Below are 144,179 nucleotides of genomic sequence, written 5' to 3' on the forward strand. Positions count from 1 at the left end.
AAACAAAATGGCGCTGGTGGCCCAGTTTTGCTTACGTAACGTGACGCCAACTTGACGTTTTGCCTAAGAAACTGAAATGAAGGCACTGAATATAGCGTTATCGGTAAAGCAAAACAGTTTTCCTCCGCAGTAAAAATAAAGCAGCTATCTCAAAGCGTATGATTATCCCGTCGAAAACGCTTCTCGCTTCCGTCGTCTGCTGCGTACAAGCCATCGTCTGCTTCAATAGCTAGGATGCGTGTCCCTGGAAAATGGAATGAGTCATCGCATGTTGGCGCCAACGCGCTTGTTTTCTTGCTTGAGACAACATACGCGACCTACCAGTGGTAATGCGCGCACGTTCTAGGTCACGTTATCGCTATTTCGTGAAACGCAAGTGACTCAGCCCGACTCGGCTGGCTGAGAAACGGCCGAATATTACCGATAGCGTTGCGCGCGCCAGAGATATCGACTAGAGCGACGCAAGCGCCGGCGCTGCCATCTCTTGTTCATTTCGCTGGTTACTCGCACCGCGGGAGGAAACTTCAAGGCGCCGCCTTGCGTACATTTTTTTTTATAAATTAGAAAGAGGCCGTTGTCATAACGTTTGATTGTGCGAAAAGGCATTAAGCTTGATTACAATACATATGCAGCAGTGAAAAGTGGACAACATTTCCGAAAGTTTGCTATGTTCAACCAATATTATTTCGTATAAACGCGTTCTTTTAAAAAATGATGGCCCCAAACACAAATGCCAACACCACCCTAGAGCGATGCAAATACTATGAGCACGCGTTATAAACAAAAGATTTTCGTGGTGCCAAACGACGGGGAAAATGTGGCGATACGCATTCCTCTCGGCTGCCATTGCATATGGCTGCCCATTAGCATAATTCGCGCGGCTCGTCGCAGCAAAAATTATGGCGGAAAATCTCAGCAATGGCGGCCCAGCGCAACGTCACGCATCACGGAGGAAGGAAACTAAGGAGAGGCCCTACCCCCTCCGCGCGCTAGGAGAAAAGTGTGGCGGAAATGACGTAGTAGGTTCTCATTTTTTTGCAGCTTTTTTATTTTTTTGCTGCATGGCCACGCCTTTTGGGCCACAATGGCGGCGTTGTTCTGATTTTTTGAGCGCTCACACGTGTTGCTCTGTTAGGTTTCGTGCCGTGGCAAAGGCGCTGTGTGGGCGGGTTTGCGTTCGTCACCGTGTCTTGTTGTTCTGTGTTACCTGCACCGTGCTCTGCCGGATGCTGCGCGAGCGCGCGCGCTCCGCGCGCGAAACCACGCGCAGCGCGGCGTGGTTTCGCGAAATATGTAAACAAGAGAGGAGGGTGGCACAAAAGGCGGAGCATCGCCATGAGCAACGCCAATTTCCGGCTTCACTTTTGCTTCACAAAGAGTGACGTCAGGGCCTCTCCTTAGTTTCCTTCCTCCGTGTCACGCATCGTCAAAATGACGTTTACGAAACAGCCCTTCCTGTGACGCTCCTCATGAGATATTCCTTCAGCCAATCAGCAAGCTGGCGTGGCGCATATCTTGGATCACCCCCACATATTCGCGCAATTGCAGATGCATTGCACTGGCTTCTGCACGCTACCACTCACATTCTTTTTGAAGCACTAACATCGCAATATATCTGCCAAGGACCAAAACAATTTTTTAGTCCATAATATTTGAAGCTCCACGTCACGTTTCCTCATCTAGATGAAAACGCAAAATGGCATTTCGCAAAACTTCCGTTTCCCGGCACAAATTTTATGGCACGTGAGCACTCCACAGCCAACCAGAGAGTAAACATGGCGGATAATGGCGGCCGTGCAGCCGCCATGCGTGTCGAGAATAGAGCCCCAGGGCTATGGTGGCTAGAGGGGGAGGTGTCAGCATCGGCTGGGCTGCGCCGCGTATGGCGGTGCGGCATTTTTTCATGACAGCGACAGGTGGCGCGCTCGTCGTCTCCGAGATGCCTAGCGTGATGTGTTTGAGCAATCTCTCCGGCTCCAAGCGCGCGTCGTGAAGTCTGTGGTGAAGTTAGCTTCGCCTTCCCCGCTTTTGTTTGCTCGTCATAAGGAGTTCTGAGTAGCCTTCTTGACCCACGCCACTGGAAAAATTTGGTCGGTATGCAGAGTAAGCTGGATGATCTCCTGGATGTGGGCCACCTAAATGAAGTTCACGAGATGGTAAAGCATTGTGATGCGATGTCAGATCATCGTGAAATGGTGGGATCAAATTGCGACTCTCGCATACCCCACTACGTTAGCGGGTATGTTACCAGGAAAATGCTAATGAGAACAAAGTGCGAATAGTGTTCTCTAGCTGTTGCTTCAAGCAAAAGACTCGCGCTTGCTTCCGAAAGAGTCGTGCGTTACCAACCACATGGATAGAGGTGGCCTACTTTACCCATCTAAGGCACTAAGAGACTTGGTTGCTGCGATGGAAGATGTCTTCACCCATTGTTTCAGCTTTAACAAGTTGAAGGCTGACAGCATCATGGGCCTTATTTCCTGCCTGTCAATAAATGAGCTGGATATCGTTGGCTGTGCGCAGCATAGCGTAGAAATCACCAACTAAGTGATACGGCTTTTTGTCATCACGAGGTTGCACGTCCTTGTCGCAGGAGAGAACGCATCGAAGCAAGGGAAGCGAGAAAAAATTGGGTACCTCAAGTTGACGAAATTGCGCAGCACTTTTATCTCGGCAGGAGAGAGTTTCCCCTTCCACACAGGAAGTTAAATAGAGCGCAGGCATTGACCCTCAGATTACTGCAAACAGGCTCATATCCCAGCCCGGCTTTATTCCACAAAATTTATCCCGACACCTATGCCACTAGTTCTTGCAGGCATTGCAATGACATCGCTAGCCTAGATCATATGCTCTGGCGTTGCCCCTCGTTACGAGGCACAGAAGAAATCAATGAAGACAAGTGGCTCTCCGCTATCAAGAGCCCTGATGCCGGGGTGCAACTATGGGCTGTCCAGAGGGCCCACGATGCGGCGGTCGGACAAGGCCTGACTGTCCCAACGTGGGAGCGGCCCGCAGCGCGCTGAGTCGCGTACCTCAGGACCTTATTAAAGTTTCGCATCCATCCATCCACCCTCAAGTTGAGGCGCACAACATAACTGCGCATAACTGCAAAGTTTATATCAGCAAGACCAACACAAAGCGTTTGTATATGTAAAACAGGAATTGTTCACATCACATTGTGTGCCCAGAAATATCTGCATATCTGAACAGAATTTCCCACCCGACAAATTATTGTTTGCACTGCACCTTGTTCACCGTTTCTGGGTATATACCTCCATTATATATTGGATTTGCGCTCCATTTCGTGTCATATTGTTTGTTTGAGAGCTAACAACCATGTATATATAGTCGTGTGTATTATTGTATTAACAATAAATATTCTTTTTAAGGCATTTTTGGCATTATTTGAGCGGTACTAAATACCCGAACTTAGTTCTTTGCAGGTTTCTAATATTGGAAACTAAATTTCCCTTAACCCTCTCATATTATGCTGAGTTTTGACCATTGGTGGATACAGTTCTACCTTTCATTGCAAAATTAAATAAACTTGATATAAGCATGGTTCACTCAAGCGGCCCGTTTCAACTGAGGCGCGCACTTCAACGAGGCGCGCACCAACCAGTAGACGATTTGGACAAGCGCCTGTAGCTCAAGGCACTAATAAAGTCACGCCAGACAGAACTGCATACGGCACCCCATAATATATATTCCCTTAAAATGTTAAAGCGGCATTGGCAAACTGCAAACAACCGCCTACTGCGGAAGCTTTCTGTTTGGTGCAATTATGAGTTTCACAAGTGTTGCACTGAGCGCGAAGCTAAATTAAGTGCGGCGATAAAATGACCAAATTTAGTACATAGTACGTTAGGCGAGCTGCAGTGATAAAGTCGCCTAGCCTTTAAAATTATTTTCCGATGCGCGTATTGCGCCCCAAGAAGCCGCGGAGCGAGAAAGCACTTCACAGCGGAACCAAATAACCGCAGCGGACCTTAGCCAGCGTACGGGAGGCATCTCGGAGCCGGCAGCAGCGCCGCCGCATCGTCCTGAAAAAATGCTGCCTCCCCGGCGCTCCGATGCCGACACCTCCCCCTCTAGCCACCATAACAGGGTGGCGCCCTAGAGGTTCCCACTTTTCCGGCCCAGCTTTTCCTCTAGAGTTGTTGTACTAACTCTATGACGAGAGGTATGCTATGCGGACACCAGGAGACCTGAACAAGCCGTCTAAATGTTAGTAGTATCAACTGCTTCTTAATGTTTCGATCTGCGCATAGATTTATCATTGTAAAACGCAGTAGTAATTTTAACCAGGGACTCAACCTGGCAGAACGACTTGTTTTCAGTTGTGGTTAGTGCGCAACACTAGACAATTGATTCATCTTGATTCGCCTTTTTGAAGATGGGGTTATATATTGTTCTGGTTACCGGTTCAGAGTTCCCCTGGCACCGATTTAATTCGGTTTGAGTGGAGTATTGTTCTGGCTACCGCGACATGACCCGATTTTCAGAAATTCCGATAAACGTAAAATTAACAACTGTTATTTTTCGGTTTTCAGTCATGATTACAACCGCGCACGCAAAGTAACCACGAATACAAAAAAATGAAAGGTCTGTTCCTGTGCGCTTTACATATTTGATTTGAATTCAAGACAGAGCTGCGCTTGGGCGTTTGTTTTGAATGCATCTGCGCTTTTTTTTTAATACTGAGAAAGCAATCGTGCGCAACACGGGACACGAATTTCGGTGGGGCTGTACTATGTGGCTAGAACGGCCACCATAGCTGTACTGCATGTCGTGACACGGCCGTCTGTGCCATCCGTGGTCCTGCTACAAGGCATAGGCCTGATATTGGACTCTGTATACGAGAAGCTGAATCGTCAGCGTCGAGCTTTTTTGTCGTGTTATATTAAAATCCCAAGGCCCAACCAAACTGTGACATGTTGGTTTTTTGGCGCTGCTTGCAAGTTGTTACTTAAGACCATACAAAAAAGTCTGGGTAATTAATAATATTAATTATTATTATTATGACTGAGGAGAGCCAGAATTTCTAGCCAGAGGCATGCAGAGCTTAAGGTTTATTTGCTGCCCATAAACAAAAACTAAAGCCAGATTCGATATTGTCCCTCCCATGCATAAAACTAGGCGCCGTCATTAAATCGTCTTTATTGTTTATTTTCAGCCAATGTCGTCTTCTCAACAATCCACTGCGGATGTCAAATCTCTCTGGGGAATGTGCCATTTCGAGTTGTGAAGGAAACAGTCAGTCTGCAAGTTCGGAATGGAATACTACAACAAAACTCAGGGAGAAAAAGACCAGGTATGTTACATGGATGCGCTTGCAAACACTTCACTCTCATGCAGATATCCAGCAGCCTTCCAACTCAGATTGTGTGCAAGCAGTGTAAAGAGGATACTTCGCGACAGCTGTTTTTAACTTATTTTTCCTTATACAATGCCCCTTTCAGGGCTCTCAGGTTGTTCCTAGTAAATTGATAGATTTAGGAAAAGACCATTATGGCTGTGTACCAGGCACATAGCCAGTGGTTTGAGTGGCCCAGTCCCCCAAGAAATCTTCAGTTTTACTGGGACGTCCTTTACCACCTCTCCCACCTGTGGCGTTCCCCCCCCCCCCCCCCCCACTCATTCAGTAGTTGCGAGCCAAACAAAATCCTGGCTACATGCCTGGTGTGAACTATGGAAGCATGTCACTGTTGTTTGTACTTACCAAAGCCGCATGATGTTACAGTTGACCTGTGTGTCTTTTAACATGCATGTAAAAACACCAGAAGTAAATATACTTTATTTATTTACAGGATTCAAGCACTACTGACTGGCCGAAGGGGGTGTACGAGAAAAAGTGAATGAACCTCCAAGGTGCAAAAAAGAGGGTTCATGAGACTTTTCCCCTTTCTGTAGAACGGCTAAGTAGTACGCACCATACTAACGACTGATGCACCATACATCAGGTCGCATGTTTTCGTGACATGATGGGCAAAAACTAGACAGCTCAACATTGACTGTTTCGAGTTCCACGATACTAAAGTACATGTTAAGACTAATTGAAAAATACTAGCCGATAAATGCTAAGTTTAGATGATTGCCTATTTTCTTGTGCATTCCTGTTCCTTATGCAACCCCTTTTTATATCCCCATTCCCATAGAGTGCCATTGAAAAATGTTTTAAGTCTGGATAATGAAACAGCTCCCTCAAGTCACTAGTATCAGTATGTATACCTAAAACATTTCGCTGAAAGGGTAGTTCTCATAATTGCCCTCGAAAATGGTCAGTTTTCCCAGCCTCTAATTCCAGTCACAACTGTTGAAGTACTCTTGGCGAAATTGCTCTACTTTGTAGGTAACCATGCTTCGCATTTTCAAAATAAACTCTTGGTGCACATTAGGCATTCTCTCAAATGTGCTTTATTCACAGTCGACGCATATTACAAGCACACTACTGAACTTTTCTTGAAGTAACCACCAGACAAAAATGTAATAACATGTTTTCATATACAATAGCTGCTAAATTAAAATGTTCAAAGGAAAGTATAAAAGCAAGCACTTTCATGGAAGTACAGAAGGGATGCAACTTTGCAAACAGTTTTATACACATACATTGAAAGCACAAGCCTAAAAACAGTTTTATAGAATCAATGAATTGAGTCACCGACACGAAACATTAAGGCAGTATTTCTACACATACACAGCCGTTGCCAATGTTGCAATTACACGACTATAATGGAGTCTAGTATAAAACATAGCATCTTAATCTTAAAAGCTCCAAACATTCTAAAACATATTTACACATATTTAAAACACTCTGCTAAAGCTCAAGTTATGCATGGTAAAAATTGAGTTTTGTAAAGTTCGCAATTCCTTAAAAAAATGAAGAAAAACACTGAGTGGCAATCTCTAACGTTTTCCGCTGACCCTTTCCTAGCAGCCCGAGCCAAAGCTCCTGTGAAGAATCAACGAATCAATGGCAGAGTGACAGCACACTATAGGCGCCTTCTCTTTGGAAGAGGCTTCAGAGACGAGCATCCCTTTGTCGGTGAGCCCCGAATGTGAAGGCCACAACTCCGTGGCACAGATTCAGCCAACTTACAGAAGGTGACTTGCAATAAGCCCCTAGCCTACAACAGTGAACGTCGTGGCAGCAGTAAAGGAGGGAACTGCACTTTTCAAGTTCCTCGGTTATACATTTGCGCAACTCCGAGACTGAGGGGACTGCTGTCCCAGGAACCATAGCAACCACAGGCTGTAAAGGCACTTGACAAACGCTTGGCTCATTGGCAAAGGGAATGTCCGGCTCTGATACTGCTGTACCATGAGCCTGTGAAGACACATCAGAAGGGCTGGGCTCACTGACAAGGGGAATCTCAAAACCTGTTTCTGATTCTAGACAGCTTCCAAGTGTAATTTGCGGTCGACTGAGGTAACTCTGCGGAAGAGAGGAAAAGCGCCACGTGTAGGTGTACTTAAAAACAACACAAAAGTGTTTGCATGGGTACTTGTGCTTTCTAAAGTCGGGGCAGGTACACGATGGCTTGGTGAAGTCGACTGTGTACACATCATCATCACTTCTTTCAGAATGAACCGAGAACATGCCTTCAGTGGGCGGCTCTTTCATGTCTGTGTGGCTGTATTCCTCTGCGTTAACGAGCCGTCTCAGCATATGTTTAACAAACCCGTGAGGCCGGTTGTGTAGGTATGCAGGAATATTTTCGCTGTACTGTCTGTACACTGATGACTGCCTCCTTGTTGCTTCATGAAATTTCACTTGTTTGTCGGGAAGGCAGCCATGGACGACAGCTGTGATTAGGGATGTTAACAACCGTTTCCCACTGGCACTTTTCACATACTGTGCCTTCAACTCCCTGTTTTGGGCCTCCATGCCGTTATTTGTGGTCAAGACAACACCAAACTCCAGCCTGTAAGACATGACCCACAGCTCCTTTACAGACAGCCACACTGCTTCAAACTGCGGAATTCATCGTTTTTCCAATACTCTGAGGCGACAAGGACTTCAAATGCCTTGTCAAACTCATCCTGATTTGAAGCACTGGCTAAGCGTTTCATGAGTCTCAGGGCATCATCCGGATCGGATATACTGTTTTCCTTTCTGCGCAGCCACCTTTGCCATGCTTGTAGTCTATGGAAGTCACAGATGGAGATTTGACTCTCTGGGAACACTTGCTCGATGGCACTTATTTCTGCCTTGCTGTAATCTACCATCCAGTACTGTGGGGACCAGTTATCACACCACTGCTTGAAAACGTCTAAAGCATCAGCGATACAGTGGGTCGTCTCAAACCGTACGATAAACACACCAGCTGGTGTGTATCCCGACGGTGTTTTCACAAAAAGCAAGAAAAGTGGTAAGGCATAATCACTAGTCTTGTGTGTTGGGTCCAGGCAAACTACTGAGCTTCCATACTTTTTAAGCATGTTTCTCATGAACTTTGGAAGCAGAACAGCAACGTATGTGTCTTCGCATTCGCTGGCAATGCTCTCTTCCACGTTGTTCGAGTCGTTGCTACCCACGCAGCTGCGTGCTGCATATGACCAATAAAAAATGGAGGATTCGGGTTGCTCACCCCTGATCTTTTTAATAAGGATGCTAGCATTTTCTTGATCGACTGTACTGAAGCGGTCTTTCTTAAGAACAGCTTGGATCTGGTTGCTGATATCACGATGTGTTGGGAAAAAGGCACTGCAGCTGCTATCAGGCTTTTCCTTGTTTGCAAAAAGTACGTCGTGCACGTAATAGTACAGACACTTTCTCACATCTGATATAGATGTAATTCCTTCCCTTGCCAACATTTGAATTCGCTCAGCAATGTTCCTGTCCATGTTTTGGCTAAAAGCTTCCATGTCCTCGAAACCATGGTTACGATCGGAACCGCAGTTGGCAATTTTAATGTTTATCCGCGTCTCTTTGGCCACAGTCTGCTGCTCTGCGTCAAGCACCTCCTGCAGCTGCTTGGCCTTGTCTGCTTTCAGCCGACCCTCTTTTGTCTGGCCGCATGGCTGGGGAAGGTCCACCTAGAAAGTAGGCATTGTTACGTATATTGAGCATACTTTATGGTTTAAAACAGTGCGACAAGATGAGAAGAAAGTGAAGACGAAACAGAAGACAGCGCTGAATTAACAACTGGAAATTTATCTCCACTTGCCCATTATATATACAAGTGGGAAATACCAAAATAAGCACAGTGCGAAATATAAAAGGAGTACAACACATACAGCCTCGGCTTGGATGCCGAGACTGTATGTGTTGTACTCTTTATCTTTCACAGTTTTTTTTTTGCTATTTCCCACTTGTACTCCTAGATATACTGGAAATAGTGGAAATAAACTTTCTGTTGTTAGTTCAGTGCTGTATTCTGTCTCGTCTTCACTTTGTCCTCATATTGGCACGCTCTTTTTAACCATAATGATCATTGCTGCTTGAGCTAGTTAACCAACTAGCTCAAACAAACCTTTCATTGAGCATACGTCAACCAAGTCTAACGTGCCCCATCTTATGCCACGACAAATTTGCCTGCACTGCGCACCAAGAGCAACAGGAAAAGCCGATATTAGGGAGTTTTACCAGACCGTTCTTTAGCCCCGATAACGATACCATAACGATGCGCAACGCGTGTTCAGGGCTGTCAGAGGGGAGAGAAGGCATCCTTATCGGATGCCTCTACTAAATCTCCCTACTATCACCAGAAGTAGAAGCAATGATAGTGGACGTCTACTACAAATTTCTCACGAGCCACTGCAAGGACAATGTAGTAATGTTTTAAAACTGCTCGTTCCGTGTCTGCTTGCAGACACAAATGCCATGATAAAGGTGCCCAGAAAATAACCTGCAAAGATTTTTTACTTGTGGTTGCGCATTACGTACCTGGAAATCTGGGTACAATTCAATCCACTTCAAATTAATTGTCGCTGCACACCCTTTCTTCTTTGTGCCTTGGAGGTGTCCCTTGCCATTCGCTTCTTCTCGTACACCTTCTTCGGCCAGTCAGCGGTGCTTGAACCCTATAAATGAAATCAAGAATACTTATTTCTGGTGTAAACCTAAAGTAACCTAACCTAAAGTAACATAAAGTAAACCCTCTTTACACTGCCTGTACACAATCTTTAAATTTGGAACGCTGCTGGATATCTGCATGAGATTGAAACATTCGCAAGTGCATCATCATGTAACATACCTGGCCTTTGTTTTTCTCTCGAGTCTTCTTGTAGTATTCCGTTCCAAATATGCAGACTTTGACGGTTTCTTTGACAACCACAAACGGTACATTGTCTTGAGAGATTCTGCACCCGGAGTGGATCATGGAGAAGACGACATTGGCTGAAAATAAACAATAAAGACGCTTTAATAAAGGTGCCTAGATTTATGCATGGCACAGGGCAATATGAAATCTAGTTTTAGTTTGTGTAATGTAATGGCAGCAAAGAAACTAAGATGCACTGCCTCTAGCAAGAAAATCTGGCTCTCCTCAACAAGAATAATAACTATCACTATTATTATTAAATACCCATACTTTTTGTATGGTTTTAAACTGTGAGAACTTAAAAGCAGCACGAACATGCTACAGTTTGGTTGGGCCTTGGGATTTTAATATAGTACGTCAAAAAGCTCGACGCTGCAGCTTCAGCTCATATACAGAGTTCAACATCAGGCCTATGCCTTGCTCTAGACGTCCAATTCACACTTCTAGCAGGACCATGGATGGCACACACGGCCGTGTCACGACATGGAGTACAGCCCCACCGCAAATAGTGTCTCGTGTTGCGCGCGATTGCTTTTTCAATGTTAAAAAAAAGGTGCAGATGCATACAAAACAAACGCCCAGGCGCAGCTCTGCCTTGAATTCGAATCAAATATGTAAAGAGCAAAGAGGCCTACCTTTCATTTTTTTGTATTCGTGGTTACCTTGCGTGCGCGGTTGTAATCATGACTGAAAACCAAAAAATAACAGTTGTTAATTTTACGTTTATCGGAATTTCTGAAAATCGGGTCATGTCGCGGTAACCAGAACAATACTCCACTCAAACCGAATTAAATCGGTGCCAGGGGAACTCTGAACCGGTAACCAGAACAATATATAACCCCATCTTCAAAAAGGCGAATCAAGATGAATCAATTGTCTAGTGTTGCGCACCAACCACAACTGAAAACAAGTCGTTCTGCCAGGTTGAGTCCCTGGTTAAAATGACTACTGCGTTTTACAATGATAAATCTATGCGCAGATCGAAACATTAAGAAGCAGTTGATACTACTAACATTTAGACGGCTTGTTCAGGTCTCCTGATGTCCGCACAGCATACCTCTCGTTGACGGCAGCCAAGGAATTCTCAAAAAACTTATCGTCTGACTTCAGGTAGCCATGGGAGAGAGGCTCGCTCATCGTTGCATTCCGCGCATTCACCAGCGAAACAAAACGCGCGCCGCGAATATGGTACGCGCGCCGACATTTCACTCCACTGAAGCGCCGCACACCGACAGCGCCGCCAAACAGAGGGGAAAAAAAAGAAAATGGTGATACGTCATCGAGGCGAGGCTCCTCCCCTGCACGGATTTGTTGTGAAAACAGTCGCACCCCTCCGTGGTCGCACCCCACCTAGGATCAGGTCACGTGAGGGATTTTTGTACGACAAATAGACGCACGCCTAGACGCACGCTTCATAGATAGATGGATGGTAGGTAGGAGCGTCGCCTTTGAAACGAGGTGATGGCAGTTGCCACCATGCTCAGATTTTTATTTTGCCTTTTATTTCTTCATTTTTATCTGTTTTGTGTGTTATTGAATATCTCGATTTTCTTTAAATACGTCTTCCTACCCTTTTAACCTTATGTCACCTCTCTGCTTTTGAGCCACCAATCCTCCAATCGCCTTTTGCATGGATGGGTGGATGGAAGGTAGGAGCGTCCCCTTTGAAACGGGCTAATGGGAGTTGCCACCCATGCTCAGATTTTTATTTTTATCTGTGTTGTGTGTTATTGAATTTCTCGATTTTCTTTAAATACGCCTTCCTCACTGCTTTTGAGCCACCAATCCTCCAATCGTCTTTTGCTAATTTCCACCGCATATTTATTTACATGACTATCACTATCTCTGAACCCTAGGGCCTCAGGAAGGGTGACTGTGGCCGCATCGACATCGGGATTGATACCATCACATTTTAGTATGAGGTGTTCCATTGTTTCTACATATTTACCACACACAGTACATTTGTCTTCTTCTTCGCTAAATTGCTTTTTATAGCTCCGCGTTTTAAGACATCCTGATCTAGCTTCAAAGAGTAGGGCACTGCCTCTTGAGTTATTATAAAACGCTTCCTTCCTGATCTGCTGTTTCCAGTATCGATATAGTTCCACACTATGCTTCTTTTCCATTGAATTTATCAAATTTTTACCTTCCGCGTTTTTAACCTGTCGTTGAATGCTCTGTCTTTCTTCGTCCTCGTGGCTGGCATATTTACTGGTTAGCGTCCTAGTTCTTTTCCGCCATTGTGAGTAAACGCTCTTTCTGTATAGGTATTTAAATACCTTAGCTGCCCACCTGTTATCGTCCAATTTCCTCAGACGATTTTCGTATAGGATTTTACTCTGAGCTTCCCGTGCTTCGAACGATGCCCAGCCCATATCTCCCTGTACTGCTTCGTTTGTGGTTTTCCCGTGGCCACCTAGTGCTAACCTTCCCACAGCTCTCTGATTTACTTCTAGTCTCGGCTGAACCTCTGCCCTTAAACACAGGACCGCATTCCCGAAAGTAAGCCCCGGCACCATTACTCCCTGTTAAATACCTCTCAGTACCTCATACCTGTTGTACCCCCACAATGCCCTGTGTTTCATTATCCCGGCCTCTCTTCGCCCTTTTGCGATGAGAGACTGTTCGTGCTTTTCCGTGTACATCTGCCCTTTGTTTATCCATACTCCGAGATATTTGTATTCGGCTACTCGGGGTATTTCATGGCCTTGTACTGTAAGCTCCTGATCAGTTGTGTCGTTGAAAAACATCCCACTGGACTTAGCTGCACTAAAACTGAAACTTAGACTGTCTCGATCATTCGTCTCCACAGTAATTAACCAGAGTTTGCAAATCTTCCTGGCTCTCTGCTAACAGTACAATATCGTCCACATACATTAAACCCGGTAGTCGTTGCTCTACAACCTTTTCGCCTAATCTGTACGACAGATTATAACCTAGATTGCTTCGTTGCAACCTTATTTCCATGCTTATCATATAAAGCATGAACAGCAGCGGTGATAGAGGACAACCTTGCCTTAATCCTTTGTGAACCTCGACAGTTGTCGTACTCTTAATTCCTTCCCATGTTATTTCAACATTATTTTCTCGATATATTTCCTGTAGAAAATCAATTACCTCATGACCGATACCTTCAGCTTTTAATATGTTCCACAGGAGTTCCCTGTTCACATTGTCGTATGCACCACTTATGTCCAGGAAGGCTAAATACAGAGGTCTATTTTCCGCCTTAGCTATTTCTACGCACTGGGTAAGCACGAACAGGCTATCATCTAAGCACCTACCAGTTCTGAACCCGTTCTGAAGTTCTCCGAGTATCCTATTACTTTCTACCCATGACTGCATTTTTAATTTCACCGCCTGCATCGCCAGCCTATATATAACTGATGTTATCATAATTGTTCGGAAGGATTTTATGTTCTTCTTATCACCTTTCCCTTTATAAATCAAATTCATGTTATTCTGTTTCCAGCTGTGCGGAATTTGCTTATTTGCTATGACTGCCTCCAATGCTTTTATCAGCGTTTCCTTGCTTCTTGGGTCAAGTTCATCAATTAACTTGATTGGAATTGCACGCGCATTTTGGAACATTTGCTTCCGCCTTTTTCCAGTTAGGATTGGTCAGTTCTAAGCTGTTTTCTATTATGCTATTCTGTGTTGCTCCCTCATTCGGGGCGATTATCCTATCATCCTTCCTAAATGACTGCTATTAGCGGCGAGAATTAGGAGGGGCCGCCCTCTCGCGAGTGACGTCACGGCCAGGACGCCGCTTGCTCCGGCTCGCTCGGCTGCCGCGCGCGCTCGATCCCTTCGTGTATGCTTGGGGTATGGGTGGCTCGAGCCGTACGTATTGAAGGATACGTCGGCTTCTTTCAGCTGTCATGGTTTCCTCTTCAAAAGCGCATGAGTCGAGAAACTTCGCGGCTTGGATATCGCAAGCTATGTAGCGTTAAAGGGGTCTACTGGTTTTGCAATGCACATATGCGCCGTGTCTCTTCGTGAATTATGCGTAAAAAGAATGTCTGCAAATTCAACACGCGAAGTTGTGTATGATGCCTCGCTAAACATTTAACATTCCCTTAGCATTTAGCTATGAGAGGCATTGCACTTTACAAAGAAGAAAAATCTTGGTAATTGGCGTCAGCATGTTATCCGATGTTAGAAAGACACTGCCCAGCGAAGCTTTCATTATGATTCTTATCACTCTGGTGTGTTGTTCTATTCAAATATGGCTATTCATTAATGAGTAAAAAAATAGGCGCGCATTTCTTATGAAAAAGTTTGCTGCTACTTTCATCCTCCTCTGAAAGAGGCCTCCAAAAAACGAATCGCTCATGGCTGCTAACACGATGGCGCGTCATGTAGAGTATTTACTTAGTTAATTCACAAACACCATAGTAGCAATCACCTGAGAGTAAAGTTTCGTTGTTAAGATCAAGAGCGAGTCAATTGAAGGTGATGAAACGTTTCATAGTGGCCCTCAGTAGCCTTTATCGACAATATGGCACACCCCTGATCACGTAACGGTAACAATCGACTGTCGGTATGGCGAGGCACGCTATGTTCGCGAAACTCATCAGTTCACTACAACTTCGAATCAAAACCATAAAGCATTTTTTTTTTACAGCGCCAACTGGAATGGCTAAAGTATTCTGGAGCTACTACAGCACAGCTTAGATTGCCTAGAAAAGGAAAATTCAAGCACCTTCTGTCTCACCATGTCTCGATCCAACGTTCTTTAATTATACAAACGAATAACTATTCGCTTTGTCGATACATAAAAGAGGACCTTGCCCAACTGCAGGCTAAATAAAGTTTGCTCTAATCCAATCGCAAACATTCATAAACAAAGCACCACAATCCTTGCATATACTTTCACTTGATTTCTGACCCGCCATCGCGGAATTTCGATATCTTCAATATGTTCCATACTACTGATTGACGCTTCGACTTCTTTCTGGCTGCAGCCATGCGGTCCAACAGGCATACCTCACAAAAAAATTGGGCCAAGCAGCCTGTGTCAGTTCGCCAAAAAAATTCCTCGTGTATATTCCTCAAGCAACAAGCACCAGTAAATTTCTGAAGTGAGCTGAACGTGTAGCGCGGAAAAGGGAATATATATTGGTACATTCCTATCTGCAGTCTGTAAATAGCTGTAAGCCTTCATTAACTTTACTTCAAATTTCCGCCGCTTAAAATAAACACATGACGAACCGCCTAATGTTGACAAGCAGTTAAAGAAGCAAGTGGTGCTTGTAGAATCTAAACTGCAGTATTAGTTAAGTCCCCGTGTTACTGCCGAACGTGTCTGTGAAAAAATGCGAAAATTCGATATTATATCATGAACTACTCGTCGTGAGCAAACCTGTTTTAGCGGATTCAAATCAACGTAGCTGTTGTAGAAGTCATATATAACCAGCGTTTGTGACATACTTGTTGCCCCGCGGCAGGCATGGTATCATAACTGGATATTTATATGCTATGTTTTTGCGATTGTCCATCCGCGCATACAAAACCCGCAATGGACTGGTCTGCGCTCCTTCGGCGGCTGGCACTGCAGCATTGACTTTGAGAGCTGCATTGTTGTCTAAGAAATTAGCTCTTTGAATGAATGTTCACAAAGGAAGACGTCGTAAAAATATATTTTAAACGACCACCATAAGTATACAAGCAGAGAGAACGAGAGCGAACAAACGAAAAACCCGCAGAAAGCGCCCGGACAACGCCCGAACCATCGCTACTAGATACTTTTCAGTTGTAAAACTCCGCCTGGGAGCGGCGCGAGAACGTGACCCTCTGCCGTCTCCTCTCGCGAGGTGGCGCTGCCGCCACGGTTGGCCCGGTTGGCTACAGAAGCTTGCCAAGGCAGCAGCGCGCCGCCGACTCACTGCCAGTTTTTTTCTTTTCTTTTGCTGCTTTTCGGGGCGCTAAGTATTCAAAGAATAGCATTTTTACATTGTGCACTCTGTAAAAAGCAGCTAATAGGTGAATGAAGAGGACAGTGAGGCTTTTCATTTGTGGCATGTTTTATGTACAGATGAAAAAAAATGATAGGACCGGTACAACGCCGGATTGATGAATCTAAGCATGATACATCGATATTCACAAAAGACGCGCTTTCTTGGTTGCTACAGCTATCTTGTGACTGCTTTCTAGATGACAGTTTGTATCCCTGGAGTAAAAATGCATCCGCATAACAATGAAGAAATTCAGTACTTCGCACGTGAACGCGAACAAATGCTCTGCACAACCAAGAAGAGAAAGGCAGCACCCCTCTAGATCATCTAAAACCTTCCAAAATATCTCTCCGCAAAGGCCTGCCTCATCCACGGAAGCTGACACACTTTTGTTAGCAGTCTTCATAAAGCCCAGCATTTTTGGCGTCGGGTGCTTTAAGGAACCTTGCTTGAGACTTCTGCACTCAATTAAGTAACTGTCGCAGCTAACTGCTGGGATTTCAAAGCTTATGTCCACTATGCATAGTTCACATGGTGCGCCCTTTCTGACTTTATGAATGACATATCCACACAGATAATAAACAGCATTGTCCCTTAGGTTTCCTCGAGCATAAGTGTGCTCATTGCAAGCACATTCTGGTGAGCTGCTTGGCTCCAGGCAACTTATCAAAGCCGCCTCAATGGCATTGCGAAAACTTTTTTTTTTTTTACTGGCAGGCTTCTCTCATCTGCTTAAATGTGTCGATGACGCCGACGAGCACAGACAGGGCCTGACATACCTTCCACACTAGCACGTAGCGCTGTTTTAACAGGTGTATACAGGAATTAGAAAGCGGAATCTGCGGGAAGTTGATTACAGCAGGACGGGACTCATCACAATCGAAGGAACGCACTAGTCCAATCTATTGCTGAAAAAACGTGAGTGAGGGAATTTCCTAGAAAACAGTGCAACGTGTATGCAGTCACAACAAATGTGAACAGTGTACCTTACCTCCAGTGAATCTTGATAATTAACTGGCTGTCGAAACATAGAGCGCAACTGGACGCGGCAGATCATCGACAATGTCTAAAGTCGACATCAGAGTTACTTTGCCGTTTGTTGTGATGCAAAAAGCTTCAGGTTCTTTTGAATTGCACTCTGTTCTGTCAAGTTTAGCTGTTCCGAAAAATCTTTGATGACCTGAAATGATTAGTGCAACAAGTTTATAGCCCTTGGGAAATGCGCACGAAGTTCAAAGCCGGTGGCCTGGTACACTATTTCGTCGTAGAATGCTCGCAAGTTTTTAAAAAAACACACAAAAAACAGGAGTGAAAACAGACAAAGTGATAATTAGGAAGGGCGCGGCACCCTCCCTAGCTATCACTTCATCTCTTTCTCGTGGTTTTTCTTGTTTCTTTGCCTTTTCATTGTTCCATTGCAGGCATGTTTGCTCACAAGGCGAGCAGAATTTTCCTGGCATACAAATCAGAAACACGAGCAAAACGTGGCACGCTGCTGCGCTCATCAGCGTCTTTGTCCGCCCGCACAAACTTTGCGCGCACCGCCCGCCTTCGGGCCGATAGTGTCGCGCGCGCCACCCCGCGGGCGCGACAGAAAGGGGTCAGGTGCCGCGGCGGAGTTTTACAACTGAAACCAATCTAGTAACGTTGGCCCGAACTGTAGCATACGACAGGCGCGAGTCCTTGCCCTGACGTCACGTGGGTGGCGCTCGCAGCGCCCCTGTAGTTCGTTCTCAGAGCTAATAACTGAACCAATGTAGTTCACAGCGTCATCCCCTTCTAAACAATTTCCTTCGGCATCGTGAATCTGTTCCTGTTTTCTGTGATTCGCTTTACCCAGCCAGCTTATATGCTTCCAGAATTTTCTTGACCCCCCTTTAGTTGCATCGCGAACTTCAGCCAGCCAGCGATCAGAGGACTGCTTTATTTTAGCCTGGACGAGGACCTGCACTTGTTGTTTCTTTTGTCGATAATATTCGCATTTTTGGCCTATTTCCTCTCCAGATAACTGCGCCCACTTTGCTTCTCTGTGTTCCCGAGATGCCCACCGTCTTTGTTCGATGGCCTCTCTAATTTCCTTATTCCACCAAATTCTTGGTTTCCTCTTTCCTCTCCAGCGGTTTACTCCTTTTACTTCTTTTATTTTTGTACTAATGAGTAGTTCTGATTATAATCCCACCTTTCCATGGGATGTTTCTCTATTGCTTCCTCTATGCCAGCCGCTATTTGCGCTATTTGCTCGTCATTTGATTTTGCATACTCTTTTTGACTTCCCTGCATTTCTCTTTTGAGTAGGGCTCCCAACTGTAGACTAATACCCTTATGATCACTTCCGAGGCTGTACTTCCCCTCTTCGTCTTTTTCCATTATTGCAAGCTTGCCATACAACCCCTGCGACATTAAGCAGTAGTCAATGGTCGTTTGTCTGTTACGGGACTCCCACGTGATTTGTCCCTCACACTTAGTTTCTCTATTTACTATAACTAGGTTGTGTCGCTCACAGAAGTCTGGCATCAACTTCCCATTACAGTCTGTGTATCCATCCAGATCCTCGATGTGGCCATTCATGTCACCCAGCAGACCAATATCGGCACCTTCTCCAAACTGCTTTACATTGTCATCGAGACACTTCACTGGGTCTTTGTTTTCTTGCCTGCATTTGTCCCCTGTCCCTAAATAAACTACTTCTAGCCATGCCTTTTTACCGGCAATTGTACCTGATACCCAGACATGTTCTTTGCAAGTTAACTTTATTCTTTGCCAATTTGTTCCTTGGTGTAGGAGCATACCTACTCCTCCTCCCTTCCTCTCCGTTGTTGTTCTATAGGCGAGAGAACCATGGCCAGGCGGCGCTACTGCGCCTCCCCCAATGTGGAAACGCCAAGCAGCGCGGTCGCGTCATGGCGTAGTCTCCGCTTTGTTTGCATTGTGCCGTCCGCGCTTTTCTTCGCTGCTCGTTCTCACGGCGCTCCGTTTTCGACGGCGGCAGATCGCCTGCTTGCGCCACAGTGAAGCAAAGATTGCCGTGCGGTTTCAAGAAGGTTGCGGACGTCGACAGCTTTTTTTCGTGGCGGCAACCTCACGATAGGGGAGCGTCTGCTTCCGAACGTGTACGGTGTTGAACAAATTGTGGACGGTGATGTGAGAGTGAAAGCCAAGTGCGTGTCACAGGTGTCCGACAAAATCGTATATGACGTCGAGTTAGAGGTACGCACCATGTTCAGAAATTTAGCCACTTTTATTTCAATTACAACATAAGTCAAACTGGCAGCAGGAACTTCTGTTGTCATACTACTCGATGACTGCAGATCCATTGGGCTGCTTCTTGACGGTTCCGTCACTTCACAAAGGCATGTTCTGGAGTCTGTTTCACACGTGTCTTGCTGCTGCTCAAGAGCTGTGTTGCTGCAGTACGAAAGCGCATGTCCCGGTGGTGCTGACTGCTGAGAAGACTGTTGTGATTGCCATTGGTCTGTTTGGCGCCGCTTCCATCTGCATCGCATATAAATTAAATTAAAATTAAATTATGGGGTTTTACGTGCCAAAACCACTTTCTGATTATGAGGCAAGCCGTAGTGGAGGACTCCGGAAATTTCGACCAGCAGGGGTTCTTTAACATGCACCTAAATCTAAGCACACGGGTGTTTTCGCATTTCGCCCCCATCGAAATGCGGCCCGCATATAAATGAAACAGTATGTGTGCCTATTTGTTGTGGGGATTAAATTCCAATAATATGTTTGCAAAGGTAACGTTCCTGTGATTGTGTGCATATATTATTCTACAAGAGTGGTTCCACTACAAGTTATGATACGGGCACACTTAGATACTTAGAAAGCATGGACAACCAACAAACATAACGCGCACGTCTCGAGCGGCTGCTTTCCGATCTGCCGCTTCCCGACGCACGCGACGACCGCGGCTTGCATTAAATACGGTCTGCTACCACACAAAAGTGGCGCGCGGCCCCTTTCTTTACCTGCACAACTAGTAATTTAAGTTGCAGCGTTTGGAAAAGGGAAATAATTCTCTTGAGCTCGTCCATGCCGATCGCGAGGGAAGCCGCAGTGCAATCAAATAAATTCGGGGGCTCTAAGTACCAAAACCATGCCAAAACCACGAAATCATTATGAGGCCCGCTGTAATGGGGAGTCTCAGGAATAATTTTAACCTCTGCGGGTTCTTTAACGTGCACAAAAATCAAAGCACACGGTAACAAGGGTGTTCTTGCATTTTGACCCTATCGAAATGCGGCCGCCGTGGCTGGGAATCGAGCACGCGTCGTAGAACTTAGCGGCGCAACACGCATGCATTTACCGCTAACAAACGGCGGATGCCACCACAATTCAACAACGCGACACGACTAAACAAACGGCCGTGCACTAAAAACAGGCATATGACTATTCCGCTTTCAAGATATTACACGCGAATGCGAAAGTATGAGACTTACTTGACTCGGCCGCGCACTGCAGTTATCCATGCTTGTCGTCTGTCCTTCTCGTACCACTTCCCAGGAAATCTGTAGAACATCACGGGCGGCGTAGGACTTTTCGTGTTTTCGAGGCTGCCGTGGCAATCGACAACACATGAGTATTGCGTGCCACCTTTTCTGGCTGATGAGGTCGCACTCGGCATCGCAAAAACCACGCGCACGAGCGCTCCCGCCGTACAGAACACGGGCGCGCGCCAGCGCGGCGACGACCTTCGAAACTTCCATCGGTCCGCTAGGGGAGCATTCGGCGCTGGTGCCGCGCGGGCAAACTTTAGGTTGCCTCGTCTATTGCTCCCTTCCCAGACGTAGCCTTCAATAAACGGCGGGTCTTCTAGATCCCCGAGATGTGTTTCGCATAGCGCGTATACACCTACTTCTTCGTCCTTTACCTGCTGTTCTATTCCTAACCACCTCGCTCTCTTTCTACCGCCTTGCATGTTTATGTACCTGATCCTGGTGTTAAATTTCTTTGTAGTTTTCTTCCTGGACCTCCTAGTGGCCATTTTATTGGCATCAGCCTCTATAGTTGCACTTTCTACACCGTTTCTACCTACCCCTACGCCCTGAGGCGCAGTGGACCCCCTAAAAGAGCTACTGCCCGACCTGCCAGGCGCCAGCCGATCTCGCCTTCTAGCCTTCCATTAAAGTGGATGCCATCTCGCGTAAAGCCTCCGCCAAAGCCTGCTCTATGCACTTCTTTGTTTATGTCTGCCACTTCAAATCTTGTCTCCTGGCTTAGCTTTCTTATCTCACGATTAACAGCCACAACGTCCTTGGCAATTTATCCGTTCCTTTCTTGCACCTCCGGCACCGTGCATACCACGATCTGGACTTGCTGTGCTATCGCCCTGAAATCGTCAACTCCCTCCGCTAATCTTTCCACTACTTTTGCGGCTTCACCATTCAAGACATCACTTAGCCCCGCCGCTACCGCTACCAAATTGCGCTCTGCAACATTCTCAGAAAGCTCGCTTTTTGTTTCTCTCAGTACTGCGTCCATTGTCCTGCCTGGGAACGTCTCGACTGCTACCCGCTTATCACCCTTTGCACGCTCCAGTATAACTCTTTTGCACCTCCTCATATTTGGATCACCACCGTTAAGCACTAGGGCATTCTTCCCCTCCCTCCTAACTTCCAGGTTATGCTGCCTCTTATCATTGGCTATGAGCTCGAGATCATTCCTTAGGGTTAGCTTGTTCCCCTTCTCTCCTCGCGCTCGCTAGCGCCCCTGTGGCTGCAGCGTCGCCTCACTCGGGGCGTCTTGCGCTGCTTCACTATAACTACGCCGATAACTTCACCGGCGGCGAGCCGACTACCGCTTGCTCTGGCTCCCTGCCTCCCACTTCGCCTGTAGGGTCTACCCTACTTTCTGTGCTTTTGCCACCGGCTTGGCGTCCCGACCCATCATTCTCCGCTGCCCGCGTCTCAAGCGCATCGAGCCGCCTATGCAGTTCTGCTCTCCTTTCCCTCTCTTCTCCAAGCTCGGCCACGGTGCTTACTAATTGCGCGGCCTGGACCGGTTCCACCTTGACCAACTCGGCGACTTTCGCCTGCAGTGCTACCCGCTTCTCCCGCTCCTCCCTCAGGTCTGCTTTCAGCTCTTCGAACTTGGCTGTCCAATTTCCTTCCAGTTTTTGGACTGCTTCCCTGACCCCTTCGCACAGCCTGCACGTAAAGTTAGACCCATCCGCGTCTGCTAACTCTGAAAACTGGTCTCGTCGAGAGAGCACCAGCGCAGGCACTCGTCGCACTGCACTTGCTCCGCGTCCCCCGCGGCCTTCCCTTTCTTTGGTTTCATCGCAAGGCCAGCTAGGCCTACGTCCTTAGGCTCAACCACGACCTACTGAACTAGTAGGTCCTACTACTGAACAGTAGTAGGACCTACTGTTCCAGTAGGTCGTGGGCTCAACCAACGAGTAAGTCCGACAAATCACTTCGAAGAGCTAGCTGAGATAGTTAAATAAGCCTATAAAATAGGTGCCGCCTAGCATCTAGGCCTAACGAGGGAAACCGCCAGACCTAGACAAGGAGGCATTGCCTAGACAAAGCCGGTACGTTTACCACTCTTATGACGAATTCAAAAATTGCGCTCCTGCTCCATGCGAAAGAAAACACTTCAAAAACATCAGCTAATAAAAAGAAAAAAGAGTACTTAGCTACGAACGAAAACGCTGAAGCCTCGACACAGGAGCGTACGCGGCATCCAACCAACACCTACGCATGACCTACGCACATGGATGGATGGAAGGTAGGAGCGTCCCCTTTGAAACGGGGCGATGGCAGTTGTCAATATGCTCAGATTTTTATTTTGCCTTTTATTTTTATCTGTGTTGTGTGTTATTGAATTTCCCGATTTTTTTTAAATACGTCTTCCTACCCTTTTAACCTTACGTCACCTCTCTGCTTTTGAGCCACCAATCCTCCAATCGCCTTTTGCTAATTTCCACCGCACATTTATTTACATGACTATTATTATCTCTGAACCCTAGGGCCTCAGGAAGGGTGACTGTGGCCGCATCGACATCGGGATTGATACCATCACATTCTAGTATGAGGTGTTCCATCGTTTCTACATATTTACCACACACAGTAGATGTGTCTTCTTCTTCGTTAAATTTCTTTTTATAGCTCCGCGTTCTAAGACATCCTGATCTAGCTTCAAAGAGTAGGGCACTGCCTCTTGAGTTATCATAAAACGCTTCCTTCCTGATCTGCTGTTTCCAGCATAGAGTTTCCTACAAGAATGACTAGAGGGAATTCTGGAGTGTCTACGGGAGCTGCAATGGGAGCGCTTGTCCCAGCATGGGAATTATGGGAAGTACATGGATTTGCCTAAACTTCGTCTTTTTGGCTTCAAACGGCTTTGTGACTTTGTAAACTCGTCATTACAGTATATTGCGGAATATGTAATAGAATAGACATAATTAAAATTGCCCGACGGCAGGATTCGAACACAGGGACTCTAGCACAGAAACCTGATATTGAAACCATTAAGCCACGGATGCATGTATCGACAAGCGAATGAAACGCCTTTATGAATTTATCGCTGGCATGCCAGTGCCTTGAGACGCTTCGCGCGTTTCGATTTGGCCACCTGGGCAACCTCAATCGTTGCAATTAATAGCAATTGTACGCGTTCCCGGCGTCTTCTGCCCTTCGAAGAATATAGATTGCGCCGAAATATACGACAATAAGATTTATATAGCGTAATATACAAAGCCACAAAAACGTCTGAATCCACAAGCACGAAGATCAGACAAATCCATGTTCTTCCCATCATTCCCATGGTAGGACAACGACTGCAGCGCCAGAGTTCCTTCTAGTAATTTTTGTAGGAAACTCTATGGTTTCCAGCACGGAGGAAGGAAACTAAGGAGAGGCTCTACCCCCTCCGCGCGCTAGGAGAAAAGTGTGGCAGAAATGACGTATAGGGTCTAATTTTTTTGCTGCTTTTTCATTTTTTTGTTGCATGGCCACGCCTTTTGGGCCACAATGGCGGCGTTGTTCTGATTTTTTGAGCGCTCACACGTGTTGCTCTGGTAGGTTTCGTGCCGTGTCAAAGGCGCTGTGTGGGCGGGTTTGCGTTAGTCACCGTGTCTTGTTGCGCTGTGTTACCTGCACCGTGCTCTGCCGGATGTTGCGCGAGCGCGCGCGCTCCGCGCGCGACACCACGCGCAGCGCGGCGTGATTTCGCGAAAGATGTAAACAAGAGAGGAGGGTGGCACAAAAGGCGGAGCATCACCATGAGCAACGCCAACTTCCGGCTTCACTTTTGCTTCACAAGCAGTGACGTCAGGGCCTCTCCTTAGCATAGAGTTTCTAAATAAGTACCCTAGAGGGAAATGTGGCGCTAGTGTCTACGGGGGTTCTCATGAGCGTTGCCTCAACCTACATGGGAATGATGGGAAGTACAGGCTTCGGATTGACTTCGGTTTTTAGACTAGTGGCGTTTCCTTCTGGCGCAGTAAACAAAGCTATACTCAAATATTATCGCGTAAAATCTAATTCTATTTCTGCAGTATGGTATATAATGTACAACACGCTACATGAACTTTGTATGACTTTGAGATGGAAGCATGGTTTACTATGGTTTGTCACCAGGACACATCAGGGTATGCATACTTGTGCGATTCTAGTCCCAATTTAAAGCCAAAGAATAATTATTTATTCATTTTTGCAACAGCAAAACAACCGTGCATGTACTTATATAAAAATACTCATCAAGTATTTTTGAAAATAGAAATGTTGTATTGTGACAAAGCGTTGCGCTCTTGAGCGGAATGCTACAAGTGTCGTCTGCTACGACGCCTTCTCGCTGCATTTAACGCGAGACTTTTCTCGCAGACGACAGGCATTTGCGAACTCTCTCGCGCTTTCGAAAGGTTGCGTCGGCTGTCACGATTGCTGAACGTCTTCAAGTACTTTTAAGCACATCTGCTGCAGTGCTAGCTAGGACGCTAGTGGCCTCCTACGAGTATGCTTCATCATATTTATATTGGTCTACCGCTTCCGAAGCGTCACAGCGTGGCTTTGCGGGTGCCCATTGTGCGACACTAGACTACAGCTAGGAAGCAGCTATCTTTCCTACCACAAGTAAGTTTGTGTTCTCAAAGTCCTAAAACACGCATTTCAATGAGCACATAAACGAGCAATGCAAAATGAAGCTCTCAATAAAATTTGATTGTCAAGCCACTAGAAGTACAACTGTATATGTATTGTATCAGTAGTGCCTTCTTTGTCCTATTCTGAAGTTTCATAAAGCACATAACGCTACAGTGCCAACCTAACACACTTAACAAACCAAAGTCCAAACGCTCAAAACATGTTGTTTCAACGTTTACGATGCCGCCACTTTCTCGTCAGGGCTTCGACGCCACACCGCAACACAAGCATCATCCCAGTCGCTGGCCCAGCGCGCTATCGCCACTCCGAGCAACATAACAAAGGCAGAGAGCTTTGCGTTGCACTGTCCCACTGCAGGTTATAGCGATTGCGCTTGGAGCGAAACCAAAACTGCTCCAAAAAATACTCGTAGACTGGTTCGCCAGTCAATAGAATGCCAATCCGAAGCCTGTACTTCCCATCATTCCCATGATGGTTGAACGATCGCAGCGCAAGATTTGCCTATAGGTATACTAATATGAAACTCTATGCTCCTTAGTTTCCTTCCTCCGTGGTTTCCAGTATCGATATTGTTCTACACTATGCTTCTTTTCACATGGATGGATGAATGGATAGTTGTTATGAGCGTCACGACCTACTGAACTCCAGACCTGCACAGATCTCCCTCCTCCAGCACGCCTGGTCTAGTTCACCCCTTTTGCCGCTAGGGACAGAACGTACGAGCAGAGTGGCGCTAGGCATAACCTGTTCGCTGTCGTCTGCTTCTGCGATCTGTTCCAGCGCTCGCGCCGCTATTTCGGCAGCCACGAAGCGTTTACGTTGTTTGTAAATGCACCATATTCAAGAAATTACAAATAAAACAAAGTTTACGAAAGAGTGCTTCGCATTTCAATGACGACATAGTGTAGAAAGAGTGACGCAAGAAAGGAAAACAACGAGTACAGCCGGCAGACGGTAACATCGTCCTTTCGTTGCCTTCGTAGAGGAGAAAAAAATCTGATTACGAGAAGATTCATACAATAAAATGTGGTGCAATGGAGTAATAATCAAATAGAATAATAAATAACTTCATATATTTAATATGAACGAGGAAATTTAAAAGAATTGCGCAGACGATATGTTACACAGACAACGCGCAGACTGCGAGAATCTGCAGACGCCGCAGAAGGCATGTAGCTTGAGACCTAGCTGCGTGCAGCTTTCTTGAGTTAATTACAGAGAAGATAACGTAACGATCACATTATGGTATACTGCTGTGTGCCATTGTGTAAGTCAGAACAAAGCAAAGGATCTGGCATCAGTTTTCACGAGTTTCCTGCCACGGACGTACGCACAAAATGGATCGAGGCAGTCGGAAGGATAGGTGAGTTCTTTCCCGTTTCTTTTTTCCGTACTGTTTCATATGCAAAGAAATTGAAGGCTTGCAACAGGTGACCCAATGCTTTGAAACGCTACTGCTTTGCGTGACGCAAACTTATGTCGCTGTACGGAAGATTAAAACTCTTTCTACATTGCTAAAGTGGATTTTCCGAACGGCACGGCGGCTACATAAAGGCTGTGGAGAAGGTACGTGTAATTGATATATGCAATTCGCTTATTAAGCGGGAAAGTACTGAAATAAATATTATTTCGCACTTTAACGCGGCGGCAGTTGCCTCTTCTAAATTAACGCGGAAAAGCGATCTTTATAAATCGGAGAAGGAAACTGCTCTCACATTTGCGAACTCTGTGAACATGTGCGACTGAGGGATTGGTTTTTTTGCTACTGCACGTAAAATAATAAAAAAGAGTGCTTATGACCATATGTTACAAAGCCGCAAACTATATTCACCGACTTTTTCCAGGTTCAGGCAGTCAAGTTTGGGAACCGAGTGACCGTTGTCAGGATTGGGGGCTCAATCCCTTCGTCCGTGGTCCTTTGCCAAGATTGGAGTACGGCATGAATTCGAAGGTAGCTGGCCCATGCCGTCGTCCAACTTATTTACGCTGAGATCGTTGAGGAAGTGAAGAACTGCTTCTCATCGAGAACGGGGAAAAGGGTTTATTTACAGAAATTAACTCAGTCTAACATGACTGTTTGAGAAAAAGAGTAACAGTCCAACATGACTGCTCAAGAGAAGTGTGTCCAGCATTCGCACAACCACAGTTTTTATACACTCGATCCGCCGGTCCTACGACGCGGCGGCTGTTCGTTTACTCATCACCACCTCGCCGCTGCTCTGCTGATCAGTTTACAGACACAAAGGCACACACATTCCGAAGCCCAAGCGACGGCGTTGAAGGGGGTGCCGTTCCGGAAAGTATCGACGCCGCTCGAGGGTCGCTCGTTGTTTTGCGTCATGCAGAACCGTGAGAAGCGCAAAAATAAGTCGTTCCCGCGGTAGCTTCTCCAGGCGTGTCTAATCAGCTCCGCGTTGGGGAACTCTGGAATCATTGTCCACACACCGAACTCGTCCCGTCACAATGTCGAAGGGGCTGGAGGAAGGCGGCGGATTCCAGCGCAAAGGTCGCTTCTTTGAACGCCTCGCAGCTGCAGCGACGGAGAGGGGGAGGTGCGCGTCTTGCACCCCTTGTCGTAATCGGGTGGCAAGGTGGCAATCTTGTTGCGCAACTCGCCATTCTTGACACCGTTCAAAGGTGTGCAGCCTACATTTTACGCCTGACGACTACCAACCAGGCTTGAAGAGGAAAGTCTTAAAACCTGGAGCAGTGCCATCCGTTTTTCCCCCTTCTCCTCCTCATCATGCTCCAGCCTTGCGGAAAAAGCGCTTTGCGCAAAAGCGAGCGCAGGTGCAAACCGTGCAAACTGCAATCCATGAAGACAAAAGGTCAGTGAGAAGTATTAGTTTTACAAAGATCAAATTTATTATTGCTTGCATTACTCATTTCCTCATTTGGATCGAACATATGCATATAAATCAAATATTTTTTTATTATTATTCGCAGGAGAAAGCCTAGCGCACCACCATCACCAGACGAGGCATCAGCGGCGTCTGTATCAGAAACAGCCCAAGATTTGCTGCATACATACACTCAACCAGATCAGCTGGATTCACCTTCCTCGCCACACCATGCCGATGTCGAAAACATTGCTTCTCCATCACACGTGGAACACAGTCCCCAAAAAACAATGGGGCGCTCGATGACATGTCAAACGAAGATAACACGCAAGAAGATGCGTTCACTAGCAAGTGCTACGAAGACGTTGCGCAGGAAATGTCAGAAATTGGAAAGAAGAAATGATAATTTGAAGTCACAGCTTGCGCAGTTGAAAAAAGAATTTTCCAAGGTCAATGCACTCGCCGAAGCTACTGGCGCGATCACGCTACAGGTATACATCTACATCTGGGGGCCTATATACTGTAGAATCCTTAAAATCACAAGCTATTTATGTACGCAAATTTCGCGATTGAAAAATGCAGCGAAATTTAAGGGCAGACGAAAATTTTGGCAAGAAATAAGGACGCTATGTTGGAAACTAAAAATTATATTGCCCACTAGATCTGCTGGCTGCAGGCACGCCGAAGTATTAGTCCAATGAGAACTTACGCATGAAGTGCATGCGTTATCGAATTTAAGTCATACGTACAAGTCTGAACAGAGTGGACTGTTTCGGAGAGGCAGAAATGGTTAAAAAGAAACGACAAGGAATTCTCGCGGTCCACTGTGCCGTATGTAACAAACCTGAAGTTTCGCTTACTTTATAAGTGCGAAGGTTTAGTAGCCGTGAACATGTCCCAGGTCGCCAATTCATGAACAGATGGGGGCGCGAAATGAGGTTTTACAGTAAATTACTTTATTTGTTCCTGTACGTTTTACACGCTTTTGACTAGTATACTTCATTTATTTCCAGGAAAAGCTGGACGAGAACGATCAGAAAGCTATATTTTTAAAGGAGCAGCTGCAATGCCTGAATGAAAAAAACCACCACTGGACAGAAGCCACAATCCGACAGGCAATACTGTGGCATGCAAAGTCACCATGCGGCTATGAAATGCTGCGGCGGTCAGGATGCCTCACTCTTCCAAGCCGTACGACACTCAAGCGCTACGTAGGGTGCTGCAACGGCGAAGTTGTTTCTTCACTAATGAAACAAAGATTGCACCAAGAAAGCGCACGCCTGTCCGAACGAGTATGTCGCTTCCAGATGGAATTTATTACTATATACAAGAAAATATTTAACGAAGACAGTGCCTAACGTGAGTGCTTAGCTGACCATAAGCCATTGTTATCACCGCAGAACGAAACGTGAACAGGAAAGGAAAGAAAGTCCTAGCTAGCTAAGCCAAATTATCTCAAAGTGAAACGTACGTGTAGTCGAGACGTGGCTGGAAGATGAGGGCGTTCTGGCACCAGTGCACTGAAGCTGTGTGAACCACCTCAGTGTCTTAAATGGATGACGCCTAATGAGGTACTTTCTGATGGTCACGTTTCAATTCCTCATGACTGTACGTTGCATAATTTCAGTTTGCGACAACGCGCTTATTTGTACTCATCGAACTAAAGATAGTGGGTGCGTAACCGCTGTCTATTTGATATATTGTTTAGCCCACCCGGACTTCTTTCTTTCTTTCTTTCTTTCTTTCTTTCTTTCTTTCTTTCTTTCTTTCTTTCTTTCTTTCTTTCTTTCTTTCTTTCTTTCTTTCTTTCTTTCTTTCTTTATTTATTTATTTATTTATTTATTTATTTATTTATTTATTTATTTGCGCTGTGCGCAATCACGTTCCTTGGACGAATTATCTGATGCAATGAAATGCGATTTCCTTTTTTAGGAAAAGATGGGTTCCTTAGTCGTCGATGAAATGTCGCTAAAGCAGGCTGCGACATACGAAAAAAAGGCAGACAGGATTCATGGACTAATTGAAATGGGAGGTCTGGAGAAGGAACTCGGAATTGAAAATGAACTGGCCACACACCTTCTCGCTTTTGTGTTCGTCGGGCTGTCGACGCACTACACGTAAGATGATCATTAAATTTACTAGCACATTGGAAAGGTCGCCATGATATAAGACATAACATTTCAACTTCTTTGAACAATATAAGTTTCGGAAAGAACTACCTGAACATTTAGCATGCAATAGTGATTTCACGAAATATTCTGCGCCTTTATATTTTTCAGCCTCCCGGTCGGATATTACTTCACGCAGTCTATAAAAGGGGATCAATTGCACCGACTAGCACTCGAAGTCATGAGGTCCATTGAAGAAGCGGGCTTTCAAGTTCTCCGGCTTGTAGCCGACAACCACGCATCTAACTGCAAGATGTTTGCCATATTCGGAAGTGGTCAAATAATTCCAGTCGTGCCGTAAGTTGTCCGGTGTACTTGCTTGGACTTCACGTTCCAGTACAACGTCTATGTCTGGGATATTTGTAAATATAAGTCAACGCACACTGACACTTAGTTTGTATTATAGAAAAAATTTTTCAGACTAGCCGTAGTTCATTTGTATAGAGCCCACATGTATCATATGTTGTACGAGCGCAAGTATGTAATTAAGAAATTAACGCTTTTGTCAGTACTGCCTTTCGGAATACGCGCAGCGCTGATCGCATGACTTTAGAAATCAACCAAGATCTACGCGCCTGAGTTTCAGGCTGCGTGTACATTTGTGTTAGTGAACTGAAAAATTTAACAGCTACACTGTGGGAGCCTGACAACCATTGAATATTAATTTGTAGAACCATCACGTGATGAAAAGAGTTTCTCCTTAGATATTGCGAACTGAAGTACACGCATCATCGGCAAGGCTTTCAGATTCGTTTCTTAGAAGCAACATTACATACAAAAGGATTATACATATATATATATATATATATATATATATATATATATATATATATATATATATATATATATATATATATATATATATATATATATGAGTGTGTGTGTGTGTGTGTGTGTGTGTGTGTGTGTGTGTTGAGTACGTATTTGCCAAACCTGTTTTCTTTTTTTAATTGCAGACACCCTTTGGACACCAATCGGAAGTTGTTCCTAGCTTTCGACCACTGCCATATCCTCAAAAACCTCCGCAACCAGTTGATATCGACCAACAGAGTGCTGTGCAACGGCGGACAGTACTACAGCCCGAAATATTTAAGGATGCTACTGGACATAATAGAAAGACAACCTTCATTCAAGCTTGTGCGGAACCTGACACGGAAACATGTGTACCCGACAAGCTTCGAGAAGATGAGCGTGAAGAGGGCCCTAGACGTGTTCTCCCCTCAGGCATGTATAACTAAACCTGAAAGATATTTAGTGAGATCATGAAGATGCCACCTCTCTTAATTAATTACATGAATTCAATGCGTGACGCACACTTTCGTGGCAAATTAACCTATACACAAAATATTATATGAGCTTTAGGTCCAACTTTTCTTTTTTTCAGGAAAAAAAATCTTGCAGGATTATTTCGAATCCACGAATGCCCGCAAGTTCTTGATTTACCCTCCGTATAAGGCGTCTATGTGGACATCTGCGTATAATTTTAAATGCAAGAAGAAATGCGTTCATGCTAGCTTGGAAATTAGTTGTCATTATAGCGGTATACCTTTAGCGCAATAGATATTTCGACTGCGCCTGAAACAAGCCTGTCATTTGCTGTCAAAATTGATAGCGCTAGTGTCCAAAGAGAAGGTGCGGCACGTGCCGGCTTATATTTCTTTCAATATTGATATACATAAAGCTGCTGGAATTCTAGGGCAGCATATTTCGGTCGGAACATTTACAGTACTTCTTTAGTAGGCTAAAAATTCACTCTCGGTATATCCGCAGGTACCGTAGCTATAATGTAGCAATTAAGCATACTTAAAGAGAAGAAATATGAAACTTCATGTACATTCCCTGTGAATAGGTTGATCGGGATCTCAAATAAGCATCGAGTACATTTGTGCGCTTTAGTAATTTGTGTTGATCACCAAACCAAGTTTACATAGATCACATCTACTACAAAAATGTCGGTACAGCAGTACATCTGAACACATTTTCGAAGATAACTGTCAATTGCATGCGATGCGCCATTCTTAACTTGGAGTAACTTGACTTCCTCATATTGCTTCTGTCATAAAACTGTCCTAGCTGTGCGCTGGCCGGTCGCGCTGGCTCATTTCAAGTGGCCATACCGTGACAAAACGCCTCGTCAAATTGGTAACCAACGGATGACGTTTAGTCCTTTGTCAGTATTTCTGAGCGGCTTCACTGTGGAGAGCAATTGTGAGGCCACATCAGCGTTTTTTTTTTCCTTGGCCGTCTTTTCTGAGCACAAGCAATATATTTTCTTGTCGATATCTTGCCCCAGATAACTTAAATTCATTTTACTCATGTGTTCTAAACACTGATATTGCCGTAAATTTCGACGTTAAAGTTATTTAATAATTGATGTAAGTGTAGTTGATCAGGAGGGCATAACACATGATTGAAGCTCCTTCAGTTTGTTCATTAAAAAGTACGTTGGTTTTAACGTCACAGAAAGTTGCGATTTTTTTAACAAAGAGAGAGAGAGATGCGGGGGGGGGGGGGGGGGCATTTAGTATAACGACAGGTATTTTCGCCGATGTGTACGATTCCGCTGACATGCTACCCTGTATAAGGAAGGGGAAGGGGATTACCGATTGCAGAGGAGATGAAAAAAAAACCAATATTTGTGCCTGTTAGTTTGTCGCCCTGTACATCTATATTCCATTGCATTGAGAGGCTGTCAACTTATTGTAGCATTTAAGTAGGCGTTTTGTGACTTCGATCAGAATATCGGGAGATCGAGCGAGGAGTACCATCCATAATTCGCACGATGCTATTCGACAGCGAAAGTTCCAGAAGAACTAAGTGCAAAGGTGGGGAAAGTGCATGGTTGAGGGGACTAGGGAAAATATCCTGGCCAATTGTCGGCCGCGCGATATTCATGGATTTCCGAACTCTGATGTTTACTCTTCCTCTCACTGCCTCCAAATTCTTGAAAGAAGAAGGAACCCTCCATATACATACTCGTTGATTTTAGCAAAAACATGATTTCAAAGCCAAGCTTTATATGAGGGTTCTCCCGGACGTTCCCGTATGTGGCTAGTGGGTGGTGCTGCTTCCTTGGCGAATAGATTACACTTAAAGAAAATGAATTATGTCTCGCAGCACAGCAGCCCGCGATGCACGAACCATTAGGCTACAATATCGCACGTATGCTTCCGTACGTATACGCGTACTGCTCTTCGATATGACCGCTGTGTGCGTCGCATTGTGCAGCACGTGTCCGCGAGAGCACATGCATTCGTGCCAGTTTCCTTCGTGCAAGTAAGGAGGAACGAAACAGAAAAATTGATAGCATTTGATTAACCGCTTCAAATAGATTTCAAGGTATGCGGCGTGTCTGTATACCTTGGAATCTGTTTTTCTTTTGGAATCCTCTGTAGCAATTGCTACGAATGGGTGGATGTCTGAGTTTTCTTGGATTAATTCTCTCCACCTTGCGGGTTTCCGCAGAACTATTACGTCATAACTTTTCCACTCCCTTTATTCTGTCTAGGTGACAGCTGCGCTGCGGTACCTTCAGCAATATGGCAGAAGATTTGGGATAATAGGTTTCGAAGACAGTCTGCCAACAATCCAGTACATGGAGACAGTATTCAAATGGTTCACTATACACAACATCCGAAGTACCACCTTTCACATTGTAAGCCGGGACCCAAACAGGATGCCGTTCAGCTCTCCAGATGATGACAGGTATCAGTGTATACGTCCACAATCCTTCTAACTAAATGCTATTGTTTTTTTACAATACTATGTCATTTCAGGTTGCTGTGGCTGGAAAAAGAATTTTTGCCCTTCTTCGCATCGTGGAAGGCCGCAGCACCCCACAAGAGGGCATTCATATCTGTCGAAACACACGAAGCTTTGCAGGTCACCACAATGTCCACAGTTCGGTGCACACAATTCCTCCTCCGTTCCGGTTTCCTTTATGTGTTGACTTCAAAATTCTTCAGTGACCCTGTCGAGGCACTTTTTTCCACCATTCGGCAACTAAATGGATCGAACGACCTGACAGACGCCCGTGCAGCACTTTCATCTCTGCAAAAAGTTCTGGTTATGGGCATGTTTCACTCATCACCAAGCGGCAACACAGAGAAGGCAATGGGTCCTCTTGGATCCCACCCCGCCCTTTCAACCTCGTGGCCCACAGAGGAAACGAATTCAACAGCACTACAAGAGTCAAGAGCCGTTCAAGAGCCATCAGCCGAGGCTTCATTGGCCATGCCTGCTCCGACAATGGGACAAGCGATGCGGCCACATTTGGCGGCTCTGCGGATTTACTGTGGTGGGTTTTTCGTCGTAAATTAATTGCAATGTAATCAGTTCAATTGGCCGCAGTTGTGCGTGGTGCGAAGCTACTTGCCCTGTAGTGCGTGAATGGAGAAGAGCGTGTCAATTATTGCACGCTCATATGTAAATGACGAGTACCAATAGACAGAGTGACCTATGTACCCAGAAATAAAAAAGGAGGCCTTCGCCAGCCTCTACTACAATTCCCTAATGACTAACGACACATTCTAGCGCGATGGCACAATCACAAGAAATACCCACAGACACACCTCACAGGCACTACTGCGCATTTGACGCGTGCCTATGTGTCTTCGTTATGATTGTGCCTTCGCACTAGATTATGTCGTTAAGCAAACACCAGCTAGCCCAACAATGAGTCCTTCCCATGACCTCCTATTCTGTTCCGTCAAGATCTACATATTGCGGTGAGGTCGATGTATACTGATTATGGCCATATGCCCTTGAACTGTTCGGTCGTGCGAGCCCTACAATAACTCCCTTAAGAAACAATTACACAAGCTTAAATTCACGAGCAATAATGCTGCGCGCGACATATATACCGTGTACACCAGCTAATGTAATAGCTGTTAATATAGAACAAGCGACGCGAAAAACACGGTGCACGATACAGTTACAAAATGCATGGTGTGTTCGTTCTCGGCGTCAGAGCTCGCACGACCGAACACCATGGGTCGACACACACACACACACACACACACACACACACACACACACACACACACACACACACACACACACACACACACACACATATATATATATATATATATATATATATATATATATATATATATATATATATGCGTGTGTGTGTGTGTACATTTTTATTTGAAGCCAGCTGTATACCTAATCAGGAAGCGTAATACGTACTTATTTGTTTAATTTAATTATGTCATATCTGTATATGACGCAGTCCTTCAAGTATTTTTATTGTGTTTGTGTTTTTTTTTTCTTCCCTTAGGCCCACCCCAGCCAGGCATCAGGGCGAGCACGCTTGGCCTCATTGCAGGTTTTCTCGTCAGAGCAGCTGAGGACAGCATCAACTGCAGCCAATGCATGGAAAAAATCAAGGCTCCCCGCTCGTCTAGCCCCGCTACTGCCGTTATATTCAATTTAGACCGGGGAGGGCTTTCTTATCCAACACTTGCATTTCTTTCATTTGTCTGCACTTTGGAAAGGGCAGCAGAAGCGTTCGCACCGTTTGCCATATCCAAGAAGAAGCCGATGGCACTTTTCGTGCAAACGACACTCACAGCAGCAACTGAGAATCCGGTTTTCAGACATGAAGGTGCCACAAGAGAGCACCAGGAAACCACCGCGCGGCTTGTGCTGCAGAAGTTCAGCCGTCCCTTCTTTGCGAATTACGCTGTCGACAAGACCACCAAAGAAGGAAAAACCAGACGAATTGCGGAAAAGCCCAAATGTCGAAAAATTTTGAAAGTCTAGACATACGTTCGTTGTGCCAAATGATGATGATGATGAAAAACGTTTATTTGCTCTATTTTGCAGTGATGTTTGCGGCATCAGATGGAGTGTTCCATCTTCTCTCCAGGGTCGGTTCCCCTAGTCCAGGGCTCCGCTGAGGGTAGCTGCCCTGCGTGCACGCCTTACTAGTCCTTGTTGGACTTTCAGGATGTCGCTGGATAGCATCCTCCCCACTGTTCCGCACTCGGGTTTTTTATTATGGCTAGCCCTTCTGTTTTCTGGCAAGCCCATGTGATATGGTATAGAGTTGGTTTGTCTCCACACCATGGACACTTGCTCTCGTACTGCGTGGGGTAGATCTTGCTTAGCATGTTTAGGGACGGGAATGTTCCCGTTTGTAGCTGTCGCCATGCTACGGCGTCTTCTCTGTTTAGTTGTTTGTGAGGGGGCGGGTATTTTCGTCTGATGCCTCTGTAGTAGTTAAGTATCTCTGAATAGCTTTGGGCTACCGGCTCGGGTTCCTCAGCGGGGTCGGGATTGTTGGATGCTCGGTTTGTTGCGTGCCCTCGAGCTATCCTATCCGCCTCCTGATTTCCCGTAATGTCGGTATGGCCCGGCACCCAAACTATCGTGTGTTTGGCCTGGTTGTCGATGGTTTTGCCACTTGAGCGGAGGATGCGGAGCGCGCTGTGGCTGATTCTGCCGTTTAGGTAGTTGCGGCATGCTGCTTGTGAATCTGTGAGTATGGTTAAGGACCTGTTGGATCGGTAGCCCTCCGCTGCCGCTAGAGCCACGGCTGCCTCTTCGGCCTCAACTACCGTACAGTTCCGAATTGATGCGCTGGGGATTTCTTTTAGGTCCGAGTTGATCACCGTTGCGACTTTGCTTTTCTTGTGGTTTCTGTCCTGAGTGTAGGTAGCGGCGTCTACGTACACTGTGTCGTGTCTAGTTGCCAGTGTTCTTTGTACATACTCTGCTCTTGCTTGTCTTCGTGCCACGTGTAGGGTTAAGGCGTCTGTGCATTTGTAAATAAAGTTGATTGAATTTTCCCGCAAATTCAATATGCTCTTCAGCAGTGACGCCAGCTGGAAACAACGCTCACCAGCAACACGTAAATAAATCCCTATGTTTTTCGAAATCACAAAGTATAGGCATGTGAAACATATGTTAGAATGATAAAACGCCTTGACGATGACCAGCAACGACGCTAAACATTTAGTTAAATTTTCAAGCGATAGCATAAGTACTTATGTACAATCACATTGATGAATACGTGCAATCACCTATATAAGAGAAGCTCAACTATTGCGTTGTGCGATAGTGAGCTCGCCTACTATGACCCAAAACGTATAATTGCAGATAGCGCATGTATGCTTCATATCCAGACAGCAATTATAACTGTCTGTTTAGGCAATCGATCGATGATGGAAAACGCCGTTTCTCACATCGTGCGTACATAATTATGCCGAACCTCGATCACGAAGCCAAAAGCCCTCGGCAGTTATGTCAGTGACATTATCAGTACGTTTGTTATGATGCGCTAATATTTGGAGCTTACATGTAGCTGACAGTGCGTACCAGGCGATCATTTCCGCGTAGTATGATGTGCGGGCAATTGCAACAAGTTTTACGAGCGAAGTAGTCGGTAATCCACAACGACAGCTACTACGGTGCATGTGTTTGTTCCTGTTTCCACACTGTAGTCGCTTCTTTAGTGAGAATAGCTACTTCGCTTATGATCGGGATCGCGGTCGAGATATTGCCTGTTAGAAAGAAGGAGCAATAGAGGCATTCGTTCTAAGTGACGCATCATACACCATCTTAAATAGCTTAGAATCAGTTCAATAAAAAGCTTCGCGATGCATATTTGGCTCGCCGAGCACGTAAGCAATCGCTTGATCTGTAATTTTTTTTTTTCTCTTGTGTGGAGCGGCGCAAAATTTCCGCATAATAGGCAAACCTACATCATGCAAGCATTCGTGTATGGTTGTACACGTCATTACGCAGCACTGCAATGACTACACCTAAACAGTTTTGACGTACTAGCCGTTGTCTTCTCAAGAAATTGTCGCATACGCTAGCAGTCCGCCACAGCAGAGGCGCACGCGCACGTTCGAACGCCGCACAGCCGCCCGCCGCGTAGCAGACGAACAGGTTATAAAAGCGCCACCTACGGCCACCGGTTGAACTAAAGTGGGCGCAAGGTACTCCCATAGAAGCCCGATATCTGTGCAGGTCTGGAGTTCCAGTAGGTCGTGATGAGCGTCCTCTTTGGAACGGGGCGGTGGGTTGCGCCACCAAGCTCTTGCTACTATACTGCCTAACATTCTACCTAGGTTAAACAATGAAAAAAGACAAAACAAAACACTATGAACTACCACGCCCAAATTTTCTGATCCCCTATTGCGAACTGTGCTTTTGTACGTCTCCGTCTTTTGTCGTTTCCCTACTTTTCTTCTACCAATCCTCCAGTCGCCTCTTACTAATGTCTAATGCGGACATCTTTGCTTTCAGATCACAAGCGTACCATAGTGCTGCCACGCTGCGGTGAACTACCGCCATTCTAAACGGCATGTATATGGCCTCCGAAATTTGAATTTCTTGTCGCCACCAAATTTCGGAGGCCACAATTTTCTTGATTACTCATGTAGCCATTGAATAAAAAAAAGAAAAGGAAAAAGAGATTCCATTGTGGCCAACCGCGGTGCATCTAACAACGTCATTCGGCTTGTCGCTTGTGTGCGAGTTTCGGCAGTGCCTGTTTCGGAAAGGTGTGGGCTCCGTGCTGAATAACGGCGAGAAGAGTGCGCCAACTGTCTCACATTTGTGTGCCGCTGGCCGTGCAGCGCAAGTTTGGCTGCAATACCTAACTGGATAAAGGAAAGCTGTAGAAAACAACGGTCGCTTGGCCAAGTGGCAGCGACGTGATGGGCCAGCGGGGTCCTGCGATGTTGTGTAACCTTACCGCGTCGACATCGAGTGCCGACGCCACACCAACTCCGACAAGGTGAGTAAACAACAGCACCTTGCGTTCCGCGAGGAAAGCTTGCGGTTATGTGGCGTCGTGGTTTTCCCTCTTTTAGCGCTAGGCCTACCGGCGGAGCCCGGCGACGGGATATCCAGTTACGTTTTGAACCGGGTCCAGGAGTCGTGCCCTCCGCGCGAGAAAGATGAAATAAATCGCCACCAGAACAGCGACCACACAGCTGCGAAAATTTGCGTGCATGCGATTCCTCTGTTTACCGTGTAGCCCGTGGACTACGGTGTAGTATTTTGTTCGTGTGCGCTCGACCCAGTTTTTAGCGAAACCGACTGGCGTGTTCTAGCCGGCCGGCCCCTCCTCCGCAATTATTTATATTTTTTTATAGTGCTCGTTATTTTCGAGGCCGCCCATCGTCCTAGCGGCTACATAGCCGAGAGATGCATATCGCAGCCAGCGCTGTTCCCTTTCGTCTTCGGTTTCGGAAACACTGGCGCTGACGGCTTCTCCGGGGCTTCGCCAGCCCTCAAGAAGAAACGCACGGTTGGCGCTAAATGGCGACGCCTGCTTCCTGGTCGCCCGCCTGTATTTAACCTTGGACCGTTAATTTCGTTTTTGCGAGTTGGTCGCCGCGGCGGCGCGGGGCAACTGTGAGCAACGTTTTCGAGCACCCTTCACCGTGACCGCTTGATGGGTTGAAAAGCAGCAGGCTCGCATAGCTTACCTTCTACAAAATGCACTAGTGTACTACCCGAATCATGCGTTTCTGAAATTTGTACGCCAGTTAAGCCGCCTTCTTGCGTGGCCTTCGCGTTTGTATATCGCCCGTAGGTGCTCCCTTCAGGCCTCACAACAGCTCACAACATGGTTGCAAGTGTGTGCTATTCATTTAGCGAAAACTACTATCCCTACGTATAGCATATTCTGTTGTGAATTAGCATAAGTGTGTGTGCGGAAGGGGTGTTGCCATGTTACGTGCTTTACTAGTTGTTCACTCTGTGCCTACTTTGAACATAGCTATCCAAACCCAGCCTCAGTGCTGTTCATGTACAGTACTGTGTACAATGGCAGAATAGTCTGTTTCTCTTGATGATGCGAAAAATGCATTTACAGCTGGACAATGACAGCCTGATGCAAATCTCAAATGTTTCACTCTAAAAGCAACTGCATTAGCTTTATTCATTGGAATTTGTAGCATAGGGAAGTTGCCTTTTAAAAGCTGAAACCTGAACTTTGTGCACTCGATTAAACAAACTAACTTGGTTAACCGTGTTCACAATTACACGCAGATACTCTAGACTGAAAAGCATTGTGCTGGATTGTTTATTACTTAAACTGGTGCACACATTTTCCACACGAGGTAGGGTTGATTGTTTATTTGGGTTCACAGGGTACACTACAAATCAAAATAACTGCGAGGTGTCTTGCAACACCCCCCTCCCCTTGTAAATCCAGGCACAGACATTGTTGAAACTTACAATTAAAATGTGAATGTGCATCTGTGTAGATGATGGTGCTACATTATTTTAAACGATGCTGTGTGACATTATGTACCAGTATGTGACAGAATGTAGAAGTGACAGGTAGGGTAAAATGCAGTGATCATAAGTTAGTGAGGGCTAGGATTTACCTCAACGTTAAGAGAGAAAGAGCAAAATTGGTCAAGAAGAATCAGGTCAACTTAGAGGCAGCAAGGGTAAAAGCAAGCATACTTGCAAACAAATATGCAGCCTTAGAACAGAGAGATGATGATGACATAAAGCTAATGAACGAAACCATAACTAGCTTTGCTTCAGAGGCAACAATTGAAGTGGGAGGCAAGGCACCAAGTCAACCAGTAGGCCAGATCTCCCAAGTAACAAAAGACCTAATAAGGAAATGACAAAGAATGAAAGTGTCCAACTCAAGAGATAAGATAGAATTCGCAGAACTGTCAAAACTGATCAACAAGGTGAAAATAAGTCGTATTCAAAACTATAAAGTGAGAATGGCTGAGGCAGCCATAAAAAATGGACGCAGCCTCAAATCACTGAGAAGGAGACCTGGCATAGGACAAACCGAGATGTATGCACTGAAAGATAAGCAGAATATCATCAGCAATCTCAAAGATATAGTAAAAGAAGCGGAAACATTCTATACTCACCTGTACAGTACCCAGAGGTGTCAGGACGCCTCCATTAGAAACAGTAGTGAACAGGATACAGAAACTCCTCCGATAACTAGCGATTAGGTCAGAAGGGCCTTGCAAGACATGAAACGAGAAAGTGCGGCTGGAAAAGATGGAATAAAAGTCAATTTAATCAAAAATGGACGAGACGTAATGCTTGGAAAACTGGCGGCTCTTTATGCGAAGTGTCTATCAGCTGCAAGGGTCCCAGAAAACTGGAAGAATGCAAATATTATACTAATCCACAAAAAGGGCGATGTTAAAGAACTGAAAAATTATAGGCCCATTAGCTTATTCCAATTATTATATAAAATATTTACCAAAATAATCTCCAATAGAATAAGGGCGACACTGGACTTTAGTCAACCAAGGCTGGCTTCAGGAAGGGATACTCTACAATGGATCACATCCATGTCATTAATCAGTTTATCAGGAATTCCGCAGAGTACAATAAGCCCCTCTATATGGCTTTCATACATTATGAAAAGGCATTTGATTCAGTAGAGATATGAACAGTCACAGTGGCATTATGTAATCAAGGAGTACAGAATGCTTACATAAATACCTTGGGAAATATCTACAGAGGTTCTACAGCTACCTTAATTCTACACAAGAAAAGCAGGAAGATACCTATAAAGAAAGAGGTGAGACAGACAGGCACAATCTCTCCTATGCTATTCACTGCGTGCTTGGAAGAAGTATTCAAGCTATTAAACCGGGAAAGCTTAGGAGTAAGGATCGACGGCGAATATCTCGACAACCTTCAGTTTGCCGATGACATTGTTCTACTCAGCAACAATGCAGACGAGTTATAACAAATGATTGAGGGCCTTAACAAAGAGTGTGTAAGAGTGGGGTTGAAGATTAATATGCAGAAGACAAAGATAATGATAAATAGCCGGGCAAAGGAACAAGAGTTCAGGATTGCCAGTTGGCCTCTAGTGTGTGAAGGAGTATGTTTACCTAGGTCAATTAATCACAGGGAACTCTGATCATGAGAAGGAAATTCACAGAATAAAGGGTTGGATTGCATACGGCAGACATTGCCAGCTTCTGACTGGAAGCTTACCATTATCATTGGAAAGGAAGGTGTACCATCAGTGCATCTTACTAGTGCCGACATATGGGGCAGAGACTTGGAGACTGACAGAGAAACTTGAGAACAAGTTAAGGACCGCAGAAAAAGCAATGGAATGAAGATTGCTAAGCATAACGTTAAGGGACATAGAAAGAGAGCGGTTTGGATCGGAGAGCAAATGGGTATAAACGATATTCTAAGAGAAAGAAATGGAGCTGGGCAGGTCATGTAATGCGTCCGTTAGATAACCATTGGACCATTAGGGTTACAGAATCGGTGCCAAGAGAAGGGAAACACATTCGAGGACGTCCGAAGACTAGGTGGAGCGATGAAATTAGGAAATTCGCGGGCGCTAGTTGGAATAGATTGGCGTAGCACAGCGGTAATTGGAGATCGCAGGGAGAGGCCTTCGTTCTGCAGTGGACATAAAACAGGCTCCTGATGATGATGTGACAACTTTATACATTATAACAATATGCAAAGTTTACTGTTATGTGCATGAACCTAATGAAAATTATTACTTAATTTAAAGTTTAGTATTACACAAAAAATAAAGAGTAGGTTTAGAAATAGTACTGGCGTTTTACTTCTGCTGGTGGAAAAATGATGATAAATGTTTGTTTCCATAAAAGATTCATTTGAAGATGAAGGCTTCAGATATGTGGTATCGGTACTGCCAGTTTTCAAAACCCATAGTTTCTGGCATTGTTTCAGCAAGTTATAAATTGGAAGGTGCACATAGGCTTCAATATTTTTGCTCTGATTATTACTTATTACTGATTAATACAGAGTGGTATTTGACATTCATATGATGTTTATGAGCCAGCATTTTACAAATTACTTCTCCCTGCTTTTACAAATTAACAGATCTTTATTACTGTGAACTGTACTTTCTTGGACATTGACTTCCATGGTTGCTTTGCATATGTGGAATCGCCAAGCACAGTTAAGAGCACAGGGGTTTTATTTGGGTGTCCCTTCCTGATCCACTTCATCGTTTCCAACTCCTCTTCCTCATCTTAAGCCTTACCCCACTACTCGGTCATGTCTAAAACCCGTGGCGCACCAGAAGAAAAGTTTGCCACAGATGCCCCCCCCCCCCTGTGGACATGTAGCCATGGTCAGACGGAGGTGTCGATAATGGGAGCTGGTTTAATCCTTGCAATAGCAGCTGTCGTCACGCCCGTTGTGCAGGATTGTGAAATGTTCAGAACGTTTGATGACTGGGAAAGGACATCATAGCAGGGCTGAAGAGAACGACAAGGAGTCTCAACACGGACAAAAACGTGGAAAGATCTTTGCAGGTTTGAGGGTAGGAAAATGTCATGCTTATTCATGTGAGAAGAGGTTGGTGATGGACGCAAGTTGTGCATGAAAAAAAAAAATGAGTAGACGCTGGACAAAGGAGGATGGATCTGAAACATTCGGCGTAGATACGGGGTTAACGTGGTCATCAGGCAAATGGAGGGTGCAGCTGTAAACCATCTCAGCTACAGAGCAGGCGGGTTCTAGTCAGAGTGTTGACCGAAGGCTGAGCAGCATGATTGGAACGTGCGACACCCAATCCTTCGCGTGAAGCCGAGCAGCGAGTGCAGCTTTCAGGTGTCGATGGAGCCTCTCAGCAATGCTCTTGCATGCAGTATGGTAAGCAGTTGTGCGCGAATGCGCGCGCAATCCAGAAGGGATGTTACAAACGTCAAAAGTACCTACTCAAACTGTCTGCCTCGATCAGTGATCACTGGTGATGGCACACCAAAATGGCTAATCCAAGCAGACAGAAAAGTATTAGCAACTGTCCCCGCCATTATGTCGGTGATTGGAGCCACTTCAGGCCACTATGTGTGTGCCTATCATATACACGTGAACAAATACGTATAATCACAACATGGTGGCAAAGGCCCAAAAATGTCCAAGTGAATGGTGTCTGTGCATCAGAAAGAGGGAATTTTCTGAAGGGAGGCTTGGCGTATCGTTGCACCTTGATATGTTGACACGCTGTACAAGTGCAGACCCAGTCTCATGTGCGAGTGCGTATGTGCAGCTGAATGTGACATTTTGCTGTTTTTTTTCCTGTAGCTTAAATAGCACAAGGATGTAGAAGAGAAAATGGACACACACAGGTGCTAACTTCCAACAATTTATTTTCTGGACGGACGCCACGTTTGTACCCAGCAATAGATTGTTGTTAGAAGTTAGCGCCTGTGTGTGTTTCTGATTTCTCTTCTACAACCTTGTGCTATTTGCGCTACAGGAAAGAACTGTAATATGTTGCACCAGCAAGCCCAAATATCTACACCAAACGTAACATTCGTTGATAAGGTGTCGCCTGGCACATATGCCTGGATGGCAGATTGAGTGCAGTGTATTCAAACCGCATGACGAAGAAGAGCAGGAACATAAACGCGGGTATTGTTAGGTGAACTGTCACACCAAAGTGTAACATCATGGTCGGGAAAGTTGAATTGCTCCAAGTGGAAGGATGTAGATCGGAGTCGTGGAAGCTCATTGTTAGATGATAGAGCCGCCGCGAGTGAAAACAAGGAAAGGTGAATAAAACTTGTCAGGGCGTTCATGGTAATATGATTGGGAGTGTCCGTTTCCCTGTCAAGGCTGCCTTTCATGTAGCATATTTCTGTCATGAATTCGGCAATAAAAGCAAGATGCTGGAGCTCTCTAGGAGTATGGGTAGCACTGCAGGAACATAACGCCAAAACAAGTGGTTTGGGGTCGGTAAAACTTACAAATAGCGCCCTTTAAGGAAGTAGAGCGGCCAGTTGGGCTAGTTGGTGAAAGTTCATCTTGTAATACTGGGGTTCTGCGCTAAGGCACACAAACAACAGAAGTAGAAAAGGACAGGACGCGTGCAGACTCGCAGCTGAATTTTGTTGGGTGAAAGATGACGTATATATACAATTATCAAAATGACACCATCATGCCAAAATACCATGCCATCCAAAATCACTGCCGTCACAATCTTGTGTCCTGAAATTGCACCTCACAATTGGCGAGCACAGTGGAGGAGTCGCTAACACATACACATGCTTTCTTTATGACATATGCCTCGAACAGCTCCCGTGTATGATGATCCTATGACAGAATAAAATTTTAGTTTTTTTTCTAGAAGAGGAAGGCACGTCTTCTTTGTTTCTTTTTCACAATCCCTGAAATGTTGTGCTACCTGGGAATGCTAGTCGGATGACTTATTCTTAAAATGCAATTTTAAACGCATATTAATACAGCGTTCGGTCTGACCAAAATAAACACAGCCGCAGGCGAAAAGGAATTCATGAACAACACCACATGAGCAAGGAACAAACTGTGATCTGTGGCTTAAATGGCAAACAAAAGGGCTATGGCTAGGAATCTTTACAATCTTTCTCAGGACCTGTGCACACAAACTTGCCATTGTTAAGGAAGCAGAAAACACTACATTACCCCATAATGTTGCACCACATTCTTCAAATTGTGCGACACCTTATGTTGGTCAAGAATCACGGCATGCCTCTTACGCTCCTGGTTGTTGTCTTGAGTTGAAGCTGTGATGTTACACTTAACTTTCTTACTCTATTTTTCACAAGCTGCTGTTACAACAGACTCGGATAACCTGCTGTGTTTAGTCTCACCGCGTGGTGTTCCATGTTCCATTCAATGTTCCACGTTTGACGCCAAACAAGTATGTTACTTAAATCGGTCTGGAGTAAGGTAACATCTTCTTGGCTATCTATTTTCTTGTAAATTACACAGTCATCCGCGAATAGGCAAACCTTTGGTGAAAATGTTACTCGGTAGATCATTCATGAAAATTAAGAAAAGTAAGAGTCCCAATACATACCCCTGGGGCATACCCGATACCATTGGTTGGACTGTGGAATCAACAGTATTAGCAAAAACAAACTAAGTATGGTTATAAAGGCAAGTTCAAATGCTATCAAAGATTCAAGGTTGCCTCCAAAGATTAAGCACATTAGGATCAAGATTTAATTGGCCAAGCTTAAAAGTAGTAACTGATGGCTAACCTTGTCAAATGCTTTAGAGTAATCTAAAAAAAATACAATCAATTGAAAGTCCAGAATTGAGCAAATGATGCAGGTCACTATTTATTTATTTGTTACATACTGCCAGCCAATCTTAGAGGCCTTAGGTAGTAGTGGGAACAGGAATACAACCCAATACAAGCTCACTGTACTAAAGAAAAACAAAATCGCATAACAAAAGAAAACATCACAGGACACACACGCACCAACACATACAAGTGAAAGTATCAACATTAATTCCAATACACAAAATGATAACGTGCACACGCACTTCAAGTGTGAAGGTGCCTACAGCGCTCAATTTCTGATCGCTTGTAGGAATGAATCAATATTTGGCTGTTCAACCACATCAGCAGATAAGGCGTTCCAGTCTGCAATTGTCTAAGGAAAGAAAGAGTTCATAAAAAAGTTAGTCCTGCATTTAAGCTCGGATACCTTTTTTGGTTGAACAGACCAAGTAAAGAGGCTTATGACAGGCACTATGAATTAGGATTAATCGATTCTTAACATGTGGTATAGTGAATAAATAAGTTTTAACCTGTCACGATAACTCCTTGTTTCAAGTTTACCCAGTTGTGCTTTTTGGAGGAGGTTTGATGGAGATACTTTCCAGCTGCAACAGTTGAAGATGAACCAAATAGATTTTCTTTAGCTGCTTTCTAGTTTTAGTTTGTTAGCTTCTTTCCAGGGATCCCAGGCTGCTGCAGTGTAGTCCAATATGGGCCTAATAAACATCTTGTACGCCAAAAGCTGTATTTCTGTTGAGCGACCCAGTGCGCGCCGAAGGTATCCCAATTTTCTGAACACTTGTTTTGTAATCAACCTCACATGTTCATTTCAGCGCAAATCAGAGGTTATCACCACTCCCAAATACTTGTAGCTATGCACTATGCTTAAAGGTTGGTTATTGATGTAATAGGTGAATTCAAGTGGTTGCTTTCTACGGGTTATAATCACTGCTACCGTTTTCCAACTTTTTATGGTCACCTGCCTTGTGCTACTCCAGTTCGCAATCGTGCCTAATGCTTCGTTCAGTAAGACCTGATCATCAGGGCTAGAGGTTTCCTGGTATATGACGCAGTCGTCCGCAAACAGCCAGATTTACGAAAAATACGAAGGAAGAGTACTTTAAGACACTCAACGACAGAATGAAAACTAATCCTAAACATTTTTCGAGGTTTTTAAAAGGATGCGGATCAGATTTTGTAGGAATAAATGAAATTGTTTGTAATCAACAAATAATTACAGACGATATTGAAAAGGCAACGTGTTTGAATACATATTTTCAATCTGTCTTCCTACCTAAATCCAATCATAGCTCTACACCACATGCAAGCAGACTTCCTTTAATGGAACAAGTTGAATTAAGCGTTAAAGGCATCGAGGCACTCCTAAAGGTCATAGATGAAACCAAAGCAAACGGTCCGGATGGTATATCTCCACGTATTCTAAAGAGGTGTGCTACACCTATCTCGATGTACCTTTATTTAATCTATGAGAAGTCGCTATCCACAGGACTTTTACCTAATGACTGGAAAACGGCTCAAGTTGTACCTATTCATAAAGGGGGTTCGAAAAGAGATGTCGCGAATTACAGGCCGATCTCACTAACATCCATCTCGTGCAAAATCATTGAGCATATTATATATTCCGAGATAATGCGTCATATAACAAATAATAATATACTAATCAAAGAACAACACGGGTTTCGGAAAGGTCTATCTCGCACAACACAATTAATTGAATTTTATCACAAATTGGCATTCGATGTTGACGAGGGAGGACAAACAGATTGTGTCTTTTTAGATTTTCGCAAGGCATTCGATACAGTGTCACATCCACTTCTTCTTATTAAACTTAAAATGTTAAATATTCACTCAAGCGTACTCGCTTGGATTGAAAATTATCTGTCTCAGCGCCGACAATGTGTTGTTCTGAACGGCAAAAGCTCGGCATACGCTGATGTGACATCAGGAGTCCCACAGGGCTCAGTCTTAGGGCCACTTTTGTTTCTACTTTATATAAATGATATTTCTGTTGGTATTTCTTCATGTATACGGTTGTTTGCTGACGATTGTGTTGTTTATAGGAAGATTAAGAGTGAACAAGATGCTGCCATATTACAATCTGACTTAGAATGTATTAATACTTGGTGTTCCACGTGGAAGATGAATTTGAATTTAAAAAAGTGTGTTCATGTATGTTTTACAAGAAAGAAGAAGCGGATTGTAAATCTTTACCAGATAAATAATACCCTGATAAAAAACGAACCTATATACAAGTATCTAGGTGTGACGCTCTCATCCGACTGCTCATGGTCTGCTCATGTGGATGACGTCATTGTAAAAGCTGGTAGGGCACTCAATTTCATTCAGAGGAACTTGAAATGTTCACAGCCGAACCTAAAGAAAACTGCTTACCTAACATGTGTTAGACCAATTTTGGAATACGCATGTGCCGTCTGGGACCCCGTGCAGAAAAACTTGATTGATAAGCTGGAAAGAATTCAAAACCGAGCTGCTAGGTTCGTCCTGGGGCGGTATGGGCGGAGAGAAAGTTGTACCGAAATGAAACTTGAATTGAATTGGGAACTGCTTTCCTCTCGGCGGAAAAAGTTGAGACTGAAGTTTTTATACCTCATATTTAATAATAAGACTGGAATTGGCAGTAAAAGGTACTTGAAAGAACCACATTATATTTCTAGGCGTAATGACCATTCACTTAAAATCCGCGAATACCGTGCCAGGACATACTTGTTTGCGGATTCCTTTTTTGTCAAAACTATTGTGGAGTGGAATCAGCTGTGTGAAGAGCAAGTGTGCTGTACGAATGAAGATTTGTTTTTTTTTCCTCCTGTAACCCCCCTGCTATAACGCCTTCAGGCAATGCGGGGTAATTCTTGAATAAAGAATAAAGAAAGAATAAAAAGAACTAGAGATAGTAATCTTGTACACTTGTTTGCTGGAATTGCCATTTATGTTATGCTTTTCCTCAGAATTTCAGTCCAGAAAGCCAGCCCTTTCGGAACATGCAAACATGTTTATAATAAACAAATTTCTTTTGGGATGTTGAAGTAGCTGTTTCTCGATAAATACTAGTGATCTTATTTTCATAAAAACGGTGATCAAAGCTATTTAGAAAGAAGGTCACGTGCGATGCCTTCAAAGCCCTTAGGGAACAGTAAATGAAATTTTTGTTAGTGTTCAAATTGTCTTTTCAATTAGGGTCTGTATTTGAGATAGTTGGTACGGCAATATATTAAGGCAGGTAAAGGCAGGGACACTGAAAAAAATGAGGAGTACAGTAAAACCTCGTTAATACGTACTCCGCCGGGAACAACGTTTAGGTATGCACAAAACGATGTACGAATTAACTGCCACTGCCAGTTTAGAAGCTGCTTACGGGCCGGAAAAGAACTATGTCACGATGCTCTCAAACACACACCCTCAGACAGGCTTTATTTATGAGTAGGCAGCAAGAAATTGGCGATGTTTGCTTGCCGCCGTGGTGGCCTTGCCGTGACATCTTTGAACTCGGTAAGGCCGCAAGCGAGTTTGTCCTCGAGGCCCCGCTTCTCTGCGAAAGCTTGCGTGACGTTCAAAGTACGCGCTTAGATAATGAAGGGCCATTGTACACTTTCACTTCATCGTTGTCGGTATCGCTTTCACCTGAAGATGGACAAGGTGCGACGGCGGCCTCAATGTCGCTATCCAAGAACTCCGCGGATGTAACAACGTCGACTTATTGATAACATAAACACGACATGCCGCAGCAAAGACCATTGAACACCACAACCCCACAACGGCAAACACACTGGCGGAATGAAGAAAAAAATTCACGTAGGAACATCTCTGGGAGTTGTCTAAGTATGCGTAACCATTGTACCACTTGCCCATCTCCACGCGGTGTCAATGTCATCTGGCCTGTACAGACAAATGACAGCATTGTGGCGACACGAACTGGTGCACATTACGGTGCAAGGTGCATTGATAACACAAGCAAAGTACTGCAGATGACTGCGCCGTTGCGCTGATGACGTTCCGATCATTATAAGCCATTATTGCTCATTAGGGCCTTATCCATCCACGTTGAACCATTACGAACCGTGATCAAACGCACAACGGCGGTGCCTGCATATATGGCATGGCTGCGCAGAATGTATCTCGAAAAAATTATGCAGATCCCCCACGCGCTGTGGGAATCGGATGTAAGCAAAGCTTTCTGTGCTGGATCCTTTGATTGACGATAATTAGCAGTGATGTTGATGGCTAAAGCTTAATTTCTTCAGTGTTTAGGCTAACATGAGAGTGGTGAGTTGATGTTAAGCGTTACCTTGAGTGCACCACTGCTGTTTGTCTACATAGTACACAGAACACACAGGGGGAGATGTTTGCTTGAGACGTCGTGCGCCATATTTCATTACCTCTGAGAGTGTTGTCATTGCCTTGCATGGCACATCACATTGTGGCAGAAGTGTTCAACAAATTGGATTATGGGCCTGTAAGTGCCAAAACCACACTCGGATTATGAGGCACATGGTAGGGGCGGACTCCGGATTAATTTTGACACCGTGATGTCCTTTAACGTGTCTCAAAATCTAAGTGCACATGCGTTTTCTATTTTGCCCCCATCGAAATGCGGCTGCCGAGTTTGGGATAAAATCCACGACCTCCAGCATTGTCATAGCAGCAAAGCTACCACAGCGGGCACAAAAGTGTTGATTTGATGGTTGACCGCTTCCGTAGTGTCTCCTGGACCCTAGGTGCGCTTTAAATAATGCGACTCTGCTTCCGCGCGTTCTGCATAAGTTGCCTTTTTGACATATTTGCAAGGCGTTTATTTTTCAGAAATAGTAGCAACGTACTGTACCGTACCTTGGAACTTAAGCTTATCTTGTGTCCTTGCAACCGCCTTGCCTTCTCATGTCGCCTCCCTCCCTATCTTGTAGGGGAACTGCCTGTACTCCTTCCTCTCATTCTTCCCCTCTTCTACTCTCTACAGTTCTATCTGCGTCCAGTCCGGCCTCACACGTTAATAGAAAGGGAAGCGCTGCAGTTTCTGCAATGTTTCTGAGAGGAGTCACGGGTAATTACAGCTGTTAAGCGGCTAATGTGGCGACGGCCAGAAAGCTCCAGAAGGTATTGTGCACATTCGACACGGTAGGGTGAGAACGAGTTTCTCTGGTTGCCTTTCCTCTCTTCTACATCTCTATACACGCTCTGAACCACCCCCCGACGCAGTGTGCGAGACACCAGCAGCCACAGCAGCAGCAGTGGGAAAGTCGAAGGAGGAGGCAAAGAAAGCTTCGCTTTAGAGCTACCTGCCGACTAGCTGCGCGCACTGCGTTTCCGCCACTGCACGCCGAAGAGAGACGCGCGGGACAGTTGCTCACTGCTGCAAGCTTTATCTTGAAAGTGATCGTCTTACGGGACGGATGGAGGGACATTTTTCTCGTTGGGTAAGCATAGAAATTTAAGGCAGGAAGCTGGCTAGTTGGTAATTATTCGTGTAAGGGGATATTATACGAATAACCAGGGGGTCTGCGTCCTTTTTTATGCGCTAGTGCAATCTCCCCTTATACGAAGCATAGAAATGCCTATGCATTTAAAAAAAATGTGCTTCTGCGCAGTTACTACTTGAATTGGATTGGATTCATTTCGATGGCAACAGCGAATTTTCCCCCCTACTGGCAGCTTATTCGTGCTACCAGAAGCGATTCTCGAAGGCCATGCTTTTGTGCATTGCAATTGGCAACACCTCTATGAGCAGGAACTACGTCATGGTGACCATGTTTACCCTCGCTATCGCTGGCGGCTGTCGCAACTCGAAAATCAAACTTCTGCACACATAAGATTTTGCCATTTTGTGCCTGTGCATGTAGAACAAGAAATAGTATGCACTAACCATTTGGTGGGCACCGAGCGACTACGGCTTAAGCAGTCAGCCAATACATGGAGTTCAATGGGGGCTGGGTGGGGGAATCTTCGCGACTACATTTAAACCACAATTACACATTAAGAGGGTACGTATTAATGAGGTTTGACTGTACATACAAACGCCTGTATGTCCTCATTCTATTCACTGTCAGTGTTTTTTGTGCTTTACCTGCCTTAAAATGTCTTTTAAAAATATACAAAATGTGTGGTTTTGCTTTTGCTTGTATAGAATTTAATGTGCATAACATTCATGTGATATATACAGTTTATGTTACGGAAAGGCAAGCATATGGACAGAGACGTGTTCTTATTTGTGTCATATTTGCGTGTTTTTGCCTTCCAGTAACATAAATCCCAGCAGCTTTCTCAACTACAAACTGTTCTGTGAAAACACAGGTGCCATCTTGGTAGATTTTCCGCTAGAGGTAGCAGATTTTGTCACTTGATCAGGAAAATTATGCATCTCGCAGCTAATGTATATTTTAGTGGATTATAAGCTAATTTCTAGTGGATTGCACATCTTCAGCGAATTTTAGCATATGGTAGTGGCAGGCACGTACCCAGCGGGGGGGCCCGGGGGGGCCCGGGCCCCCCCCGAAATCAAATGGCATACCCCCCCCTCCCCTCCCCACCCACGCCACCACTCCTCACACATTCCTAAAGCGCCGCCAGGTCAATGTTGAGACTTGGCAGCTATTAATCGGTCAGCATTATGCTGCCTTTTTCACTCCTTTTAGATGGCGCTAGTTATCGGCATCTCTTGTAATGTGAAGGACAGTTTTCTCATAGATTCCGCACCCGTGCGATTAACTCGAGATGCGTTCAATTGTCACCATGTATTCAACCGTCACGCGCATAGCTGTTGCTTTTGTTAGCTCAACCTTCATTGTTTAGGCTGATCGTGGGACCAGGAAAGGGATGCGGCTGTTACTGAGCTAGTCTGTACACTCGTGGAACGAGTTGCTGCCGGGGAAAACGCCAATTGCGTTTAACTTATCCCTTTGCTTCATTGTTTCCTTGAGTTACGGCTCGCCGCGAGGCTGGCAGATGCCTGCAACCATATACACGTGATATGGGTTAGATAAGGTGGGAAATAATATAATGTTAAAGTGCGTCCATCACGAAACCCTTCAATAACCCTTAAACCCATAAACAAGGTGACTGTCGCCCGTTACTTCGTCTGTTTTCCCCTAATTGTATAGCACTTTTCATGCAAAATTGGCAACTATAAACAAAAATCGCAAGGAGATGCGAAATTAAGCGATTTACTAAGGGAGAGAGCCAAGGCAACAACCAAACTGCAAGGAAAAGCGAATAATAAAGAAGTTAACCGTTGTTTATGAGAATATTTATGGATCAACATCCTTTTATTTAAAAAGAAAGTAGAGAAAACGCTGCCGGAAGTGGAGAACAATTACTTCCTTTGAATGACGCTTCTAAAGTTATCGGTCGAACCGCCTCACGTAGTCACTTCTCTGCCGTGCTTATGTGGATGTTTTTCTAACCTTTCGCGGTGAGCGCAGTACATCTAGAATCACAGAGTCCTGCGCTCTACGCGGTTGTGTGGGACTGCCGGCCGCACAGCGTTACGCAATTCCCGGAACTGTCAAAACTGATCAACAAGGCGAAAGTAATTGATATTCAAAACTATAACATGAGAAAGACTGAAGAAGCTGTAAAAAATGATGAACGCAGCCTGAAATCAGTAAAAAAGAAACCTGGCTTGGGACAAACCATGCTGTATACACTAAAAGATAATATCATCAGCAATCTCGAAGATATAGTAAAAGCAGCGGAAAAATTCTAAGCTGACCTGTATACAGTACTCATAGGAGTCACGATACCTCCCTTAGAAACAGTAATGAACAGGATACAGAAGCTGTCCTATAACTACCGATGAGGTCAGAAGGGCCCTGCAAGAAATGAAACGATGAAGAGCGCAGGAGGAGAAGGTGGAATAACAGTCGATTTAATCAGAGATGGAGGAGACATAATGCTTGGAAAACTGGCGACTCTTTATACGAAGTGTCTATCGACTGCAAGGGCCCAAAAACTGGAAGAATGCAGACATTATACTAATCCACAAAAAATGAGACGTAAAAGAATTGAGAAATTATAGGACCATTAGCTTGCTCCCAGTATTATATAAAATAGTTACCAAAATAATCTCCAATAGAGTAAGGGCAACACTGAATTTTGTCAACCAAGGGAACAGGCTGGCTTCAGGAAGAGATACTCTACAGTGGATCACATCCCTGTCATCACTCAGGTTATCGCGAAATCCGCAGAGTACAATAAGCCTCTCTGCGTGACTTATATAGATTACGAAAGGGCATTTGATTCAGTAGAGATACCAGCAGTCATAGACGCACTACGTAATCAAGCAGTACAGAACGCTCACGTAAAAAGCTTGGAAAATATTGCTACATGCGTGTGGTATTTGTTTGTTTGAACGAGGTGCGTGAGCGCCATCACTCCAGAAAAGAGGAGGAAGAACGAACTGGGCTCGCGCTGTGAATCTAACTGGTCAGCGCTGCAACCGTTGTTGTAAATATAATTTGTAAATAGTTTCTCGTCTTAATGACTCGTCCTTCGCGTAATAATATCTACAGAGGTTCTGCAGCTACCTTAATTCTACACAAGAAAAGCAGGGGGATACCTATAGGGAAAGGGGTCATACAGGGAGACACAATTTTTCCAAAGCTGTTTACTGCGTGCTTAGAAGAATTCAAGCTATTAAACTGGGAAGGCTTAGGAGTAAAGATCGACGGCAAATATCTCAGCAACCTTCGGTTTGCCGATGACATTGTTCTATTCAACAACAATGCAGACGAGTTTCAACAAATGATTGGAGACCTTAACTGAGAGAGTGTAAGAGTGGGGTTGAATATTAATATGCAGAAGGTTAAGATAACGATAAATAGTAGGGCAAAGGAACAAGACATCAGGATCGCCAGTCGGCCACTAGAGACTGTGAAGGAGTTCGTTTACCTAGGTCAATTAATCACAGGGAACCCTGATCATGAGAAGGAAATTCACAGAAGAATAAAAATAGGTTGGATCGCATACGGCAGACATTGCCAGCTCCTGACTGGAAGCTTACCATTATTATTGAAAAGTAAGGTGTGCACTCAGTGCATTTTGCCAGTGCTGACATATGGGGCAGAGACTTGAGATCAAGTTAAGAACCGCGCGAAGAGCGATCGAACGAAGATTGCTAGGCATAACGTTAAGAGAGGCAAAGGGAGCGGTTTGGATCAGAGAGCGAATGGGTATAGACGATATTCTAATTGGCATCAAGAGGAAAGAATGTAGCTGGGCAGGTCATGTAATGCGCCCGTTAGATAACCGTTGGACCATTAGGGTTACAGAATGGGTGCCAAGAGAAGGGAAGCGCAGTAGAAGACGGCAGAAAACTATAGATGGTGCGATGAAATTAGGAAATTCGCGGGTGCTAGTTGGAATCGGTTGGCGGCAGGACAGGGGTAAATGGAAATCGCAGGGAAAGGCCTTCGGCCTGCAGTGGGCATAAAACATGATGATGATGATGATGATGATGATGATGATGATGATGATGATGATGGAGGTGGTGGGCCCCCCCCCGAAAAAAAATCCTGGGTACGTGCCTGGGTAGTGGATTTTTGGCTTATTATTTAACAAAGTGGAATTGCAAGTGGTGGTGCATCTCTCATTAAAGAAGTTTAGATTTCGACAGCAAGCCCAAGCAGCTATCCGGTACTAAACCTCACCATGTCTTGCCTTGTACAAGAATTGGTGTCATAGAAAGGGAATAGACAAGCATCACAACTGTAGTGAAGGCGTCAACAATGTGGAACTTCTGGTGTGAAATAAATGATTATCATGACTCTTCTGGTGAAAACCCATTCTAGCAGACTTTGCTCTCTCAATTATGGTACTGTTTAAAACACAAAAGTTCAGCCATGTGAATTTCTCGAGAACAAAACTCTGAAACAAGCTCGCCCCCAGCACAGTAGCATATTATGGTCATCAGAGCTGGGTTGAAAATGCCCAAAAAAATGGGTTGCTTCGACTACAAACTTTCAGAGAGAGAGTTATTCGTCTCACTGGCTGCACCCGTGATGCCTGCAAAGGAGGGGTTGAGCTGTTAAATTCAGCAGGCACTGTGAGCCATTAGGAACACTTGGTCTGCAAAGACCGGAGCCCACGTACTGACGACGACAAACTAGCAATCAAGGTTTTGACACTTCCATGCATCTCTTCCTGTGCCAAAAAACGGAACCGCTGTGATCATAGATGAAAGATAACTGTTACGCAATGTTAAGATGCAGCCGAGGGTGGGAAAAAGATCAGGACAGGAAAGAGCATCACATGCAGCTAAGCTTATTGGAAGCAGCAAGGATCATATTTATAGGAGAAGGTGGCAACATGCGCAAGTACATACGTGCATAGTAATCTGAAACAAATTTGCATCTTTATTGAATCATACAGTCCAAAAACTGGCGTTCTGTGTTGAATAAAGCCACAGATATATCACTGACACAGACCTTGCATTTCATATTGATAAGGTAAGCCTCCATTAATCCCCGTGCCAAAGAATCGTTCTACGAAATATGCAAATGTGGGAAAGGTGTGGCCCACACATGCAGGAATTGTGGTGCATAAGTAAATGTGCACTAATCTTATTCTTGACTGACAGCTCGTGTTCTCTTGCCCTATCATTGACACAGGGGTTTGTTTGGCTGGTATACAGGGTGTCCCAGCCAACTTTAGCCAGAGTTTAAAAATATGCCGATGCACTCTAAGGCAACGCAACCAAATGCATGTTGCTGACTATTGTATGGAGTAAGTCACACTATCTTTTATATTCTGCTTAATTGCATTGCATAATTAGTCCAGATTAATTAACTATCTTCTGAAGCAACGAGGTTAGGCAAAAAATTCCAATTGGAAAGTTGTAGAGCACTTTGCAAAACGTCCAGTTAGACAGTTTCTAACATTCTATTAAGTATTAGTGTTTCTCCACTTACTGCAGGTTCCCGCGAAACAAAAAAAAGTGTCGCGGTGACCTTTCCGCTTGCACATTGTGATTGCAGTGCTCCCAAACATTTCTCATACAAACTAACATATCATCTAACAGGGTGTGCTGTGGCTTAAAAGGCGACGACAGGGCAGTGACACAGGCGTTAGCTCCGCTGTTTGCTCCACCGATGTGCTTCCCTTGCGGCGGTTCACGACTGCAATAAGCAGACGCAGCGGCAGCAGACCCACCTAGATGCTATGTTCGTTTGTACGCTGAGCATTTGGCAGCGCTGAAATCATGGCGCGCAAGCGGTCGTGTCAGATGGTATTCTGCAGTAAGCAGAAAAACACTAATGCCTGATAAATAGAGTTGGAAACTTTCTAATTGGACATTTTGCGAAGCGCTCTACAACCTTCTAATTGGAATTTTTTGCCTAGCTTGCTTCAGAAGTTGGTTAATTAATCTTGACTAATTGGGCAATTAAGCAGAATAAGAATAATAGTGTGGCTTACTGCATACAATAGTCAGCAACATGCATTTGGCCACGTTGCCTTAGAGTGCATCGGCATATGTTAACTCTGGCTAAAGTAGGCTGGGACACCCTGTATACACTGCCGCAAGTAAGGGGAATTGTGTACACCCAGCCAACTGGGCAAGTCACATACGGCCTTGCATGCTTTCTTCCACATAGGGTCAGCTTCTGCGGCCCTGAGATGCATAGGCACAAGCAGGCAAGCTACCGTGGAGCCGAACATACAATAGGTACTTTATACCTGTTAGAATGCTTAAACTTTGAACATTTAAAGATAATAGTCTGGAAAAAATCACTACATAATCTTGTGTATATCTGCAAAAGTGCATCATTTTCGTGTAGTGTTAAACTTCTAATGTGTTAGGATTGCTTTTGTGGCTACAGGATTTGTCTCATTATTTAGTATATACATTTTCTTTTTATTGAAGGCTTTTTAACAAAAATATATGTTAGCAGATAATTTGGTGGTATTGCTAAAAAACATTTGTGGATTCTAGTGCATTTTAGGATCCTCATTGGTGGAATTCTTGACAATGAAGACGTCAACACTGGACGTTCTCACATAAAAGCATTTGTGCCTGCATGGGCTGTCCTTATGTATTATTTTGTGCAGAATAAAGCAAGGTTGGGTTGAAAAACGGCAGTTTTTCAACCCAACAAAGTAAATGTGTTGCAGTACTCAGGCTGTTTTTGCAATATTTTCAGGCAGTAATGATTAGCTCTATACATCAGATTTTTTTTAAGGTAAAATGTTTATTGCCATTTGAATATTGGCGTACTTGGCGAGGGGGGACTACAGATGTGCATGGTCAATGTGATAATGTTGAAACAATTTTTCTGATGCCCAACACTGGGTGTATGCTCTGGACACATACAAAGCAGCATCATGCAACCTTAGAAAAATCCTAGGCCACATTCAGGTTGTTAGTTCAGGGTAAATAATTTGCTGAACAGGTGGTGAAAAATTGTGGAGACAGTTACCCTGCAAAGCCTTTACTGCAGTCTTGAAAATTTGTTTCTTACCTGGTGGGAAAGCCTGCTGCCGTTTGCGTGCATGGGAACCCTGGCCCTTTGAATCATCTTTCTCGAGGAGCCAGGACGCTTTCGAGTGGTGCGACGTCTCTACTAGAGCATTGCATGTTTGACACACACACACACACACTTTCTTTTTCAAGGTCCGATCAGTTGCAAAATGAAAACCACAGTGCAAATCAAAACTTTTATTTGGAACATTTAGATACTTTCCAGCTACTTCTCTACAGAGACATTCATCATAACGTGGTACCAGCTTTCCCATACCCTCATCATTAAAAGGCAGCTGATTGTTCTTTCAGCCAATTCTTTATGCTGGTCTACAGCTTGTTGTCCGAGTCAAACTCCTGTCCTCCTAACCAGCATTTCATGTGAGAAAAGCGATGGTAACCAGAGGGAGCCAAGTCCGGGCTGTACAGTGGGTGATCAAATACTTCCCATCGAAAATGCTGCAGAAGCTTCTTTGTTGCAGTTGCACTATGCAACCGTGCATTGTGATGAAGGACAATGCCTGATTACGACATTCCTCTTCGCTTGTTCTGAATTACCTTTCGTAAACGCTCAGAGGTCGTACTGTACGAGGCTGCAGTGATGGTCATGCCATGTTTGATGAATTCCACCAAGGCAACACCATTGCGGTCCCAGAACACAGTAACCATACACTTTCTACTGGAGAAGGTTCACTTGAACTTCTTTGCTTTCAGGAAATCAGAATGCATCCACTGTTTGGATTGCTCTTTTGGTTCTTCAGTTTTGAAAGGGACCCATCCGTCAACCCCTGTGGCAGTTTTCAAAAAATCTTCATCATGGTATTGCTGGAGAAACGTTAAGGCTGCACCCATTCGCTGTGTTTTGCGATGGCCGATCAGCATCTCGGAAATCCACCTTGTATAGAGTTTGCGGTACTGGACTCTCTCACTCACGATGGTATAGAGAACTGACCATAAAATTTGGGGAAACGAATCACTCAACACAGAAATTGTGAACCGATGATTTTCTCGAATTGCCTGATCCACTCACTGAACAAGATCATCGGTTGACAATTGTTTCCTTCCCTGCCCGCCTGCACCATGAACGTTTGTGCCTCCTGCTTCAAAGTTCCTGAGCCATTGCTGCACTTTGCTGTAACTCGTTAAAGTTGTGCCATACGCTTTACTTATTTGTCAATAAATTTCAGCTGCATTGCACCCCTCGGCACGCAGAAATCGAATGACAGCACGCACTTTACTCTTAGCGGGAGACTCTATTGTTAGAGGCATGTTTGCTTACTCACTGCACGTTCGGAATTGACAGCTGCGCAACACATCTGCACACAGCATAATTGGATTTTCACTTTGGTTTTCATTTCATGACTGATTGAACCTTTAAAAACAATAACCCTCGTAAACACACACACACACATATATTTCTTAACATAAGTTAGGTTAGGACATGTGCACACTTGCTGTAGAGTGTACTGTCGCATGGAATGTGAACAGTAGCAGCAGTTCCGTAAATTTGAGGGAAAAAAATCTCATCTTCGCTCCAGCTAAGTTAACCTGCAGCCGATATAGCAACACTCGCTGTGTGTCGGTCTTTATTTTCTTGGGAGACGAAGAAATGAGTGCAGCAGCTCACCATTCAAGGGCACTGTGCAGGAGGGTCCAGTGATGCGCTGCTGGCTGGGGCCAGGCTGCTGTGCGCTGGATCCCCCGACGCGGTCCTCGTGCCAGGCGCTGCGCCATGCGGTGGCCACCCTCACCCGCCTGGATGACTTCACCTCAGAGAAGATTGGCTCTGGCTTTTTCTCCGAGGTGTACAAGGTGACGCACCGCACCACGGGCCAGGTGTGCGTGCTCAAGATGAACACGTCAAGCAGCAACCGGCCCAACATGCTGCGCGAGGTGCAGCTGCTCAACCGGCTGTCTCACCGCAATATCCTGCGCTTCCTGGGTGTCTGTGTGCACCAGGGCCAGCTGCATGCCCTCACCGAGTACATCAATGGCGGCAGCCTCGAGCAGCTCATACAGCGCAGGTGGGTTTCGTGTTTGAAGTACACCCACTGTCGAAAGGGAACGTCTTTGGCTTTCACTTCGCTACAGGAAAGTTTACATCTTTTGGGACGTATCTTGCCCCCCAAAATAATTGTAGTCTGTCCTTCCTATGCTTTCTTTCTTTAAAACTCTGTGCTCACTAGTTTTCTGTCAGGAATGCCAGTCACTCCTGTAACGCTCACACCCTTCATAACCTGGAACTACTTTCTGTTAAAGAACAGAAAGGCACAAGTTAGGTGGCGATCATTATTTGGAGACAGGATAAGCTCTAAAGGATGTAGCGCTCTAGCTGCAAGTGCCACTGGACACTACACACAATGTGTGGAAAGGTACCAGCACCACCAACCACATGTCACCTGTTGCAAATGTGGGTGATAGAGGGAAAATATCTTTGCACTTACAAGTTTCCTTTCACAGCTAACTGTAGGTGGCTGGTAGATGTGGGTCGTCTACCTTTTTATTCTGTGAGGTGGCAGTTAACAGTGGCGGCTGGCCCGTGGAGCAGCATGCTGTTGTTTGGGCCCTGTAGCCTGGACGATCGGCCTCTTCTCCCGCCGTGGTGGTATAGCGGCTGTGCTATTGCACTGCTAAGCACGAGGCAGCGGGATCAACTCCCGGCAGCTGCGGCTACATTTCGATGGGGGCGAAATGCAAAGAATGCCCATGTCCCGTGCATTGGGAGAACAATATAGATTCCCTAGTGGTCAAAATTAATCCGGAGTCCCTTACTATGGCATGCCTCATAATCGAAGCATGGTTTTGGCACTTAAAACTCCAAAATTCAATTCATTCGGCCTCTTCCTTTGGTTGTCATCCCTAGTGTCCATTACTAGCACTGCTACGCAGCTCCCCTCCAGCATGTGGTACATTAAAGAAGAAAAATGTAGTAGTGCAGACTAACAAAATACAAGGAGCAACAAGTCCACATCTGTCCTTAGAACTGTGGATGAACTGATTTGAGTGTGCTATTTCTCAGGCAAGTTGGAATTGAATTCTGGTAAGGGTTGTGCTTTCTAAACACGGACAACAGGAAGGCACACGGATACTCAAATGGGAGCGCTCTAGCAACTGATTTTTTATTGGAAATCCATTTGAAGTTAGTGAAGGGTGGTACTGCTAACCTCTCTTTTAGTAATGTCGTTCAGAAGTCTTGTTATCATGCTGTTAAGATCAGCCTGCAGGAGCAAGCAGCACGTCTGGGTTCAGCAGGACACCCAACGCAGGTGATCATCTCAATTGCAAGCAGCGTGCTTAAGAAAGTGCGGAACCCGGATGGCGCCTCTGTGTACACGCCCAGGAAAAAACTGAAGGTGGCGGTCAATATGTACACACATAAGGACTCGCACGGGCTGAGAAAAGCAGTCAGGTCGGCGTGAATGTGTCTTTTTTTTTTTTTTTTCAGCATCTAGAAAGCTAAGTCACATGTGCGAGCTCATTGACCCTGTCACTGTAAAGCCGAGAGGGTGCTAGAAAAAGCACCCTTTCGTGCTTTGCGCAGGAGTGGTATGCAGCATACCACTGACCTGTGGTGGGAAATGCATCAGCCATTGGTGTAAATGATTGCTTGAGAGAGCGCAAGCTAATGTTGCATGGTACAGAGATGCGCACCTGTCCACACATTGCAGTGACTGTGATTGCCATTATTTTCAGATTGTCGGATAATCAGCCATCACAAAGATAAATGTACACAAAAAATTATAGAAACAAAAGCCATAATTGACAAAGGGGCAAAATGTGTCAGTACACCATCAATTTTCCTACCAGAAAAAGAAATTTTCTGCTTAAATTTTTCAGTGCGATAGAAGCATCATGTAGCTGTTAAGTGATGTACATATTGCCTTTTCGTGACAATATGAAGATGTGGATTTTCAATAACAAGATCGCTTGCTAGAGAGCTCCCGTTTGTGTATCCATGTACCTTCCTGTTGGCCATGTTTAGAAAGCGCAACCCTTACCAAAATGATTTGAGTGAACAGGAAATATATATGGCTAGTTGCAGTGCCTGATGTGAGGCATCACAACAAATTACGTACAGTATTTATGATGAAGCATGGCAGGCAATGTCATGGCATTTGGACTGTCGTGTGCATGCGACCTGTTTTGGGAGAGCAGCACTGATTGTTGCATGCAGGTCAAGATCATGGTACAGTTTTGCTGAAGAACAGTTCACGGATTTTTATTGTCTTGTTGTAGTGACGGTACAGAACGAGACAGTACGAAAACTATGCATAACAAACTTAATGCTTTATTGCACGATCCAGAAAAAGTTATACAGTAGAACCCCGCTGTTACGTTCCTCACTGCTGCGTTTTCCCAGCTGCTACGTCATTTTCATCTGGTCCCGGCATAGCTTCCATAGGATCCAATGTATAAGGAACCCCGCTGTTACGTAGTAGCTGTGAAAACGTTCCCGCATGATACGTCGTAACTTAGCACCCCGCACGCACCTGGGCTAAAGTAGGCTATGCGGTCCAACGGCCATTTTGGCTTTTGACGAGTTTTGGCCGGGCTTGCCAGGTTTGGCTATAAAACTGGCTGCAAGAAGCCGCACACCAGTTCGAGAGGCCGCCACGCCACTAAGTGGCCATTTGTGAAAAATGCTCTCACTATCATCACTGTGATTACGGTCACCGCACGGTTTTTGGACAGGTCGACTAACAGAGGAAAGAAACTCGGGAGAGGCCCTGACATCTCTCTTTGTGAAGCTAAAATGAAGCCGGAAGTTGGCGTTGCTCATGGCGTTGCTCCACCTATCGGGCCAGCTCTCCTCTCTTAAGAGAGTTTACATTTCTCGCGAAACCGCGCCGCGCGCTACCGGGCTGCTCAGACGCGCGTGCGCCGCAGCAATACAAAACAATCGTTAGCACGTTAGCATGATTACGCCAATGAGGGCAAAATTTCCTGCCGATATTCCTTTGTCCGTCGCCATTGCCATGGCGCGGTGACGACGAGGAGCACGAGCCGCATGATGCCGGGGAGTTGCCAAATCCTAGCTTTGGAGAAGCCGTCGCGGCTCTGGACCTCCTCCGCAGGTACGTCGCACCTCACAGCGATGCTGGCAGCAATGCGGCCTTCCAGGCTATTGAGAAACGTGTGGTGATTTCTAGCGAGCAAAAGAAACGGCAAGCCACCATTCTGGACTTTAAGTCCTAAGCGCACTCTGTGGAAATAAATTGTCTATAGTTGAAGCTGCACTTTTTTCATTCATTTTCGGAGCTTTCCTCACTGTTGCGTTTTCCCGGCTGTTACGTTTTTTTTTTCCCCGGTCCGGTGAAAAACGTATGAACAGGGTTCCACTGTATTCAAAGCACGAATTGGCCTGCCTGGTGCCGTATTCGGCCACAACCTCCCCGATGATATCCACAATTAACCAATGGCCCTCAGTCCCCATCAGTTGCCTGACCAGGTCTGGCCACCTGACCAAGGTGGCGGTCAGACCTGTAACGCAGCAGAGGGTGCTAAGAATCTCTGGGTTTGGACAGGCCGCCAATGGACACTGACCCTTGCAACGTTTAACACCCAAACCCTCTCAAGTGAGGCTAGCTTAGCAGGACTTCTTGTGGAACTATCAGACATTGTTTGGGATATTATCGGCCCTAGTGAGATAAGAACTGGTGAGGCTTACACATTGCTAAATAATGGCCATGCCCTCTGCTATAGAGGTCTCCCTGATAAGAAGCAATATAGGGTAGGATTCCTAATCCATAAGGACATAGCAGGCAATATTGACGAATTCTACAGCATTAACGAGAGGGTAGCAGTAGTCGTAATCAAACTTAATAAGAGGTATAGATTAAAGATAGTATAGGCCTAGGCTCCATCATTCAGTCACGACGATGAGCAAGTAGATCAGTTTTGTGAAGATATTGAATTAGCGATAAAAAAAGTGTAAACTCGGCATAAAGTAGTAATAGGCGACTTCAACGCAAAAGTAGGGAAAAAGCAGGTGGGTAAACAGGTAATTGGCAACTATGACGTCGGTTCTAGAAATGCTAGAAGAAAGGTGCTGGTAGAATTCGCAGAAAGGAATAAGCTGAGAATAATGAACACCTTTTTCGGGAAGCGTAGCAACAGAAAGTGGACCTAGAAAAGCCCTAATAGTGAAACAAGAGATGAAATTGAATTCATACTTTCTGCCGATTTCAGCATAGTGCAGGATGTAGAAGTGATAGGTAGGGTAAAGTGCAGTGATCATAGGTTAGTGAGGGCTAGGATTCACCTCAATTTGAACAGAGAAAGAGTAAAATTGGTCAAAAACAGGTAAACTTAGAGGCAGTAAGGGCAAAAGTAGTCAAATTTAGGCTGGCACTTGCAAACAAATATGCAGCCTTAGAACAGAGAGATGATGATGACATAGAGGTAATGAATTAAACTAACGAGGCTGGCTTCAGAGGCAGCAGTTGAAGTGGGAGGCAAGGCACCAAGGCAACTAGTAGGCAAGCTCTCCCAAGTTACAAAGGACCTAATAAACAAACGACAAAGAATGAAAGTGTCCAACTCAAAAGATCAGATAGAATTGGCAGAACTGTCAAAACTGATAAACAAAGCGAAAATAAGTGATATTAGAAACTACAACGTGAGAAAGACTGAAGAAGCCGTAAAAAATGGACGCAGCCTGAAACCAGTGAGAAGGAAACTTGGCATAGGACAAACGAAGATGTATGCACTGAAAGATAAGCAGGGTAATATCATCAGAAATCTCGAAGGTAAAATAAAAGCAGCGGAAGAATTCTATACTGACCTGTACAGTACCTAGAGGACTCAAGAGTACTCTATTCGAAACAATAGTGAACAGTATACAGAAACTGAGGTCAGAAGGGCCTTGCAAGCCATGAAACGGGGAAAAACGGCAGGAGAGGATGGAATAACAGTCAATTTAATCAAAGATGGAGGAGACATAATGTTAGGAAAATTGGCCGCTCTCTATATGAAGTGTCTATCGACTTCAAGGATCCCAGAAAACTAGAAGAATGCAAACATTACACTAATCCACAAAAAGGGAGACGTTGAAGAACTGAAAAATTGAGTTCATTAGCTTACTCCCAGTATATAAAATATTTACCAAAATAATCTCCAATAGAATAAGGGCAACACTGGACTTTAGTAAACCAAGGGAACAGGCTGGCTTCAGGAAGGGATACTCTACAATTGATCACGGGCATGTCATTTATCAGGTTATTGAGAAATTTGCAGAGTACAATAAGCCTCTTATATGGCTTTCATAGATTACGAAAAGGCATTTGATTCAGTAGAGATACCAGCAGTCATAGAGGCATTGCGTAATAGGGAAGTACAGAACAATACCCTGGAAAATATCTGCAGAGATTCCACAGCCACCTGAATTGTACACAAGAAAAGTAGGAAGATACCTATAAGGAAAGGGTTCAGTCAAGGAGACACAATCTCTCCAATGCTATTCACTGCATGCTTGGAAGAAGTGTACAAGCTGCTAAACTGGGAAGGTTTACGAGTAAGGATCGACGGCGAATGTCTCAGCAACTTTCGGTTTGCCGATGACGTTGTTCTATTCAGCAACACTGCGGACGAGTTACAACAAATGATTGAGGACTTTAACAGGGAGAGTGTAAGAGTGGGGCTGAAGATTAATATGCAGAAGCTAAACATGATAAATAATTGCGCAAGTGAACATGAGTTCAAGATCGCAAGTCAGCCTCTAGAGTCTATGAAGGAGTATGTTTACCTAGGTCAACTAATCACAGGGAACCCTGACCATGAGAAGGAAATTCACAGAAGAATAAAAATGGGTTGGACCGCATTCGGCAGAAGTAAAACAAGAACATGCAGACATTCAGTTTGTGTGACTTATTTCTCTAAGCTTTAATTTGTCTATTCAAGCAACCTATTACACAAATAACAGATGTTGCTTAGAATAATTCTCAAAGTCACGTGTCACCATGAGCGACTTCACAGCGAACACGTGTATGTAAGTGCGCTAGCACGTGTATGTCATCCTCTGGCTTGGAGGGTGGCGGCGGCGAGAAGGGAAATTGGCGTTCGGATTAAAATATTAAACTGTCTGCTCTGCCAAGCAAGCTTGATGGGGCCCTTTCTGTTGCAGTGGCAGTGAAAGCATTTGGCATTCATATACTGACAAGGGTTTGCTGCGTATTTCAATGACCCGCAGTGATAATGTGAGGCGGAAGCTTGCTCAGTGCTGTTAACTAATCCAAACTGTGGAATATTCATTGAATGGTTCTACTTGCCCCGATTACGACGACATGGCTGCATTGACTTGCTGTCTTGTGGCTGTCTACCAGGATCCCACCCTCATCGTCAAGACTGTCATGTTCCGGGCCTTCCATGAACAAAGAGGCAGACTGTACTTGAAACATGCTTTATTGCATGGCAGCCACTTAATGTGGCAGAATATAACAGCCCAAGGATAAAAGGGGAAAATGCACAGCCCATTCTTGCGGCCAGCACTTATATGCACATAGTGTGGGTGAGAGATGTTACAGAAGGGGCAAAACGCTATCGCACAAGTACTCGTGGACAGATATGCGACAGCATCCTATGTTGCATGAAGCTGATAGAACATTTGGTATTGCCACACGTCTGTGATACCATGCTTGATAACATTCTCACCATCTGTCTTATTATATATTGACACGTGGACTTGTTTATCTTTTTCTGATGAGCACTTTTCACCATTTTACAAATGTTATCGCTCAACGCGGGACGCACCCGCTTGTATCGGAAGTTTCTTGAATGTTATTGAGGGTTCTGTTTGTCACCGACTCTTGTGTAATCTGATTGCATGTACTACGCGAATTGTGTAAACCTTTCTGGAAGACACGTGGGTACCATCATTTGCTCTGGAACCTTCGATTACTCATGTATTAAAGCCAACACACTTGACCGGCAGATTGTCGCCGATTGCCGACTGTGTTCGCCGGTACCATTCTGCTTTAAGTGTAGCCTGTTTTTGTGGGCACAGGTCAGCGCAATAAAATTTAGTTTCGTCATTCGCGGTATTGCTACTGCATTCTTCGACCAATAAAATTCAGTTGTATTTGGCCTGCATTTGTACTGCTAACCACACACTTATTCCTGTACATTGGTGCTTTACGACATTTTGTTCATAAAACTGCTCAAAGTCACCAAAATAGATGCACTCTAAAGCAAACCTTTCCATCACAAGCTGTTTTAAAAGATGCAGGTGATGCAACAGGATTGCTAACTGCAAGACAAACTGTTGTGAGCATGTAGTGTGGCATCTGGTGTGCAGACAAGGGTGATGAGTGTTTGCTGACATCCTGCTTGCACCAAAATTACTGGTGTGAGGATGTTTGAAACTTTGACTAGGTATTTGATTATTTGAACTATTCAAACCCCTAAAATTGCTGTTGTCAGTTTAAGTAAGCTTTGCCACTACACAGAAGTGTTATGCGGCGAAGAATGGACTGTATTGTGGTGAAGATTGTTTGTTGTGCAGTGAAGCATATTAAAAGTAAAAAAAAGGGCACTGTCATGGTGTCCCTGCTGGTGCTTATGGTTGCCCAGCACTATCAGCTGTGCTGTCGGTGTTTATGCACCTGGACAACACCAGCTGCCAGGTGAAAGCATCTTTGCCTGCTACCAATCTGCCTAAGTGCTGTAAGTGCATGGTTTACAAACTACAAATTTGACCAATTAGCAAGCTTGCCAATGTTTTTAGACCCTTGCTTTAAAGTAGTTGAGTACCACCAGGAGGCTTCACTGGCAAACTGGATTAAAAACCTCATTTTAGAAGAAGCAAGAAAAATTTCACCACTGTGGAACTCGGATATGTTATCAAGAACAAATGCTTCTGCAGAGCCTCCTTCCACATCAGCACTGTTGAGACTAATAAGCTGTAAATTTTACATAAAAATTTTATAAATAGTCGGATATTTCTGAAAACTATGCAGAATGAACTTCACAGACCTTCCATACGTAGGTGCTGTGTAGAGGCTAGCATTTGCATCATATTTTGATTATTTTTAGCGTTAAAAAAATGCGAAATAGCAACGTGGCGGTGGCATTGCGGTTGCCACTTTTTTCATCCAGCTTTTCCTCTAGAGTCAGTATAGCAATAGCACGTTAAAGAACCCCAGGTGGTCAAAATTTCCGGAGTCCTCCACTACAGCGTGCCTCATAATCAGAAAGTGGTTTTGGCACGTAAAACCCCAAATATTATTATTATTATTCAGTATAGCAATTCTATGTGGGGAGGCTGAAGCACTTTTAAAAAAAGTGAGTTCTTAGTGAATTATAGGTTTTCACCCCATGAATCTGAAAATCATAGTTTAAAAGGCCGCAAGTCACGGGAAGTTGCTTTAATTTAGCAAAAACAAGCAGCAGCATCTGCAGGGCAGGCTGCGGGGTCGGTTGAACGGACTGACAACTGGCCAGAATGTGTTTCTAGACATTGATGGAAATGAAATGACCATGATTTATAGTGATAAGAATCCAGCATGCTGTCCGCAATTTAAGTAGGGATTATAATTTTAAATTGGCAAAGAAAGTCTCCAAAACCAGTAAGTGGCAAATCCTGGCGATGAAATCTTGGTACTTTAGCAAGACTGCGAGTCGGCCTAGTTGGAACAGATTTATCTTAAAACTTATTGTGCGCAAACAAACAGGGACGAAAAATAAAAGAAACACAAGGACGTGTCCTTGTGTTTCTTCTGTTCTTCGTCCCTGTTTGTTTGTGCAGAAAAAGTTTTGAGATGAGTTGGTACTTTAGATGTAGTCTATGAGATTACTGTACATAAGTTAACCGTTATGAAGTACAGCACAATTATTGCTTAACATTGTATTTCAAAAGGCGCAGCACAACTGAGACAGACACAAAGAAACACAAAACCACATCACAAGCGCTGACTAACAACTGGTTTATTTGTTCCAAAACAAACCTATGTATGCACAAAAGCTTGCCACATGACACCACAGCTAGCTCAGATTTGGTTACACACAATCAACCAAATCGGGATACTGCAAGTTAATAAGAACATATTGTGCTAAATCCACAGAAACAGTAAGAAAAAAATATGTTCATCGAACTTGGTTAACTATCGCCACGTGTCTCAATGCTTAGGGCTGAGGCGAAGGCACTATGCTGAAAAAATCGTATTGAAGTCAAGGAACATGCACACAGGACATGGAATCCAAAGACTTGCCTTGAGCAGGTGTCTGTGATGAAAATACAAAGAACAACTCTAAAAGGGGGAAACATTTAGACCAAAACAAAACCTTCAAGAAACTGTATCTCAGCGTCACATTCAATAAAGTAATGGCTTGCTCATGCAGTTGTCCACTAGTCTTTTAATAAAAGAAGCTTCTACGATTTCTCGCTCGGTCCTAACATTTGCTTTCCTCAGAAACTATATAGGCTTGCATCCACTCAGCTTGCAATGTTCAACCAGAAAGCCACCTCTTATTACGTATATTAAGATTATCCTCCCTTGCCTACTCATTGAAACATCTTCCTGTTTGACCTATACCGGGTGTCCCAGCTAACTTGAACCAAGGGTTTAAAAATGAAATATTGGAGTCAGGAGAGTGAAACTAACTGCATATTGGTGATAGGCATTTGGCGCACCACGGGAAATTTTTTGTATCGCAATTACTTAACTAGTAATTAAGATAATTTTTTTAAATTTTTTAATATTGACTTTAGACACTAAATGTGATTCGCAAAGTTGGAGAGCACTTTCAGAAACCCGCATTCCATTATTCGCCATAAAGAAAACCTTACGTGTACCTCTTTTTCCGAGCTCGAAAGAAAGCCCGCGAAATACAAAAAAAATCGCGTGACGAGCACATTTGCGCGTCGCGATCGTGCTGCTCTCAACCGTGCTTTCAGTGAACGAAATCAGCTCCGGCCTTTATTCGACGGCCCCGTTGCAGCGGCAGGCCGATATCTTGGCGGGGGTTTTTCGTCCGCGTCAGCTAGTTGGCACCCGGCGACGACGACTTAGTCCCAATCTGATAAGATACTGAGATGGCGAGTCTGCTTTGTCACTCAGAAGCAAAAGAGAAATACAGGGAATAATGTTTCGCCGCGAGGTGTTGGCGGCTGTGTGTTGCAGTTTCCTAATGAGGATTTTGAAAGCTGGAAGCAGCGGTGAAGCACAGTTTGTCGTGTGCTCTTCTTATGCCACTCTCATGCGAGACTGAATCTTTGGTGTAGTGATTACTAGCACTGCAGACATGCCGTTTACAAATGAAGAGAAAGCAGACATGGTTCTGGCTCTAGGTGCATGTCATGGGAACAGAAGGCGCGCTGCAGACCTTATGCAACAATGGCACCCAGGCAGGCGGCCAAGTTCAGTAACGATCCTGCGTGCCTTCGAGACGCTGCGACGGATGGGCAGTTTTACGTCCACACGACACAGAGCACCTGTTTTTGACGAGGACTTCGAGACGCATATTTTATCGCTGTTCGCTCTGGAACCCCAAGCAAGCGTGCGCAGCGTGAGCGAGGATACCGGAGTCTCCAGGTCATCAGTTTGGCGAATACTGCGCAAACACCGCCTGCATCCGTACCACGTACAGCTTCATCAAAATCTGTTGCCACGGGACTTCCAAAACAGGACCGATTTTGCTAATTGGATTCTGATAAAGATGCAGGACGACCCGGATTTTTTGAACAAAGTGATATGGAGTGACGAAGCTAGTTTTTCGCGCAATTCACAGGTGAACCTGCACAATGCTCATTACTGGAGCGATTCAAATCCCTACTGGGTTTTACAGACGCAGCACCAGTACCAGTGGTCATTTAGTGTTTGGTGTGGACTTTTCGACGGTAGTTTGATCGGGCCTGTGTTTTTCGACCAGACGCTGACAGCAGATCGCTACACCAATGATATCCTCAGAGGACCCGTTGACGACTTCCTTTCGGATCTACCGCTCGCCAGGGCCACAAATGTGTGGTTTCAACACGATGGCGCCCCCGCGCACAGCAGCGCCAAGGCTCGGACCTGGCTCGACGCAGCGTTCCCGCAGAAATGGATAGGACGACTAGGTCCCGTGAACTGGCCAGCCAGGTCTCCTGATATGACACCTCTGGACTACTTTTTGTGGGGTCATATCAAGGACAAGGTGTACAGCACACCAACTTCCACACCGCAAGACCTTAAAGACAAAATAACGGAAGTCTGTTTAAACATGCCTGAGGCTGTCATACGAAATGCAACGGCTGATTTGGTTACAAGATGCCATAGCTGTATCGTCGCACAAGGTGACCTGTTCGAGCACTTTTTATAATTGGTAAGAAACTGAAATGAAATGGAGTCAGGACAACCGCATGCCACGGCTGTCATCGCCGCACAGCCAAGCCATAAACCGCCACTTTTATTTTCTTTGCAACTGGCAAATAAAACTCCTCTCATTTGAAAACTTCGAGCTTGGCAGTCTTTATCGCGACTGCAAAGCGCAGCGCACTCGCTGCAATTTACACCGTCACGCGCGAACTGGCTGACACGGCCGAAGAAACCACCACCAAGATATCGGCCTGCCTCTGAAACGGGGCCGCCGAATGAATACCGGAGCTGATTTCGTTCACTGAAAGCACGGTTGAGAGCAGCACGATCGCGGCGCGCGAATGCGCTCGTCACGTGGTTTTTTTTGTATTTCGCGGGCTTTCTTTCGAGCTCGAAAAAAGAGGTACACGTAAGGTTTTCTTTATGGCGAATAATGGAATGGGGGTTTCTGAAAGTGCTCTCCAACTTTGCGAATCACACTTAGTGTCTAAAGTCAATATTAAAAATTTTAAAAAAATTATTTTAATTACTAGTTAAGTAATTGCAATACAAAAAATTTCCTGTGGTGCGCCAAATGCCTGTCACCAATATGCAGGTAGTTTCACTCTCCTGACCCCAATATTTCATTTTTAAACCCTTGGTTCAAGTTAGCTGGGACACCCGGTATACAGGCGACTACAACCCAAAGGAATTTAATAAACATTTGCCATACAATCTGTGAATTTATTTCTGGGCTGAGCCCTTTCAGTGAACGACTACATCCTCACTGCAGATGGCAAAATCCTGATAAAAAATGTCACTCGTCATTTTCTGCTTTACCACTTCGTGATTACACACACTGACCGGTAAGATTTCCATTGCACTAAAAAAAAATGGATACTATGAAAATTGGTTGTCAGTCCCTTTAACGGGCTCTGATGACAAAGACTATCGTGAAGTCATTGTGGATATTGTGTTGGCATCATGCTCAGTTTTTTGCCCCTATGCTCTGGGTGCAAGGGGAGCGAAGCTTCGATGAAAATTTAAACAGATTGCAGCACTGCTACAAGCACAATCAAGAAAATAACCTCAGGAGTTGAATTATAATGTGGCAGCCTTTGAAACCACTGTAAATCTTCCAATTATAAGACCACTTCAAGGTCCATTTAAAGGACTTAAAAGATGGTACCTTCACCACCCGCTTATGGTGGTGCAAGACTCCATATAACTTAAGCATATTCCCCTGTATACTTCTTTTGTGCATGCACAATGGCCCTAGAGTTGGCTGTCCAGCCTCCTTTTTCCTCTCCCACTGGCCCGACACTCCACAGACGGTGCTAAAGGGTACGTTTATAAAGGGGGCATGTGTCCCACGAAAAGAACGCCCTCAAGCCAAACTTTAAAGAAATAAGTGCTGTTAAAGGGACACTAAAGTGAAACACTGAATTAGTTTAGATTGATAAAGTATTCTTGAAGCATACTACTTTCGCTGATGTCCAAGTAATATGTTCATTGTTTGAAGAGAAAATGACTGTTAAAATTTTGTTCTCTAATTTTGCACCAGAACCCCAGGGTCGATACGCCAGTGTAAGGTCACGGATCAGAAAGCACATTTTCACCTTCTGGCCTTGTGGTTCAGTAAATGTTCTTCCCAAGTTCAGCCCTTGGTTCTTTTAGAATAGAGTGAAGTCCACCTTTACCAGTTAAGATTTATACAGCAGGCACCATCATAATTGACGAGTTTATGGCAAGCTGGTGCGGGAATTTCATGGTGGCACCATAAGCGCCCATCTTTTCCAGCATACCAAAAGAGTGACCTTTTTTTTTATTGTAGAAAGGTGATTTACTAACACAGCTGAAATAATCTTTCTCTTCAGTGCCTTTTTAGCACCTCCCCCTGCAGTCTCATGTTTGTGGGACAGAGTTGAGAGTTCTTTATTACAGGTCATTCTATTTGACAAGGTATGTACAATCTGTATGGTCGCATAGCCAAAGGCTAGTTTGGAAACAATTTGCAAGGTACATGTGCAAAACTGTCAGTACACTAATACAACTAATGCAGAAATTACAATTAATGCAAGCAAATACAAAAACACGTCGCACAGTAATTAACAGGAAAGAAGAAAGAAAAATATCTTGGACATCACGATGAGGCTCTTCAACCGATAAAAGTAGAATAGCGAGGTGCAACCTTTGACAGTAAGTGCATGTCAACCATAATTGCACAGATATTAAAAAATCTAGACACACAGACCCATCAATTAGAAAGCAAAACTATTACAACTTTTCAAGTGCACAGGTGGGCAGGTCAAGGTTTTGATGGTAGACTGCAGTGGCTGCCACTCTTAAATAAATGCTAGTGTTGGCCTTGCAGGTCAGAGCCCCTGTCGTGGGAGCTGCGTATGCGGCTGGCGTTGGACATAGCGCGAGGCATGGCATACCTGCACTCACGGGGCGTCTTCCACCGGGACCTGACCTCCAAGAACGTGCTCATCAAACGTCACCAGGAGGAAGAGGGTGCGCCGCCCACCCTGACGGCTGTGGTGGGGGATTTGGGGCTGGCTGAACGCATCCCTGTGTCAGGCTGTCGTGACTTCCGGCTACCCGTGGTCGGCTCCCCTTACTGGATGGCACCCGAGTGCCTGCACGGTGCCTGGTGAGTCTGTTATCTGTTCCAGCTGGTGCGGCTCACAGCTTGCTGGAAGGACCTTAGGCAATTAATCCGATTAGCATCTTTGCCTGCTTCAGGCATTTTGAGCCTATCTATCCAGCTAGCTATCTATCCGTCCTTCCGTCTGTCGATAGATGAGATATATAGATAGATATAGATATATCTATAGATAGATGATATTGCCTTGCTTAGTAACTCAGGAGACCAATTGCAATGCATGCTCACTGACCCAGAGAGGCAAAGCAGAAGGGTGGGTCAAAAATTAATCTGCAAAAAACTAAAGTAATGTTTAACAGTCTCGGAAGAGAACAGCAGTTTACGATAGGTAGCGAGGCACTGGAAGTGGTAAGGGAATACATCTACTTTGGGCAGGTATTGACCGCAGATCCAGGTCATGAGACTGAAATAATCAGAAGAATAAGAATGGGCTGGGGTGTTTTTGGCAGGCATTCTCAGATCATGAACAGCAGGTTGCCATTATCCCTCAAGAGAAAACTGTATAATAGCTGTGTCTTACCAGTACTCACCTACGGGGCAGAAACCTGGAGGCTTATGAAAAGGGTTCTACTTAAATTGAGGACGACGCAACGAGCTATGGAAAGAATGATGGGTGTACTGTTAAGGGATAAGAAAACAGCAGATTGGGTGAGGGAACAAACGTGAGTTAATGACATCTTAGTTGAAATCAAGAAAAAGAAATGGGCATGGGCAGGACATGTAATGAGGAGGGGAGATAACCGATGGTCATTAAGGGTTACGGACTGGATTCCAAAGGAACGGAAGCGTAGCAGGTGGCAGCAGAAAGTTAGGTGGGCAGATGAGATTAAGAAGTTCGCAGGGACGACATGGCCACAATTAGTACATGACCGAGGTAGTTGGAGAAGTATGGGAGAGGCCTTTGCCCTGCAATTCGCGTAACCAGGCGGATGATGACGATGATAAAATTGTTGCGCTGTACCTATGTTTTTCTGAACCCCATTCCATCAGCGTACCATTCTTGTGAGAAAGGGTTAACGTGTTGATGATAAACAAACATTTAGTGTGTAACGAAGGAGAGTAGCCTTCGCCTCAGCAGCATAGCCACCAGCGTGAGCTCTTGGTTGCTGTCCTTTGCCGAACGCCTGTGACTGCTGCCCGTTCGCCTGCATCCACTGCTAATAAATCACTTAGCAAATGGTGCAGGTTGCAGGGTTTCGACCACCCTGGAACTGCGGAGTCGCACTCTACCCCCCCCCCCCCCCCTCCCCATCATGATCGACGATGCACACCCTCCTCCAGCTCCTCCAACGGCACTGCCCACCCTGTTTTGTGCTGGTGCCTTGTGTCAACAAGATCCTCCTATCTTCTGTGGCACAGATGACAAAGACGTTGAAGATTGGATCTCCTCTTACAAGCGAGTGAGTGCCCATGACCAGTGGGACAATCTCAGCAAGTTGAGAAACGTAGCATTCTATCTCTCGGACGTTGCGAAACCATAGCTTCTAAACCATGAAGCCGACGTACCTACATGGTTGGTCTTTAAGAACAGCTTTACACAAGTTATCGGTCGGCCAGCAGTACAAAAGCTTCGTGCAGTACAGCATTTGTGTAGACAATCTGAAGACATCAGAGAGAATTTCACAAGCTATACTGAGGACATTGTTGATCTTTGCAAATGGTGAATGCATCGATGTCAGAGGAGGAGATCTCCGTGAACGAGCTCCGTATGAACCCACTATGCACGTAAGAGCGTCACAATATAATGAAGGGCATTGAGGATTACGCATTCCAATTCTTATCATCGAAGAGTCCTCACACTGTCGTCGAAGTGATAAAATTATGTGAGAGTTATGACAAGTTGCACATGCAACGGCTTCACACCCATCGCCCTCCTGTGCCCACCGACTCTCTGTCAAGCCTTGGAGTCGGCGACAACCGTGCCACTCTGTTACTAAAGATTCAGGAGTTTGTTTGCATAAAGGTCGCTTGCCACTTATCTTTGATGTCTTGTGTCCTGGAACCACCACCCGCTTTGCCACCTATGATCCACGGCTTGATCCATAAAGTTTCTGAAGCCGTTCCTCTGGTCTGTGAACTGACGCCAGTCAGTGCACCTCTCGCGTATGCAGAAGTCGTTGCTCGATCTCGTCCACACATGCTCCCGCCACCCCCTATGCATCTATCGCCGACCCTTTTGCTGCCACCTATGCCACTACTAGTTTTCCTCTTCACCTTCCAGCCTTCCTATCTCTTCCTTTTGCCCCAACCGTTCACCCGCATCTACGCGCCGCTCATCATCTCCACGCCGCTCACCATCTCCATGTTGTCACTCGCTTTCTCTGATGCATCGCCATACCAAGTCCACCAAGCAGGAAAACTGGTGGCCATAGTTCCTGAGGTACGAACTGCGTCCACTTAACAATGCCTAAGTCCTCGTCCCTCTCTAACCACCGTAATTGAAGTATCTGTTGAAGGAATCGCCATCCTGGCACTTGATGATACAGGAGCCACTGTATCTGTAATTTCTGCCGAACTCTATCGCATACTAAGAAAGGTTTTGACGCCTCTCCCTGCCGTCTCCCTTCGAACCGCCAGAGCTCAAGACATTGTGCTTCTCACTGCCTGTACTGCTCGAGTCTTCATTCAAGGCTTTCTGCATACCGTCGAATTCGTCATGCTGTTTCCATGTTCCTGTGACATCATATTAGGCTGGGACTTCCTTGCAAATAACGCCGTTATTGACTGTTGTCATGCCAAACTTGAACTTCCTGCACTTCCCGACCTTGAGACTTTCGGAAACCGACCTTCTAGCGATAAACTGCTTGTGTCTGAAGACAATGCCATCCCTTCATGCTTTTCCCTGCCTGTGTCGTGCACCGCTATTTCTGATGGCACTGTTCTCTTTACGCCCTCTGACGTGTTCATTTGCCACAAATGTTCTCCCTCGCCCTTTGCTATCCTTACTCTTCGCAGTGGCGTCGCGAAGATGCTCGTCGACAATCGCATGGCGTGCCCTTTACTTTTATTTCATGGTGAATGCCTAGGCCTCGTTCAACCGGTCGACACCTTTTGCATCTTTGATGCTCCTACTGCTTCTACTTTACGGACGTTAGCGCACTTACTTGTGACCCTGCGGTTTATCAGTCACTCCTCTACGCTTTCTACTGCTCCATCGACGATGAAATGTCATCTCCAGAATGTAGCCAGCTCATTACTCTCCTGCAGAAGCTCTGCGCTTTTCATAGCCATGCCTTCGGATTGGGCTGCACATTGACTGTTTTTCACCAGATACCGGCAGTCATGCACCTCTATGGTAACGCCCTTGCTGAGTATCGCACTTCGGAATGCTGTGTCATTAACAACCACGTTGCTGACATGCTCAAGCACGGCATTATCCAGCCTTCAGACGGTCCCTGGCCGCCACTGGTTGTTCTTGTTAAGAAAAAGGATGGCTCTATTCGGTTCTGTGTCGACTACAGCCGTCTGAACTAGATAACACGCAGGGACATTTGTCCGTTACTGTGCATCGACGACGCGCTCGACTGTTAGCAGGTAGTGGAGTTCTTTTCTTCGCCAGATTTACGTTCTTGATACTGGCAAGTCCCTATGGCACTATCCGATCGACCTAAAACAGCATCTGTAACACCTGGCGGATTATATGAATTCAGTGATGCCTTTCGTCCTGTACAATGCTACACCCACTTTTGAAAGGATGATGGATAATATTTTACACGGTCTCAAATAGACCATGTCTATGCTACCTGGATGACGTAGTCTTTTATGCTGATTTCTGCGCTCATCTTAGCCGTCTCAAGCACATTTTGAAATGCCTCACTGATGTGGTACTTCAACTCAACTTAAAGAAATGTCATTTTGGCGCCTGAAACATCACAATTCTAGGCCATGTATCGCGAGACGGCATTCTTCCGGATCCAGCTGAGCTCCGCACTGATGCTGTCTTTCCATGACCAGTGCACAGCACTCCTTTATTCTCAATTCGACACCCTCGCCGCTAACACACCCTTGCTCGTTGCCGCACCCACCCGCCTTGCACCCTGTCCCCTTTAGAAGAACCCCACCTATATATACTGTGGCGAGAAAAGCACATGTGACCTTGAAGAAGACAAGTCCACTTGTCAAAACGTTGGCTCCTGTGTTCACCTTGTTCTCGTTTTGCTCAAGCTTTGCACGAACATTTCAGATCTGTTCTTTCTGAAAAAATATGTGTGAAGCCTGCACAGCTAATCCTTCTCCTTGAATTGCAGCAGCTTCTTCTGTGGTAGCTACCTCTTGAGATGCCTCCTCTTGTTCATCTTCATTGCAAACTTCTGTAATAGGGCTTTCCACTGTGTTATCAGGGCAAGTTGCAACATCAACAACAATGTGCACACACTCATCACAGCCCAGTGTGATTTCCCCTTAATGCACACTGCTCCGATAAGTCCCGATGCTCAGTGGCATGTGACAGTGATGTCACATTCAAGCAAATTCTGCATGTCGGAAATCTGAATGTCAAAAAAAAATCCTGCATGTCTGAAGCTATTTGCTGAAGCCTCACAGCTTTGCCAACTTTCACCAATTTTATGCTTATGGGGATTGGTCTTGAAAGAGGTTGACGAGCATGGCTGTTTTCAAAATTTTTTCCATTCTTGGTTCCATTTTGACAGTGATGTGGAAAATTTGGTTCCGAGAACTGAAACGTTTTTTCCATTACCTGAATACAAAACCAACCAATTGAGGGGCGGTTGTCCTGTTTAAGGGATTTCACAGATAAATTCTGCATTCATTTTGAACGTTGTGGGGAGCACCCGCCTCCATTTCCTCCCGCGTACCCGCAGCGTCCCGTTCACACGTGGCGGACGGGTCGGGCCGGGCCGGCGTAGATAAGGGAGAGAGGCACTACGCGCCCTCCCTTTCTCCGTCGCTCTGGTGACGCGCGTACCCCTCTCCCCCCAACGCGGCTCACAGGAAAGGGAAACGTATCTGGCGGGCGAGGAGGACTCCCCCTCGCAAAAAGGTAAAAAGGCATAAAAGCGCGCCACCGGGGGAGACTCTCTCTCTTGGGACGCCAACACCTGGACCGCCTGGACGACAGCACCTGCCGCATCCTGTGAGTGATCTCGTATCTGACCCACCCAGCCAACGAGGCAAGCCTATTTACTACTATTACTGAGAGGACGTCCCTCTGCGAGTGTTCGCTATTGCTAATAGCAATAAACGTTATTACCGTTGACACCGCTGGTTGGCTTATTCGTTCGAACCCGGCGTAGCCGCGATTTTCGCGCTACGGGTTGGGAGTACCACGAAGCGACTGCGTGGGGCCAGATCCGGAGCTCGCCTTCAGCCCTAGCCGCACGCAGAGTGGAACCCCCACAACGTGCTCTATTAACTACATAATAGTGACACCTCTTTAATGGTGTTCTGCATTGTGGCCAGACTGCCGCCGATACTTGTGACCCAGCAGTCATTTCTAGGATTATTTAGTGATAAAATGAAGGCTCTTTTTCGACCTTGTAAAAAGTCTGAGCAGCATATGGTGCATTGCATGGAAAATAAACCTGATGACAGTTTCCTTGGTATGGACTTTGAGGAAGTGACATGCTAATGCTGAGCATCTTGGGGTACTGGTGACCATTTGCAACCACCTTGTTGTGCAGGTACGACCAACGTGCAGACGTCTTCTCATACGGCATCATCCTGTGTGAGGTGATTGTGCGACTGGAGGCAGACCCCGACGTGCTTCCTCGGACGGCCGACTTTGGTGTGGACCGGCTGGCACTGCGCCGACTTTGCCCGGATGATTGCCCGCCGGCCTTCTTGCGTCTCGCACTGGCCTGCTGCCAGGTGGAGCCCTCTGCACGGCCCACCTTCCAGGGTGTCGTGGAGCAGCTGGAGGCCATGTTGTCTGGGGATGTGGTGGACGCCGACTCGCCTGTCTCGGACGCCACCGATGACAGTATTGGCAGCGTCCAGGCCATCTGTGAGTGCAGTTATGCAAGAACTGTGTTTTTCCGCCTGTGCGTAAGTTGGGCTATTCTCATTCGAGTAACAAATGCACTTCAGATTCTACTTAAGGGGGGATGTGGCCCTTGAAAACCGAAATATCTCGAAAAAGTCTATTTTTGAAAAATAATATTGTTACGTGGTAGTGACGTATGAAGAACACAGTAGCAATACTGAGAAAGACGAAACTAATGTTTTATTGGGCGAACTTGTGCCCTCAAAAGCTGGCTACAATGAAAGAACGGTGACAGTCGGCGATCGGCGAAAATCTGATCAGCGGGTCAAGCGCGTCGGCTTTTATACATCCGTCGAATGTTCCAGAGTAATCGCTGGGACCCACGTGCCTTCCACAAAGTTCTACATTATTCGTGTCGCGCACACATGCGATCAGATTACACAAAGTTTAGTTAGAGACAGCGGATGGAAGTATCAATAACATTCCAGAAACTACCTATACATGCAGGCATGTCCTGTGCTGTGCAATAACATTTGTTGGGCGGTGAGATGTGTCCCCCGATAAGATTAACAAGTACACTGTCAATACCCCCCTCTTAAAAAGCATTGACCCTATGCTGCAGATGAAAGTAATAAAGAAAAACACCCGAACTTCCTTACGAAATACAAACGAACTTCCTTACGAAATAAGGAAGTTCGTCAGCGTCCGTAAAATGGTTTAAGACGCACCACGTGGACCACTTCAGGTCGTGCGTGATGCCGCTGTGAATGCGAAATGCCGTCTGGCACGACCACATACTCCTGTGCACCAATGTGTTGAATGAACTTGTATTGTCCGAAATAGCGTCGCAATAGTTTCTCACTTAGTCCTCATCGGCGTACCGGGGTCCAAACCCAAACACAGTCGCCGGGCTGGTACTCGATGAAGCGTCGGAGGTTGTAGGGTCAGCTGTCGGTGCGCTGCTGGTTCTAGATCCGTAGGTGTGCGAGCTGTTGGGCTTCTTCAGCGCGCTGGAGATAGGTAGCGACATAAGATTCTCTCTGTCAGTGAGGTGCGGCAGCATGACGTCGAGCGTCGTCGTCGGGTTCCTGCCGTAAATCAGCTTAAACGGCGTGATCTGTGTTGTTTCTTGCACCACCGTGTTGTAAGCGAATGTTACATACGGTAGGACGGCATCCCAGGTCTTGTGTTCGACGTCGACGTACATTTCTAGCATGTCGGCGAGGGTCTTGTTCAGGCGCTCCGTAAGACCATTAGTCTGTGGATGGTAGGCAGTTGTTCTCCTGTGCCTTGTCTGACTGTATTGCAGAATGGCTTGGGTGAGCTCCGCTGTAAAGGCCGTTCCTCAGTCAGTGATGAGGACTTCTAGGGCGCCATGTCGCAGCAGGATGTTTTCGACAAAGAATTTCGCCACTTCGGCTGCGCTACCTTTCGGCAGTGTTTTCGTTTCAGCGAAGCGGGAGAGGTGTAGTACGTCGCCACGACAATCCACTTATTTCCTGTTGACGTCGGAAAGGGTTCCAACAAGTCCCTCCCGATCTTCTGAAACGGTCGGCAAGGAGGCTCGATTGGCTGTAGTAATCCCGCTGGCCTTGTCGGTGGTCTCTTGCATTGCTGACAGTCTCGGCATGTTCTTACATAACGGGTGACGTCGGTGGTCAACGCGCGACCAATAATACCTTTCCTGTATCCTCGATAGTGTCTGGGAGAATCGGAGGTGTCCAGCGGTCGGATCGTCACGCAGGGTGTGAGATACTTGTAAACGTAGCCCTAGGGAACAACAAGAAGGTAGTTGGCGCGGACTGGTGAGAAGTTCTTCTTTACGAGTAGGTTGTTTTGAAGCGAGAACGAAGAGAATCCTCGCCTAAATGCCCTAGGGACAACGTCGGTGTGCACTTCCAAATACTTAGTTTCAATTTATTATTCTTTAAATACAATGCATTGGAAAGATACAATACATAGACGAGGGTCCCAAAGTCAAAGACTGCAACGGGTCCCGTTGCAAGGTTTGACAAGTTTTTCAGCTCCGACAAGGATTTTTAACAAAGTTTTTCAGCTCCTGTTCTGCTCGTTGCTGTTCAGCGAAGTCTTCCGCGCTTAATATGCCAAGGAAGGTGTCGTCATCCTCGTCGTCTTGCTGCGGCGAGTCAATGGGGGCGCGTGATAAGCAATCGGCATCAGAGTGTTTTCGTCCGGACTTGTATGTTACAGTGATATACAGTTGCCGACCGTTTATTCGGACCTCACGGGTACTGTGAAAATGTCCGAATAAACAGGTGTCCGAAAAAGCAGATTAAGCAAAAAAAAATGAAATCCTTTATTTCCAGGCACTTATTCGGGCTCGGCAGTAAGCTTGAAGAAATCGTGAATGCGCTGTTGGACGCTGTTCCGTTTACGTGCATTCAGATAAGCCTGAATCTCGGAGAAGGTCGTACAGCCACTATAGGCGGCTGAAAGCACAGTCACTGCTTGTACATGCTCCACATGCGACGGCAGTGCAGCACATGGTGCGTCATCGTCCGGCGGTGCAACACAAACCTGACGAATGATCTCGCCGTCGTCGAGTTCTGCACATGTCAGTACAGCGGTGTCAGAACCTGTGAAACTGTCAAATAAGACGGTGTCCGGAATCGCAATGCAACCACTGCGCAGGTCTCGGCAGAACATTTTCCATGTCAGTAGGGAGCACATTGGAAAGCGACAAATCTTAGGCATCCCTGCACCCGCTTGCCGGCATTCCCCAGCGGAGTCTGCGCGGGCATTGTCGGCGCCATTAGACACTTGATGCGATGTTTCCGTATGGCGCGTTGGATCACCGGAACCTCGACACAGCACACAAAGCAAACACCATCATGCCGACTCTAGTTGCACAAATTAAAACGCGGCCTGCTCGCAGTGTCGTGCGCGAAGAAACAAATCGGCTGCTGGATTGTCTTGACATGGCTTACTAAGCTGAAACCGGAACTGCTGTAGAACCACTCTATCGAACCAGGCAAAAACGATGATGATGAGCGAAGATTTGCAGTAGCGCCACTTCGTGGGACAACAAGGAGGCTCCCCCCGCAGGGGCGTCTGCGTCAGCAGGCGTTTGGTGTGTTGCGACACCACGGACCCGAGCACACGAGGGTTGGACCCTCCCGCGTGTAGCCGTGCGCGGCTTAGCCGTGTCCGGGGAAAAGGGGATCCTGGGGGTTGAGCCAATGCCGGGTGTTTGGACCTTTAAGGCCCCTCGGCGGCGGCAACACACCCCTTTGGCCTCGGCTTCACGTAGACGGCACCCCCGGACTGACCCACCCGGGGGAAATCGGTAGTTGCCTTTTCCTGTCCTCCTCTCCATCCTGCGTCTTTTTCTCTTCCTTTCAATCTTTCCTGTCTTCTCGTCTCTTCTATTTACTTCCAACTTTCCTGGCAGCGAGGGTTAACCTTGTGTGGGTGGCCAACCTTGGGTACTCCAGATTGGGTTATAGTGGCACCGTACAACTGGCGAGGGCTTGTCTTACTCGTAAGACTTGCTCCGTCCCCATGTTGGGCTCGGTGGTGGGCGGTTGGCGCTGCTGCCGAACTCAAGACTTCTATATGGCTTCTAGCAAACCACTTTCCCTTGATCGCCCTCTAAAAAGAGGGCGCACCGATGCAACGTTTCAATTCCTTTTGAAGAACAATCAAGAACACTTCCCTAAATACCAAGTAATCCACAGCGAAGGCAACAAGAGCGTGCGTAAATTCTCCCCCTTCTTGGTGGCGAAATGCCTCGCAAACACTATAGGATCTGGCTACAAAGCTACAAAGATGTCGAATGGAGACCTGCTCCTTGAATTGAAGGATAAAACACAACATGATAAAATTAATGACTTGAAATGCATTGGCGATGTAGCAGTTACTGTGTCGGCACATCGAACCATGAACACGAGCCGTGGAGTAATCTCTGAAGACGACTTCTTAGACCTTAGTAACGATGAGCTGCTTGAAGGTTTCCAGGACCAAAATGTGATCAAAGTAGAAAGAATCCAAATCCGGAGGAACAATGAACAACTTCCAACAAAGCACATAGTATTAACCTTTGGTACCAGTCTACTGCCTAGCACATTGGATGCAGGCTATATCAAAGTACGTGTTAGGCCGTACATCCCAAATCCTCGACGGTGCTTTAAGTGCCAGAGGTATGGGCATGGATCCCAGACGTGCCGAGGAAGGCAGACCTGCGCAAAATGCAGCTCGAACGATCACCCAACAGACACTTGCGACTCATCTCCACATTGTGTGAACTGTGATGGAAGCCATCCAGCCTACTCTAGAACATGCCCTAAATGGAAGAAAGAGAAAGAAATCATTGCATTGAAGGTCAAAGAAAATATAACATTTCACGAAGCAAGAAAACGTCTGTCGTACTTGAATCACACGAGCTTTTCCGAGGTGGCGCGACGGGGGGCAGCGTCACAAATCCCTCGGGAGTCTACCGCGGTCACTGACAGTGGCCCGGTAATCACTCCGCCTGCCCCCCTGGTGGCAGCAGCAGATGCTGCTCCATCAACATCGAAGGTGGGCCTGCAGACTTCGGTTCCGCAGGCTCCAAAGCTAAACCGAACTCCACGGCCTGGGACGCGAGTTTCAGCGCCTAATTCACGATCCTCCAGCGCCTCCGAGAAGGTTATGGAGGTCGATCAGAAATCCTTGGCGTCATCGACGCCGAAAGATCAGCGCTCCCAAGAGCGCGCTAAAAGAGATAAAATACCTATAACTGCACAAAGAAAGGGACCGGTAACCTAAACGGTTACCGCTCTTGTATACATATCCATCTATCTTTACCACGTGCTCTTGAACACAGTCAACAAAAATCTTCCTCAAAATGGCTACACAAATAATTCAGTGGAATGCCAGGGGCCTCCTTCGCAATCTAGATGATGTCAAAGATCTACTAGAGGAATACCAGCCACGACTGTTCTGTGTTCAAGAAACACATTTAAAGTCTACACACCAGAACTTTTTAAAACAGTACATAATTTTCCGTAAAGATAGAAATAATGGCAATTCTTCTTCAGGTGGTGTGGCAATCATAGCCCAAAAGTCAGTAGCATGCCAGCATGTATCACTCCAGAGTACATTTGAAGCAGTGGCTGTTCGGGCTATATTGTTCAATCATCTTATAACGATTTGCTCCCTATATATATCGCCTGATGAGCGGTTAGGCATTGCAGAATTTGAAAAGCTGATTGACCAGCTTCCTGAACCCTATATAGTAATTGGAGATTTTAATGCTCACAGCCCATTTTGGGGTGATTCAAGATGTGATGCGAGAGGACGGGCAATAGAGAACTTCCTTCTTTCTTCTGGAGCCTGTCTCTTTAACAAGACAGAGCCAACTTTCTACAGTCCTACACACAACACGTATTCATGTATAGATTTAGCCATAGGGTCAGCATCACTTCTCCCACACCTGGTATGGAGAGTTGTCACTAATCCATATGGGAGCGATCATTTCCCGACACTCCTAGAAACAACAAACTGGCACGATGGACCAGCTTACCCCCCAAAATGGAGACTTCATTCAGCAGACTGGTCAAAATTTAGAAACATAAGTAAACTGTGCCTAGAAGAAGTGGACCATTTCGGTGTAGAAGAACTGGCTAGCTACATCACTGAACACATCCTCTGTTCCGCTCGAAACTGCATACCTCAATCCTGCACAGATAGAGTAAATGCAAAACCGTGGTGGAACAAGGACTGCGAAACTGCTAAGAAACGTCAGAACAAAGCGTGGAGTAAACTTTCACGCTACCCAACCACAGAAAATCTAATAGAATTTAAGCGCTGCAAAGCAAATGGACGCCGTATCCGCCGAATATCCAAAAGAGAAAGCTGGACGTGCTACATATCCTCAATAAACTCATACACGGATGTTAGCAAAGTATATAACAGAGTACGCAAACTGAAAGGACAACGTCCAAATCCTTTTCCTCTCGTCACTGGTTCTGGTGGTTCAGTAGAAGATCAAGCAAACACTCTTGGCGAGCACTTTCAGAGAGTATCAAGTTCAGAAAATTATTCCGAAAATTTCTTAAACCATAAAAGAATACCTGAAAATATTCCTCTGCGTCCAAAAAAGTCATCAGAAGGGTACAATAGACCATTAACGTTCCATGAACTCAAACTTGCCCTAGGCTCTTGTGGTAGCTCGGCTCCAGGTTCTGACGCAATAACTTATGAAATAATCAACAATCTGCCTTATGAGACCCTAAACTGCCTTTTAGGCCTTTACAATAAGATATTTGCTACTGGTCATATACCTTCATCTTGGAAAGAAGCAATAGTTCTACCAATACTCAAACATGGCAAAGACCCTTCCTTAGTTAACAGTTACAGACCAATTGCACTCACTAGCTGCTTACTCAAAGTATTTGAAAAGATGATTAACCGACGCCTTGTCTTCTTTTTGGAATATAATGGTATACTGGACCCTCGCCAATCTGGCTTCCGAAGAGCGAGGTCTACTACCGATAATCTAGTTCTCCTTGAATCATATATACGTGATGCATTTGTACATAGCCAATACTGTCTGTCTGTATTCTTTGATCTTGAGAAGGCATATGATACTGCCTGGCGATATGGTATTCTGCAAGACCTCTCTTCCTATGGAATTTGTGGTAGTATGCTAAATATTCTGCAAAATTACTTATCTGAAAGAAAGTTCCGCGTTAGAATTGGCAATGTACTATCGCGCACTTTTATTCAAGAAAATGGTGTACCACAGGGAGGAGTGCTAAGTTGCACACTTTTTATAATCAAAATGAACTCTCTCCGCTCTGTTATACCATCAATGGTGTCTTATTCTGTCTATGTGGACGACATCCAAATCAGCTTTAAATCTTGCAACCTGTCCATATGTGAATGCCAGATACAGTTGAGTGTTAACCGCCTCATGAAATGGGCAGACGAAAACGGGTTTACATTCAATGCAGAAAAGACTTCCTGTGTTCTGTTTTCCAGACGTAGAGGGGTATCTCCTGACCCTTGCATTACGATGCATGGGAGAAACCTGGTAAATAAAAAAGAACAAAAATTTCTTGGTATAACATTCGATAGTAAGCTAACCTTCACGCAGCACATAAAACAGTTGAAGCTGAAATGTCTTAAAACCATGAACCTTTTAAAGATTTTATCCCATCAGTCGTGGGGAACAGATAGGTATTGCCTCCTATCTCTTTTTAAAAGCCTTGTGTTGTCACGCATAGACTACGGATGTATTGTTTACCAGTCTGCTTCAAACACAACACTTAAGCAACTCGATCCTGTCTATCACTTAGGTATCCGCCTAGCTCTTGGTGCCTTTAGGACGAGCCCCGTCCAAAGTCTATACGCAGAATCGGATCAGTGGCCGCTGCATTATCAACGTACATATCTGGGAGTCACCTATGCAATAAGAATCATGTCATTAAAACACCACCCATGCAAAGCACTCATAAGTGATCAATCCACAAACCAGTTGTACTTAAACAGGCCTTCACACGCCCCACCGTTCCCGTTGGCAGTAATATCTGTTGCGGAAGAACTCGGAGTACTTTTCACAGATCTACAGGAAAGCGACAATGCTGAACCTATTCCACCCTGGGAACAATGTACAGTTACCTGTGACTTGTCCTTCAGAGAACTGAACAAAAAGAGTTGTCCAAGTGCCCTCATCCAGCAACATTTCTTGGCCCTTGAAGACAAGTATAGATCAACGGCATTTTTCACTGATGCTTCGAAGTCGGCAACTTCAGTATCATGTGCAGCCCATGGCCCAAACTTCTCCAACGCTAAAACCTTACATAACCATAGCAGCATTTTTACAGCCGAAGCGTACGGTATCCTGATCACTGTTGAATACATAGTGCAGCACAAGATACAAAAGTCCATAATATACACAGATTCCTTAAGTGTTGTCACAGCCCTGTCCTGTGGCAAAACAAGCCGAAACCCTGTAATAAACATGCTCATTAAACACATTCACCTAGCATATAAACAAAACCTAGCTCTTGTTGTATGCTGGGTGCCAGGACACTCTGGGATTGCAGGCAATGAAATGGCAGACAAGAATGCTGGACAAGCGGCTCATCGGGATATTATTGATGTAAGCTGGGTACCTGGTGTAGATATGAAACCTGCTGTACGAAAGGTGCTTCATGACCATTGGCAAGCTGAGTGGGACAAGCAAGTGGAAAATAAGCTGCATCTGCTTAAACCGCGATTAAGCAAACCTTTCCGATTGAAGCTTGATAGGCACACGGAAGTCACCCTAGCACGACTCAGAATAGGACACACTTATGGCACACACAAACACCTATTGACTGCAACTGACCCCCCGACGTGCACACGCTGCGGTGAGATCTTAACCGTCCTACATATCCTCATTCAATGTCCCGAACTTCACCGAGAGCGATTAGCTCATTTTAAGGAACTCTACACACACCATATACCACCCCATCCCTCGATGTTCTTATCAGAAGATGCACTTTTTAACTTTAAAAGAGTGCTTAATTATCTTGCTCAAGCTAACTTTCTAGATATCATCTCATTCCATGCTAACCATCAGACTGTGCCTCACAGGTGAAGTATAGTCTGATGCACATAAGTATGTCCGAGCTCTCGCACTTCTTGCGTAGGCAAGAATTGTACAGCAAGGGACTCGGGCAATCCGCAACAATTTACCATGTGTCCCTATAACCTATAATTTTAGAATTCATCCACCAGTATTTATAGATTTCTCTTACGTGTAGGCCTCTATACAGCCTCCATTTTAAGTCACAGCACCAAACCCACAATTTTACTAAACAAAAACATATGTCCTGGCGCTCTTTGGCCTTAGATGCCCTTGCGCCATTAAACTCCAATCATCATCAACAAGGAGGCTCCGGTCAAAACAAAAATGGCAATCAGTGATTCCAACCATGCACCGGTCAGAGAAAATGCACCGGAAAATGCACCAATCATCCAGCGTGGTGCTCTCGATCAAGTTGGCTCAGGAGTGTCCGAAAAATCGGACAAGAGGTTGCAAGGTGTCCGAACTTTCGGCAGTTATACATTACAGTCTATGGGGAGAATGGCGGTGCCGCGAAGCAGACCGAATATCGAGCATCTTAGTCTTAGGCTCCACCGCGCCAGCCATTCTGAAGGGTCCTTTAAGTTCGCTAGCCAACACAAGGCGTGATGGTCACTGACGACATTGAATGGCCTACCATATAGGCAAGGGCGAAATTTCGCTGTAGCCCAAACGATGACGAGGCATTCCTTTTCGGTTGTAGAATAATTGCCTTCCGCTTTTGACAACGACTGGCTAGCATAAGCTATCGCACGTTCAAGTCCGTCTTTTCTCTGGACTAGGACGGCACCCAGGCCTAGGCTACTGGCATCAGTGCGGATTTTGGTATCGGCGTCCTCGTTGAAGTGTGCAAGTACTGGAGGCGACTACATGCGTTGTTTGAGTTCTTCAGTCATGTTGCGGCGTTTCCCACTTGAACTCGACAAACATTTAATTAGATGTGTCAGCGGCTCAGCAATGCGTGAAAACTCCTTGACAAATCGCCTGTAGTAGGCACACATGCCAAGGAATTGACGCACTGCCTTCTTGTCAAAGGGCTGTGGGAACTTTGCGATGGCAGCAGTCTTCTGCGGGTCGGGGTGGACTCCAGATTTGCTGATGACGTGGCCTAGAAACAGAAGCTCGCCGTAAGTGAAGCAGCACTTCTCTGGCTTCAGAGTGAGCCCTGATGACTTGATGGCCTCTAGTACTGTCGCAAGCCACCGAAGATGATTGTCGAAATTTCCGGCGAAGACGACGACGTCATCCAAGTAAACAAGGCAGGTCTGCCACTTCAATCCTGCTAACACCGTGTCCATCACGCACTGGAACGTTGCAGGCACCGAGCACAGTCTAAATGGCATGGCCTTGAACTTGTAGAGGCCGTCTGGCGTGATAAAGGCGGTCTTTTCGCGATTTCTCTCGTCGACTTCCATTTGCCAGTAGCCAGACGTGAGATCCATTGACGAGGAGTATTTTGCGTTGCAGAGCCGATCTAATGCATCGTCTATCCCTGGAAGGGGGTACACGTCCTTCTTTGTGATCTTGTTCCGACGACGATAATCAACGCAGAAATGTAGGGTTCCGTCCTTTTGCTTCACCAAGACTACAAGAGATGCCCACGGGCTTTTCGACAGCTGGATGATGTCGTCGTGCAGCATTTCGTCTACTTGTTCTCTTATAGCTTCACGTTCCTGCATCGAAACTTGGTAAGGGCTCTGGAGGAGTGGTGAAGCGCACTCTTCAGTTATTATACGATGCTTTGCCACTGGTGTTTGTCGAATCCTCGATGACGTCGAAAAGAAGCCTTTGTATTGTCGGAGCAGACTTCTGAGCTGTTGCTGCTTAATCATGGGGAGACTTGGATTTATGTCGAAGTCTGGTTCGGGAACTATAGTCGTTGGGGCAGATGCGGCAAAATCCGAGAGGACAAACGCATTACTGGGTTCCAGAATTTCCTTGATGTATGCGATCGTCGTGCCCTTGTTGATGTGCTTGAACTCCAGGCTGAAGTTTGTCAGCAACACTTTAGTTTTTCCTCTTTGCAGTCGAGAGATCCCTCTTGCGGTGCAAATTTCATGGTCTAGCAATAGACATTGGTCACCTCGATGACGCCTTCTACATCGGCAGGTGTTTCGGTGCCGACAGAAATGACAATGCTTGAGCGCGGCGGGATGCTGACTTGACTTTCGAGCACGCTTAAGGCGTGGTGACTACGAGAGCTCTCCGGCGGTATAGCACGATCTTCCGACAGTGTTATCGACTTCGACTTCAGGTCGATGATTGCGCTATGTTGGTTCAGGAAGTTCATGCCGAGAATGACGTCTCGTGAACACTGTTGGAGGACAACGAAGGTGGCAAGGTAAGTCCAGTCATGAATGGTAATTCTTGCCGTGCAGATTTCAGTCAGCATGATGAGGTGTCCTGCAGCGGTCCTAATTTGAGGGCCTTCCCATGCAGTCTTAACTTTCTTCAACTGGGCGGTGATGGGTTCACTCATGATGGAGTAATCGGCTCCTGTGTCTACTAAGGCAGTGACTGCGTGGCCGTTGAGAAGCATGTCGAGGTCGGTGGTTCTTTGTCTTGCGTTACAGTTAGGTCTTAGCGTCGGATCACGGCTGCATCGCGTTGACCTGTGGCTGGTACATGGCGTTGTCAGGTCGTCTTTCGGTGGCATATTCTTTGCTTCCAAACTTCGCCGGGACGGCGGCGTGTCATTATTATGTCGTCGAGATGGTCTCTTCGGCGTCTTCGTCAGCGGCGGAGGATCATCGTCAGTTCGACGAACAGCAACTGCACCTCCATCGGTTGCTGCTTTTTGTTTTCCGGATATGGGCTCGCAGACTGGCCCCGGGCTGGGCCAGTGTATGGTCGGCGCTGCGGCGACAAGTAGCGGCCTGGTGATGGCGAACGGGACAGTCTTCGATAACTCCATTGAGTAGCGGCAAGGTAGTCGGCGATATCGCGAGGGCGTTCACCTTGCTGCGGGTGCGGAGCGTTGATGGCGAACCCTCGCAGTTCCATCTCCCGATATGGGCATTGTCAGTAGACATGACCTGCTTCTCCGCAGTGGTAGCATAGCGGGCGGTGGTCAGGAGCGCGCCATACGTCTGTCTTCCCCGGGTAGCTGCGCTGGGTGACGGGTGGGCGTGCTGGCGGCAGCGGTCGACGGAATTGCAGCGTTACAGAGCCCTGGTGCGGTCGTGGAGGGGGTCTTTGACGGCGAGCGACGGCGGCGTAGGTCATTGCTTCTGGCTGGGGCTTCGATGATTGTGGTTTCACCTCAGGAACTCCAAGCGATCGCTGGACTTTTTCTTTGACAATTTCGCCGATTGAGGCCACTTGAGGTTGCACTGAAGGGAAGATCTTCTGAAGCTCCTCTCGTATGACTGCCTTGATAGTCTCCTGCAGGTCATCTGCGGCCAGCGATTGAACTCCGGCATAGTTTGTTGATTTGGTGCCGCGGTCGAATTCCCGGTTCCACATTTCCAGTCTCTTCTCGATGCTCGTCGCCTCATGGAGAAACTTGTTTAGGTCTTCGGTGAGCTTCTTACCATTCCGGTGAAAAGTTCCTCCTTTACACCACACATCAGTAGACGGACTTTCTTCTCTTCGGACATTTCCGGGTCGGCATGGCGGAACAGACAGCGCATTTCCTCCCTTGAATATTGCGATCGTCTCATTCGGCAGCTGCGCTCTGGTCTCCAGTAGAGCTTGGGCTCGCTATTTTCGCACGATGCTTGTAAATGTTTGCAGGAAACCACTTTGAAACAGGTCCCACGTCGTCAAGGTGGCTTCTCGATTCTCGAACCACGTCCTGGCGGCGTCCTCCAATGCGAAATAGACATGCCGCAGCTTGTCGTTGCTGTCCCATCTGTTAAACATAGCGACGCTCTCGTAAGTCTCCAGCCAGCTTTCCGAGTCCTCAAATATGGAACCGCAGATTTTCGGTGGTTCCCTGGGCTGCTGCAGAATTATTGGGGCCGCTGCGGCTGCCATTGGGGATGTCTTCTTGGACTGTCTTCTTGGTTGTATCTGGTAGAAGACCGTGTTCTGGGGGCAGTTGCTGTAGCCGGCAGCTTGCTCGATGTTCCGGGACGACGTTGGTGTTCTTGCGGTCCGGGCTTGGATTACGGCTTGTCAGGGGCATCCGATACATAAGCGTAAAGCACCTCCACCAGATGTCAGGTGGTAGTGATGTATGAAGAACACAGTAGCAATACTGAGAAAGACGAAACTAGCATTTTATTGGGCAAACTTGTGCCCTCAAAAACAGACTACAATGAAAGAACGGCGACAGCGGCGAACACAGACGGCAATTGGCGAAAATCTGATCAGCGGGTCAAGCGCGTCAGCCTTTACACATCAGTCGTCGAATGTTCCAGCGTAATTGTTGGGACCCGCGTGCCTTCCGCAAAGTTTTACATTATTCATGTCGTGCACACATGTGATCAGATTACACAAGGTTCGGTCACAGACAGCGGATGGAAGCATTGATAACATTCCAGAAACTTCCGATGCATACGGGCGCATCCTGCGCTGTGCGATAACATTTGTTAGGCGGTGAAATGTTTCGCCTGATAAACTTCGCGCTACAATCCAAGATCATGTTACCGTACCAACTCGCCCAACTTTCTATCCTTTTGCTTATGCTTAGTACAACAGGCCACTCAGTGGCATAACCAGAAATTTATTTCAGTGGAGGGGGGAAGGGAGGTCCCGCCGGCCAGTGCCACTCCTGTTACCAATGGCACCGACTCTTCGTAATTCTCGCCAGTGGCTTCGAAGCTCGGAAAGCATGACGCATTGAACAGTTTTGTTTTCCGAAATTCAGCGTCTTCTCAGTACAGAATTGTTACATGGTGAAGCATGGGGGAAGCATTGTTGCGTTGAAGCATACCAAAAGTGGAAAGGGGCACTTGTAACGGGGCACAGTATGCATTCCTTACATACTGTGCCTGCGCGCACCCTCTCATGCGTGCACACACCCACTCTTGTAACATTACAAACACCGATACGCTTAATGTACTGGCAGGCATTCAGAGCCATTTCAGGAGATTTGAGCCCTTGGGGACAGTAAAAAGCATGGATTCATTTTTGTGGACTTTGTGAACAGATTTGTGAACATTCAAATAAATCAAGTCGCAAGTTGATTATCAACTGCTCTATTTTTCGCATATTTGGTGAAATACTTGGCTGGGGTTGATGCATTGCACACAGCCTTACCAGGGTGCTCAATTGAGTTTTAGAACAAAAGACAATTCTGGAGTTTTTATGCGGCGAAACAACAATCTGATTATGTGGCATGCCTGTCTTGGTGCAAGGGTCGTTCGGGTCATCAACTCCACTCGAAACAATTTCTATACCCAACAAAGGGAACAGCGGCAAAAGCAGCGCCCATGTGCGAAGGTATATTGACCACTGGAAGGCACGCAGATCGTACCGCAGATCGTATCCCATACGTGTGTTCACGTAGCACGCGGATTCATACGTTTGCACGTGCAGTTCGAAACTTATTGTTGATCTGCAAACTTCTATGTATGATTGCTGTAGTTACCAGCTTCGACGGTTGTCAAGAACGCCTATGCATGATCTCAGAACCGATTGCTGGTTGGCCACTCATATGAACATATTAGTGGCAAGCTTTCTAGTCGCGTCAGCCAACAGCCGTTATTGCCACGGCACATTGCCTTGGCCGTTCGGCCTTATCGGTAGTGCTTTGAAAGGTCGCTCGCGTATTGGGGACAGAAGTAACGGGATTTACGCTGAATCGACTGGCATCTATTCAGAGGCCACACGACACACGGGAAGCTAACAAACTGCCTCACAACAAAAGCGAGTGTACGGGATGGCATGAACATTGTTCTCTACCGCCATCGCCATCCTTGCAGCACACTGCACAGAGGCATTTCATCTTGGCATCGTTGTTAGACGCATTGTTATTGGGCATAATACACATTTCGTCTATTGTGGTAAAGTATATCAAAGCACATAGATCATTTGGAATACACATTAGACATTTGCCGTCACTTTTTGTCTTGTGCCTGTAGGCGCAAATTGTTCTAGCACATTTGTAATTTTATGTCGCTGTTGGCCTTGTATCTTGCTACACTGTTGAGCAGCACTCACTGATTGCACAGTAACAACAAGCTTCGCCAAATAGCTACAGATTATGTCAAGTGTTCCAAAAGTACAATCTTTTTCTTCTCCAAAACTGCTGCAAAATGCTTGTGTAGCTGCTCCTAAACTGCTCCAGAACGATATTTTTCCTGTTCCCAAAATTGATCCAAATCTTAAACTGGCTGGATCACCACTGAGTATTACATTTTACATGCATGGCGAAGGTGAGCAACAGTACGGATGCACTGCTTATTCCGGAAACGGTCTTGCAGTTCACACACGTGCATGACAAATGAAATGAACTGGACACTTTAACAGAGCACAGATACACGAGAAAAATAAATTAACACGCGCACAAGAAAAAAAAGAGTGAAAAGGTCAAATGAAACCACTGCACCACACAGCTATCACTTAATCGCATAATCTATGGATGATGAGCAAAATGAGAACAAGGTGAAAGCAAGGTTCTTGTTTTGCTCATTGTCTTGAATTTCCATCTACCGCCTTCCTCATGTTTCCTCTGGATGATCTATGGATGATAATTCTATTTCTGTGGAAGAGCTATTCAGGGCTGATTGAGACAACTTGAGCTTGCGTTTTTTTTTCATGTAATACGCTTATTTTGTTCGTCATTTGGTCCGGGTGGTGCAAAAAAGAATATTTGCTGCAATGCAGTTGAGGGATCGAATCCCAGCCATGGCGGCCACATTTCGATTGGAGTGAAATGCAAAAACACCCGTGTACTTAGATTTAGATGCACATTAAAGAATCCCAGGTGGTCCAAATTTCCGGAGTCCCCCACTACGGGGTGCCTCATAATCAGATCATGGTTTTGGCATGTATAACTCCATAATTTAATTTTTTAATTTGCCACAAAGTGCGGGGTTGAAGTTGAAGTTGGTTGAACACTGCTCAAGGACACGCAGCTGTTTCCCACTCTCAATTCCCCCTGGCCGTGCTTCGCTGTGCTGCTCATTCTTGGCTCAACAGCCGTTCGATATGGAGGTTCCCATTGTTGATCCTGCCAAGTGCAAGATTCGTTCCGTAATTCGCTTTTTGCACGCCAAAGGGACTCCACCTGTGGATATTCATCATCAGTTGACAAAGGTGTATGGCAACAAGTGTATGTCCGTTCATCACGTCTGAAAGTGGTGCAGGGAGTTTAGTGCCGGTTGGAAGTCCACGATGAAGAGTGTAGTGGAAGATCGTCAGTTTCGGGGGCAGTTATCGAGATCGTCCAACGCGAAGTGCTACAAAACAGGAGGATCACCGTCCGTGAACTTGTTGCTCAGATTTCTGGGAGTTCTTACGGTACAATGGAAAGAGCTTTGACTTAGAAATTGGGATATCACAAGTGCTGTGCTCGATAGTACCACGGCTGTTGACATCAGACCACAAGGAGAAATGCCTTGACTGTCCTCGCCAATTCCTTCAAAAGTGTCAAGAAGATAAGGAAGGATTGTTGGACTCTATTGTTACGGGAGACGAAACGTGTTTCGTTTCACTCCCGAAAAGAAATAAAAATCCAAACAGTGGCATCACCCAGAGTCAACAATCGCAAAGGAGTTCAAGCAAACACCTTCTGCTGGCAAAGTCATGGCCAGTGTTTTTGGGGATCGTAAAGGGATACAGCTGATCGATTTCATGGATCGTGGGACAACAATCAACTCGGACAGTTTTTGTGCAACCCTAAGAAAACTCAGGGGAGCTATCCGGAACTGCCAGCGAAGACGACTGGCAGCCAGTGTAACGCTGCTTCACGACGATGGCCGGCCTCATGTCTCCCGTCAAACCCAGGAACTTTTGACAAACTTTGAATGGACCGTCATGCCCCACCCACCGTACAGTCCAGATCTTGCGTCTAGTGATTATCACTTGTTCCCCAAGTTAAAGGAACATTTGAGTGGCCAACGCTTTCCGGAACGGCGATTAATTTAAAGAAGAGCTGAAACGCTTCAACGGGTTGGCAGTGGAGTTTTACGACATTGGGATACAGAACTTGGAGCACAGTCTACAATAATACATAGAAAAAGATGGCTATTATGTAGAAAAATAGAGCAAAGTTTCATCTTTCCAATGATGTTAATTTTTATGAGAATAAACAATGTTGTCTATTTCCAAAATTGATCAGAACCTTATTTCTGGATCAACCCTCGTAATTGAGACAGCAATTATATGGACCCCAAGTGCATTCCTGCCATTGTCATCACCTCTGAGTTCTGTATGAAGTCCAACAGGGTGTCTACCAACCGGGAAAACCGGGAATTCTCAGGGAATTTGAATAGTCTGGAAATACTCGGGGAAAACTCAGGGAATTTGTGCTCCTATCAGGAAAAATTATCTGTAACTTTAATGAAAGGGAACGAAAGTCGTGTTAATGCTAGCTCTAGTAACAGAGGAATCGCAAAGAATCGTCATTGACGCCGTGTCATCGGCACGATGTATTGCCAGAGTAGCTAACGACCCATTTTCCAGATGCCCGATTTTTCGGACATGCCCGATAATTCGCACGACTTTGTGACACCACCACATACTCCAATAGTCAATGTATATTGCCCTGACTGCAGGTCTGAAATGGCATTAATCAAAGCCACCACCGCCGCCATTTTGATTATCTCGCCGCCTCGAACCGGCACTCTCGCACGCAGATCCGCTGGCAGCCGTAGCCACTACCGCGGCAACATTAAGCCTAGCTGCTTCTACGTTCGCTATTAAGCTTCTTGCCATGAGGTTTGCCACTGTCAGCAATGGCACCGACTCTGCCTTTATAATCCTCGCGATTGGCTTCGAAGCTCGCAAAGCACAGCGCGTTCCGTAATGCCAGTCACCGAAAGTTAGTTTCGCCTCAGTAGAGTAGTGCTAGGCAGTGAAGCATAACAAGCGTGTGAAGGGGCAATTGTCATGGGACACAGTATGTATTCCTTAATTATACACGCGTGCACCCCCGTCTCATGTCAAAGTGGGAACACCGATATGCCTAATAAGTGTACTGACAGGCTTTAAAAGTTTTTTGGGACGTGCTTGTGGCAATTTTAGCATGCATTCATTTTTTTTTTTTTTCGGACAGCCACATTTTTCGGATGTTTTGGCGGCTCCTAGTGAGTCCGAAAAATAGGACGTTGACTGCACAACTGATCAAGAGGACGCTTCGAATTATTCATGGGGTGAAAGGGTGGCAGAAGGAGGATGAGAACCGAAAGGACCGACGCACTGAGAAATAACCGGGAAAGGAAGCGTGCCGCCGCCTCTTAGAAGGAGCTTGAGCTTAAAAAATAGTGTTGGCTGACACCGAGATGCAGGTGTCCCTCGTCCAAACCAAAATAAACTCTTTAAAGCAGTGAAACCGAACACTGAAATATTGGGTACGGGCTGAGAGTATGTCAGGACAGTTGAGGTTGACTTCCCAGCTGCTGAGAGAAAATTTTAGTTGTCACAAAGTTCAGGCCTCATACCGATGAACTTGCTATCAGTTGATAGAAGTAGCTCGTATTCAAAAATATTAGCTTATGTATGCATCTCCTTTTCATTCGTATTTGAAAATGTTCGACTCGATTTGGAGTGGATTTTACCATTTCTTTCGCTGTACATTTTACTAACACCTTCCTGCTGTTTTGTTTTTAAATAAAATAGATATTACTTCATACTATTCAAATTTGATTGTCGCTTTTTTTTTGTTCAACATGCTTACTAGAAAGTGACAGCATCGGGCAACATGGTGTCAGCCTGTCTTGACATAAAACAAAGTTCTGGCTCATTCAGGGAATTTTGCAAAGGTGCTCAGGGAAAACCTGGAAAAATCAGGGAATTTGGAAATGTCAACTTGGTAGACACCTTGTCCAAGAGCAATAACATCGTCCCCACGCGCTGTATGCTGTATGTGTGAGGGAAAGCATGTGATGGTGAGCTGACAATTGTGGCTCAATCTCATCTGCGCAAAAGAGGGAAGAGGAAAGCAGGAGGCATGGGTTGGCAGCACACTGTCTTCTGTCGTGCGCACAGTCGCAGGGGGTAATGACACTATACTTCGCCAGCACTGCGTATTCCGCATGCGCATTATCTTGAAAGTAGGGATGGAACTGCTGTGCCAATTGCACCAACTTGTGCCAAACCATTGAGCTGTGCCAACCTGCACGAAAACACCAATTTTCAATGAAGTTGCCAAATTTAGCAGGGTGTTCTTGTCCAGTGGCAACCACACAGCCATAGACATGCATTGGCTAGCACTTAGCGCTGCAATCCAAGCCAAAGCTACCCGTTTCAGCGTCAGCGTCTTTGGCGTGTGGGTGTGTTTTGTGACATAATTGTAATTAGGTCACAAGAAAATGTAAATCATTTTGTGTTATACAATGCATTACGAATGTTTTGTAAAAGTGTTCCGCATTTGTGTATATGTGGGCCAGATAAAAATCAGATGAACTGGCATCAGATGGAACAGTTGGGAAGGAAAGCAGCACGGAGTGAATAAGGTTGTGCAGTCTGCTCAACATGCTTGTTATAAATTTTAGCACTGGATTCTGTGCCAGATTCTGCGTCGATGAATGGCCGTGCATGTGACATTCTAAATTGGTTTTGTCCGGTGACTGGATTGACAGTGTAGCATGCCATCGAACGACCTGCCTACTTTCATGAAGCTTCTTGATCACAAATATTCAATTGCAATCTTCACTGATATTTGCACTCTGGCTACACTATTTTCTTCATGGCCTCAAAACACGCAGTCAAATGCTTGCCTCCGTAGAAAGGAAGCCAAGGATATAAAGTTTCATATTTAGTCAACCTTAGCGGCCAAATTGGGGTCATAATTCAATGTTCGGCAAAACTGGAAACCTCCGAAATTGCGTTTGTGGCAACGATATTCACGACGCGACTTGCGCAGAAGGTCCAAAAATGTTAATAAACCGTTGTTCAGCAAACTAAACACCTGTTGCCTTTTTTACACTGGCTTTATGGAGGCTGTGGTGGAACTGCAAATAAGCCCGAATAATCGAGCTTATTCAAAATATTGGACAATGCACACTGGAAAGTCCTTTATTATTTTCAAAAATATCTTGGAGCTTTTTCTTGGCAAGCAACGTGAAATACTGGCAAACTTCCAATGACCAGTACATCACGTCACATTTATTCTGCGGTATTCTGCTATCTTAACTGAAGGCCATAGGACTTTAAAATGACCTGATGGCACTGCGCAAGTGGCATTCACTGTTCATCGGTGGGTATTGTTCATGGTAGCCACTGTGATATTTCTCATTCATTGTGCACAAACGCGTTTAACTAAATAAATTTATAAATTTAACTAATCGACAAGATGTTAATGATAATCTTGTGGATGACGTTTACAAATGACCGATAACAGCATTTAAAACAACCTAGGATTTGTGAATAACCCGGCATGGTGGCCTAGTGGCTGTGGTGTTGCGCTGCTAAGCCCGATCAAATCGCATCCGCATTTCGGTGGGGGCGAAATGCAAGAACACCCGTGTACCGTGCATTGGGTGCATGTTAAAGAACCCCAGGTGGTCAAAATTAACCTGGAGTCCCCCAATACACCGTGCCTCATAATCATATCATGGTTTTGGCCCGTAATACCCCAGAGCATAATTTTAATTTAATTCGTTAAGACTTTTTTTAACAAGAAAAGCCTGTGAAATAAACAGTAAAATAATACCAATAAAAAACTGCTGCGCACCAAAGATTAGATCAAGCTTTACGCAAAGCTTCTCAAATAGGACCACTGGGAACGAGCAGCTGCGCGTTCGTCTTGCCACGTTAGAGCCGCTTCAGCAAAATCTTATTGGTCTACTATTATAGCACGATCTTGTAACAGTTCGCTTTCCCAGGCCATTACATGACCGTGGCCCAGGTTTGCACGTTTGTAATATACACAATGCACTGATGACAACGTTTACGTCTGAGACTACTTATATTACTGGTGCGGCGATGCGGTGTCACGAGGATTTCTTAAATGTATTACGGGATGGGTGTTTTTTGTCGGATGAAGGACTCCATAAGATCTAGATTGCTTGCTATATATGCTGTTATCGGTCATTTCTCAATGCATTCCACAACCTTTCCATTGATACCTTGTTGAATAAGTAAGGTAATAAATGTTAGTTCTTTAAAATTAAATATTAGTTGCTTGTTCACAATGGAAAAAAAAAACTTTAACACTAGCCTATCAATATAGTTAGTGCTGTTCACAGAAAGCCCTCGGTTATTTTTTTTCTTGGCCATATTTAGTAGGCGCATCCATTGTGTAATTTAATGGTGCTTTCTGAGAAATCTGTGTGGGTTTCCATTGTAGCTTCATGCTACAGTCAGGTGGAAAACAATTTTTCCCCATCATGAATTTTGCTCACCTTGCGGGCTTCCACGGAATTTATCTGCCGTAACCTAACAGGGGTCTGCAAAGTGAAATAAAGAATACCTTTTCTTCATGTGCCTGCATTTCACTCATATTTACATTTACCAAGTTGCTCCAGAACGCATATATACTGCTCCAAAACGGACAATTCATGCTCCAAACCTGCTCCAAAGTGCTAAATTTGCCGCTCCTAGAGCTGCTCCAAAACATCCTTGGCCACTTCCATCCCTGTGAAAGCGATCTGCTGAGTGTAGTTCACAGAGTAAGACATTTGGGAGGGGAAACTCCCGTCAGCGCAAGCGAGCGCGGGCGACCAGATAAGGTCACAATTGTTGTATGCGCCGATGGGGCCGTAAACAGTGGCGGCGCCGCGGCGCGTCGGAGAAGCTGCTGCGAAAAAAAATAAACAAATGCAGCGCCCGGGCAGGCGGATCGGGCGCGCTCTCAAAGGCGGTAATTTCTTTCCAGGCCGCCAGCACGATAATGGCTCCGCGGGCTTGTGACTTTTTCTGGTCGCCGCAGACAGCGGAGTTTCCACTCCTAAATGTTTCTTGCTCGGTGGTGTAGTTGTACCAACAGTGCCGACAACTCATAGCTCTATAAGCTCTGTGTTCTCGCTGCTGAGTTTGCGTTGAAGCGATAGACAGCACGAAGGTGATCGCACGTGATCCTCTCCACCTCCCGGCTGCTTCCTCATTCACTTGCTTCACGACTTCAGGCAGACATTCGCCCATTTCACTAGCTGGCCAGTTACGCTTGTGCATAAAAGGCACTTCATGTGTCAGACATTCCCGACATGTGTCATTGGCCTGACAAATAAAACAAACTCCCAGCTGTCATTGCGCAGCTTCTCACTCTTTTTGCATGTACATGCAAGGCTTGGCACAATGTATGCGAAAATTGTGAACTCTCAAAGAACAGGCGGAAAGCTAGCCCACATTTGGCTGCAGCTGCGCCTATACTTATGCACCGCTGCATCGGCTGAACGCTCATTGCCACTTCATGCAGCTTGCCTAACTGTGCCCCTTCAAGCCTTTTGCAACGTGCCGCACGAGACAGCCTATGCATGCCAGCCAATGTATTGCAAAATGAACACACATATAGAGCTGCGCTCAAGTTTAGTGTTAGGGAATATCCTTATCGATGGCGAATTTCTCCCCTTCCTCCGTGCCGGAATGCTTCATGCCTCCCTGCTTTATGCCTATTACATCTTGAATCGGTGCGTGCGTCAGCCAAGCAAGATCGCCGTTCCAAGATCACGGCGGTACGTTCGGGGCGTGCTCCACCACTGAAAAAGCTGGCGCTGCCATCAGCGTGACGTGGTGTGAGGGATCACGTGGACACAGTGGCCATGTCGGCTGCTTCGGAAGCGCCGAACAAGCTGTAAACGAAAGTTTAAAGTCCCAGCTGTGCTGCAGTTCTGATTAAGTGGGGAGGTTTTCCCACTTCGGGTGTTTATTTGACAACACTTGAAAGCATTGTAATAGGTAGTGGCTGCCTTTGAAGGCGTCTAACATGGTAGGCTACTGCTCCGTGCTGCAGCGCTGTACGTACGGAGCGGAGCCCGGTGTCCGCGTTCACATGTACCTGCGGGCAAGAAGCTATGTGAAGCTTGGATCGTGAAATTTAGAACTGGCAAGCAGCCGTCAGCTACAACTCATGTGTGCAGCAAGCACTTCGACGAGGAAGATTTCTGCTACAGTGCGGGGCTGGAATGTTCGAGTAGCAGAAAGCGCACACGCGCAGCTGCCCGGCTAATGTCGTGAAGCTTTGATCTATGAACTTGATGCTAAACACTGGCTAGTTAACTGGAATGGAAAGGGAACGGCAAGAAGCACATTAAAGAAGTCAAGGCATATGCTCATGTTTGTGCTAGCACCAAACAATGAATGTATACTGGATTAAGGAAAAAAGTGGGGGACAATCACTTGCTAGGAAGCAAGCATACAGTGCAACGCAACATGAGAAATAATGATATTGAAAGGCCCAAGAATTTAGAATAAACAGAAAAAAAAGATTGAATTGCCGCGACGGCATATCACAAGTTGGCGTAGGCATCATCCCTAGATATAACGAAATTGTTTTTGAACAGCTCCGATAGTGTGTCAAAATGAACATATGTTGCTGCCTTAAAGGGCCCCTCACCAGGTCTGGCCATTTTGAGCTGACAAACGCAGAGCATACAATGCGCGTTAATCATTGCATTTGCAAAGAATTACATCGCTACGTGCCGCGGAGAGGTCTGGAACTTTCAATCCAAATGACGTTTTTCCTTTCTCTCACGGTGACCGCACTCCAAGCCGGACGGTGACGTAGTTGTGTCCCTGTGCCTACGTAGTTGTGTCTGCAGTGTGACTTCGCTCGTGGTGACAACAACAATTACAATTCAACATTAAATTCAACAATTATTCAAGGCAACATTTGTTATTTGTGTGGTCTGTTGCTTGAATTGACTAATTGAAGTTTAGAGAAATAATAAAACACACAAACGGAATGTCTGCGTGTTTTTGTTTTACTTCGCACCTAAGCAGGAGAGATACACTCCCGCTTCGTCTGCTTGTTCCCATGGTCGTGCAGTCACATGTGCAGGTACCGAAACTATGCCATTTTCTACCGTGTTCCTGCACATGATATGCTCTGCAATCCACTTGTTCTGTTTTAGTATTTGTGTAGCACTGAATTATACCACCAGTCACGTGTTCTTGTGCGCAGCGTACAAAATCGTGCGCTGCGCGAAACGAGACATTACAACAGCTTGTGCGCAACGCCGTCAGCAGAAGTGCACAGCGCTGCAAGAAAGAAAACAAAAAGGTAGGAAAAGAAAAGGCGAAGGCGGGGCCCATGACGTATGCGCCACGCGATCCTCAAGGTCCGGTATGGGAGAACACAGGGAAGGAATTTCGCTTGCTGAGGCTAGACGGCGCGAGTGAAAAGTGTCTTGCTATGCAGTGGAGCTTGCCTTCTAAAATCATGGGTTCGCGGCACTGAAATATTTCTATCTCGGCTATTAATGAGCTGATTTCAAAAATTTTTACGGCAGAACGCTCCCTAGAGAACATGTAACAACTTCTGGCATATAACCAAAATTTGCTATGGGGCCTGGTAAGAAGCCCTTTAAGCTCACTGAACAATGCAAAAATGTTTGGGGACGTGTTTGGGGACATTTGGGCTCATGTTTGGGGACGTGCTTGCAGACGCGCAGTCGGTCGCTGTGAACGCGTGTGATCGTAGCTTTGAGGTTTCATTCTGTTATGCTCTGTTTCATTATACAGACAGCCCACTATAAGAACACATTTTACATAGTTGGCGCTCAGCGATTGCCTGCCTTTCACGCAAGAAACTGGCTCCAGGGACTCCATCGTGGTGACCACTCGCGGTGGACGTTCACTGTATGTATTTGGTAAAGAGATAGCGTCTGTAAACCATTCTGTGCTTTTTGTTTACCCAAGATTATTATTTTGACAGCAAAGAAGTGTCATTTCAAGAGTACTTATAGAAATGTCCAGGAGGGCTCCCGCATGATGTTTTGATTGAGCATCAGTCAAACCTACGAGGAGCGCGTCCCATTTTCCCTTATCTGTCACAAGCGAGGCGCTTCCGACAGATGGCGACTCCACAACTCTTCTCTGCCAATAGCGGCCACCATAAATGGTAGCTTCATTTTGACTCGGTACCTGCGTCGGCCAAGTGTCTTCAGTATTGCGTTGTCGCCAACCATGATCGCGTCGTCAGTGTTGCCAGATTTTGCTGTATGTGGCCAAATTGGGATACAGAAAAAAGTTTGATGTCGACTTGGCCGAGTTGGCCATGTAGCTATATTTGGGCTCCTGAGAATCTGTGACTTGGCTTTGTTTGGGCTATGAGTTGCTCTGTTGTGAGTGAAAAGGTGTGTGTACGGGACGTGTGCTGACGTGGTGGTTTATGACATCTTTCCTCTCTGCAGTTGGGCCGGAGCAGGCATGCTGTAGCACGGCCAACCCATTTGCACACCGGTTCAAGGATGGCCGCAAGATCCTTGAGGAGGACTCTAGTCACCAGTGACGACGATGAGGCACCAATGTGAAACAGGTGGCCCACTCTGCTGCCCTCCGCCGGAGCTCGCCCAACACCGTCCAGCCCAGGACTATTTATTACGTACTGCATCAGTGACTGTGGCAACAAGGAACTGGAAGCGTACAAAACTATGGACACGTGCATAGTGTGCAGCACTCGCACACAGAAAGAAAAATTGCGTGCGCAGTCCTCCCCGCCAGATCCCACTTTTTTTTTGGAAGAGGGAGTGTGCACAGCCCAATCCCTTTTTTTTTTTTTTTTCCTGAGTACTGTCCTTGGATTGCTCCCCGACTTGTTGGTGAATGTTTTCTGTTTTCTTTTCCACTCCTGTTTTCTCGCCATTTGTGAGTCGCCGGTACAGTGCAGCCTCACAGTTTTTCTCAGCTCGTCTAGGATTGACAGTGCCTCTCTCACCTCACTGTTTTTGTCTTCGTGCGGTGTCGTGGGTTGTACGATGCCGTGTGGTATAAAACACCAGCTGGTACACACACTGCTTCCCTTTCATTGTGCTCTAATGCAGGACTGCATGGTCCAGGCCAATTCGGCACACTATGAAAGATGCCAGTGTCCTTGTAGGCGACTGACAGCCGCAGTTGCACTGACTTCCTTGCCTTGCTGCCATTGCTGCTGTCAGAGTACAGGGTTACTCATATTGTGAGGCTTTCAAGAGGGGAGCATTCATTGCAGCTTTTGCACTGCAGGTGACGGACACTAAGTGTTTAATTTGTAGTTGGAACTTCAAAAGAAGCCTTGGCAAATCTTTTGCAGACTTTTAAAGCGTAAGAACTTTTGGGCTAGTCGGTTTAACTATTAGGGCCATTGTGCTTAAAAAACATCGAAAGCCGCCCTTGCCTATTTATGTCCACGTCACTTAAGTGCTGTTGTCCCAGCCTTAGTGCATACACACGAAGAATACTGTCAGGTGTTGAGTGAAACATCAAAGGTCTGCAAGAATATCCAAGTGGAGCATTTAAACTCAGTGCTGTGTCTGCTCTCTTGTCCGTCCCGTGTTTTCGCACTGCATGTCAAGCCTGCAGAATTTTCAATGACTTGCATACCTTGACAAGGCAGTCTGTAAACAGCCATGGTGCCCACCCACTAGGTTAACTGCAACCTTGGTAGTTACGGGCCTTGAGATTTTACCAGACAATCTAAGGCTAAACCATCTGCAAAGTTTCTGAATGTCTTGTGCATGTGAGAATTCCTTGTAAAAATGTTTGTGGACGTAGCCTTCACTGACGCCCAAAAGTCAGAACCATCTGAGCATCCTGGACGGCAAAGTATGGATGAGCTCTTGGCAGCTGTAAACAAGTAATCTTTTTTCTCACAAGTACTTTGACCACAAGTCGTAATTTATCCACTGTGCTTATGCCTTTCCTACTGTGCATTTTTAAATCTTGTTTGTTTTAACATAAATTCATACCTCTTTTGTCACCGGTTCTTTTTGTGTATTCATATATTGAACTAAAGCTTCAATGTCCAGCAACAGATTTCTGGTACAAGTTTCTGCTGTACCAGCAGTTCTGGCAGGTCCCTGGTTTGCCACATGCATGGTCTGGTGCTTGTTTCAAGCACATAAAATTTGTCCAGTCTAGTCCCACTGCAACAAAAATCATGAAGTGCAACAAAAATTTCATTGCAGTAAAAATTTTGTCATAAACATTTAGTAAAAGACAAAAAAAAGAATACTGGCAGTAGTTTATTTCCAGAAATTGGTCATTTTCACTGTTTCTGCTTTCGAGCCAGCAGCGGCGGAATGTTTTGTTCATAGTTGGCATTGCAATGTTGTCGTGAGCGCCAAGAAAGCAACGGATAGTGTCAAATGAGATCATCACCTATGATGCCGACTGCACACGATGCGCGATGTCGTCTGATGTATTATTGGCACCGCATGGCTTCTAATAACTTCGTCGTCATTCAGCTCCAAATTTGTGTACACATCCACTGCCATGCAAAATAAGACTAGGAAATGGAACGCCTCAGTGATTGCCACCTAAAACATGCAGTAAGATCCTTCTGCTTTTCAAAGTGATGGAAAACTATCCTTTTGCACAACCCTGCAGGCGATACCAAGCATCAATCGGAAACTTTGGCTTCGGTAGGGAGAACAGCGGCAAAAGCAATGATGTATCGCCTCATCGAGCTTTCTTCGACGCACGCGTGTTTGTATGACAGGTTTAGTGGGCAAGAACTGGCGTTGTCTCTCTGAAACGTGGCATCTGCTGGCATCTGTGCAGTAAACTGTCTTCGTGCATCCGTCATTCATTATTGTGCCTATGAAAAGCATGCAGTATGCTTCTAATGACAAAACACCACATGCGCTGGCAAGGATACAGGTGACTTCAGCAACACTTCATTTGGGCCTAGTTGGTACATACTTCTGAACTAACATACATACTTCTGAACTATGTGTGTTGGGCCTATCAACCCCGTGCGAAAAAGGAACTGTTGTCCTTCAGGTCTGCGCACTCGAAGATTGTGAAAAGAGGTATTGCGTCGTCATGTATAGAATTGGCACTTAAGAGGTCGTGTGTACACAAGATGCCAGAAAGTTTTGACAATCAGATCAGCCGACTTTTGGCAGCTGGGTTCCCTATGTCGCTCTTGACTGCAGTGGTTGAAACTCTGATCCAGAGAAATAAAACCACAAGAAGGCCGGCCGCCGAACGTGAAACGCGTAGGCCTGCGGTGGTCCCTTATATACATAAGGTGACTCATCAACTCAAGAGAGTTGCTTGCAGGCATGGCGTACCTTTGGCAATTTCTGCGCCAAACAAGCTTTCAAAGCTATGTTCCCGCACCTGCGGAGAGAACAGAGGAGGATGCCAAATCCGGCATGATGCCTCATACGTGTCGTGCGCTGTCGGCGTGGTTTATGGCATTCCACTCTCTTGTGGTAAGACATACGTTGGCCAGACAGGGCGTTGCGTCAATGAGCGACTCAGGGAACATGCGCAAAAAGTAAACAAAAATGTAGATAAAGGAGCGCACCTGGTTGCGCATATAAACTCTTGCAGCAATTGTGAGGCGCGACTTGATCGGACAATTATCCTTGGAAAAAGCAAGAATGAACATGCGCGGCTTGCCTTAGAGGCCTATCACATAAAAAGACAAGGAAATAATTGCGTTAGTGACACATCGTTGTCCCTGCACCAATCAGAATTTGATTTCATACGGTTGCGTATATGATAAGATGGCTGACGTCAGTAATGCATTCTGTGCGCCTGCGCGATTATGTGGCCTAGGTATATAAATGCATCGACGATGGAAGGAAAAAAGAAGTTGTTAGTCAGCGCCAGTGTGTGTCGTGTCTTTCTTTGTGGCTCGTCTTATATGTTTGCGCTGTTACGTTTAGTTCAGAAGGATATAGGTGAAGATTCTTATCACAATAGGCTTGGTGGTGATAGGTTGCACAGATGCGTGCTTCATTGGCTATGTTCTGCTGAGGCTGCCACATGCCTCTGTGCATTTCTGATGCTTTCCGTGTAGGCATCCCTGTGCCAAACTGCATTCATTGGTAGACCAGTCCCTGCACTTTCCAAAAGGGCAGATTTTTCGACAGCATGTCATCAGCCACACCGCAAACCAAGGTGGCACAGTTAGCTTTCACACGGCTAAAAGCGATCATGGTTTACACACTAACTGGTAGGCATTCAATGTGCCACTTCATGGAGACTGAGTCGGAGATTCATCACAGCTACATATGAATTGTTAGTATGCTAAATCGACACTTTTGCCCCTGAAAAATTTTGTCGCACTGGAAGAGCGTTCAAAAATTTCATCGGCCCTTCCACTCTGTCAAGGATGGGCAGTGAAGCTATGGTGTGTGTTACCTCAGTCGATGCATCTATGTTGATTATTGAAGGACACAGACAACGAACATACAATACATCTTTGACTGTGAAGTGATTTATCCTTATTCTTTTATGAAGTAGTGACCTGTGCAAGTAGCAATGGCGGGGAGGCCAGTTCACCTCCCCACCACCTTCCTCTGCCTGGCTTCTGATTGTGTTGACTCGTTTAACTTTTTAACTCTGCTTCCTATGTGCTCAAATTGCATGTTGTTAACACGCTGTGCCTGTCCGCATTCAAGAATGGAACTGCTATAACAACTGCAAAGAAGGTCATCAGCCTAGATGTTTGGGCTTGTTGCAGTTTTTCTTGCAGTGCAAAAAGAGCAAGGATGTAGAAGAGAAAACAGGCACACACTGGCACTAACATTATACAATTTATTTCTGGGACAGACGCCACTTTTATACCCTCACATTTTTCTAGCTTCCTTTCTTTAAGCACGTGTCTACTGACAAGGTAACAGAAAATAATAGTTCAACTCACTTGCATACTAGGCAATAACTATATGTTTAACGCGTGTGCAAGAATTCCAACTCCTTCTTTGATAGTGACATGGATGATTGGCTAACACAAGCATTGCCAAACTCTTCAATGCGAGTACTTTGAATGATGAGATGAGTTAATTCGCATTTGCTTCTCCTGGTAATAACTATCTTCAAATAGCAGAACACATCTGCACCTATGACAATGAATTGCAAGGAAGCCATCCAACGAAGGCTTGTTAAGTTTATTGGAGTGCTCCCTAAGCCTATCATTAATGCATCTGCCGGTTTGTCTGATATAATTATTTCCACAGGCCAATGGAATTCGGTAAATAACACAGGTCCTGCAGATAACGTAACCTTTTCTGTGCTGCTTTTTGCACACCTTTTTGTGCATGCATCGAGCTTGCTTCTATTTTTGATTTGCTGATTTTTTTAGCCATTAAATAATAATCGGGTCATTTTTTTTTTTCGTGTGTGCGGGTTGTTTTTCGTGTACATTTGGTTTTACACGATAGTCGGAGTGCCCTTTCGCTCCACGTGCTTGAGGACGTGCAACCGGGTGGGACTTCGAGTCTTTATAGCTTTAAATAGTAGCTTGGTAGTGGCAAGACAAATAGCTAGTAGTGGTTTTACTGTGTGTGTGTGTTGGTAGGAAAGTGAGAGCAAGGCTGCATGGTTGAACATGTGCAAAAACGTGTCGTACCTTAAGTCTCTGCGGCACTGGTTGCTTTTAAAACATTGGTGAGAATTACTTTGCGACATTTTAAGGATTTAGATCCGTGGATATCGCTTTTTGCCAGAAGGCACGTGCTCTGCACTATTATAGTATTTGCATTAGAAAAAGCTATGCAATACATGGCAAAAAAGCCGGGAAAGCAGACGGACCGCGGGAGGTCCCTCAAGACATGAGGGGACGGATGAGAATGGAGAGGGAACTGAGTCAACCGGCACACTGTGATGTCGATGCTAGGCTGAAGAAAATGGAGGCTTCCCAGGAAGAGCTTGTCAAACAGGTTGAAGAGCTCAAAAATGAGTTAAATAGGGAGCGTGATGCACGGAAGGTAGTGGAAAAAAGAAGCAGCCGAGGAAAAGCTGTACAGGCCTGCCATTGTGAACTAGAATGGTCGTGACAATAGAAAGCAGTCCCCTGACATGACAGGAGAGGGAGTGCCAGCAAAGTATTTGAAATGCGTGCAACATGGTGAGGGGTTATCTGAAAAGATTGGCACCTACTGTGGGGCCGCCACACGGAAAAAAGAGCACATGGGTCAATGCCCCCTGTCAAGTCCGAATCTCATGGAAAAGCACAAAGGGAAGCAGAGAGAGGCAGGAGAGAGAAAAATGGTGATTATCACCGGTGACTCAAACCTGGATAGGTGCTTGGAAGCAATTATGGAGAGGATGAAAGGCTATAAAAAAGTGGCCGTAGGGACATTTCTGGTGCAGATGCTGCGTTCTGTCATGGAATGACCAAAAGCAAAGCTCGCGGAAAATGCCCACATGCGCAACCTTGTCATAGTAGCAAGTAAGCTAAATGACATCCTAAACAGGAAAGGGACAGGACTAGCCCAGCACTTGGCGAAGGGGGTAGACGACTTTCGCGAGCTGTCCCCTCAGTTGCAGATCATGGTGTACACTGTGCCAGAGGTACCTGTACATGACAGTCATGTACAAAGAGCCATAGTGGCTGCAATGAGGCGATATGGAAAATGAGCCGAGAGAAAGGCTTTGAGGCTGTCGAATTAAACAGGGAAGTGAGAAGGTGTGGTGGTTTTCAACGAGACGGGATCCACTTCAATTACAGGCTTGCACGAGAAGTGGGCTGGCGACATGCTGGCCGTGCTGTTGCTTTTTTAGGGGGCCTACGGGCGCTCAGGAGGCCAGACTAGGTAGTAAAGAAGGTCCCCTAGGGGAACCTCAGAATAGCATCACCGTCAATAACAGAAAAAGGAGGAAAGCAAGAAAGAGCTTGCCATGCAATAGGCTACATAAATGTGCAGAGCGGCAGAAGAAAGGAAAAGTAGGCAGAGATTTAGGAGCAGTTCAATAGAGAACAAATGGGGCATAGCTTTTACAGAAATGCACCTTAGAGACTCGGAAGAGCCGCCAGTTATTGAGAATTATGTTTGGGAAGGGTACAAGAGAACTAAGTCGGAAAGAAAGGGAGGGGGAGTCGGAATGCTCATCCATCAGGGAACCAAATGGAAAAGAGTAAATTCAAGATGTCAAGAGCATCTTTGGTTATCGGGTACTATGAGTGGGAAAAAAACTTGGCTGGGCCTTATGTATTTGTGGACCGGAAATAATTGCACAGAGAAGAATAAAGAGTTAGTGGAATGCATAAGCGTTGATATTAAGAATTTCGGGAATGGTGCTGAAATTATCCTATTGGGTGACATGAATACCCACACACAGGATTTAGATGGCTATACCGACAACAAAGGGAAGTCAATGCTGGACCTTTGTGAGCAACATAACCTCGTTATCGTGAATACAGGGCCTAAGTGTGAAGGGGGAGATCACATGGGAAGTGAGAAACCAGCAATCGACCATTGATTACTGTCTCATGACAGAAGGAATTCATGACAAGTTGAGAGAAATGGTCATTGATGAGGCAGATTATAGCAGCATAGGGAGTGACCATAAACGCATCACTTTGAAAATGGGATATGTAGTTGGGAAAGAGAGCAACAAATGCAAAATGGTCAGTCCAAATTTGAACGCTGAACAAATAAGTCACTAGAGTCGAGGAAGAACTTGACAAATGGCCAAATAAAGAGTGGGAATATAGTGAGCTTCTAAGTGTATAACGACAGAAATATGTAGAGAAAAACGACATGTTCGTTGGAAAGGAAACAAAACGAAAAGCTGGTGGAACAGGGAGATATGAGAAGCGATCGCCAAACAATAGAAAGCATCCCGAGAGCACAGGCAGGCAAAGAAGGCGCAAGTGCCGCAGGATAAAGTAGCCAGTAAATAGGAAATGTACCGGGAGAAAAAGTATATGGTTCAAATACTGGTTCAAGCAAAGATAAAAGGTGAAAGTGAATGTTGGTTGTCAGAAATACACGAGAAAAAGATGGCCGCACCTAGAATATTTCAGAACCACAAAGTTATTAGGCAGGAAGTCAACAATTCTACAGCATGTCCTAGACGAAGATGGAAACGGACTGGAAGAAGCGGTAATAAGTTGCATCCGAAAAATAACAGCTGAATCTTTCCAAGGCAATGACGAGGTTGTATTCGAAGAAACAAAAGAGCATGAAAGATACCCAAGTGGAAAAGGAGCTGCTGCTGACAAATTTCAACTGGAAGAAAGAGGCAGAGAAAATTCCTAAGTGCACAACCACAGGGCAAGACGAGGTTCCCGTTAGGCTGATTAAGCAACTAGGACCAAAAAGTAAGGAAGCTCTGGTGAAAGCAGTGGAAGAAATTTTAAAACATAGACGAATACCGGACAGTTGGTGGCAAAGCAGAATGAATTTAATTTAGAAAGGTAAGAGGGAGAAAGATAGAATCCACTGGTATAGACCGTTGACCATTACATTGGTAATATACAGGCTAGCAATGCAGGCAATCAAATTAAAGCTGCAAGCATGGGCAGAAAATAATGGCATTTTTGGAGAACTTCAGAATAGGTAGGCATTTAGATAACTTATTTGTTCTTACTCAGTGTATTGAAATATCAAAAGTAGAATGCAGACCGTTATATGTGGCTTTTTTAGACATTGCAGGAGCCTATGACAACGAAGACCACAACATTTTGTGGGATATTCTGGAAGTGGGAGGCATAGGTGGCAATTGTATACAGCTTTTGAGAGAGATTTACCCTGAAAATACCATTTGGCGTTGAATGGTAGAAGTTCATATCAACAAGCGACTGAGGCAGGGGTGCCCTTTATCCCCACTGTTGTTTATGATGTGCATGGTGAGGATGGAGAGGGCAGTAGAAGGAAATAATATTAGGTTTAATCGCATACAAACAGGCGGGTACAGTAGTAGAGCAGTAGCTTCCGGGTTTATTTTATGCGGACGACACTGTGTTGCTAGCTAACAAGCAAAGTGATTTGCGACGTCTGGCTAATACATGTGGACAGGAAGGCAGCAACTTAGGTTTAAAATTTTGTGTTAGAAAATCGGGTGTTGTTGTATTCGATGAAAACAGTGGACAGACAGTGGCAATACAGGGCCAGGAAATACCTGAAGTAACAGAATATAAATACCTTGGTATATGGATAAACAAAGGCAATGAATACATGGAAACACAGGAAAAAACAATAACAGTGAAGGGGAAGAGAAATGCAGCCATAATGAAGCACAGAGCGCTATGGGGATACAATAGGTACGAGGTCCTCCGAGGTATGTGGAAAGGTGTAATGGTTCCAGGACTTACTTTTGGAAATGCGGTTGTTTGCTATAAATCAGGGGTACAATCAGGACTCGACGGGAACCAAAGGTCAATTGGTCGCCTCGCATTGGGCGCTCACGGGAAGACTACAAATGAAGCTGTGCAGGGTGATATGGGCTGGACTAGTTTTGAAGTGAGGGAAGCTCGCAGTAAAATTGAGTATGAAGAACGGCTGAGGAATATGGAAGAAAGTAAATGGGCTGGGAGGGTGTTCAGCAATCTGTACAGGAAAAACATTGATTCACAGTGGAGGAAAAGAACTAGGAAGCTTACCAGCAAGTATGCAGCCTGTATGGTGAGCAAGACAGCAACAAAGAAGGTCAAGCGGAAAGTCAGAGAGGCTGAAATAATCTCATGGGTGGTGGCAATGGAAAAGAAACCTGCCATGAGTAACAAAAGAGGAAAAAACGAAATCGAGAAAGAAACAATTTATAACTGAAAGGGAAGCTCATTACTTTTCAAAGCGAGATCGGAATGCCTTAGAGCACGCACCTATGAAGCGAGATATAAGAAGGAAGAAGCATGTGCGTGCTGCAGTAAAGCTAGAGAGACTATGGAGCATGTTTTATTAGAATGTGAAGACGTCTGCCCAGCAGTCGATTTAGATACAGTACCACTGGCCTCCTTAAAGCCCTTGGGTTCAGCGACGGCAGGGGAAAAGTAAACATGTCTGCAATAGAGATTAGTAAGAGGCGATTGGAAGATTGGTAGAACAGTAGGGAAACGACAAAAAACAGTGACATACAAAAGCAAAGTTCGCAATAGGAGATCATAAAATTTGGTTGTGGGAGTTCATACTGGTTTTTTTTTCTTGTTTAATCTAGCTAGAATGTTCGGCAGTATAATAGCAAGAACTTGGTGGCGCAACCCACTGCCCCTTTCCAAAGGACGCCCATCCATCCATCCAGGCGCAGCCCATTCGTGTTCAGAGGGGTGAAAGGGTGACTGGATAGGTGCGCGCGGCGGCAGTTGGGGTGGTGGGCGATCATGCAGCGGCTCGGATTTCACTTTTTAAAGCGAAGCTTTCTTTGCCTCTTCCTTCAACTTTCCCACTGCTGCTGCTGCTGCTGTGGCTGCTGCTGTCAGGCACATCGCTTCGAGGGGTGGGGGGGTCACAGCCTATGCATACATGGCAGGAGCGAATCGGAAAGGAAAGGCGATGCTAGAAACTTGTTTTCACCCCACCGCTGCCAAGAGTCAAAACGTCAAGAAAGAACAATCTCTTCATCTGCATCACGCAACGAAAACACGATATAGAACAGCCTCTTAAGCGCCACTCACAAGATACGCCAGTTCCTTTGTCCACGGAGAAACTGAGGGTTCACTGATACAAGCATCACCACGCTTCTTGATATCAAGCGCTTCCAATATCTCCCTTGTCAGCTGATCATCTGCTCTGTTCAAAACGCAGGTTCTATCAAAATCTGGAGTGAACTTGGGAGTCTTACAATGAGCACTAATGTGACCTAACTGCTGGTTTTTCATCTTGTATCGATCCTCATACAATCTATCATTCAGACATATGCCCATTTGGCCAACATATGATGAACCACACAACAAGGGAACAGAATAACCTCATTTCTTTACATAGCCGACATGTGACATAGCCCATGCTTTTTTGCGCACACCTGTTTATTTTCTTGATGTCCTGCATTCACCTTGGCACGCATGAAACCAAGACGTTTCCAGAAGGGCCTGCTTGACCCTGGTCTACAATGTTGGGTTCCTTGAGCTGCCTGAGCATTTTTTTTTTGCGACAGATAAGATCACATGGTGAGGATAATGTGCCCCCTTTGAGGCGGTTGACCTGATAATGAAAACTGCTTTGCAGCCGATACACATGACTTGTTAAGTGTCTTGGTAAACATGATTGAATGATGCCTCTTTTTATTACTTTTGAGTGAGCTGAATTGAAGGAGACGATGGGTTCACTAGCCCTTGGCTTGAACTGCCAGCAAACAAGACACGACCAGAAAGTAATTTCCAAATCTAAACATTAAACATTTCTCAGCCGGAAGCTCGTGTGTCAGGGTTAGTGGATGCAAGGCTGTTTTAAACTCTGTGGCAATACTAATGATGACTGGGTTTCCAATCCTGGACTGTCACAATCTAAGAACACTAAGAAGTCATCAACAAATCTAAAGGTCTACATCATATTTTTCCCTGATAAGCACTGTTTTAGCACATCTTTTGAAGCTAAAGAGATGTTGCTTAAAACAGGGGCTATGCACGAACCTATGCACACCCTCTTTCTGTGGAAAGACATCATCATTCCATTTTATGTGCGTAGACTTCAGGTACATGGACAACAGTTCCAAAAAAAGAACCTACTGCTATACCAGAAGTGTTCTGGAAAGCAACTGCTCTAAGTTTATAGATACACTCGATGTATTCCATCAATTCATTTTGTGGTATTGAGAAATACAAGTCTTTTATGTCTGCTGAAAAGGTAGATAACACTTTTTTTTTTCCTATTTACTCATACTGTTGGCCTGTCGGCCGTTACAGGGTGGGTCAAAGCAGCACTTCGACAATTAGTAGAATACATGGTATTACAGTAATACATATAGCACAAAAATAAAAGTCAATAGCAGTATTTCGGCAATTAGTACAGTACATGAGGGCAGTACATGAATAGTGTTTTAGTAGGTGAACATAAGCGAACAAAGATACACAAGCGAAATATTCTACAGATACTCTGATCAATATGACTATAAATGCAGTGTTAATAAACGAGGTCATATACCTCCCCCCCCCCCTCAAAAAATAAGAAAGAAAAGCACGTATACGTGCGTGCATCTTTCAATGTTGCTTTAAGTTTTTCTCAAATTCTTTTGCATTGATGATTTCTTACGTTAACACCGGTAATTCATTCCATTCTTTAATGATCCTTGGGAAGAAGGAAAATGCGTAAGAGTTAATGTGCATCTGAGGTATTTCAAAAGTATTATATTTGCTTTTCCGTAGCGTTCTACCTTGTCTTGCTATCAAATACTGTTCGCTATTGATGTTGAATGTGTTTTTAGTGAGAATAAAAAAGAACTTTAACCTAGCTATGTGCCTGCGTTCAGCGAGCATAGGCAAGTTCAGCAAACCGAGCATTTCGGAGATTGAATCTGTGCGAGAATAACGCGATAGAATAAACCTTGCTGCTCGACGTTGAACTCTTTCCAGTCTCTCAATTAACCCTGACTGATAAGGGTCTCAGATTTATGGGTTTTGCCCTGATTATGCTTGCATATTCCAACGTGGGTCGAATGTATGTTAAATAAGCTGTTAGTTTTACTGACTGTGAGGCTAACTGCAATTTCCGTAGCAAGAACAAAGCTTCTTTTCCGCAGTTTGGCATATTTTTGTAGCATGGTTCGACCAGCTTAAATTCGCAGATATATGTATGCCTAAGTATTTCAGCACGTCAACCGTGGAAAGGACCAAAGAATTCACTGTGTAATTAAAATCAAAAATATGATTTATTTTATTCGTTATGTGCCATACAACAGCTTTACTCTCATTTATTTTCATTTTCCATTTGTCACACCATTTTTCTATAGCCCTAAGAGCGTCACTGAGTAATTTCTGATCTTCTGTGCTATTAATTTCTGTGTATAGCAAGCAATCATCGGCGAAAAGTCGCAACCCTGATACATTCGTCGATTGCAGAGGAAATATCATTAATATATACTAAAAATTGTACAGGACCTAACACAGACCCCTGTGGGACACCAGACGTTACATTCAACGGCTTTGATTTAATGTGTTCCACTTCTACGTATTGGGTTCTACCCCGGAGGTACGCGGTTATCCGTTTTACTATTTTCGTGTTTATTCCCATATTAGTCAGTTTCACAATCAATTCTGCATGTACCACTCTGTCGCATGCTTTCGATAGATCAAGACAGATGGCATCTATCTGTTCCTTATTGTTTAATGCGCTAGCAATGTCATGGATTGTTCCATGAAGCTGTGTTGTTGTGGAAAGGCGCTGTCGGAATCCGTGTTGGTTGGGAAAGAATGAGTTCGCATTTTCGATGTACGTGTAAATTGACTTGGCTACAACATGTTCTAAGAGCTTGCAGCAAATGCAGGTCAGCGATATTGGACGATAATTTTCAATTATCTGTCTATCTCCAGGTTTGTGCACAGGTATAACCTTTGCTGTAAGCCAGTCATCAGGGACTCTGCATTCCGCAAGTGACGCGTCAAACATAATTTTTAAGTAATGCGCAACCCACTTCGCACACCTGCGCAGAAATGCGTTGGGTATGTCATCGGGGCCTACCGATTTTTTGACGTCAATGTTTAGTAGAACTACAATTCCCTCATACGAAACTTCAACGCCTGGCATCTCTTCCGAGCGAAGCGATGGGGAGAGTATGGATTCAGTACTGGATTGTGATGGAGCAGAAAACACAGACTGGAAGAACTCATTGTAAGAAGAAGCAATCACTGCAGGATCAGTAACTACAGTGTTATCAACTACAATGCTATGCAACTTGTTGTCCTTTTTCGACATGCGACACCAAAATTTATCGGGAGACGACCTCATGAAATCTGTCAATGTTTCTTTGTAATATTTACTTTTGGCTTCAGTGATCATAGAACGCAGTTGTACAGACCACTCAGTTATTTTTGTTTTCATTCTGTGCAAGATATTTTACGTGTTCAGAATTCTTCACACGAAATGGGTCGTCAACGGGTAGTTTACTCAAATTTTGCTGGAGAAACAAAGAAACGTCTTTTTGCCATGACCCATTTTCTGAGATATTTGACCCGCAAGGGGCAATTAAATTTATGAGTTTTTGCCCTGAAAAATGCATGACGACTCAACTTTTTTTCTGATTCTATTGCAGTCATCAGTTTCGTCAAATTGAGGTTCTTGCAAAGCTCCTTGGCGTTGGTTTTTACATTTACAAGAGACACTTTTTTGCACTTCTTAAAAAACCCCGTGAGGGCTTCTGCAGCTTTTGATTCAAACATTCCTTTTGGCAATACAACAAAGCCACCTTCCTTCGGAGGTTAGAAGAGACAGGTTCGGAGGTTAGAAGAGACAGGGATTGTCCTTTCAAATAAGAAACTGTTTTACCTACTATGTTTGGCTTCATTGTATTGATTGAATTGTATCTTTGATTGTTGTATCTTTGATTAAATCAACTGTTATTCCATCTCCTGTCACTCTTCCCCATTTCATAGCTTGCAAGGCCCTTCCGACCTCATCACTAGTTGTAGGAGGCGTTTCTGTATACCCTGTTCATTACTGCTTCGATTGGAGGTATCCTGACTCCTCTGGGTACTGTATAGAATTCTGCTGCTTTTACTATACCTTCGAGATTGCTGATGATATTACCCTGCTCATCTTTCAGTCCATACATCTTGGTTTATCCTATTCCTAGTTTCCTTCTCATTGATTTCAAGCTGCACCCATTGTTTAGGGCTGAAGAGTCTTTCTCGTGTTATAATTTCGAAAATCACTTATTTTCTCCTTGTTGATCAGTTTTGACACTTCCGCAAATTTTATCTTCTCTTTCAGTTTGGCACTTTCATACTTCGTCGTTTCTTTATTTTATTAGGTCCTTTGTTTCTTGGGAGAGCTTGCCTACTGGTTGCCTTGGTGCCTAGCCTCCCACTTTAATTGCTGCCTCTGAAGCCAGCCTAGTTACGGTTTCATTCATTACCTCTATTCATTATCTCTGTTTCTAAGGCTGCATATTTGTTTGCAAGTACCAGTATGAATATATCTGCTTTTACCCTTACTGCCTCTAGGTTGACCTGATTCTTCTTGACCAATTTTGCTCTTTCTCTCTTAACATTGAGGTAAATTTTAGCCCTCACTAACCTATGATCACTGCACTTTACCCTACTTATCTCTTCTACATACTGTACTATGCTGGGATCGCCGGAAAGTATGGACTCAATTTCATTTCTTGTTTCACCATTAGTGCTTTACCAGGTCCACTTTCAGTTGCTACACTCCCTGAAAAGGGTATTCATTATTCGAAGCTTATTTCTTTCTGCGAATTCTATCAACATCTCTCCTCTAGCATTCCTAGAATTTACGCCGTAGTTGCCAATTGCTTGTTCCCCAGCCTGCTTTTTCCCCACTTTTGCATTGAAGTTGCCCATTACTACAGTATACCGAGTTCACACTTTTCTCATAGCCGATTCATCATCTTCAAAAAACTGATCTACTTCATCGTCATCGTGACTGGATGTTGGAGCGTAGGATTGTACTGCCTTTAATCTATATCTCTTATTAAGTTTGATTAAAACTATTGCTACCCTCTCATTAATGCTGTAGAATTCGTCAGTGTTGCGCGCTATGTACTTATGGATTAGGAATGCTACCCCGTATTGCTTCTTATATGGGATACCTCTATAGCAGAGGATAGTCAACACTGTAAAAGCCTCACCAGTTCTTATCTCACTAGGGCCAATAATATCCCAAACAATGTCTGATAGTTCCTCAAGAGCCTTGCTAAGCTAGCCCCTCACTCGACGGAGTTCGGGTGTTAAAGGTTACTAGGGTCGGTTTCCATTGGTAGCCTGTCCGAATGCAGAGATTGTCAGCACCCTCTGCTGAGTTACAGGTCTGACCGTCGTCTTAGTGAGGTGCTCTGCAGGTGCTGGGGACTGAGGGCTATGGGTTAATTGTAAGAATCGTGAGGGAGGGAGTGGCCGAATGCTGCACCAGGGAGGCCACTTCCTGTTCTGGCAACTTTGTCTTGCAAATTTATTTCTTGCAACTATGTAAAATCTTCATATGATACATGTACAAAAGGTAATGAGTGCCTCACAGAAGTCCCGGATCCTGCCCAAAAGCAGCAGTACGGCACTCATAAGAAATGCGCATTCGCTACAAACAATTGTAATAATTAAACAAAGTATTGTACTTGGTATAGGTATAGATTAAAGGTAGTGCAAGCCTACGCTGCAACATCCAGTCACGATGATGAGGAAGTAGATTTGTTTCATGAAGATTTTGAATGGGCGATGAGAAAAGTGCAAACTCGGTATACTGTAGTAATGGGAGACTTCAATGCAAAAGTGGGGAAAAAGCAGGCTGGTGAACAAGATATTGGCAACTACGGCGTTGATTCTAGGAACGCTAGAGGAGAGATGCTGACAGAATTCACAGAAAGGAATAAGCTGCGAATAATGAACACCTTTTTCAGGAAGTGTAGCAACAGAAGGTGGACCTGGAAAATAAAAGCCCTAATGGTGAAACAAGAAATGAAATTGATTTCATACTTTCTGCTGATCTCAGCATAGTGCAGGAGGTAGAAGTAATAGGTAGGGTAAAGTGCAGTCATAATGGTTTAGTGAGGGCTAAGATTCACCTCAAGTTGAAGAGAGAATGAGTAAAATTCGTCAAGAAGAAACAGGTCAACCTAGAGGCAGTAAGGGTAAAAGCAGACAAATTCAGGCTGGCACTTGCAAACAAATATGCAGCCTTAGAACAGAGATGATTATGGCATAGAGCTAATGAATGAAACTGTAACTAGGTTATCTTCAGAGGCAGCAATTGAAGTGGGAGGCAAGGCACCAAGGCAACCAGTAGGCAAGCTCCTAATAAAGAACCGACAAAAAATGAGTGTTCAACTCAAGAGATAAGATAGGATCCGCGGAACTGTCAAAACTGATCACAGGTGAAAATAAGTGACATTCGAAACTATAATGTGAGAACGACTGAAGCCGTAAAAAATGGTTGCAGCCTGAAATCAGTGAGAAGGAAACTTGGCATAGAACAAACCAAGATGTATGCACTGAAAGATAAGCAGAATAATAGCATCAGCAATCTCGAAGATATAGTAAAAGAAGCGGAAAAATTCTATACTCACCTGTACAGTACCCAGAGGAGTCGGGACACCTCCATTAGAAACAGTAATGAACAGGATGCAGAAACTCCTCCGATAACTAGCGATTAGGCCAGAAAGGCCTTACAAGACATGAAACGAGGAAGAGCGGCAGCAGAAGATGGATAACAGTCGATTTAATCAAAGATGGAAGAGACATAATGCTTGGAAAACTGGCAGCTCTTTATGCGAAGTGTCTATCGACTGCAAGGGTCCCAGAAAACCGGAAGAATGCAAACATTATACTAATCCACAAAAATGGAGACGTTAAAGAATTGAAAAATTATAGGCTCATTAGCTTACTTCCAGTATTATATAAAATATTTACCAAAATAATATTACCAAAGTAGTCTTTACACGAAGTTCAACAGTTACACCTGTAAGAGGTTTGATTTGATTGTTGAAGGTGTTAATATACTGAGACTGCAATGCTACGTCGGCTATCTGTAGGTGGAAATTAAACAATTACAGTATCTGATAAACCAACGATTTCAAGCCATAAAACACACCAGTCATTTGGCACGGCTGGTTGTAGTACTTACACAGACCTTGCCCTCGCCCACAGTTTAAATATATAAAGCTGATTGCGTTTTTGAATACGGAAATAGCGGTCCCGAGAAACTGAGCATGATGCAAGTTGCGCATGGTGACATTTGTTAGGGCAGTAACTGTCCAGCATCAGGCGTTCTCTGCAACGCGACTGTATATGGCCAATCCCACGCGTTGTCCACTACACGGCGCCATGAGAAGGCACGAAAGACAATTCTCACTGTTCAAGCAGGGGATGCGTATTAAAGAAATGCACTACATACGAGGTTTTTTCTTGTAGGGCAAAAAACACGAGAATGCAGAAGAGAAAACAGACACACACAGGCGCTAACTTTCAACATCTGTTTGTCTTCTGCATCCTCGTGTTTTTTCCGCTAAAAGAAAAACTTCAAAATGTTACACCAACAAGCCCAAATATCTATGCTGATCAACTTATGAGGTCACTTTATTAAGAAAGAAAATTTAGCTTCAGCTGCAGTTTTGTCACACTTTCCGGCGTGCAGCCGAAAGTGCCCACTTCAAAAAATGTGAGGGGGCATATGACATACTTTGCCCTCCCACACTTTCGAAAGTGGGGGGGGGTCAAGTGCCTCCTTTCCCCCACTTCCCACCGGTGGATACACCTATGTTAACTTTACTGCACGATCTATATGGAAGCAGTGGATTAATTTTATTTTCATGGTGGCCAGGTCCGTGTAAATTGACATTTTCCGGGTAGATGCTGATTCACTCAGAGTGTTGGCCATTAGTAAAGCCATGCAGTGCCCTGTTATTGCCATTGTTCAAGACTTTTACTAAGCAGTGCTTTAAACAAACATTTCCAATGAAAAATAAATCTCACAGCCATTTTTTTGGCAGTGGCGCTACCTTTTCAGAAAATGTTGAGCTGTTTGATGTCAACCCAAGCATAGTCCAATGTGGCACCGCTATACATTACAAAGCGGGCGTAACGCAGGTGCATTCTTTCTCCAGGTTTGAGTACTTGGTTCCGTCTAGTCCTTGCGTCTACACGTTTGCTCGTATATTCAAATTAAACTCCGACGCTATATCATGTCTGTAGGTTGTGTTTAGGTCACTTTACGATTTTTCTGACGTATTTTACTTTCAGGAGTCCAACTCTTTCAGTAACGCATCTGCGCCACGTGGAGGGTGTGTGGTTATGGTTTGGAATGATTTTTCACTAAGCGACGTCCGATGCCGACATCGGATTTTTTGCGACACAGGGCCCTTAATGCTTTCGCAATAATTCCGAGGTCCCCTTTGTGTAAATGTCAGAGCCGCTATATACACTTGCACACTTTTTCTATTTTGACACATACTGGCTTCACCTAAGCCTCTTCCATTGATTACGATTCCGGTGCAGCCATAGAGAAATACATATGTGCATCTATCAAGTTTTGTATTGCATGTACACTTTTTGCAGTTTGCGGCGAGATACAGGTTGTCCTACGTTTTTTGACATTTTTGTAGTGTTCCTTTAAGTGGTCACTTAAGCAGTGACCAGTTTGCCCGATATATATCCTTCCACAAGAGAGCGAAATTCTATAAACCTCGCCCGTTTGACACTCAACGAATTTTACTTTATGGTTCACGGTGCAACCGGGCACCTTTTTGGAATATGGTTCCATTAATTTTCATAGACTGGACAACTTCAAGGGAGCAGAAAATACTACCTGAACCAACCATTCGGCCTTTGTGGTATGATAGGCGATGAACGTACAGAATTACCGCTACTTTTTCTTTCTTGTTTCACAGCTTCTCTGCTGACAGAGAGATTGATTTCGTATTCTTTTAATTTGTGCCTGAGCCACTGAAACATGTGGTCAGGGTAGCCAGACGCCTTCAAGCAACCTACTTGACCTGAAAAACACTGCTGTATGAGGTGAGGGCAAGATTTTATTGCGATAACAATTTATATATACACCCCAGGCGCATGTTTGCCGTCGGCATCGCCGTGGCGTTTCGCATAAATTCCAAGGGCAATAACACCGTCGCTGCACGCCATATGCTGTATGCGCAAGTGAAAGCGCGCGTGGAGCGCCGATGGTCACAGCTTAACCTGGTGCAAGCAAGGGAGGAAAGCTGACAGGAAATGTGCTGTCTTCCGTCACGCGAAATGCCGTGGAGGATGTGAGGGGAGGAGGCGGCAGTGGCGTTGTTCTCCGGCAGCAACTGCGTATTTCGCGATTGTGCGCAGTGGGAACCGACGATCACGGCTCAGTCTCGCGCACGCAAGGTAGGAAAGCGGGGAGGCAGCGTTTTACTTTGGCAGTAACTGCATACTTTGCGTGGCCGCAAGCATCCTATCTTGAAAGTGATGTGCAGACGTCTCATATTTTTGCACATGCTGTTCTCGGCGTTCAGCTAGTTTGCGTTGAAATTATAGACAGCGCAAAGGCCACTTAGCTCACTGCTGCTGCTGCCACGCCTCCTCATGCTAGCGTTTTGACAGTGAGTGCATGTGCTCATCCAGCATGATATTGCCACGAACTTGTTGACCGCCACTTCCGCCGACGGTGAGCCAGTCGCACGGGAAATCTCGCCGGCGTCCTTGGTGGCAGCTTACCATTGCCAGCGCTGCCTTCACGGCGTCGTCCAGCGACGGGTCGGGAAGCTCCAGGAGTCGCGTCTGCATGGCGGGGTTGTTGATTCCGCAGACGAAACGGTCCCGGAGCAGCGAGTCCAGTTGGTCCCCGAAGGCGCAGGCACTCGCTAACCCTCGTAGCGCAGCAACGAATTGTCCGAGGGTCTCTCCTTCCCGGCGGTTCCGGTTGTTGAAGCGGAAACGCTCCATTAGTGTGGACGGTGCTGGATTAAAATGCGAGCACAGTATGGCAAGCAGCCCACCCAGCGTCTTAACGTGCGGCGTGGCTGGCTTGAGAAAGTCGAGCAAGAGGCTGAAGACGCGGGTCCCGCAGCTGGCCGGGAAAATGTCCCGCAGTTTGGCCTCCGGTGTGTCGTTTGCCCGGAAGAACACGCGGACTTAGAGACCCTCTGACGATTCGTTGCTGTGCTACGAGGGTTAGCGAGTGCCTACGCCTTCGGGGCCCAACTGGACTCTCTGCTCCGGGACCGTTTCGTCTGCGGAATCAACAACCCCGCCGTGCAGACGCGACTCCTGGAGCTTCCCGCCCCGTCGCTGGCAACACCGTGCTGCCGCCAAGGACGCCAGCGAGATTTCCCGTGCGACTGGCTCGCCGTCGGCGGAAGCGGCAGTCAACAAGTTTGTGACACTAGCGACGAAGATGGGATCCTCGTGACACTGACGAGGCTGCCGACAAGGATGGGATCCTTTTGACACTGGCGACGAGGATATTGGGATCCTCATGACACTGACGAGGCTGGCGACAAGGATGGGATCCTCGTGACAGATATGTTCATGTTTGCCTGTGCATGCTGACACGTGCTCGTTAATTTAGTTAGTGTAGCTAGGAGAGGCCCTAGCTAGCCCTGGTAAGTTGACGAGACATTCGTTTGAGGGATCGCCAGCCGTTTGTGCGCAGGCGCGAGCGCGGGTCCCGCAGCTGGCCGGGAAAATGTCCCGCAGTTTGGCCTCCGGTGTGTCGTTTGCCCGGAAGAACACGCGGACTTAGAGACCCTCTGACGATTCGTTGCTGTGCTACGAGGGTTAGCGAGTGCCTGCGCCTTCGGGGCCCAACTGGACTCTCTGCTCCGGGACCGTTTCGTCTGCGGAATCAACAACCCCGCCGTGCAGACGCGACTCCTGGAGCTTCCCGCCCCGTCGCTGGCAACACCGTGCTGCCGCCAAGGACGCCAGCGAGATTTCCCGTGCGACTGGCTCGCCGTCGGCGGAAGCGGCAGTCAACAAGTTTGTGACACTAGCGACGAAGATGGGATCCTCGTGACACTGACGAGGCTGCCGACAAGGATGGGATCCTTTTGACACTGGCGACGAGGATATTGGGATCCTCATGACACTGACGAGGCTGGCGACAAGGATGGGATCCTCGTGACAGATATGTTCATGTTTGCCTGTGCATGCTGACACGTGCTCGTTAATTTAGTTAGTGTAGCTAGGAGAGGCCCTAGCTAGCCCTGGTAAGTTGACGAGACATTCGTTTGAGGGATCGCCAGCCGTTTGTGCGCAGGCGCGAGTAAGAGCTGGCATGAGAGAGAAAATCTGGGGGCTTTGCTCCTTGAATACATGACTGCTTGGGCGCTACGGAGAAGGTATCTTAGTCCATGTTGTATGCGTTTGTCCCCTAGACATGCCGGCATTGCGGAGTGTGGTCGAGTTGGTTTACGCTCTGCCGCTTGCTGCCCGCGCGGTGAGGCAGTGGGCACGGACGGCCCATTTGGTGATCGCTGTGTCTGAAGGGGCAGTTCTGACTGGTATTGTATAAGTCGCGTGTTGCTTTTCTCGTCGTGATGATAAAGTGGATTTTTTACAAGCACTGCTCCGGGAGGGCACATATGTAGCCGGCAAACGGAGGCCTCGGGAGAGCAGGTGACGCAGGATCTCCAGGGCACCCAAGGAGTAGTAGGGGGATCAAAGCTGCAGAAGCAGGGCAGCCCGTGGGCTGGGGCCATGGAGGCCGAAGCATGCCAGGGGGTGTTCGCATGAAAAAATTGGCTGTCCGCTGTCTCGGACCCCTGGCACACGCAGGCCTCGGCGAGCCCCAGCCCACATACCACTCCGGGTTCTAGCTTTGGTGTCGCCGTTGCCGCTTTCGTATCCTGGAGGCGTCGCCAGTAATGCGAAATAATGACACGTTGTTACAATTAGTAAAAAACACGATTGAATAAATATAATTAGGTCCAGCCGCCAACTTGTGACGCTAAGTTCAGCACTACCGCCCTCCGCGACTTCTGTAACACCAGTCAGAACTTTGCCTCTGAAGGTACGTTGCAGAGACTTTCTCGCACCTGCGCGCTAGTGCTGAGTCAGTCAACGTCACCGGCGGCCTTTCAGCCACTTGCGTTCAGCCGCGGTTGCTAAGGCGTTTTGCCTTCTAGATTTTCAATATATCCGGCCCGGGCTCTACTACGGCATCAAGACGCCATTTACTACGGTCGCCACTACTCCCGCAGAAGCATCTGTTATGTCATTTACAGGTTACATCGCCGTAAGGCGCGAGAAAGCAATGATCCGCTGTAGTATAGTGTCGCCCCCTGTCAGATCTCTGTGTTATCGTACATGTATGTTTCATGTCCAAAAACAAGAAAGGGGCTGGCAGATGGAATAGCACACTGTGGTATAAAATTTTGTAAACAGGGATGAAGTACCTCAGACAGGCTGGGCAACGTTTCGATAGGTGGACCTATCTTCGTCAAAGGCGGCCTCGTCATCCTCGGCGTGTTAGTTTTAAAGGGTTAGTGCAGTGACGTCACGTGCGGGTGTTGTCGCTGGCGGCTGGTTTTAAAGAGAGAGATTACAAGAGGGAACAGGCGCTGTCGTCCGACGTCTGTGAGCCTCATTCTCAAGACGAGGGGACAAGAGCGTGAGAGTGGGCACGCGGGGAGGTAAGAAAAGAAATAGAAGCAGATAGGTCCACCTATCGAAACGTTGGCCAGCCTGTCTGAGGTACTTCATCCCTGTTTACAAAATTTTATACCATGTATGTTTCATAGTAGTTTAGCTAGATGGCGCACCCCCCTTCTGTCATGTGACGAGCTGGGACCAATCAGGAGGTGTCATCTGGCATGTGAAGTCCTTTTTAATAATAAACGGCCGCGGATCGGCTGAGTCTTCGTTCCGGTTTTCATCGGGAGCAGTTCGCTCCCAGTCTCCTTCACTGCGCCGGCGCTCGCGCGCGTTCGCTGGCCGGGGGCCCCCCACTTGCCTGCCGCTGCCGACACATCTTTTGGCGACGAGGATGGGATTCCCGCAGCGGTTCCGACCGAAGCCCCGGGAAATCAACGAGCTTCGTAAGTGAAGCGTCCTTTACGTGTCGGCACGGCACGCAAACGCCACCGACGGACTTGGCGTCGCGAATCTTCCGAGCATAGGCCTTTTCACCCCCCTTTGTTCTTCCTTGCCCCATTCCTGCTGCGAGGTCAGGCTTGTTTTCTGCACTGTCTCCTGCACGCTACCGGGCATGGCGTCTTTTACGGCGAACCTTCCCGTTTTTCTGGAATTGCCCGGGCCACCGGAAATTCCATGGTATCGATGGAAAAAAACTTTAAGGCCCACCTCGAAGCGGCCGGTGGTGGCGACTGGACGGACACGCGACGAGCGTCCGCGCTCGTCAGCGCTCTCGGGCGTGAGAGACAACGAAAGTAGTTGGCAGACGAGGAGCAGGAAGCAGCAAGGCAGTTAACCGGTGCAGCGTCACCGTCAAGCGAAGCAGCAAGGCAGTCAACCGGCGCAGCGTCAACGTCAAGCGATACGGTTTCGCCAGCGTCAGAGTTCCAGAAACTCTTGCAGCGGCTTGACCGGCTGTTCGCCGCGTCAACAAATGTTCTTGCGGAAAGGCACGAATTCACTAGTAGAAAGCAGTTCGAGGGAGAAGGATTCCTGGAATTCCTGACCGCATTGAAGGAGAAGGCGGTACAGTGCAACTTCGACACAACCTACAACGAGCGCGTCCGAGACCAAATAATACATGGGGTAGCGAACGCCAGCGTTCGCGAAAAGTTATTGGCTCATGGCGAAACCCTGTCCGTGGACAACGCAGAAGAAATTAGACGCTCGTTAAAAGCCTTGCATCGAGCGAACCGCGCGTTCGGCTCCGAAAATGTACGAAGAATCGAGGCATCTCAACTTGGCGTTCCGTCGACGGGCCAAGATGGCCGACGTAGTCCGGGAGGCCGCCAAGATGACGGACTTCTTCCGAGAAGCCGCCAAGACGACGGACTTCTTCCGAGAAGCCGCCAAGAGGGCCGACATTTCGCACATGGCTCCTCCGGGAACCGTGGTGCATGCGATCGGTGTGGCAGCACGAAACATATTGCAACGTACAGGAATTGTCCAGCAAGGAACCGGCGGTGCAACGCCTGCCACACGTTGGGCCATTTTGCATCAGTATGCCGAAAAACCCGTACTGTTAAACACGTCTCTTCCGCAGAGACGCTGTCTTCAACTTCCGCAGGGCAGCCGTCCGCGTCTGTCTTGACGGTAAGCGCTTTTGAAACTAAAAAAGATTTGGAAGCTCCGGTCGTAGTTAACGGCGTCTCCATGCGACTGCCGGTGGATACGGGAGCGTCTGTCTCATTGATGACGGCCGAAGATCTTGGAAAGCACTTTGGTCGACAGCACAGACTGTCACAAACAACAGTGGACTTGAAAATTTTCTCCAAGCAACGCATAGACATTCAAGGTCTGTTTCAAGCTAGTCCAGTTTTTTCAAAGGTCGTGCTCCGTCACGTTCCACGTAACGACTACAGGAACATCACTGCTGGGTTTAGACGCCATATCCAACGCTTGGGCATACAGATCGATGGTACGTGGCTGACATGTCGTCTACCATCGCTTCCTTCAGTACAGAGCCCCACAGGTGTGCCTCCGGGTTTTGATCACCTCTTCAGTGGCGAGTTGAGTTTCGTTAACAACCTTGTGCACCGAATTCATCGGCAGCAAGATGCGAAACCAGTATCTTCAAAGTTGCGCAGACTACCCTTGTCTCTCCGTGACCAGGTCACAGATGAATTAGGACGTCTCGAGGACTGCGACGTCATCGAACGCATCGACGGTTCTGAGTGGGTGTCTCCACTCGTGGTGGTGCGCAAGAAGGATGGAACCATGCGGCTCTGAGTAGATCTACGGGAACAGGACGTCTTGTGCCTCACGTTCAAGAAAGGGTCTTGCAGAAACAGTGGCAGACTAAACAGTACGTAGACAAACGTAGAGGTGCTCAGGCAACTCGTATCAAGGTGGGAGACACCGTCAGAATAAGATTTAAGAGGAAAGGATTTTTTAAGTACAGTAAAATTCGTAAAGTCAAGGCCCAGATAGGACCATCTACTTTTCTACTCAGTGATGGGAAGACGCGGCATGTGTCTAAGTTAACCCTAGTGATGAAGGATCCAACAGGTAGTACATTGTGTACAAGTGATAAAGATTTTTTTACTCGTATTCAAACCTGGATAATCATTCCGATGACTCGTCTGTAGTGACATCGTCTTCTCATAAGCATCAGTTAAGTAGCTTGTCTGACTGTATCACTTCCGAGTCTACGCAGTCAGCAGTCGTCTCTGATTCTATGGGGGAATCGGTAGCCTCCCAGGACTTGTTGGGACGTCGAGAGGAGCTTCCTGGGCAACCCTCTCCAGCTTTGAGTGACAACCACATTCAGTTTTCCAACCAGGGGGAGGGAAATAGTGGGACGACTGGGTCTTTAAAGTCGACCGATATGCGTCGCAACCCCCAAAGTTCTTCTGAGGTACGCACGCGTCCTCGTGACAGAAAACGGCTTCCGTGGCTCGATGATTTTGTTTCTATAGTGTAGAGCCTTTTTCCGTCTTCGAAATGCAACGGCTAGGGGCCTCGCTGTGACATTCAAGAGACAGTTCACATGTTTCGTTCACACAGGTATAAAATGTGTTCCTTGTTGCGGTGCGGCGAGTCTTGTGCCGTGTTCCTTGTCAGATTTTGTTTTGAGTGACTGCCTGTGTTTTGGTGCCCCAAGTCTGGTGCGCGTGTGGACTTGGGCGGGAACGAACTGAATCTGTTGTGGACTTAAGTGCGTGCTTTGTGTGCGACTGGTGCGCGTGTGTGAACGTGGGGGGAACGAACTGAAATTTGTCTTTGGACTTAAGTGCGCGTCTTGTATGCGCGTTTCACTGTATGCTTGCTTTGTTTCCAGGGGGGGGATGATGTAGTATAGTGTCGCCCCCTGTCAGATCTGTGTTATCGTACATGTATGTTTCATAGTAGTTTAGCTAGATGGCGCACCCCCCTTCTGTCATGTGACGAGCTGGGACCAATCAGGAGGTGTCATCTGGCATGTGAAGTCCTTTTTTAATAATAAACGGCCGCGGGTCGGCTGAGGCTTCGTTCCGGTTTTCATCGGGAGCAGTTAGCTCCGAGTCTCCTTCACTGCGCCGGCGCTCGCGCGCGTTCGCTGGCCGGGGGCCCCCCACTTGCCTGCCGCTGCCGACACAACATCCGCCACAACTCACTCACACGAGCGCCGCAGGTGCGATACAGTCTGTCCGACACAGCGGTCGCCAAATCGGGCGTCAGCGCCCGCTGCATGACCCGCTCCTTCACCTGTTTTACCGCGCCGGCAGCCTGCGTCCGAGCGTAAACAAACTAAAGAAAGGAAAGACGCTTGATTCTGCAACCCGTGAGGGAGCACGGCGAAGGGTCGAACATGCGCTAAGAAACCTCCTCTGTAGTGCCAAGGCGAGAAGCAAAAGACCCCACATTACACCCGCTCTTACTCGCGCCTGCGCACAAACGGCTGGCCATCCCTCAAATGAACGTCTCGTAGATAACATCCAATTATTTGCAAAAATTTCAAAAATAATGCGATTAAAATTTTATAAATGACCTGTCGTGCAAGGCACACACAAATTTGTATGTTTAATTTCACAGGAGGCCGAACCCTTGGTTCTCCTTGCCACCATTCTGCACAACTTGGAAAGTTTACAAGGTGCTGAAAGGACACCAACCCCACATTTACAAGAAATCTTTTTAAGATTATGGGAAACCTTATGTATGTCGGGAAGTACTGTAAAAATTTTCCTACTAGCCTGTTCATTAGATTTAGAATATGCAGATTAGGCAGCGGTGGCGTAGAGGTAGAACACCCGCCTCGCGTGCAAGAGGTTCGTGGTTCGAATCCCGGTGCCGGCAATTTTCCACCGGATTTAAAAAAAAAATCCGCGTGTTGATAAAATTGCATAAACAGGCCTGGAGTGTGGCCTGATCCCGGTGACCAGAACCGGTAACGCACTCCCTCACCAGAGCAGGATTGGCCACCCTGGTGCAGTACTTGGCCACAACCTCCTATATGAACAACACAATCAAACCCCGGCCCTCAGTCCCCAGCAGCTGCGAAGCAACTGACCACGGCGGCGGTCAGACCTGCAACGCTGCAGTGGATGCTAAGAATCACTGGCTCCGGACAGGCCGCCATTGGAATATGAACCTGGCAACGTTTAACGCTAGAACGTTATCTAGTGAGGCGAGTCTAGCAGTGCTATTGGAGGAATTAGAAGGCAGTAAATGGGATATAATAGGGCTCAGTGAAGTTAGGAGGCCAAAAGAAGCATATACAGTGCTAAAAAGCGGGCACGTCCTGTGCTACCGGGGCTTAGCAGAGAGAAGGGAACTAGGCGTCGGATTCCTGATTAATAAGAATACAGCTGGTAACATGCAGGAATTCTATAGCATTAACGAGAGGGTGGCAGGTCTTGTTGTGAAACTTAATAAGAGGTACAAAATGAAGATTGTACAGGTCTATGCCCCTACATCCAGTCATGATGACCAGGAAGTCGAAAGCTTCTATGAAGACGTGGAATCGGCGATGGGTAGAGTGAAAACTAAATACACCATACTAATGGTTGACTTTAATGCCAAGGTAGGCAAAAAGCAGGCTGGAGACAAGGCAGTGGGGGAATATGGCATAGGCACTAGAAATATCAGGGGGTAGTTATTAGTAGAGTTTGCGGAACAGAATAATATGAGGATAATGAATACCTTCTTCCGCAAGCGGGATAGCCGAAAGTGGACGTGGAGGGGCCCGAACGGCGAGACTAGAAATGAAATAGACCTCATACTCTGCGCTAACCCTGGCATCATACAAGATGTGGACGTGCTCGGCAAGGTGCGCTGCAGTGACCACAGGATGGTAAGAACTCGAATTAGCCTAAACCTGAGAAGGGAACGGAAGAAACTGGTACATAAGAAGCCGATCAATGAGTTAGCGGTAAGAGGGAAAATAGAGGAATTCCAGATCAAGCTTCAGAACAGGTATTCGGCTTTAACTCAGGAAGAGGACCATAGTGTTGAAGCAATGAACGACAATCTTGTGGACATCATTAAGGAGTGTGCAATGGAAGTCGGTGGTAACTCCGTTAGGCAGGATACCAGTAAACTATCGCAGGAGACGAAAGATCTCATTAAGAAACGCCAGTGTATGAAAGCCTCTAACCCTACAGCTAGAATAGAACTGGCAGAACTTTCGAAGTTAATCAACAAGCGTAAGACAGCTGACATAAGGAAGTATAATATGGATAGAATTGAACATGCTCTCAGCAACGGAGGAAGCCTAAAAACAGTGAAGAAGAAACTAGGAATTGGCAAGAATCAGATGTATGCGTTAAGAGACAAAGCCGGCAATATCATTACTAATATGGATGAGATAGTACAAATGGCTGAGGAGTTCTATAGAGATTTATACAGTACCAGTGCCACCCACGACAATAATGAAAGAGAAAATAGTCTAGAGGAATTCGAAATCCCACAGGTAACCCTGGAAGAAGTAAAGAAAGCCTTGGGAGATATGCAAAGGGGGAAGGCAGCTGGGGAGGATCAGGTAACAGCAGATTTACTGAAGGATGGTGGGCAGATTGTTCTAGAGAAACTGGCCACCCTGTATACGCAATGCCTCATAACGTAGAGCGTACCGGAATCTTGGAAAAACGCTAACATAATCCTAATCCATAAGAAAGGGGACGCCAAAGACTTGAAAAATTATAGACCGATCAGCTTACTGTCCGTTGCCTACAAACTATTTACTAAGGTAATCGCAAATAGAATCAGGAACACCTTAGACTTCTGTCAAGCAAAGGACCAGGCAGGATTCCGTAAAGGCTACTCAACAATAGATCATATTCACACTATCAATCAGGTGATAGAGAAATGTGCGGAATACAACCAACCCTTATATATAGCTTTCATTGATTACGAGAAAGCATTTGATTCTGTCGAAACCTCAGCAGTCATGGAGGCATTACGGAATCAGGGTGTAGACGAGCCATATGTAAAAATACTGAAAAATATCTATAGCGGCTCCACAGCCACCGTAGTCCTCCATAAAGAAAGCAACAAAATCCCAATAAAGAAAGGCGTCAGGCAGGGAGATACGATCTCCCCAATGCTATTCACAGCGTGTTTACAGGAGGTATTCAGAGACCTGGATTGGGAAGAAATGGGGATAAAAGTTAATGGAGAATACCTTAGTAACTTGCGATTCGCTGATGATATTGCCTTGCTTAGTAACTCAGGGGACCAACTGCAGTGCATGCTCACTGACCTGGAGAGGCAAAGCAGAAGAGTGGGTCTAAAAATTAATCTGCAGAAAACTAAAGTAATGTTTAACAGTCTCGGAAGAGAACAGCAGTTTACAATAGGCAGCGAGGCACTGGAATTCGTAAGGGAATACATCTACTTAGGGCAGGTAGTGACTGCGGATCCGGATCATGAGACAGAAATAATCAGAAGAATAAAAATGGGCTGGGGTGCGTTTGGCAGGCATTCGCAGATCATGAACAGCAGGTTGCCATTATCCCTCAAGAGAAAAGTATATAATAGCTGTGTCTTACCAGTACTCACCTACAGGGCAGAAACCTGGAACCTTACGAAAAGGGTTCTACTCAAATTGAGGACGACGCAACGAGCTATGGAAAGAAGAATGATAGGTGTAACGTTAAGGGATAAGAAAAGAGCAGATTGGGTGAGGGAACAAACGCGAGTTAATGACATCTTAGTTGAAATCAAGAAAAAGAAATGGGCATGGGCAGGACATGTAATGAGGAGGGAAGATAACCGATGGTCATTGAGGGTTACGGACTGGATTCCAAGGGAAGGTAAGCGTAGCAGGGGACGGCAGAAAGTTAGGTGGGCGGATGAGATTAAGAAATTTGCAGGGACGGCATGGCCACAATTAGTACATTACCGGGGTTGTTGGAGAAATATGGGAGAGGCCTTTGCCCTGCAGTGGGCGTAACCAGGCTGATGATGATGATGATGATGATGATGATGATGATGATGATGCACTAAAGTGTGGCAGATACTATATTGGACAAACTCGTAGGCGCATCAGCATTTGCTTGCGTGAGCATGAACGTTCCCTGGGGGCTGCTGGAGGGTCGAACTTGACTATTCATTGCCATAGTTGCTTGGGCTGCTCTCCTTTGTTTTCAAAGACTGGGATTATCGGCAGAAAAAGTGGCTAGCTGGAAAGAGAGATTGTAGAGCCAATGGCCAGGCGATGTTTTAAGGATGGTGATTGCGTCAGCTCGCCGTCAGTTGCCGTTTCTCAGGAGGAACTTTTGCTGGCTACACGCATGTGGTACTGAGGCACCGAACATGTGTGTACCACATGTGGAACATGTGGTACACACATGTTCGGTGCCTCAGTGGTCCGTCTGCATTTGTCTTAGTATTTGTATCGTATACCTATTGAACGTCAGTTTTTATGCGAAGCGTATTACTAGAGCTCAACCCAGCTCCTCAGGCGCGGCGGCGTCGCCTTCAAGGCTGACCACGTGACACCGTGACGTCACGACAGAGGAGAAACGGGGCTCCAACTCGCGCCGTCGCTCGCGGCGGTATATAAGCAGCTGCGCTTGCCTCTGCTAGACACTCACGAGGTGAGATGCCTCCTGGAGACAGAGCTGCTCGTTGGAATGAGAAGCGAAGGTTGCGGCGTGCTACAGAGACTGATTTTCTAGGTGGCTTTGGCTCAACTCTTGCAAGATGGGCTGGGTGGGAATCGAACCAGGGTCTTCGGAGTGTTTCTCCGAGTGTTGTACCGCTTCAAAGCGGTACAAAAGCGCCTCTAGTGAATGCGGTGTTGCCTTAGAAACGAACTGTTTCTAAGGCTCAGGCGTGCGTCGCTTGCTCAGGCACACATTTCGTTGCCGCGCCGAACGCTGCGTTGCTCGACGCTCACCGCGTCCATTGCGGGGCGCGTAGTCGCTGCGCCGCAGCCCATTGTCTTACACCCCTTGGCGGGTCGACGGGAACGCTGTCGCGTTCCACTCTTGAAGGTGAAGCAGAGTAACGCATGAGTTGTTTCTTCCTCTAGCCGAACCAAATACAGCCAAGCAACAGCAGTTCACCAGGCTAAACAGTGGTTCAACAACTAAAATAAAGGCTAGTATGCTTCGCATCCTGGGCTTAACCTTAGCTAAGCCACAGCCATTTTTTATGCGAAGCATATTAACGTAGGTTTCGGGCCTTCGCGCGACGCCCGGCGGTGTCCACCATTGACCCTGAAGTGGGGTCACATGACATGACGTCACGTGACGACGTCACACAGGCTGCAGATGGGGCCTCATATCGCGCCGTCGGTTGCCTCCCGGCGGTGGCCACCACTGACCTTCAAGTGGGTCACGTGACATGACGTCACGTGATGACGTCGCACCGGCTGCAGATGGGGCCTCATATCGCGCCGTCGGTCGCCTCCCGGCAGTGGCCACCATTGACCCTGAAGTGAGATCACATGATGTGACGTCACGTGATGACGTCACACCGGCTGCAGATGGGGCCTCATATCGCGCCGTGGGACGTCGCCCGGCGGAGGCCTCCACGCTTCGGTTCGCGACGCGGCGGCGGCGCCACCATCGCTGCATCACGTGATATGTGACGTCACGCCAGGGATGAAGCGGCGCGCGCCCGCCGTCGCGTCAGTCTCTGTGCCCGCAACCGCGCCAGCGTCTTTGCGCCGGGCGTGTATGCGGTCGAGATGCCTCCAAACGCTAAGGATACGCTAAGGTTAAGCCCAGTGGATGCTTCGCATCCACTGGGCTTAACCTTGATAAGCCTCCAATTTTTATGCGAAGCATATTACGAGAGCTCAACCCAGCTCCTCAGGCGCGGCGGTGTCGCCATGAAACCACGTGACACCGTGACGTCACGACAGAGGAGAAGTGGCTTTGGCTCAACTCTTGCAAGACGGGCTGGGTGGGAATCGAACCAGGGTCTCCGGAGTGTGGGACGGAGACGCTACCACTGAGCCACGAGTACGATGCTTCAAAGCGGTACAAAAGCGCATCTAGTGAATGTGGTGTTGCCTTAGAAACGAGCTGTTTCTAAGGCGTGCGTCTCTTGCTCAGGCGCACATTTCGTTGCCGCGCCGAACGCTGCTTTGCTCGACGCTCACCGCGTCCAATGCGGGGCGCGTAGTCGCTGCCCTGTAGCCCATTGTCTTACACCCCTTGGCGGGTCGACGGGAACGCTGTCGCGTTCCACTCTTGAAGGCGAAGCAGTAATGCATGAGTTGTTTCTTCGTCTAGCCGAACCAAATATAGCCAAGCAACAGCAGTTCACCAGGCTAAACAGTGGTTCAACAACTAAAATAAAGGCTAGTATGCTTCGCATCCTGGGCTTAACCTTACCTAAGCCACAGCCATTTTTTTATTGGTATTTACATTGCTTTTCGAGCTCACACGTGCGTCTGATGTATATGAGCTCAGCATTTGTTTCATTAAATCATCGGTTGTCAGTACCGCTTCGTGTTGTCCCTTTCTTCAAGTCTCGTGTGTTCCTTGCAGTAACTTCCCAATACCATATCCACGTCAGCTCATGCTCGCATGCTCTCCCTCACACCCATGGCATGTGAGGTGCAATGGGATCTTACAACTTTGTACCAAACATGATGGTGAGAGTATCTTGCCACGGCCGCTGGATAAAAAAAGAAAGGTGCGCCCTCCCGCGTGCATCGAAAACGCTGTCATCCGCCACGGCGCTACCAGGGGACTGTTGTCCGGGATCGGCATAGAAAAAGTGTGAGGAATGCGCTTCGAACGCCGTCGCCCGTAGAAACTGACGCGTCCCGGATGGATGGATGGATGGATGGATGTATGTTATGAGCAGTTATGAGCGCCCCCTTTGGAACGGGGCGGTGGGTTGCGCCACCAAGCTCTTGCTACTATGCTGCCTAATATCCTACCTAGGTTAACCAATAAAAAAAGAGAAGAAAAAAAAACAACACTATGAACTACCACGTCCAAATTTTCTGATCCCCTATTGCGAACTGTGTTTTTGTATGTCTCCGTCTTTTGTCGTTTTCCTACTTTTCTTCCACCAATCCTCCAATCGCCTCTTACTAATGTCTATTGCGGACCTGTTTGCTTTACCACTGCTCCCGCTGAACCCAAGGGCTTCAAGGAGGCCAGTGGTGCCTAAATCGACCGCTGGGTAGACGTCTTCAGATTCTAATAAATTATGCCCCGTCCTCCAGAGCTAGCGCCGTTCGGCCCAGCCAAGCGGCCGAGAACGCAACTACGGCTGAGACATATTCGCTCCCATTGCAGCCCGCCTGACGTGGCAGGCCGCACCTTCATTTTTTATGCAGCGGCCGTGATCTTGCATTTAGTAATAGTACTGCTACACTCATGTTTATTAGATGTTGCTCCACTACGACGGCCGCTCTCCGTCGCGTTGCGCACTATTTGAGAGGTATTAAGCAACCGCATGTGATCCAACCATTTGGCCATCTGCGCCTGCAGCCAGTTTCTATCTATTGCTTCCATAATCTTTCCCGGTAGTAGTAAAGCTTCATTATATTCAAATTATGCATAAATACACTTAATTATATTGGCGTTAAAAATACACGGTGTTTCTATGGTCAAGTTATAAAATGTTAAATACTTTGATGGCTATATTGAAAATTTCGTTATATTGATGTTTAACTGTTAAACATTAATACAGTGAATTCGTTTAAAAAGGCACTTTGTTTATAGAAATTTCGTTACATTGGAAGTCATCCTTTTATGCAATAAGTGCCATCTACGATGGTTTTCTCTCTCATGGAAAGGGCTCTAAAGATTTCCTAATGGTAAGGCAAATATCAGAAAAAAAACTAAATTCAATGAAAAAAATTATTTTGTTGAATTTGAGTGGACGACTAAAGATATGGGTCGACATCTTCACACCGGCAGTACGAAGCCTGTGAATCTTGTGTCCACTCCACCGCCGCCATAGCTGATAGCACTACTCGCAGTGGAATGCTGTCTGCACAGTCTGACCAGTGCAGTACAAGACCCATCGAATGCCACAAAGAAAGGTTCGTGTTAAAATCACGAGAGCAATGCAACGGGTGACAACCTGTTGCTCATGGCCACCATATGTTTGTTGTAAATGTGCAACATCGTGTTCGCGTGTCATATCTAGAAATTTGAGCAAGATTTGGTACGGCATCAAACATTTTGGTAGTGATTATGCATTGTTACTAGGTATTGGGTCTACAAGTAAAGTAGGAAGTTTCGTCCAAAAGGCAAAGCATTGATAGCGATAGCAGTGTGTTACACACGACAAAACACTTGACAACTGATGGTTCATTTTTATTGGCCATATAAATTGCAGCAAACTTTCGCTTACTAATAAAATTAACAAGCATGGTGTCAAAAGTGAACAGGCAAACAAGGACAGATATCTCACTTGATGACTGTGAGCACTCGCTGCCAGAATGCTGTCATAGTGAAGAGCGCCAACAGAAGGTATGCTTCATCTGTGTTTCACTTGAACACATCTCCGAAACTCGAGATTACGTCACCTCTGGCACTAGGTGCGCGGGAAAACAGCACACACAAAGCCACCAGCCATCTCGGCTTGCCCAGTATTGCTCCTATCGCAGATTACCTCCAAGCTAGACAGCGCGAGCTGCCGCCCCAACAGCTACGCGCAGCTGTGGCTGGACTAGAGAAAGAGATGCACACTCACCTTCGAAAATACATGGCGTTTTGTAGACAAGGTATAAGAATTGAACACTTTCTTTATATCAGGAATTTTGTTATATAACTATTGTTACTAATTACTGTTAATTTATTGTACTTGCATGTCTAAACCACAATTAATATCTTTCTTGCTCGTTCCTGCGTAATATTTAACGACCTGTCTTTCCTGTCAATAAATTCTATTATTGAACTACCTGATGTGTTCTTTAATTGTTTCCGATATGTTGTATATTTCTGCTGTTTTAAACCTTAGTTATATTTTATACATGTTTCAACAGGAGGTCCTCCAGACAGTTCTTTGTGGGACCTCCTTGTGTAGTACATTTACTTTGTAAGAAAAAAAAAGTGTGTGACTGTTAGTATGTCGTTATGCAGTGGGCTCACTTCTTTTTCACAATAATTTTCAGGCATACATTCTAAGTGGCTATAGATCGGTGCTTTCTGAAATTGCTAGACATGAAACGGTTGATGTTCTTATACCTGAGGCTGCTGTAAAATTGTTCTTGCATGGAGTCCACATTCTGTAAATGTGACAAAACTCACAGATGAATTAGTAATTCTTAATCTGCTCTGCAGCTGTGCACTTTTTATAAGTCTGAAGATGGAAGAAATCTGGTAAAACAATGTTCGACTCCCACTCACTGTGGAAATCGAGGTAAGTGAAGATTTCTGTACTGTTTGCGTTGACTGACAAATTAGCAGTGATGTTGATGGCGCATGTTTAATTTCTTAAATGTTTAATCTAGCACGAGAGTGATGAGTTGATGTTAAACATTACCTTGCGTGCACCATTGCTGTTTGTCTGCGTAGTACACAGAACACACTGGGGAACATGTTTTGCTTGAAGCACTCGTTCATAAGCTCTGAGAAGTTTGAGCGTACGTATTGTCACGTGGTAGTGACGGTTAAGAATTTCAAGGCAGCAAAACTGTGATCAACGAAACGAGCGTTTTATTGAGCGAACTTAATTGTGCCCTCAAAAACAGGCTACACTCAAAGAACTACGGCAGCGGCGAACACACTCGGCGATCGTCGAAAATCTGATCAGCGGGTCAAGCGCGTCAGCTTTTATAGATCAGTCGAATGTTCCAGATTAACCGCTGGGACCCGCGTGTCTTCCACAAAGTTCTACACTATTCGTGTCGCGCATACATACAATTAGATTACACAAGTTCCGGTGAAAGACAGTAGAAGGAATAATCTATAACATTCCAGAAACTTCTTTTACATGCAGGCGCGTCCTGCACTGTGCGATAACATTTGTTAGGCGGCGAAATGTGGTCGCCCGATAAAGATAATTACACGTGTCATTACCCCATCTTAAAAAGTATCGACCCGATGCTGCAAACAAACGAAAGTAATAAACAAAAGCACTCGTAGCAAAGAAAGCAACAAAAATAAGGAAGTTCGTCAGCGTCCGTAAAAGGGTTTAAGGCGCACCACGTGGACCACTTCAGATCGTGCGCGGCGCCGCTGTGAATGCGAAATGCCGTCTGGCACGACCTCGTAGTCCAGAGCGCTATATACGTCGGATGACCTTGTAGGGTCCGAAATAGCGTCGGAGTAGTTTCTCACTGAGTCCTCGTCAGCGTATCGGGGTCCATACCCAAACACGGTCGCCGGGCTGGTACTCAACGTAGCGTCGTCGGAGGTTGTGTCGGCTGTCAGTCCTCTGCCGGTTCTTGATACGCAGGCGGGCGAGCTGTCGGGCTTCTTCGGCGCGCTGGAGATAGGTAGCGACGTCAACATTCTCTTCGTCAGTGACATGCGGCAGCATGGCGTCGAGCGTCGTCGTCGGGTTCCTGCCGTAAACCAGCTTTAAACGGTGTGATCTGTGTTGTTTCTTGCAGCGCCGTGTTGTAAGCGAATATTACGTACGGCAGGACGGCATCCCAGGTCTTGTGTTCGACGTGGACGTCCATTGCTAGCATGTCGGTGAGGGTCTTGTTAAGGCGCTCCGTGAGACCATTCGTCTGCGGTTGGTAGGCGGTTGTCCTCCTGTGACTTGTCTGGTTGTATTGCAGAATGGCTTGCGTGAGCTCTGCTGTAAAAGCCGTTGCTCTGTTGGTGATGAGGACTTCTTGAGCACCATGTCGCAGCAGGATGTTCTTGACGAAAAATTTCGCCACTTCGGCTGCGCTGCCTTTCGGTAGAGCTTTAGTTTCAGCGAAGCGGGTGAGATAGTCTGTCGCCACGACGATCCACTTATTTCCGGAAGTTCATGTCGGAAACGGTCCCAACAAGTCCATCCCGATCTGCTGAAAAGGTCGGTAAGGAGGCTTGATCGGCTGTAGTAATCCCGCTGGCCTTGTCGGTGGTGTCTTGCGTCGCTGACAGCCTCGGTATGTCCCGACGTAACGGGCGACGTCGGCGGTTAGGCGCGGCCAGTAATACCTTTCTTGTATCCTCGATAGCGTCCGGGAGAAACCGAGGTGCCCAGCGGTCGGATCGTCATGTAGGGCGTGCAGTACTCCTGGACGCAGCACCGACGGAACAAGAAGGTAGTTAAGTTGGCGCGGACTGGTGAGAAGTTCTTCACGAGTAGGTTTCGAAGCGTGAACAAAGACAATCCACGCTTAAATGCCCTAGGGACAACGTCGGTGTGCCCTTCCAAATACTCGACTAGAGCTTTTAGCTCCGGGTACCCTCGTTGTTGTTCGGCGAAGTCTTCCGCGCTTATTATTCTAAGGAAAGCGTCGTCATCCTCGTCATCTTGCGGCGGCGGGTCAATGGGGGCGCGTGATAGGCAATCGGCATCTGAGTGTCGTCCGGACTTGTATGTTAATTACAGTGATGTTGTATTCTTGTAGTCTGAGGCTCCACCGTGCCAGCCGTCCTGAAGGGTCCTTTAAGTTAGCCAGACAACACAACGCGTGATGGTCGCTGACCACTTTGAATGGCCTGCCATATAGGTAAGGGCGAAATTTCGCTGTAGCCCAAACGATGGCGAGGCATTCCTTTTCGGTTGTAGAACAATTGCCTTCCGCTTTTGGCAACGACCGGCTAGCATAAGCTATCGCGCGTTCAAGTCCGTCTTTTCTCTGGACTAGGACGGCACCCAGGCCTAGGCTACTGGCGTCAGTGCGGATTTCGGTATCGGCGTCCTCGTCGAATTGTGCAAGTACGTTGGAGGCGACTGCATGCATTGTTTGAGTTCTTCAAATGAGTCAAGTTGCGGCGTTTCCCACTTGAACTCGACATCACATTTAGTTATCTGTGTCAGCGGCTCAGCGATGCGTGAAAAGTCCTTGACAAATCGCCTGTAGTAGGCACACATGCCAAGAAATCTACGCACTGCCTTCTTGTCGATGGGCTGCGGGAACTTTGCGATGGCAGCTGTCTTCTGCGGGTCGGGGCGGACTCCAGACTTGCTGATGACATGGCCTAGGAACAGAAGCTCATCGTAAGCGAAGCGGCACTTTTCTGGCTTCAGAGTGAGCCCTGATGACTTGATGGCCTCGAGTACTGTTGCAAGCCGCCTAAGGTGTTCGTCGAAATTTCCGGCGAAGACAACGACGTCATCCAAGTAAACGAGACAGGTCTACTACTTCAATCCTGCTAAAACCGTGTCCATCACGCGCTGGAACGTTGCAGGCGCCGAGCACAGTCGAAATGGCATAACCTTGAACTCGTAGA

General features: G+C 46.0%; 1 protein-coding gene and 1 long non-coding RNA gene across 2 annotated transcripts; one reads left to right on the forward strand and one right to left on the reverse strand.

Moving 5' to 3' along the window:
• Positions 1 to 8,505: 8,505 nt before the first annotated feature.
• LOC135917597 (uncharacterized) lies at positions 8,506 to 10,336 on the reverse strand. The gene is made up of 3 exons (XR_011508794.1): positions 10,200 to 10,336; positions 9,890 to 10,026; positions 8,506 to 9,039 (listed from the first exon to the last, which is right to left on the reverse strand). It is a non-coding gene; the product is annotated as an uncharacterized lncRNA (long non-coding RNA).
• A 28,430-nt stretch (positions 10,337 to 38,766) lies between these two features.
• On the forward strand, positions 38,767 to 107,241 carry cdi (center divider). Its single transcript, XM_065452565.2, has 5 exons — positions 38,767 to 39,098; positions 60,490 to 60,866; positions 74,485 to 74,766; positions 80,418 to 80,740; positions 105,698 to 107,241. Exons 2-5 carry the CDS (start codon positions 60,502 to 60,504, stop codon positions 105,793 to 105,795), a joined length of 1,068 nt encoding a protein of 355 aa, XP_065308637.1. The 5' UTR covers positions 38,767 to 39,098; positions 60,490 to 60,501; the 3' UTR covers positions 105,796 to 107,241.
• The last annotated feature ends 36,938 nt before the right edge of the window (positions 107,242 to 144,179 follow it).

This window comes from Dermacentor albipictus, chromosome 9, assembly GCF_038994185.2.
Source record: "Dermacentor albipictus isolate Rhodes 1998 colony chromosome 9, USDA_Dalb.pri_finalv2, whole genome shotgun sequence".
NCBI lineage: Eukaryota > Metazoa > Arthropoda > Arachnida > Ixodida > Ixodidae > Dermacentor > Dermacentor albipictus.

Coding starts and splice junctions, on each gene's coding strand:
- cdi (XM_065452565.2), top strand. CDS start 60,502: ATGCGCTGCTGGCTGGGGCCAGGCTGCTGTGCGCTGGATCCCCCGACG. Junction 74,767..80,417: donor GAGTGCCTGCACGGTGCCTG/GTGAGTCTGTTA, acceptor CTTGTTGTGCAG/GTACGACCAACGTGCAGACG. Junction 80,741..105,697: donor TGGCAGCGTCCAGGCCATCT/GTGAGTGCAGTT, acceptor TCCTCTCTGCAG/TTGGGCCGGAGCAGGCATGC.